The sequence below is a fragment of the Euphorbia lathyris genome, chromosome 7, assembly GCF_963576675.1.
Source record: "Euphorbia lathyris chromosome 7, ddEupLath1.1, whole genome shotgun sequence".
Taxonomy (NCBI): domain Eukaryota; kingdom Viridiplantae; phylum Streptophyta; class Magnoliopsida; order Malpighiales; family Euphorbiaceae; genus Euphorbia; species Euphorbia lathyris.
The window spans coordinates 49,265,004-49,409,182 of NC_088916.1; the positions used below are offsets into that span (position 1 = coordinate 49,265,004).

Consider the following 144,179-nt stretch of genomic DNA (forward strand, 5'->3'; position numbering starts at 1 on the left):
TGAATAAAATTATACTAATAACTTAAGTACATCATTAAGCTGTGAGAACACTCCTTAATTTGCTATGATAGTTATGGTTATATGAGCACTTCACAACATTGATGTCTAATTAATCCAGCTTTTATATTCTTGGATACAAGGGTGAATTCAATCATATCCTTAAGTCTAGTAGGCACAAGACATTACAAATTATTATTGTTCTCATCTCCTCAAAATATGGAGAACCACAAAACTGAACATAAAAACAAAGATAAAGCAAGAATCTAACATGATATTCAACGTTTAGTAATGCTTCCTTCTGATGCAACGAGCATATCAACATAATACTGTTGAATATATACCATCAATCCATTATAACTTCTGCTGAACCTGAAAATTATGAAAGAAAAACTTTTTATATTAGCCATCGAAATTACAAGAGAAAGTTATTGTATGAAGGGAAACAAACAGCAATAGAAATCATTATGGGAGTGAGAAACAGAAAATCGCAAATCAACAACTATTATGCCAATTGCAGATTGCCATTGACATGCAAAGCTACAATAATTGTGCTGGAACCTGGACAATATGGCAAATCAAAACACAGGCCACAAATCAGAGGCATTCATGCTAACAATCAACAATTTCATTCAAATCTTTTTACAGGCATAGACAGCACACTTCACCATGAACCCCCTAAATTATACGTGTAGCGATGTACAGAACCAGAGCCGAAGGAAACTGATAATAAGATTTTTCAACCTTAATGTCGAGCAATTGGCCAATTATCAGGTCTAGATTCTTGAAATAATTCTAATTGTTTCAATTAGATATTTTCATCAGAAGGATTTCATCCAAACCGGTTTACATACTATATAATTTTACTTGACACTAGATTAATAAAAAGAATACCTAAATGGAAATGGAGACTCCAGTTTCCGATTGGCGCTCGCTCTTCACGTCGTCGGTCCGACTTTCAAGTCGCCGTTCGGAATTTGTAGAAGGAATGAGAAATAGATATCGAAAGAGAGAGGGAAGAAGAAGAAGAAGGAAATAGGGAGGAGGAAGAGAAAGGTAAAAGGTGGCCGGTCGGATGAAGGTCGACGGGTCGAAATGGGAGGACGGATGACGAGGGAGGATGAGAGGGAAAGGAGGGGAACTGTGGGCGGGAATCTGTATGATAAAAGATAGGGGTAGTTCCGTAATTTAAGCCTTGAAGTTTGATGGTACGAGGAAGATTAGGGTAAATTACAAAACTGTACCAAATTTGAGGTCCATTTACATATTTAAACGCATTACACAGTACACTACATATCTAGACTATTTCATTTAGAAATTACCTATACTACTCTTCATATATATAACACGTAGAATTTTCTTCCTCTTTCTTCCTCTCTTTCTCTCTCTGTGAATTCGAAGTGTTTGTTCTCTGCGAAATCGAAGTTTTTTCTTCTCTGGGTTTCTTCTCTTCAATTTTAATGGCAAAAGGCGGCAAAAAAATACATATCTACTGTATTTTATGTGATTTTGAAAGGTTTTAGGGTTATGTGTTCTCGTTTTGCGATCTTTGTTTTAGGGTTTAGTCTATCGTTGTATTTTTTCGCTAGTTTATAGCTATGTTTTGCGAAATGGGACTTAAAAATAGTTCAAAATAATAGTGAAAAGTTCATTTTTCCAGAAAATTACTTCACGGTTATGAGTTTTTTTCGCGGTTTTCGTCAATTATGAAGCAAAATCTTCGCGGTTGGGGTAAAACCGCAAAGTAATTTTTCCCTTCGCGGTTGAGTTAACTGCGACTTCACAGTTTGATCAACCGCGAAGGTAAAAATGAGGGTTTTACTTCGCAGTTGTGATCAAACCGCGAAATAACCAAGTAAACTACAAAGGTCTTTTTTTTTGTTGCATAATTTGCCTAAATTGAGCTACATTCTGTTGAAGGTTGATTTATCCAAGAATGATTTAAATAAGAGGAAGATGGTATCAGTTGATGACAGTGTAAAAGACATCAAGTTCAAGTATCATTTTATAGCTTGAATACAAAGGCATCAATCATAGCGAGGGGTGATTGGGATGTGATGACGATGGTGAAAACCAAATTAACCAAAGAGCAAATGGAGATGTTTATGAAGACTTGTTTTGAAAATTTGGCTGATATGGAGGTGCTTATGTTATAGACTCCTCTATGCCATAGGGTCATTACGAGAGAGATTGCTCAACCAAATCCAAAACATAGAGAGATGTGGTTCAACATCAAAGGAGTTTAACTAAAATTCGATAATTTTGAATTCAGACTCATAACCGGGTTTAGATTTGGTGATCCGACACCAATTGTGAAGGGAGTGAGTAACTTAAAGAAGGCAAACAGATTAAGAAATTTGGATTTCGAAGGTAGTCCGGTCTTAACACACAAACCTACAGTGTAGGGTGGATCAAGAATGTTGGAGAGATGAAGGTGACCCAAACTCTTGAGATAGGAGAGTATAGTGACGAGATGGGAAAAGAATAGTGTGGCCACCAACACCTAACCAACAACTACCACTAAATGCACCAAAAGGTGAGACAGAGTATTGAAGAAAAGAATAGTAAGGTCAAGGCTGTTGGTCCCTTATAACGTAACAAGTTAGTTCCAAGGGGGGGATAGGAACTATTTAAAATTTAAGTACGTTAAGGCTGACTTCTTTTTCTTTGAAAAGGATTACACAGCGCGCTGAGTCAATAAGACACTAGCTTAGTCAACTGGTGACTAAGTCAGCTTCTTTCTTTGAGTCAGGAGATGGCACTTAAGTCTATTCCTGAACTCAGATACTCAATGCACACAACTCAGCGTGACCTCTTTACTTGGTCAGTTTTGTTTAAGCAAGCAATATATATATATGAAGGAGTTTAAGGTTAGAAAGATGTTACTCAGCAGATTTATCCAGGTTCGGCCTCCAAGCCTACGTCCTGTCCCCGGAACACGTTCCGAGATTTCGAATTCTCTACTGAGCTCTTTAACGGTAGAGCATCAAACCTTTTACAACTTAGAAGCTGAGTATAACAAGAGTACCTTCCTCTATACCTCTACTCACTCCTAATCTCTCGCTGAGTACTATAACCGAGTACTCAGCCTCTCCTTTCTAATCTCTAGAAATGATAAAGATTTGTCCTAAACAACAATTGCTAAGACACTTTAGATGATTGTATAATCACTCTAGACTTTTACACAAATGATATATAATTTGGTGTAAGTATTTGCTTTGCTTTTCTTCACAGAACTTGAGTCGAATTTTGGTTAGCGTAATGGCTTGATAATATTCTGTGTAGAATGAAGCAACTGAAGGGCTCTATTTATAGAGACATCTGAGATATCGGTCATTTCGAATTTCGAAATAACCGTTGAAGGGAAACGGCTTCCTGTCGTTGTCACTCAGTTTTGCTCAGAGCTCTCGGCCAATCAGATTTGAGTATCTTCTGTCCTCGGTCAATGTTGAGCAGCTTTTAGTCAGCTCGGCAGAATGTCTCTCCATTTACGGTAAGGTCAACTAGACAGCGTTCTGTGTCTTCTGAACTTTACCCAAAGTGGAAACACTTTATCTGAAAGTTGTTCTTGCTCAGCTGCTGTCTTGTACTCTTTGTCGATTCAACTCAGCAGCTTCACTCCGAAGTTGTTCAACGAAGGTCTTCTAGATCCTTCTCTTGCTGAGTTGCGTTTTGATCGTAACGACAGCGTTTTGCACACGCGGGCCGAGTTGTCTTGATCTGTTTGACTTGGGCCTTGACTTTCGTATGGGCCTTGGGCTTTTTATTCTTTATGTCTTATAAACCATTTTAACTCAACATTGAACAAACACATTAGTTAAATAAATCAAAGCATTTAAACTTAGTGTGTTTAGAATATATTTAATTTTACTTAGATAATTTTGTCAAATCAAAATCATGTGGAAATGTGTTTCAACAAACTCCCCCATTTTGATGTTGGCAAAACTATTCAGCGAGGAACTCAGTGTTGAGCTCCCCCATGATAGTTGACCTATTATTGCTTAGCAAACTCCCCCGTTAGGGTTGAGCTACTGACTTAGTTTTTAACTCTAAACATTCTAAGGTTTAATCGAGTAGGTCTGAGGTCAGTTTTCAGATATAGGTCAGCTCATGGAACATATTCTATTTTACTCAGCTTTAAGCGGAAGATTTATCATTCAGAGAGCGCTGAGAAAATATTTTGTTCAATGGTTTTTATGAGACAATGTTTTGTAAGCATACAGGACAATGTCAAACATTTGATCAGCATGGGATACAATCAACAAGTATTATAGACAGTAAACACAGTTGATTTAGTTGAAGATACATAATAACATAATACTCGGCATCATATGAAATAACTCAAGTTAGGATAAAGGATGCAAGTATTGCATTAAAGTGAAGTAATCAGCATACATAGAAAAGGATGAGCATAAAAAGAACATATAGACTACAAACTAATTTAAACAAAAAAACTGAGCTAGCCTATTTCTACTTCTTTTTCTTTTGCCTAGACTGACTGCTTCTAGGAGCCTCGTGCTGAGTTATAGCTTGTTCTTTCTCCCCCGTTTTATCAGCATCGGGAGTGTTGGTCCCTTATTTAGTTGCAAGTATAGTTCCAAGGGGGGGTTAGGAACTATTTAAACTTTTTCGCAATTTAGGCAGACTTCTTTTACTAAAGAAAAGGTTTGAACAGCGGCGCTGAGTAAACAGCAAGATACTGGCTTAGTCAACAGGTGACTAGGTCAGTTTCTTAGCTTGAGTCAGGAGATAGCACTTAGAGTCTATTCCTGAGCTCTTACGTTTTTATGCGCACAACTCAACTTGACCTCTTGACTTGGTCAGTTTTGATTGTTTAAGCAAGCAATATAAATAAGGAGTCAAAGGTTTAGAAATACTTCACTCAGCAGATTTATCTAGGTTCGGCTTCTTCTAAGCCTACGTCCTATCCCCGGAACACGTCCGAGATTTCGAATCCTCTACTGAGCTCTTTAAAGGTAGAGTCTCAAACCTTTTACAATATCAGCAATTGAGTATGACAAGAGTACCTTCCTCTATACTTCTACTCAATCCTAATCTCTCCGCTGAGTACTTAAAACCGAGTACTCAACCTCTCCTTTCTATCTCTAGAAATGATAAGTGTTTTTGTCCTAATACAAAGATGTGCTAAGACACTTTAGACGATTTATAATCACTCTAGACTTTTACACAGATATGAAAATGTAGTGTAAGAATTTTGCTTTGCTTCTTGCTTGCAGAACTTGTGGAGATTTGGTCAGCGTAATGGCTTGATAAAGTTCTGTGTGTTGTGAAGCTTGTGATGGCACTATTTATAGAGACGTCTGCTCATTTGGTCATTTCAAATTTCGAAATAACCGTTGGAGGGAAACGGCTATATGCCGTTGTCATCCTGACTTGCTCAGAGCTCTCGGCCAATCACAATCGTGTATCTTCTTTCATCGGTCAGCTCAGCAAATGGTCTCTCCTTTTATGGTAAGGTCAACTGGACAGCATACTGTGTCGTCTGAACTTTGCCAAAAGAGCAAACACTTTGTCTGGAAGTTTTCCTTCATCAGCTGCTGTCTTGTACGTTTGTCGAGACTACTCAGCAGCTTCATCTTGAAGTTGTTCCCGAAGGTCTTCTAGATCCTTCCGTTTGCTGAGTTGCATTTTGTTCAAAACGGCAACGTTTCACTCAGCAGCTTCATCTTGAAGTTGTTCCCGAAGGTCTTCTAGATCCTTCCGTTTGCTGAGTTGCGTTTTGTTCAAAACGGCAACGTCTTGACATACGCGGGCCGAGTGTACTAAGTTGTTTGACTTGGGCCTTGGCTTCCGTATTGGGCTTGGGCCTTTTTATCCTTATATCTTATAACAGTTTTAACTCAACATTGAACAAACACATTAGTAGAATAAATTAAAGCATTTAAACTTAGTGTGTTTAGAATATGTATTTTAAGTTATACTTAAACAATTTTGTCAAATCAAAATTATGTGGAAAGGTGTTTCAACAAACTCCCTCATTTTGATATTGGCAAAACTATTCAGCAAGGAACTCAGTATGAGCTCCCCCATGATAGTTGACCTAGTATAATTTAGCAAACTCCCCCGTAAGGGTTGAGCTACTGACTTAGTTTTACTTAAGACATTTAAGGATTTAAATGAGTAAGTCTAAGGTCAGTTTTCAGATATAGGTCAGCTATTTCAACATATTCTATTTACTCAGTGTAAAGCAGAAGGTTTAGTCATATAGAGTGTGCTGAGTAATTTGTTGTTCAATGAGTTCTTATCAGAATATTTCATAAGTGTATAGGTTCATGTCAAACATGTTGTCAGCATATCATTTAGTCAATAAATATTATAAGTGTTAAACAAAGTTGATATAAATGAAGATACATAATAACTCAGTACTTATTAGCATATATCATAACTCAGTATTTGAATAAGAAAAGTAAGTATGATATATAAGTTGAAAGAAGTCAGCAGTTACACAACACAAGAAATAAACATAGCACATAGATTACAAATGTTAAGACCTAGCCTATCTATTTCTTTTTCTTGCCCTGTGACTAACTTCGCTCGTACTGACGTTGCTCATGCTGAGCTCTAGCAGCTTGCGCTTTCTCCCCCGTTTTGTCAACCTCGGGGAGCTTAAACGCATCGGTTAAGACAGCGCGAGTCAGTTCTTGTGAAAGCTCTTTTAGTTTGTCAGCACTTTCATTGACGCCATCAAAAATGGCAACTCCATCAGCTGATACTTCGACTGGTATATGAAGATCAGCAGCACTGAGCATATTTACACTGAAAGCTTGAGCTTTGGCTTGCCAGATGAGAGCTTCAGAGAGGCCAGCAAAGACTTGGTGGAAAGTTTTCAAGAGAGCTGAGTCATAATGATGACGCTGGATATTATTATGACGGATGTGGTTGAAAGATTGCTGTGCGAGAGACATCAACTCATTCTGCTTCAAAGCGTCAGTATCCATCTCTTGCTTGTTGAGGTTAAGTAGCCTGATGGCCTCACCGATTTGCTCGACTGAGCACTGACTATAGGACACCATTTGCTCATTTGTCTTAAGTTTCTCAGTATGAAGCTGAGCAAAAAACATCTTGAGTTCTGAGGAAGTGGCGTAGTCAGTGTTCACAGCAGACAACTTCTGAACTTGTAGATGGAGTGAGTTCAGGTGTTGAATTGTTGACAGCTGTATCTCTGCCAACTTGGCAAGTGAATCCTGCTTAGCTTGCTGGGCTTGGAGTGACAAGACTACATTCAGCAGATCCTTGAGTCCCTTGACTTCGTTGAGAAACAGAGTGACCTGGGAGAGCTGAGTTGTCTCAGGAATTGAAGATCCAGCAGCAGGCGAAGCGGAGTGTTGAAGATCATGGATGAGTGCTTGCACTGAGTCAATGAGCTTTTTGCCGGACTCAGTGGCATCCCGATGTACATCAGCATGACCAGAAGAAAGTGGAGTGAAAGGAGTACCCGGGTCAGTGACTGGATGACTTGGCTCAATCTGCACTTGAGTTGGAGGTAAGGTTGATTGATCAGCAGAGAGGTTGGTGATGGAAGTCATAACCCGAACACTGTCTATGCTGACGGCAGAAGGATGAGGAGTCAGCACCATGCTTGAGGAAACAGCATGGACAGTGCTTGGTTCAACCTGACTTGTTGAAGTGGTGGAAGTGGTATGCTCGGCATGTTCCTGTTGAGAAGAAACAGAGGCTTGTTTTTCCAACGGCGTTGTAGTAGAGGAAGTTGAGGGCCGTTTGAAAAATTTTAATTGGACGGTAGAAGGATCCTTTGTTGTCTTGGAGAGGACAAGTTCAGGAATAGTCAGTGATTGCACAGGAGGCTCACTGACCATTTTCTCACTGGCCTTAACCAGCGTTCGCCTTCTACGCGGTGGAGTGGTATGATGAGCAGGTTCTTCTGAGTGAGTAGGAGAAGGTTCCTTGCGCTCAGTATGGGTCTGGTCAGCTTGCTCAACTTGCTCAACTCCAGTAGCTAACTCGGTGTCAGTTTGCACAGCTCCACACTCTAACCCAGTGTTAGCATCCTCAGCTTCAATTTCGCTGGCATATTCCTCAGAATCCTCAGCGTCATCCTGACCGCTGGCTTCTTCTTCTTCTTCCTCAGTACTATCTCCATCAAGTTCTTCCTCAACTTGAGAGATGAAGTGATCATCTAGTTGGACCTCAGGCTCCTCAGACTCAGCACCTGTACCTTGACACTGGGTGAAGTGAGAGTCACCCGGTACAATGAAGTCGGTCGGTATGGCTTCCAGAGGAGTCAAAGTTGAAGTCTTCTGCTTCTTCTGAGGTTGCTCAGCAGCTTTCTCAGTTCCAGGCTCACCTTGCCTGGTTCTCTTCTCAGCTGACTTACCAGCTGACCTTTGCCTCTTTGCTGGAGACTCAACATTTTTAGAAGGAGTCTCAGCAGATTTCCTCTTGCGAGAAGCTGGGGCCTTAGTTCTTCGCTCTTTCTTTGGCTCAGAAGTTTCCTCAGCTTGGCCAGCATCAGCAGCAGCAGCAGCAACTTTACCTTTCTTCAAAGGCTGTCCAAACTTCAGTGCCCTCAGCGAGGCAGCTGTGATCTCGGTTTCTCTGAAAGATTCCTCACCTTCGAGGTCAATCTTGTGATCAAGAAGAATTCGAGTTATGAGTGACCCAAGTCTCATCGTACCCATGCTGCGTAGGAACCCAGCAACTAAGAAGACCGGCATGTTGATGGGGGTGTACGTCAGCATGTGCCATATGAAGCATTGTTCAAAGTTGGTTGCTGATGTAGTGCAGTTCATCTTTGGGTAGATGAAATAGCTCAGCAGGTAGTGAGCCATCTTCTGGTGCTGTCCCATTGAAGATGCTGAGATCTCTCCTGAGTGACCCTGAGGTTTGCAGAAGGTATGGACGTAGTTGGTTTTGTCCTGATCTCCTGACTTCCTCAGCCTTACTCCCTCGGTTTTGAGCTGGAGGAGATTTCCTATGTACAGAGGGTTGATGAAGATGGTTTTCCCTTTTACTTCAGTGCTTAGGTAGTCGGCGGAGTCACTGGAAACCTTGAGGTTGTGGTAAAATTCTCTCACTAGGTCAGGATAGGTCTCATCCCTGACCGAGAACAGCCCAGTCCATTCGTTCTTTGCTATCCATTCGGCAAATGGTTGTTCGTTCTGTACAAAGTGCTCCGAAACCCATCTGGAGGGTTCTACCTTCCATTCAGATATATTGTCGAAGACCTTGGAGTAGGTCTTGATCTTAATAGCTTTCTCTTTGCCAGAAGTTTGGCCAGTTTTACCCTTGCTCGGTGTAGAAGGGTTTTGTGAAGGTTCATCAGAGCTGGACTTTTGGTGGCCGGCACCGGAGACTTTGAAAGATAACTTAGTCATTCTTCGGAGATGGAGGAATTAGAGGAATTTGAAAGAAAAGAAGTTCTAAGTGATTTCTTTGCCTTAAGAATTGATTAAGCGTAAAGAGTAAAAGATGGGGAAATACCCATAATTTATAGACGAATTGAACGGTGTGGATCTTAATCGAATCCATGTGTCAGTTTTGCCTTGGGATCATGTACCGACAACGATCCTGGCATTTATGACACATTACGGTGAATACGTCATCCTAGGCTATACGCGTGCTTTGCATTTATGCTAACGGATTAATCACTCAGTATGTAGAATGTCAAGCATTTGATATTCTGAGTGGTCAGTGCAGTATTTAAGGATGATTTTAAGTTCAAGTTCTAAACTAATTTACTCAGTATGCAAGTTTTACTCAGTTATTGTATATTCAGACAGTTCCGATGAGTAACTCAGCAAACAATAAATCATTCAGTATGTAATTCACTCGGCATTCATATTCATTTAGCACAGGAATTCACTGAAGAGGATTAAACATACCAATTGCTTCTCTCAGTATGCTGAACTGCTCACGAGCCAGTGGCTTCGTGAAGATATCCGCAAGCTGTTCGTCAGTTGGGACAAAGGTCAGCTTGATCTCACCCTTGAGTACATGGTCTCTAATGAAGTGATGTCTGATGCTGACATGCTTCATTCTGCTGTGTTGAATTGGGTTCTTGGACAGATCAATTGCACTTTTGTTGTCACATTTGACCTCAATTGTCTTCGTTTGAACACCATAATCTTCAAGTTGTTGCTTGATCCATAGGACTTGAGCAACACAATGACCATCAGTAGTGTACTCAGCTTCAGTGATGGACAAGGCTACTGACGCCTGCTTTTTGCTGAACCAGGATACAAGACAGCTTCCTAAGAAGTGGCATCCTCCAGAGGTGCTTTTTCGTTCCAGCTTATCTCATCCATAGTCAGCGTCAGTGTATCCGATGAGTGTAAAATCATGAGTGTTTGGATACCACAAACCTGCGTTCACTGAGCTTTGCAAATATCTAAGGATCCTTTTTACAGCAATGTAATGAGATTCCTTAGGGTTAGATTGATATCTAGCACAGTAGCATACTGAAAACTGAATGTTCGGTCTACTAGTTGTTAAGTAAAGTAGAGAGCCTATCATACCTCGATATAACTTGCTGTCTACTGACTTACCATTCTCATCAGCGCAGAGGATAGTGTCAGTGCCCATAGGAGTGGATATTGGCTTGCAATTTTCCAAGTCATATTTCTTTAAGATCTCCTTGGCATATTTGGCTTGACTGATGAAGATGCCATTCTTTCCTTGTTTAATTTGAAGACCGAGGAAGAAGTTGAGTTCTCCCATCATGGACATTTCAAACTCAGTCTGCATTTGTTTGCTAAACTCCTTGCACATTGATTCGTTAGTTGCACCAAATATTATATCATCAACATAAATTTGGGCCAGCAGGGTATCTTTACCCTTTTTCTTAATGAATAAGGTTGTATCAGCTTTACCCCTGACGTAATTTCTAGTCAGCAGGAAACTGGTCAGCCTCTCATACCAATCACATGGTGCTTGCTTGAGGCCGTACAGAGCCTTTTTGAGTTTGTAAACATGGTTTGGGAACTTAGGGTCCTCAAAACCTGGAGGTTGATTTACATACACCTCCTCGTTTATAACTCCATTAAGAAATGCACTTTTGACATCCATTTGGAATAGTTTAAAATTCATGTAAGATGCATATGCACATAATATTCTAATTGCCTCTAGCCTTGCCACTGGGGCAAAGGTCTCACCATAGTCTATACCTTCTTGCTGACTGTAGCCCTGAGCTACAAGCCTTGCTTTGTTCCTGACTACGTTTCCTTGTTCATCCATCTTGTTCCTGAAGACCCATCTTGTTCCGATGGTCTTTTGACTCTTTGGATGAGGCACTAACTCCCATACATCATTTCTTCGAAATTGATCGAGCTCCTCTTGCATTGCGTTCATCCAGAACTCATCGTACTCAGCTTCAGCGAAATTCTTCGGTTCTTGTACTGAGATGAAAGCAACATTGCTGAGGTACTTCCTGAGTTGATTCCTCGTCATCAAGGTATTCCCAGCAGAATCAAGGATTGCACTTTCGGAGTGCCCTCTTGGAATCCTTATTTCTTTGGGTAGATTTATGTCTTGTGCTGTTCCTGTTTCAACAATCTCTGCAGAAGTAGATGGGTCAGTAAAAGTAATCTTAGGTTCACTCTTACTCTTGGTCAGCCTTTTCGTGAATGACTCAGTAGCTGGTTCTGAGTCAGCGATGGTTACTGAGTTTGAATCATCTTCGGTCAGCGGCTGGTATCTACCTGCAGGGTCAGTTTCATCGAACTCTACATGTATTGACTCTTCTAACACTTGAGTTCGCTTATTAAAAACTCTGTATGCTTTGCTGTTTGTTGAGTAGCCCAAAAAGATAGCCTCATCAGCTTTTGAATCAAACTTTGCTAAGCTATCTTTGGTATTTAAAATAAAACATCTACAGCCGAAGGCATGAAAGTATCCAATATTGGGCTTTCGTCCTTTCCAAAGTTCATAGGGGGTTTTCTTTAATATAGGTCTAAGGCCTTGTTTGATAAACCACTTAATTACTTAAATTAAAATATTAAACACTTATTTAATTTAAGTGCGTTTGATAACGGTTGTTCCTCTACCACTTAAATTAGTTAATTAAGTGAAAAACCACTTATTTTGATAAGTCAAAATATTTAACTTAACATTTTAAGTTAAACAATATCAACTAATATTTTTATTAAAGCTACATCATTCAATACGTTCAGCACTTATAATATTCAGCACTTAAAATCCAGTACTTATTTTGTCAGCACTTAATTTTCAGTTTTATCAAACAACACCTAACTAGAGCCCTATTAAGAATACAGCATGCTGTGTTAACAGCCTCTCCCCAAAAATACTTTAGAAGCCTATGCTCATCCAGCATTGTCCTGGCTATTTCAACCAGAGTTTTGTTCTTCCTTTCCATAACCCCATTTTGCTGAGGTGTTCTAGGAGCAGAAAAATTGTGGTCAATGCCGCTGGCTTCACAGAATTCAACAAACTTTTGGTTTTTGAATTCTCCACCGTTATCACTACGGATATGAGCTAATTTTAAGTCTTTTTCATTTTCAATTTTTCTAACCAAATTTGAAAATGTCTCAAAGGTCTCATCCTTGCTGGTCAGCAAGATAACCCACGTATACCGAGAGAAGTCATCTATAATGACCAAGGAAAATCTTCTTCCACCCAGACTCAGCGGCTGGACTGGACCAAAGAGATCCAAGTGTAGTAATTTTAACGGACGTTTAGTTGAGACAATGTTTTTACTGTGAAAAGATTGTTTGGTTTGTTTTCCAGCTTGGCAAGCGTGGCATAATTGATCTTTTTGAAATTTAAGTTCGGGCAGTCCCTCAACCAATTGCTTTCTTGCTAGTTTGGCCAGGAGGTCCATGCTTACATGACCAAGTCTCCTGTGCCATAGCCAGGAATTTTCTTCCTTTGTTACTAAACACACAGTTTTTGAAAACTTTTTCTCTAAGTCTAGCATAAAGACATTATCTATCCGAGGGGCAGTTAAAATTAACTCATTTGTTTTACCCTCGTATATTTTACATCCAGTAGCATCAAATATAACTTTTCTCCCATTGTCATATAGCTGAGCTACGCTGAGTAAGTTATATTTGAGTCCGCTGACTAGGGAGACAGATTCAATAGTAGGATTACCTCCGATGGTTCCTGAGCCTACTATCTTACCCTTCTTGTTGTCTCCAAAACTTACGCTCCCTCCTCGTTTACGTTCAAACGTGATGAACTGAGTTTCATCACCCTTCATATGCCTTGAGCATGCGCTGTCAATATACCACATCTTTGACTTTTCGGCACATCTCAGGCTTACCTGCATTGTAACTAGTTACTTTTAGGTACCCAATTCTTTTTGGGTCCTGACTTGTTAGGTGCAACAGGTATAGCATCATACTTTATTTTATGGCGGCATACATGGACAGTATGGCCATTCTTTCCACAGAAGTCACAACTGACCTTCTGTTTAGGATTTTTTACTGACTTGTCAGCACCCCAGTGCTGAGCATGCCAGCACACCTTAGTGGTGTGTCCTAACTTCCCACAAAAGTCACACTGGACTTTTCGCTGGGGATTCCATCTCTGCCGAGTACCTTGGTACTGAGTTCTCAGAGGAATGTTATTTTTATTTGGAACCTTTAGTTGGTTCTGGATGGTTGTGACGTCCTTCCTCAGTTTCTTTGAAACTAATTGGACTTCAGAGACATACTCATGCATGATCTTCATGTTATCATATAGAGTCGAATTGTCCTGAAGAAGGTATCTGAGGTCACTCAGTTTGACCTCTTCCACTTCGTCACAACGTCTGCTGAGTGCTCTAACCTTTTTATTACACTTCTTAACAAGTGTATAGAGATCACTCAGGGCATTAACCATATCGTTTCTGAGCTGGGGAAGAGAAATTACCTCATTTGATTGCTCTTCATCATCTGATGCGATGGATGGGTCAGCATGCTTAGAGACGCATGGCTCAGCAAGTTCGTCAGCCATAAAGCATATCTTCGCTGACTCGGTGGCCTCAGTTTCTATTGATGAAGATTCATCACTGTCACTCCAAGTAGCCACCATTGCCTTCTTCCCACTCTTCTTGTCTTTCCTCAGCGTGGGGCAGTTTGACTTAATATGGCCAGCTTGATGGCACTCAAAGCATGTAATGGGCTTTGAGCTGTCCTTTCTGTATTTGCTGTCGCTTGAGTCAGCCTTATACTTATCAAACTTTTTGTAAGGCTTTTTAGAATATTTGTCGTTCTTCTTGAACAGCCTCTTCATCTTTCTTGTGAACATGGGCATCTCCTCATCATCAGTTGAACTCCCGTCAGTGGAGTCAGCCTTCATGACAAGTGACTTCTGCTTCTTGTCATCAGATTTTTCCTTCACCTCAAAGTTTTTCATGGATATCTCATGGGTCAGCAATGAACCGATGAGTTCGTCATATTTGTAGGTGGTTAAATCATGAGCTTCCTCAACTGCTGTCTTCTTTGCTTGCCAGTCTTTTGGAAGACTCCTGAGTATCTTTTTGACTTGTTCTTCCTCAGTGAAGATTTTCCCAAGTCTCTTGAGCTCATTAATGATGTTGGTGAACCTTGCGTTCATGTCTGAAATGCCCTCATCATTGTTCATCTCGAACAGCTCGTACAGTCTCATCTGCTGATTCACCTTGGATTCTTTTACTTTGTTTGTTCCCTCATAAGTGACTTCCAGCTTCTTCCAAATCTCTTGTGCCAACTCACAACCTGAGATTTTGTTGTATTCTGCAGCATCGAGCGCACAGTGAAGCATATTGATAGCCGAAGCATGGTTTTGAAGCTTCTTAAGATCATCCTCTATCCATTTGGCCTCAGCTTTTATAACTGTTTGGCCAGCCACAACCTCAACAGGTACAAACGGCCCTTGGACTATAGATAGCCAGGCACTCATGTTTGTAGCCTGAATGAAGTTTTTCATCCTATTCTTCCAGAAGATATAGTTTGACCCGAAGAATAGGGGAGGCCTAGTAATAGACAGCCCCTCAGGCAGTATTTGAGTTGTTTGGTTTCCAGGGAGAAACCGAGTGCTGTTTTCACCCATGGTAGGGATCAGCTCAAGGTTGTTAGACCTTTTAAAGTGAGCTTTTAGAGCTCTGATACCACTTGTTGGTCCCTTATTTAGTTGCAAGTATAGTTCCAAGGGGGGGTTAGGAACTATTTAAACTTTTTTGCAATTTAGGCAGACTTCTTTTACTAAAGAAAAGGTTTGAACAGCGGCGCTGAGTAAACAGCAAGATACTGGCTTCGTCAACAGGTGACTAGGTCAGTTTTTTAGCTTGAGTCAGGAGATAGCACTTAGAGTCTATTCCCGAGCTCTTACGTTTTTATGCGCACAACTCAACTTGACCTCTTGACTTGGTCAGTTTTGATTGTTTAAGCAAGCAATATAAATAAGGAGTCAAAGGTTTATAAATACTTCACTCAGCAGATTTATCCAGGTTCGGCTTCTTCTAAGCCTACGTCCTGTCCCCGGAACACGTCCGAGATTTCGAATCCTCTACTGAGCTCTTTAAAGGTAGAGTCTCAAACCTTTTACAATATCAGCAATTGAGTATGACAAGAGTACCTTCCTCTATACTTCTACTCAATCCTAATCTCTCCGCTGAGTACTTAAAACCGAGTACTCAGCCTCTCCTTTCTATCTCTAGAAATGATAAGTGTTTTTGTCCTAATACAAAGATGTGCTAAGACACTTTAGACGATTTACAATCACTCTAGACTTTTACACAGATATGAAAATGTAGTGTAAGAATTTTGCTTTGCTTCTTGCTTGCAGAACTTGTGGAGATTTGGTCAGCGTAATGGCTTGATAAAGTTCTGTGTGTTGTGAAGCTTGTGATGGCACTATTTATAGAGACGTCTGGTCATTTGGTCATTTCGAATTTCGAAATAACCGTTGGAGGGAAACGGCTATATGTCGTTGTCATCCTGACTTGCTCAGAGCTCTCGGCCAATCACAATCGTGTATCTTCTGTCCTCGGTCAGCTCAGCAAATGGTCTCTCCTTTTATGGTAAGGTCAACTGGACAGCATACTGTGTCGTCTGAACTTTGCCAAAAGAGGAAACACTTTGTCTGGAAGTTTTCCTTCGTCAGCTGCTGTCTTGTACGTTTGTCGAGACTACTCAGCAGCTTCATCTTGAAGTTGTTCCCGAAGGTCTTCTAGATCCTTCCGTTTGCTGAGTTGCATTTTGTTCAAAACGGCAACGTTTCACTCAGCAGCTTCATCTTGAAGTTGTTCCCGAAGGTCTTCTAGATCCTTCCGTTTGCTGAGTTGCGTTTTGTTCAAAACGGCAACGTCTTAACATACGCGGGCCGAGTGTACTGAGTTGTTTGACTTGGGCCTTGGCTTCCGTATTGGGCTTGGGCCTTTTTATCCTTATATCTTATAACAGTTTTAACTCAACATTGAACAAACACATTAGTAGAATAAATTAAAGCATTTAAAATTAGTGTGTTTAGAATATGTATTTTAAGTTATACTTAAACAATTTTGTCAAATCAAAATTATGTGGAAAGGTGTTTCAACAGGGAGGAGCAGGAATTCTAAAAGAGTCGGTTAAGACAACGGCGGTTAGCACGGCGGACAGCTCCTTAAGTTTGTCGGCACTTTCATTAATGTCGTCAAAGATAATAACGCCTTCATTCAAGACCTCTTTTGGTATGCCGATTTCAGCAGCGCTGAGCAGGCTCAGGATGTAGGCTTGTGACTTACCTACCCAGGTAATTGTATCTGACAGCGCAGCAAAGACTTGATGAAAGGTCTTGAGCTGTGCTGAGTCATAGTATTGGCGTTGGATATTATTATGACGCACATGTGTGAAGGTCCTTTGGGTAGTGACCAGAATCTCATTCTGCTTCATCTGGTCAGTGTCCATCTCTTGTTTATTTAAGTTCAGTAGATGAACTACTTCGCTTATTTGCTCCACCGAGCATTGAGAGTAGGAGGCCAGCTGATTGTTGGTCTTGATTTGCTCAGTGTGAAGCTGGGCAAAAAGCATCTTAACTTCATCAGAAGTGGCATACTGAGTATTCGCAGCTGACAGGGTCTGGAATTGGCCTTGAAGAGTGTTAAGATGTTGAACAGTTGTCAGCTGGAGCTCAGCCAGCTTGGTTATTGAGTCCTGCTTGGGCTGATGTGATTGAATTGAAATCATATCACTTAACAGATCCTTCAGTCCTTTAACCTCATTTAAGAGTTGAATGACCTGGGACAGCTGAGTTGATGCATTGTTACTAGACCCATCAGTAGGTTGAGCAGATTGATGAATGTCCTTAATTAATGACTGCACCGAGTTGATGAGTTTTCTACCAGACTCGGTGGCATGCAGATAGTTGAGGGATTCATCATCATGTTGCCTAGTTTCTTCAGTATGACCAGTTTGTAGAGGAGTCAGAGTTATGATAGGGTCAGTGATTGGAAGTGTGTTTTCAAGCTGTACTTGATTTTCTGGAAGAGAGGATTGATCGGCAGTAGTGATGGTCGGTGAAGTAGTCATCCTAATGCTGTCAGTGCTGACTGGAGCAGGAATGGTCTGAGTCAGCACAGTGCTTGGAGCAACAACATTAACGAGAACTTGCTCGATCTGACTCGTTGAGTTTGCGGAAGCATTCAAGTCAGCTTATTCCTTTGGTGAAGAAATAGAGGCTTGCTTTTCAAGAAAAGCTTGTTGAGAAGACGGTGTTTGCTTACAGAAAAACTTAAACTTAAGAGAATAAGGATCTTTAGTCGGCTTTTGAATAGGGAGGTCAATGACCGTTTTCTGAGTTGCCTTTACTAATCTTCTTCTGCGAGGAGGAGTGTCAGCTTGGATAGACTCTCCTGAGTGAGAAGGAGAAGTCTCTTCTTGATCAGCATTAAGCTGATTAGCTTGGTCTTGTTCTTTATCTGCACCCAACTCAGTATTAGTTGGGTCAGCAGCTTCTTCTTCACTAGCTGTCTCCTCAGCGTCATCCTGACCGCTTTCTTCTTCTCCTTCTTCCTCATCATCCTGATCTGAGTTATCTAATTCTTCTTCCACCTGAGTGATGAAGTGATCATCCAGTTCCACATCATCTTCTTGATGCTCAGCTTCAGTTCATTGACACTGTGTGAAGTGTGAATCACCAGGAACAATGATGTCAGTGGGGATAGCATCAATTGGGGTCAGCTCTGAAGACTTCTTCTTCTTCAGAGGTTGCTCAGCACCCAGTCTTTCCTCTGTATCAGGCTCATCTTGTCTGCTTCTCTTCTCAGCTGACTGAGGTCTCTCCTGACCTTTTTGAGCAGCTGACTTAGGCTTCTTAGCCTGAGGCTCAACCTTCTTTGAAGGAGTCCCAACAGCTTTCCTCTTTTGGGCAGCTGGAGCCTTTGTCCTTTTCCCCTTCTTTGGGACATTTATCTCCTCATCAGCCTCATCAGCATGTTTGCCTTTCTTTATCGGTTGGTCATATTTTAAGGCACGCAGCGCAGCAGCTGTGATCTCAGAGCCTTGGGCCTCAGTTTCCTCGAACAGGTCAACCTGATGGTCTTTGAGGATTCTGGTTATGAGTGAGCCCAGCCTAAGAGTTCCAGTGCTCCTCTGGAAGCCAGCAATTAAGAAAACTGGCATATTAATGGGCTTGTAGGTCAGCATATGCCATATGAAGCATTGCTCGAAATTTGTCGCTGAGCTAGTGCAATTAATCTTGGGGTAGATGTAATTGGTCAGCAGATAGTGTGCCATCTTTTGGTGCTGGCCCATTGATGAACTTGAGATTTCTCCAGAATGGCCAGCGGGCTTGCAGAAGGTGGCAACGTACCCAGTTCCTTCATGATCACCCTTCCTTCTCAGCTTTGTTCCCTCATTCTTTAATTTCAGCAAATTGGCAAGGTAGGTAGGGTTGATGAAGATTGTTTTCTCCTTTACCACGGTTACTAGATAGTCCTGGTTATCATTAGCAACCCGTAAGTTGTGGTAGAATTCCCTTACTAGGTCAGGGTAAGTGGGATCTCTAATGGAGAACATCTCGGTCCAGTCATTCTTTGATATCCATTCACAGAATGGTTGCTCGGTTGTTACGAATGCCTCAGAGAACCATCGTGAGAAGTCTATTTTCCACTCTCTAATGTCCGTGAAAACTTTGGTGTAGGTTCTAACCTTGGTCGGCTTTCCCTTAGATGAGGTGGCTTGGCCAGCTTTGCCTTTGCTCGGCGTAGTGACTTTTGTAGCTTCAGGCGAAGTAGTTTGCCTGGAAGGTTCATCGGAACTGGTCTTAGGATGACCGGCACCGGAGATGTTAACGGAAACCTTAGTCATAGTTTTAGAGAAAGATTTGAAGGTTTTGAGAGTTTTTAGAGAGAGAATGCTTATGCCAGAAGATTCGGTAAGTGTAAAGAGATAACAATGGGGATTTGCCCATTATTTATAGCGGTGAAAAGTGGATCTTATCGAATCCATGTGTCAGTTTTGCCTTGGGATTGTCAACCGACAATGATCCTGGCTTTTATGACACATTCGGCGCATACGTCATCCTAGGTGGCTATTCGCGTGCTCTAGCATTAAATGCAACGGATCTTATACTCAGCGTTTTATATTTTGAGTGGTCAGTTTTATACATACGGATGATTTCTCAGTTTGAGATAACTACTCGGTGCCAATGTTTGCTCAGTATGTGATATTTATTCATTTAGCATTAAACAGTCAGTATACATTTAGCAAACAATGGATCATTCAGCATGTTAATTCACTCAGCATAATTTTATATTAAGAGCTGGAATTTACTGAAGAGGATTAAACATACCAATGGCTTCTCTCAGTATGCTGAACTGTTCATGAGCCAGTGGCTTTGTGAAGATATCCGCAAGCTGCTCATCCGTTGGGACGTAGGTCAGCTTTATCTCACCCTTGAGTACATGGTCTCTAATGAAGTGATGTCTTATGCTGACATGCTTCATCCTGCTGTGTTGAATTGGGTTCTTGGATAGATCAATTGCACTTTTGTTGTCACATTTGACCTCAATTGTCTTTGTTTGAACACCATAGTCTTCAAGCTGTTGCTTAATCCATAAGACTTGAGCAACACAGTGTCCAGCAGCAATGTACTCAGCTTCAGTGGTAGACAAGGCTATTGACGCCTGCTTCTTGCTGAACCAGGATACAAGACAGCTTCCTAAGAAATGACATCCTCTAGAGGTGCTTTTCCGTTCTAGCTTGTCTCGTCCATAGTCAACGTCAGTGTATCTAACGAGTGTAAAGCCATGAGTGTTGGGATACCATAAACCTGCGTTCACTGAGCTTTGCAAATATCTAAGGATTCTTTTTATAGCTATGTAATGCGATTCCTTAGGGTTAGATTGATATCTAGCACAGTAGCATACTGAGAACTGAATGTTCGGTCTACTTGTTGTTAAGTAAAGTAGAGAGCCTATCATACCTCGATACAATTTGCTGTCTACCGACTTACCATTCTCATCAGCGCAGAGGACAATGTCAGTGCCTATAGGAGTGGATATTGGCTTGCAATTTTCAAGATCATATTTCTTCAATATCTCCTTGGCATATTTAGCTTGACTGATGAAGATGCCATTTTTCCCTTGTTTGATTTGAAGTCCAAGAAAGAAGTTGAGTTCTCCCATCATCGACATTTCAAACTCAGTCTGCATTTGCTTGCTAAATTCCTTGCACATTGACTCATTAGTAGCACCAAAAATAATATCATCAACATATATTTGAGCCAGCAGGGTATCTTTACCCTTTCTCTTAATGAATAAGGTTGTATCAGCTTTGCCTCTGACATAGTTTCTAGTCAGCAGGAAACTGGTCAGCCTCTCATACCAAGCATGTGGTGCTTGTTTGAGGCCGTACAGAGCCTTTTTGAGTTTATAAACGTGGTTTGAGAACTTAGGATCCTCAAACCCTGGAGGTTGATTAACATAAACTTCCTCGTTTATAACTCCATTAAGGAATGCACTCTTAACATCCATTTGAAATAGTTTAAAGTTCATATAACTTGCATAAGCGCATAAAATTCTAATAGCCTCTAGCCTTGCCACTGGGGCAAAGGTCTCACCGTAGTCAATACCTTCTTGCTGACTGTAGCCCTGAGTTACAAGCCTTGCCTTGTTCCTGACTACATTTCCTTGCTCATCCAGCTTGTTGTGGAAGACCCATCTTGTTCCAATGGTCTTCTGACTCCTTGGATGAGGCACTAACTCCCATACATCGTTTCTTCTGAATTGGTCAAGTTCCTCTTGCATTGCGCTCATCCAGAATTCGTCTTCCTCAGCATCAGCGAAGTTCTTAGGTTCCTGAACTGAGACGAAGGCTACGTTGCTGAGGTATCTCCTGAGTTGATTTCTTGTCATCAGGGTATTCTCAGCAGCATCAAGAATGGCACTCTCTGAGTGTCCTCTTGGTATCCTTATCTCCTTTGGTAGATTGACGTCTTGTGCTGTCTATGTTTCAACAGTCTCTGCAGGTATAGATTGGTCAGTGAAAACAATTTGAGGTTCACTTTTACCTTGGGTCAGCCCTTGAGGGAATAACTCAGCGGCTGTATCTTGATCAGCGGGTACTGAGTGTGGATCATCCTCGGTCAACGGCAGATATCTTCCTGCAGGGTTAGTTTTGTCGAACTCAATATGTACTGACTCTTCTAAAACTTGAGTTCGTTTATTGAAAACTCTGTATGCTTTGCTGTTTGTTGGGTAGCCTAAAAAGATAGCTTCATCAGCTTTTGAGTCAAACTTAGCTAGACTATCTTTGGTGTTTAAAATAAAACATTTACAGCCAAAGGCACGAAAGTATCCAATGTTGGGCTTTCGTCCTTTCCAAAGTTCATAGGGGGTTTTCTTTAGTATAGGTCTAACAAGAGCCCTATTGGGAATATAGCATGCTGTGTTAACAGCTTCTCCCCAAAAGTACTTTGGAAGCCTATGCTCACTCAGCATTGTCCTAGCTATTTCAACCAAGGTTCTGTTCTTCCTTTCAACAACCCCATTTTGTTGAGGCGTCCTAGGAGCAGAGAAATTATGGTCAATGCCACTGGCTTCACAGAATTCAACAAACTGTTGGTTTTTGAATTCTCCACCATTATCACTTCGGATGTGAGCTAATTTTAGGTCTTTATCATTTTCAAGTTTTCTAGCCAAATTTGAAAATGTCTCAAAGGTCTCATCCTTGCTGCTCAGCAAGATGACCCAAGTGTACCGAGAGAAGTCATCTACAGTGACCAAGGAAAATCTTCTTCCACCCAGACTCAGCGGCTGGACTGGACCGAAGAGATCCAAGTGTAGTAACTCTAACGGACGCTTAGTTGAGACAATATTTTTACTATGAAAAGATTGTTTGGTTTGTTTTCCAGCTTGGCAAGCGTGGCATAGTTGATCTTTTTCAAATTTAAGTTCTGGCAGTCCCTCAACCAATTGCTTTCTTGCTAATTTGGCCAGGAGGTCCATGCTTACATGACCAAGTCTCATGTATCATAGCCAGGAATTTTCTTCCTTTGAAACTAAGTATACAGTTTTTGAAAACTTTTTCTCCAAGTTCAGCATGAAGACATTATCAATGCGAGGGGCAGTTAAAATTAACTCATTAGTTTTACCCTCGTATATTTTACATCCAGTGTCATCAAATATAACTTTTCTCCCATTATCACATAGCTGAGCTACGCTGAGTAAGTTATATTTGAGTCCGCTGACTAGGGAGACTGACTCAATAGTAGGATTACCTCCAACGGTTCATGACCCTACTATCTTACCCTTTTTGTTGTCTCCAAAACTTACGATTCCTCCTCGTTTACGCTCAAATGTGATGAACTGAGTTTCATCACCAGTCATATGCCTCGAGCATGCGCTGTCAATATACCACATCTTTGACTTCTCAGCACATCTCAGGCTTACCTGCAATGTAACTAGTTACTCTTAGGTACCCAATTCTTTTTGGTCCTTGCTTGTTAGGTTCAACAGGTAAAGTATCATATTTAATTTTATGGCGGCATACTTGGACAGCATGGCCATTCTTTCCACAGAAGTCACAGATGACCTTCCGTTTAGGATTTCTCACTGACTGGTCAGCACCCCAGTGCTGAGCGTGCCAGCACACCTTTGTGGTGTGTCCTTTCTTCCCACAGAAGTCACACTGGACATTTCGCTGAGGATTCTATCTCTGCTGACCAGTACCTCGGTACTGAGTATTCAGAGGAATATTTCTTTTGTTTGGAACCTTTAGTTGGTTCTGGATAGTTGTGACGTCCTTTCTCAGTTTCTTAGAATTTGATTGGACTTCAGAGACAGACTTATGTATGATCTCCATGTTATCATGCAAAGTTGAGTTGTCCTGAAGAAGGAATCTGAGGTCACTCAGCTTGACCTCTTCAACCTCATCACAACGCCTGCTGAGTGTTCTAACTTTCTTATTACACTTTTTGACAAGTGTGTAGAGGTCACTCAGGGCATTTACCATTTCATTTCTGAGCTGGGGAAGTGATATTACCTCATTTGATTGCTCCTCGTTGTCAGATGCAACGGAGGGGTCAGCATGCCCGCTGAGTTGAACCGACAAAGAGTACAAGACAGCAGCTGAGCAAGAACAACTTCCAGACAAAGTGTTTCCACTTTGGGTAAAGTTCAGAAGACACAAAACGCTGTCTAGTTGACCTTACCGTAAATGGAGAGACATTCTGCCGAGCTGACTAAAAGCTACCCAACACTGACCGAGGACAAAAGATACTCAAATCTGATTGGCCGAGAGCTCTGAGCAAAACTGAGTGACAACGACAGGAAGCCGTTTCCTTCCAACGGTTATTTCGAAATTCGAAATGACCGATGTCTCTATAAATAGAGCCCTTCAGTTGCTTCATTCTACACAGAATATTATCAAGCCATTACGCTGACCAAAATTCGACTCAAGTTCTGTGAAGAAAAGAAAAGCAAATACTTACACCAAATTCTATATCATTTGTGTAAAAGTCTAGAGTGATTATACAATCATCTAAAGTGTCTTAGCAATTGTTGTTTAGGACAAATCTTTATCATTTCTAGAGATTAGAAAGGAGAGGCTGAGTACTCGGTTATAGTACTCAGCGAGAGATTAGGAGTGAGTAGAGGTATAGAGGAAGGTACTCTTGTTATACTCAGCTTCTAAGTTGTAAAAGGTTTGATGCTCTACCGTTAAAGAGCTCAGTAGAGAATTCGAAATCTCGGAACGTGTTCCGGGGATAGGATGTAGGCTTGGAGGCCGAACCTGGATAAATCTGCTGAGTAACATCTTTCTAACCTTAAACTCCTTCATATATATATTGCTTGCTTAAACAAAACTGACCAAGTAAAGAGGTCATACTGAGTTGTGTGCATTGAGTATCTGAGTTTAGGAATAGACTCAAGTGCTATCTCCTGACTCAAAGAAAGAAGCTGACTTAGTCACCAGTTGACTAAGCTAGTGCCTTATTGACTCAGCGCGCTGTGTAATCCTTTTCAAAGAAAAAGAAGTCAGCCTTAACGTACTTAAATTTTAAATAGTTCCTATCCCCCCCTTGGAACTAACTTGTTACGTTATAAGGGACCAACAAGTGGTATCAGAGCTTAAGAGCTCACTGTTAAAGGTTTAACTACCTTGAGCTGATCCCCACTATGGCTGAAAACAGCACTCGGTTTCTCCCAGGAAACCAGACAACTCAGATCTTACCTGAGGGGCTGTCCATTACTCGGTCTCCCCTATTCTTCGAGTCTAACTACACCTTCTGGAAGAATAGGATGAAAAACTTTATTCAGGCAACAAACATGAGTGCATGGCTTTCAATAGTCCAAGGCCCGTTTGTTCCTGTTGAAGTTGTGGATGGCCAAACAGTTGTCAAAGCTGAGGCCAAATGGACAGAGGATGATCTCAAGAAGCTACAAAATCACGCTTCGGCTATAAATATGCTTCACTGTGTGCTTGATGCTGCAGAATATAATAAGATATCAGGTTGTGAGTCAGCGCAAGAGATCTGGAAGAAGCTGGAGGTCACCTACGAAGGAACCAACAAAGTGAAGGAGTCCAAGGTGAACCAGCAGATGAGACTGTACGAGCTGTTCGAAATGAACGATGATGAAGGAATATCTGACATGAATGCAAGGTTTACAAACATCATCAATGAGCTCAAGAGACTTGGGAAGATCTTCACTGAGGAAGAACAAGTCAAGAAGGTTCTTAGGAGTCTTCCTAAAAACTGGCAAGCAAAGAAGACTGTTGTTGAGGAAGCTCAAGACTTAACCACCTACAAATATGATGAACTCATCGGCTCATTGCTGACCCATGAGATCTCAATGAAGAATTTCGAGGTGAAAGAAAAGTCTGAAGACAAGAAGCAAAAATCTCTTGTCATGAAAGCTGACTCCACTGATGGGAGCTCAACAGACGATGAGGAGATGGCTATGTTCACTAGGAAGATGAAAAGGCTGTTCAAAAAGAATGACAAATACTCTAAGAAGTCTTACAGAAAGTTTGATAAGTATAAAGCTGAGTCCAGCGACAGCAAATACAAGAAGGATAACTCAAAACCCATTACATGCTTTGAATGTCATCAAACTGGCCATATCAAGTCAAGCTGCCCCACGCTGAGGAAGGAAAGGAAGAACGGAAAAAAGGCAATGGTGGCAACATGGAGCGACAGTGATGAGTCTTCATCATCAGAAGCTGATGCCACTGAGTCAGCAAAGATCTGTTTTATGGCTGACGAACTTGCTGAGCCGTGGCTTCACTCCGAAGTTGTTCAACGAAGGTCTTCTAGATCCTTCTCTTGCTGAGTTGCGTTTTGATCGTAACGACAACGTTTTGCACATGCGGGCCGAGTTGTCTTGATCTGTTTGACTTGGGCCTTGACTTTCGTATGGGCCTTGGGCTTTGTATTCTTTATGTCTTATAAACCATTTTAATTCAACATTGAACAAACACATTAGTTAAATAAATCAAAGCATTTAAACTTAGTGTGTTTAGAATATATTTAATTTTACTTAGATAATTTTGTCAAATCAAAATCATGTGGAAAGGTGTTTCAACAAAGGCTAGTGTGGATGAACATCGAAAGGATCTTCAATTTGAGGTGGTGACGATGTGATGGTCTATTTGAGCAAGGAGGGACTCATGAATGCTCTGAGTAGCAAGCTTAAACCGAGAAGGTATGAGCCATACAAAGTGATCAAGAAGGTAAATGGAAATGCTTATCATATATCCCTTTCCAATTGGCTCGGGAAAATGTCACCCTCATTCAATATGCGGGATTTGAGCCCATGAAGCCGGAAGGAATCCTTGAGATGACACGAAACAAGTTAGGGTCCAACTCTTTTGAAGAATGAGTGAATGATGAGGACATTTTCGATATGGGCCCATGTGATATAGCAAAGAGGATCCAAGCTGAAAATGTCACTCACACGGCGTGCTAGTCAAGTCACACACCATGTGAGGCTGTTACTAGGATTGGGAGAAAATGACTCTTGCACGAAGACGGTCAGACCCTCCTCTATACGTCGAGCCACTATCCCACTCGGTGTGTCACTTGACTCACACACCGTGTGGGTTAGTTGGCACGACGTATGGCCCTGAAGCTGCATTCCGACTAGTTTAAAGACAATGCTAATTTCTCTGCCTAGATTCTAATTATTAATGTTTTGCCACTCACTTTTTACTTTTTTCCATTTCGGGTTATTAACCCAAATACCATTTATCCTTTTTGTTCCTCTATTATCCTAGGCTTTGTTCTTAAGGATGCAACTCTAATGGGGTCTTATTGTCTTTTATAAGGGTTATAGATGCTCTTTAATTTGTAAAAGATGCATCTTTTTATCAATCAATCAAAACCTAGCCTCCATGGAGCTTGTTCTTAGTAACTTGGGATTCGCTCCTTCAAGCAAAGGCTTGAGAAGAACTTTCTTTGTGGATTTAAGATCAAAATCCTCAATCGACTACCGATCTGTATAAAAAAATATGTCTAGTATAAGTCACTTCATGACTATATTGACGGTAATGTTATAAATCTTGATATCTTATTTGAGAAGTATAAGACTGTGGAAGAAGAAGATGATGTAAGTGGAGGAGGAGAGGGAGAGGAAGAACAAAAAGTGGAAGGATAAGAAGAGGAGGTAGATGATAAGGAGGAGAATAGGAGAACGAGATGAGGTGTAAGAATAGTGAAGATGTATGTGAGGAAGCACAATCAAAGATGGAAGAAGATAAAAGGGAAAGACTTCATATACTAAAGTTAAAGTTAGAAGTTAAGGCGGAGGTTGTGCCAGAGTTGATGGAAAAGATGGCAGACATGAGGGAAGCGCATAGTAAAGAGATGACAAAGTTGAGGGAGGAGCATATGAGAGAGATGACAGAGTTGAGGGAAGAGCATATGAGAGATATGGTGGAGATGAGGGAATAGTAGAAGGAAGAGCGGTAGAACAAGAAAATTCTCAACACGCGGTATATCAAGTTGGCGATGACACTGAGGAGCAACAAAAGACTCCCATGATGGTAGATGGCTTAAACTGTTGAATACTGTTTTTATGAAAAATAAATACTGTTTTTATGAAAAATAGATGACTTAAATTGTTTTCGTTGATTATATATGCTTTGACAATATGATACTTTGGAGCAACAAATGAATCTGAGTAGTGTTGATGCTACGAAATCCATATTTGTGCTTTCGGTATGTTGAATATTAGTTATGATAATTTGTATGTTGAATATTAGTTATGTTAAAAAAATTAAACTGTTTTTATTTATGTTTTGATAGTATGATACCTTAGAGTAACAAATGAATCCGAGTAATGCTAATGCTATAAATCCATAGTTGTTTAGGTACATAATTTATTTATAGGATTTTGACATTTTGTCTGTTGATTCCCTTAAAATGTTTTGGTTGATTTTGTTTTTTAGGATGAGATTGAAAGTTCCATGTAAGAGGAAGAGGTGGAAAGCCCATAGTAGGTGATATTATTGAAGGGGTCCGGGAAATGAAACCTTCAAAATACGTGATTTCACCTTTCACTTTTTCGGACAAGAGACCTAAGAGTGAGAAGAAGATCCATGAGAGTATGCTTATTGGAGTAAAAAACAAACCCCAAAAATGGATTGATCGGCTTGATTATGATGATATTGTGCAGTACGAGACCTGAAAAAGTAAAGCCGCTGCAAAAACTACCAAAGTTGTGGGAGGAAAATCATATCTATATATGTACTTGAAATGGTTTGAGGCCTTTGAGACGTTTGACACCTATTGGGACGGAGAGGTAAGGACAATTTCAAATTAGATGTTGTTGTGATTGATTGTATTATTTTATATGTTATTGTGATTAATTGTATTGTCTTATATATTGTTGTGATTGATTGTATTGTCTTATATGTTGTTGTGATTGATTTTATTGTTTACTTGAATCATCACATCGATGCATTCCTTTTGACTATTGAAGCATCAGTCTCCCGAATATGGTTTACATGTAGATTGGACTACGACTGATAGCCAATCACCATATGGAATCACCATATGGATGCTTGGAAAGAACCCTGATATGCAATATATTTTTGGAACGATCAACGATAACAAGGCAACATATACGAGACATTGGAATGAAGTAAAGATGGTGTACTTGCCTATTTGTGTCAAGTTAAATCATTGGATACTAGGGGCTCTTGATATGACGGTGATGCATCTACATATACACAATAGTTTGATTGCAGACGATAGTGGTGCATCACTATCCGACTTCCTATCCAGGCACCTCTCGATCCTTTCTAGGGCCATTGCAAAGTCCAGATATTAGCCGAGCCTGAAGGATATTCAACCCATAACTTGGAGTAAACTTACGAATACTCCAATAGGTGACGGGCTCGAACATTTGTTGCGTATTCGTTGGTGTTTTCACACAATATTTATCTGCTCGAAGGTCATTTACATTTACCCTAACAGATTGAACTTTTTTCAATATCGTAGTGTGCTTGCGCTGCTTCGTATGAAACATTATTCGTTGGACTAGGATTAATAATCTCTTTTTGGAACATTTTTAGAATAATGAACATTAGTGATCGATATTGTAAAGTTTTGGATATATATAATAACATATTGGATTTTGTGTTTGATATTGTTTGAATGTTCAGTTTTGAGTGCTATTGTGGTTGCTATTGGAGAAGACGATGATATTGTCTTCTTCTATCTTCTGGACTGGACTGCTTTTGACTAGACCTTTAATTTGACAAAGGCCCTTGTACTTTGGAAGTAGTCTGTTAACTTGAGGAAAAATCCTCGATCGGAGCACTTCCCTGTGAGGTGCCGTTGGGATCGGCCGGGGACACTCCGATGCCAAAGTCAGTAAGATGGATCAAGGAAACCAACGGAATTGACAAGAATGGTGAGAATGTGTGTGTACCTTGATAACCTAGGGGGTCAGGCTATATATAGCTGGGAAGTTGTAACCTTCAAGTAACTAGAAAGTCTCCATTAATGCCTCATTAATGGCGGTTACGGGTTATTCTGAACCTAGCGGATTAGCTAATTAATAACTCATTAATGATCTTTTATGGCCGAGTCAGCGGCCAGCCGTTATAGAGGCGAAGGGAGAGATTCACCCTATAGGTCCGCCAGCGGATCTCTCTGAGCTGATCTGGGGAGATCCGTCAACCAGCTTCCTTTTGGAGACCACTTCGCGGCGTACTTTAAGGTGAATACCCCTTTTGGTCCTCAGGATAATATCTCAATGTTATCATAGTCTAATATGTATGTCTTTGTGCAATTTTTACTACTTAAACAAAATTATTAGTACATAAGGACATATATTAATTCTGAATTTTAATTATTTGAAGGATCTATTTTCTTAATTGTAATTTTAATATCAAAACTTTATTAAAATTGAGTTTCAACAATTTCTCCCATTATTTAATTATTTTTCAAGTCTCATACGCTATGCATAATTTTTCTTTTAATTATAAAAGAGTATTACTTTCCTAATGTATCATTGGCCCTGTTTGGTAAAGAGCGTTTTGGGATAAAAAGAGCGGTTTTGACCAACTTTAGCGGTTTGACCACTGAAACCGCTGATTGGAGTGTTTGGTGGAGAGAGATTTGGGAGAGAGTTTTGGAATGAAAACGCTAATTTAGAAAAAGCTCATTTTAGGAGCTTTTTCAATTAGCGTTTTGCAATATTAAAATTAATGGACTTCTTTAATCCTAATAGATAGACTCCTCCTCCAATATTAAAAAAAGAAATGCCCTTATTCATCTTTTTGCACAAACCGCTATTATCAATCAGCCAATTTTTACCAAACAGGTCTACACAAACAACTAGTCAAATCAGCTAACAACTAATAGCTAATGTAATCAACTAACAGCTAACAGCTAATTCCCAAACAGGGTCATTATTTATTATGGCTTAAAATTATTAAATATAAAATAAATTAAATATTTTATTCATTAAAATGAGGTATATAAGTAAAGTATAAACAATATTGAATGTCTTATTGTTGGGTGTGTAAATACTTTTTTTTTTTTCCATATATGCTAGTATAAAATTTCTCAATGTTTTCTTATTTGTTTATTTCCTACCAGCCAATAATTCAGCCACAAATTATTAGATTCTAGAATATTAAATTAATTAATTGCTCTCCATAGGTATAGACAGATTGAAGATTGGCTTTTGGCTTTCTATATTTTTGGAAATTTGTGACAACAACAATAGTATTTATTATCTGTTTAATTAATTCATCTATGTCGGTTTGGCTTAACAATCAATCAGTTGCATGTGATTCTAGTCATATACAAGTAATGGAAGACTCTAACTCACAAGTCTATGTTTTAGAGCATCAATTCTATTTTTAAAATACTACAGTATTTTTTCAAAACATTTTAGCAGACCAACAATTGTAAGTATCATATTACACCTAATATTACATGGAGGTGTGCACATTTGAAAATTTTATTATTACACCAAATAGTTGGGATTCAAATATTTAATCATCGGGGACGGAACTAAAACTCTGAATGAGTTGGGACTCAAATGTTTAATAATAAAATTTTCAAAACATTAATAAGAAAAATAATTATATCTAAAAGCATACAACTAATATTACATTTCAATATATGTACTAGTCCTAATTGCTCCTATTTATAATTAGCCGTTTGCTGATATAGATAGACAACAATTATTAGTTGATTTTTGGGTTAAGGTGTAAAAATATCCCTAACGTTTTGGATCAGGAGCAATTTTACTCCTAACGTCTAAAATGGTGCAATTTTGCCCCTAACGTTTGTAGCCAAGAGCAATTTTACCTTTAACGTTGGTAATTTGGATCAATTTCAGACACTATTATAAAACACAGATATTTTTGTTCATTATTTTGCACAAATTGCATATCAATTCATTCTAAAAAAAAGGATTTCATGTTTTTTGTAATTTAATAATAGAATTGGAGATTAATATTTATAAACTTAATGAATTTTTTGAACTTTTTTTTGTCTAATTTATACAAAAGACTATATTTTTTTTATTATTTTCACATCCCAACATATGTTTATGATTTGTTACTAATAAAATGACGCACATGTGAAGTGTAGATGATAAGATTCATGACCGAGAAGATAGTTTGATGAATTATTTCTGAAACTGACTCAATTTATCAACGTTAGGGGTAAAATTGCTCTTGGCTACAAACGTCAGGAGTAAAATTGCTCCTGCCCCAAAATGTTAGGGGTATTTTTCCTTAATCCTTGATTTTTATTTAAAAAACAATTGTTAAAAAAAAATAGAAACAAATAATCACTTAATAATGACGAGAATTGAATCCTGCAATTAGTAACAAGCCGCAAGTGAATCCTGCTATTATACATCTTCCGCCTAAACCAAGATGGTATGTTCCGCAATCTCTCCCACTTCCACAATTCCGCTGCAGCAACAAAAGGGCTAGTAAAAAAATTCCCACCAATTTCTGGCAGCTAGTCCCCTAGTTCTGACCCTGGCCATTGTGTAATATAATTTCTCCGATGTTAACAGATGGATGACTTTTGGCACATCGCATTAAGCAGCCAATGGTTCAAATCCAAACTTTCGAAATTGGAATAAGATTGGATAGAAGATATGATATGGGTCCACGTCCACCTGTGTTTTGGTACAAGATTGATTGTCAAACTCTGTTTTAATAAGTTGTACATATTAATTTGCCCATACTCTCTTCTCTACTATAGCCATCACTTCCCATTTCTCTTAGTCCATTTAGTACACCTCCCACTTAAATAAATAAATAAATAAATAAGTAGAAATAAAATATTAAAATAGTCTCAAATTTCTTTTGAGAGATCTAAGTTAAACTTTACCTATAAAATAATATAATTTTAATTTCTAACATAGCATAATTAAAGATTTCACCAATAGTTAACCCCTCTACAACTACTCTTCAAAATTTCCAATTCCTAGGGATTAACTACACAATTATCTTAAGTTTGTTTTTTCTAGTAAATCCTTTAATTACGTTATTTAACAAATGTTGAAACTGAAATTATATCGTCTAATACGCGTTAGATAAATTAACTCTTTCCTAAAAATCTTGATGCTATTTTGATAACTTAATCTAAATTAAAAAGTATATAATACACGAGTTTTTAAAAAATACTAGGCAATAGTAGGGCAAGCAAATAGCCCAAAAATTAATCATATTTATATTTATATAAAAGGAAAGTACAAAAAAAAAAATGTTTGTAGTTCCCTAATTGCAAACAGATGGATGTGGTTTTAAAATTTGCAAATAGAAATATGTGACATGTTTCTTTCACAAAACAAAGTATTTGAAATTACGATGTTAAATTTTGATGACAATCCGGAGCAATTTTTTAAATTAGATTTACATATTGACAAAACACAACCACTAAAATCGAATTGCAGTTGTGTAAAATTAAATTAAATATCAATTTTTATATAAAAGAAAAACTTAAATATCAATTTAGTTCACAAAATTGTCAAATTAGATAAACCACAAACATTTTTTTTCCGTACTTTTCCCTTTTTATAATTTTTAATCAATAATTTATTATATAAATACAATTGAAATATAGATTATACTATATAAAAAATAATAATAATATACTAGATTTAAGATAGAAATGCTGGGGTTCGAACCTTAGCCTCCTCACCTACACTCCACACTGCTTACCACTGAGACAATTACTTTTCTTGTGTATTTTGCCGCGCGCTGATTAATATACCAATGCCCTTGTAGCTTCTATTGTTTAATATTTGATGCATGCACTTATTAATATTGATTAAATTCGCATAATAATTATTAATAGAAAAAAACAAATGTGCATAATAATTAATTATTAATAGAAAAAAAACTAAGAACATCCTCTAATTTCTTATTTATTTAATTCCTCTATATTTTTGTAACTTATGTTTTAAATTGTTAAGGACGATGTTCTAAATATTGTTACATATGTTCTAAACTTTATAATTTGTGTTCTAAAAATTAAGATAATGTTTTAAAAAAATAGTAAATATATGAGCCATTTTTTTTGTTCAAAAAAAAAAACTCACATTCTAAATAACATAACGTATGTTCTAAAAAACATAACATATGTTCTAAAGTTTATAGTTTGTGTTCCAAAAATTAAGTATAATTTTCTAAAAAAAACAGTAGATATCTGGATCGTTTTTTCACTTGTTCTATAATATAATTTATAACTCATGTTCGAAAAAACATAACACGTGTTCTAAAAAACATAACGTATGTTCTAAAAAATATGTCGTACGTTCTAACTTCATAGTTCGTGTTTTAAAAGTTAAAATATATGTTATAACGTATGTTTTAAAAAATATATAGTTTGTGTTCTAAAAATTAAGTATAATGTTCTAAAAAATCAGTAGATATCTGGATCGTTTTTTCATTTGTTCTATAATATAATTTATAACTCATGTTCGAAAAAACATAACACATGTTCTAAAAAACATAACGTATGTTCTAAAAAATATGTCATACGTTCTAAACTTCATAGTTCGTGTTTTAAAAGTTAAAATATATGTTCTAACGTATGTTTTAAAAAATATATTTTCTTATATAACATAAATTACAAAAATATAAAGGAATTAAATAAATAAGAAATTGGAGCATGTTTTTGGATTTTTTTCTATTAATAATTCATTATTATGGACATTTTCTTTTTATTAATAATTCATTATTATGCAAATTTTTTTTTCTATTAATAATTTATTATTATGCACATATAATCTCTCTCTCTGTGGCGATGACGAAGGCGACTGCGAAGGGAAGGGTGGATTGGTCGGTGAAGGCGGGCGGAAGGCCGGTGTTGGATCTGGCGAGTCCGGTTGCGGGGCGCGGGCTGGGTGCAGATCTGGTACAGGAGGAGGCTTGGGCGGCTGATGATGGGAGATCAGAAGGATCTCCTCGGGGTAGACGGCGGAGTAACGAAAGACCGAGGAATCGGTCCAGGGATCGTAGTAGATCGGAGTGGGCTGATGGTGGGGAGGCAGATCTGGTTAATTCGGTGCCTGTTTCGGTGGTTGGGGTGGCCGATCTGGATCAAGGAAGGGAGGGTTCTGCGGCTGCCGCGTCTGGCGTTGGGGAAGGAGAAGGTCCGATGTTTTCGGCTGTGGACCGTGGGGTTGAGCAGAACGTTGTGATGGGGGGGACGCGTCCTGCGCTTGGTGCTCTGGGAGTGCCGGCAGCACAAGCAGGGTATTCTTTGCGGCTTGCGCAGGCCGCGCTGGCCGCGCAGGCCGTGCTTGCCGCGCAGGCCACGCAGGCAGCACAGGCCGCGCAAGCCGCGCAGGCATTTGTGCCGGGGGACTTAAGTCTTTTACTTCCGGGACAAACTATGGAAGGTGTTTCATCCCCAGGCACTCGGGTTACTCAGGGCCAGCATGCCCAAGGTTATCAAAAGGATGGGGGAGCTCCCTCCTGGAGGGATAAGTTGTTAGGGGTGGTGGAGGAGGAACCCATGATGGAGGAGGATACTTTTGAGAACGATGATGGGGATTTTCTCTCCGATTCCGATTCTGAGGATGGTCAGCCTGAGAACCCTTTGTGTCCTAGGATCCGTCTTTCCTCAGAAGACAAGCGGGTCATGAGATCCAAGTGGAAATTGGCATTAATTGTCACTGTTTTGGGGAAAAGAATCAGTTTCAACTACTTTGCCCAGAGGATTCAGGCTCAATGGGCTAAGAAAGGGAAGGTTACCATCACTGACCTTGATAATGACTATTATGTCATTAGATTCACAAGGGCTGAGGATTACAATGCGGTGGTCAATGGTGGACCGTATATTATCTCCAATCATGTTTTGGCTCTGAGACCTTGGGTCCCAAATTTTGACCCCCATGACTGCTCTGTTAACAGAATCCTTACTTGGGTTAGGTTCCCAGGCATTCCTCTTGAATACTATAGTGATAGATTCCTGAACAAGATTGGTAGCCTGGTTGGTAAGGTCCACCATGTCGATAAGACTACCATTGGGGCAGTAAGAGGCAAGTTTGCCAGGGTCTGTATTGATATTGATCTTGCTAAGCCTCTTCTTTCTCAATTCTGTATTCAGAATAAGGTTTTTCATATTGAATATGAAGGTATACATAATATCTGTTTTGAATGTGGTATGTTTGGCCATACATTTGAGGGATGTCCTAAGAAGAGGAAGGAGGCGGAGGAGTTGATGCAACCTATCATAGGTGGAGCTGAGAAAAGTCAAGGGGAAGAAAGGAGTTTTGGGCCATGGATGCTGGCCAAGAGGTCAGTGAGAAGGAAGCCAAGTGCTAATGTTAGTTCTATTCATCCGCCAGATATTAGTCGGAAGATGACTACGCTCCAGATTGCCCCTGAGATCAAGGTCAGACCCCCGGATATCAAGAAGAGGAGTGAGGCTGGTGTGGTCTCAGCTTCTGGCTCGGGGTCTAGGTTCGGTGTCTTGTCCCTGGAGGAAGGTCGGGAATCGGACCCTTCCAATGAACAGATTGATTTGAGCATGCCTGGTCTGGAATCGGTCGAGCCTATTTCTAGTCGGGGTAAATCTATTAATCCCCTCTTTGTCTCTGATGCTAAGGATAAAGGGAGCTTCCAGTCTCACCTTTCTACAGGGGAAGGGTCGAGTAGTAAGGTTGTTTCTCTGAATCCTCCTGTGGATGCTCCTATTGGAAAAGCTATAGGAGTGAGTAAGATGAACATGAAGAAACTTAAAGTGAAACCTAAGAAGAACCTTAATGGGTTAGACTCTTGGGCTAAAAGGGGACCTTCTGGGACTTCCTCTAGGCTCTCAGGAGCCCCGAATAAATACCTGATCTAGGGTTTGGGCTTGTGTTAGTAGTCTTCCTTTCTGATGGATTTCTTTGTTTGGAATGTTAGAGGTGCGGCGAGCAAGGCAACCCGCATTCATGTTAATGATCTTATTAAACAGTTTAACCCCTCCTGTTTTGTTCTTCTAGAGACCAAGGTCAGTGGAGCCAAAGCAGACGAGGTGGTTAGAAAGTTTAAGAATTGGAATTGTGTCAGATCGGAGGCTACTGGCCGGGCTGGGGGGATTTGGCTCTTTTGGAAGCCAGGTCTTGTTAATATTGATATTGTTAGTATGGACTGTCAGTTCATTCATAGTAAGGTGTGCTACCCTGGTAATAAACCTTTCTTTGTTACCTTTGTTTATGCCGATCCTGTTCTTTCTAATCGTACAAGGTTGTGGGAGATCCTTCATTCTATTAGCTCTAACATGGTGGAGGCTTGGTTGGTGGCCGGGGATTTTAATGATATTGCCCTTTTAAGTGATCAGAGAGGAGGGGGTAATCATTATGTGAACCGGTGCCTTAACCACAAGCGTAGTATGGATCTGTGTGGGCTTTCAGACCTGGGTGCTGCTGGCCACAAATTTACCTGGAAAAGAAATAGCTTGTTTGTGAGGTTGGATAAGGTGTATGCTAATGTTGCGGCTATCTGTAGGTTTCCTGAGGTCAAGGTGCTGAATCTCCCCTTCCGTCACTCTGACCATTGCCCTATCCTCATTAATTTGGTCAAAAGTAACCGGCTGAAAGGTAACAGACCCTTTAGATATCTTGTGGCTTGGGATTCTCATCCCGACTTTTAGGAATTTCGTGAAAACCAATTGGCATCCCCACTCTGATGTTCTCCTCGCTGCTGAGGAATTCAGAAGGAAAGTGGTTGTTTGGAATAAAGACATCTTTGGCCATATTATCAGGAGGAAGAATAAACTCTTGAGGAGGATGGAAGGCGTTCAGCGTTGCTTGGAGGCTCGTTTCGACCATAGCTTAAATGGTCACCTTAGAGCTCTCCAGAACGAGTTGGAAGCTGTGCTTAGACAGGAAGAGCTTCTTTGGTTCCAGAAGTCTAGGAATGCCTGGATTCAAGACGGGGATCGGAATACCAGGTTTTTTCATCTCTCTACGATCATTAGGAGACAGAGGAATAGGATTGATGCTATCAAGGACGCTAGTGGCGAGTGGATTTTTGAGGAGGAAGACATTCGTCGCTCAGCCCTTGATTTCTACAAGGACCTGTTTAGAGAGGAAGCTGTGGACTTGGAGAGTGCCCACTCTGGTATTTCCTTTCCTCGTTTGGGGGAGGAGGCTATTAAAGATGCTTTCCATCCTATTGACCTTAAAGAGATTGATCTGGCCTTCTCTAGCATAGGGTCCACTAAGGCTCCTGGGATTGATGGTATCCCCGCTAGTTTCTATCATAAACACTGGGATACTGTTAAGGAGGGCATATACAGTTTTGTGTTAGGTGTTTTTGGTGGCTCTAACGATATCAGGTCGGTTAATAAAACCCTCGTTGTCTTGATTCCTAAGGTTGTTAAGCCTTCCTCCTTCCTCCAGATGAGACCCATCAGTCTTTGTAATGTTTTGTATAAAGCTATTACTAAGATTGTGGCTAATAGAATCCGGAAGATCCTTCCGGATATAATTAGCCAGAACCAAGGGAGCTTTGTTCCTGGTAGACAATTGATGGATAACGTTGTTATTGCCCAGGAGGTTGTCCATTCTATGAAGATTAAGAAAGGTAAGAAACGGATTGTGGCCCTCAAACTGGATCTGGAGAAAGCCTATGATAGATTGAACTGGAGCTTTCTTCTAGATAGTTTAGCCAAAGCTGGCATCCTGGAGAACTGGAGGATTTTGATTGAGAAGTGTATCTCCTCTCATGTTTTCCAGGTCATGATCAATGGGGACATGTCGGATGAGTTTTCTCCCTCCAGAGGAATTCGTCAAGGAGATCCTATGAGACCCTTCCTCTTTGTTATTGCCATGGAAAGACTGTCTCACCTGATCCAAGAGGCGGTGTGCAAAGGGACTCTCCACCCTGTTTCTATCAACAGACATTGCCCCCCTATTACCCATTTACTCTTTGCTGATGACGTCATGCTTTTCGTTGAGGGTAATGAGGAGCAAATTAAAACAGTTATGGATATCCTTGATTGTTTTTGCGAGGCTTCTGGCCAGAAGGTTAACATCCAAAAGTCCCGTATGCTTTGTTCCAAAAATATGGACAATAGCTTGTGCAGAAGACTGAGTGAGCTCTCTGGCATACCTCTGACGAACTCTTTGGGGAAGTATCTTGGGGTTCCTCTTCACAGTGACAGGGTTTCCAAAGCCTCTTTCAAGGATATTTTGGACAAAACTAATGGTTTGTGTGCTAACTGGAAAGCTAATTCTCTTTCCCTTGCAGGTCGCCTTACCTTGATCCAGTCAGTTAACTGCGCTGCTCCGAACCACATCATGCAGGCCTGTAAGCTTCCTGAGCCTGTCCTTAGTGACCGGGATAAGATAAATCGGCGTTTCCTGTGGGGTGAGTCTGGAGATGGGAGAAAGGTTCACCTGGTCCCGTGGAAGGAAGCTTGCCAGCCTAAAAACAGGGGGGGTCTTGGTATTAGGCAGGCAAAGGACAATAATAAAGTCCTGTTAATGAAACTTCTTTGGAGAATGTGGCAATGCCCCTCCTCCCTTTGGGTCCGTCTCTTGTGCGGGAAGTATCGGAAAGATAGAATCTTTGGTGGCCCGAAGGAGAGGGTTGTTAGCTGTTCCTTCCTCTGGAAAGGGCTCAGTGCCGTGTTTGCTGAATTCTGTACGGGGATTGGCCTGGAGGTGGGTAATGGTAGCTCTATTAGCTTCTGGTATGACACCTGGATTGGTGATAAACCGCTGATTGATGTGTGTAATGCCCCTCCGTCGGCTGATCTCCTTTCCTGGAAAATTGCTGATGTGGTGGACTCGGGGGGAGACTGGATCTGGTCAAAGTTCGACTCTTTCTTTAGTCTGGAGACCCTTCTTAACATTAGAGGAGTGAAGATTAGCAATCAAGAGGAGGATAAGGATAGACATTGCTGGGCCTTGACGAATAATGGTACTTATTCTTGTAAATCGGCCTATGAAGCTTTTACCCCTAATAGGGCTGATCCTCCCTTGGAGATTTGGAAGTCCATATGGTCCCTCAAGATCCCTTACCGTATCAGGAGCTTCCTTTGGCTGGGTATCAAAGACAAGCTCCTTACGAATGCGGATAGGCACAGAAGGCACTTGACTGAGTCTAGTGCCTGTAGTAGATGCAGAGGCAATGTGGAAACCTTGTGCCATGCCTTGAGGGATTGCCCAAATAGTAAGAAGATCTGGGAAGGGATCCTCCCTCATCACATCCTCCCTTCCTTCATGGCCTTTTCTGAAAGGGACTGGTTCTCTCAAGGAGCCAAGGGGAACTTGCTGGCCAACATGGAGCACGGTGCCATCCTCTTTGCTATTACTTGTCACCAAATCTGGAAGTGGAGGAATGAAGAATTATTTGCGGGTAAGGCTGTCCTTATTCCTGATTTACTGTTTTTCTTCTCGAAGAAGCTCTTTGTTATTACTCAAAGCTTTGAAAGAGATTCCCTTGTTCGCCCCTCCCCGGATAAAGAGATCCTGCTAGTTGGCTGGAGTAAGCCTAGAGAAGGGTTTGCTAAGTTGAATACTGATGGCTCCTGCCTTAGCAATTGCAGAATTGCTGCTGGAAGAGTTCTTCGGGATGCTGGTGGCAATTGGATGACGGGGTTTACCCATAACTTGGGGACGGGCTCCTCCTTTTCTGCGGAGCTCTGGGGTATCTTGTCAGGTATTAAACTCGCCATTCGCATGGGTGTTAAAAAGCTCTCGGTGGAATCTGATAATCTGGAGGCTATTAACAGGATTTCAGATAGCCAGGCTGTTTGTCTGAAGAGCCAGAATCTCATCAAAGCTATTTTGAGGCTTCGTTCTGCCTTTGAGTATCTTAATTTCTCCCATATTTTTAGGGAGCAAAACCGCGTGGCGGATCGCTTAGCAGCTGCTGGGCATGGGAGAATGTTAGGTGTTTCTACCCTCTCTGTTCCTCCTTCTTTTCTTTTGCCTTCTCTCCTAGAGGATAGGATTGGGGTCAGCCTTCCTAGACTGATCCCGGTGTAGGTTTTTTGTTGGTTTTGTTTTTTTTCCTTTCCTTTCTTACCAAAAAAAAAAAAATAAGTGCATGCATCAAATATTAAACAATAGAAGCTACAGGGGCATTGGTATATTAAGCAGTGCGCAACATAATACACAAGAAGAGCAAATATCTCAGTGGTAAGGAGTGTGGAGTGTAGCTGAAGGGTCCAAGGTTCGAACCCCAGCATCATCAGCGTTTTTTATTAATTTTTACACTCAAAACTACGTAGTTTTGAGTGGTTCTCATCTAAGAAAGGGTTCGCACAAGAACCATCTCCTATATATATATATATATATTAATAATTAATAACATTAAATAAAACATATCAACAAAATAAACATTAATAACAAAATGTGTGCCAATAAAATAACATTAACATCCTTCAAAATAACATTTATAGTTTTAGATATTTTCTTTTAATTTTAGGTTATTTAATATTTTATTTAAAATATAAAAATTGACATAAAAATTTAAGGGGTAAGTTTTTTCAACAAAAAAAATGCCCAGAATCCACCTAGGAGTCTAAAAATCCTTAAACCAATTTATATTGTCAATTTGAGGAAATCGAGAAGTGTTCAAAAAATTATTTCCTAATGAGCAATCTGAACTGATTTTTAAAACACCGATAATACATCTCCAAATTTAGCATTGCAACATTGAACGCTAATGTCATTCAAAGATGGAAGTGGTGGAAGTTCTTATGCTTTTCGTATTTCCCTTGATTATTGTCCTCTAAATTTACTTAAAGTGATTTATTATTCTAGTAAACTTGTTTAAAATAACTTATTAATCTTCTTAACTTGCTTAAAGTGGTACATTTTTCAACCGGGTTCAAATAACCTTTTATTATGCAAAACATTAAGAATAAACCAAATCACTTTAAGTAAGTTTGAGGAGGTAATAAGACATTCTTAGGGTTTGATTGGATAAAGGGTTTGAGATGGTTAGAAAGGGAAATGTTTGCAAGGATAACAAAAAAACACATTTTGCAACATGTTTGCAAGGATAACAAAAAACACATTTTGCAACATTTTTTCAAAACTACGTAGTTTTGAGTGGTTCTCACCTAAGAAAGGGTTCGCACAAGAACCCTCTCCTATATATATATATATATATATATATATATATTAATAATTAATAACATTAAATAAAACATATCAACAAAATAAACATTAATAACAAAATGTGTGCCAATAAAATAACATTAACATCCTTCAAAATAACATTTATAGTTTTAGATATTTTCTTTTAATTTTAGGTTATTTAATATTTTATTTAAAATATAAAAATTGACATAAAAATTTAAGGGGTAAGTTTTTTCAACAAAAAAAAAAATGCCCAGAATTCACCTAGGAGTCTAAAAATCCTTAAACCAATTTATATTGTCAATTTGAGGAAATCGGAGAAGTGTTCAAAAAATTATTGCCTAATGAGCAATCTGAACTGATTTTTAAAACACCGATAATACATCTCCAAATTTAGCATTGCAACATTGAACGCTAACGTCATTCAAAGGTGGAAGTGGTGGAAGTTCTTATGCTTTTCGTATTTCCCTTGATTATTGTCCTCTAAATTTACTTAAAGTGATTTATTATTCTACTAAACTTGTTTAAAATAACTTATTAATCTTCTTAACTTGCTTAAAGTGGTACATTTTTCAACCGGGTTCAAATAACCTTTTATTATGCAAAACATTAAGAATAAACCAAATCACTATCAAGTAACAACACAACCAAACATACCCTTATATATCTACTGTTTGTAACTAAACAACAAATAGCTACAAAAAGAACCAATGAGCACAAAGTGCTCTTTTAACTCTACATATTCTAAAAAAAAAAACAAAAGATTTCCCATATCCATATCTGCTGAAGTATCAGTTTTTTCAGAAAATTTTAATCACTAAAGGAGTAACTACGAGATCAACTATAAGTTATAAAAAAATAAAAACAGATCCATTAAAATGCTTCGAAACAATGGCAAACAACTCAATCAAGGAACTAAATTAGAACCTCCGATTTTTGAATAGAAGAGCCATTAAGTGACAACTATAGGGCTAGCAGTGGAAGACTAGCAGCAGCTTATTTAGAAACTATACTTAAAAGTCTTCAATGTGGCCCTGTAATACATGTGCTGCATAATCTCACATTAACATAATTCTACTTTTGGCATTCCATTCACATTCAACATTGTCATTATCTAGAAACAATACCGGATATTGCTAATTCCTATCACCACTTGAGGTAGTGGGCAATAATTAAGAAGCTTCCAATGCAATAACTTAACATATCCGAAATCTCTATATAACCATATGGAGAGTAATGTACAAAAAATATTATCATTTCAACTCAATTCAACCATGGAAACACATAAAAACAGTAATGTTTGGTTTTTCTTTGCTTTCTTGATCCCAATGTTGATACAAGCACAGTCTCAGACACACAATTATATTATCCACATGGACTCATCAGCCATGCCCAAAGCTTTTTCTACCCACCAAAGCTGGCACTTGGCTACTCTTTCCTCTGTTTTCACTGACTCTAAAACTAAAACAACCTCCATAGATTCTAGACTTTTGTACAGTTATACCCATGTTGTTCATGGTTTTAGTGCTCGTCTCTCTGTTTCTGAGCTTGAAGAGTTAAAAAAATCTCCAGGTTACATCTCTTCTTTCAAAGATGTACCTGTTAAACTGGACACCACTCATTCCCAAACATATCTTGGCCTCAATTCCAACTCTGGAGCCTGGAAGTTATCCAATTACGGCGAAGGTATTATTATTGGAGTGGTGGATACGGGTGTTTGGCCGGAAAGTGAGAGCTACAGAGACGATGGAATGCCTGATATTCCTCAAAGATGGAAAGGAAAGTGTGAAAGTGGAATCCAATTCAACTCCTCACTTTGCAACAAGAAGCTCATTGGAGCTCGTTTTTTTAACAAAGCACTAATTGCAAATTGGCCTAATACGACTATTTCCGTGAATTCTACACGTGACACTGTGGGCCACGGGACCCACACATCGAGCACGGCGGCGGGGAATTTCGTGGATGGTGCATCGTACTTCGGCTATGCTCCGGGAACCATCAGTGGGGCGGCTCCGCGGTCACATGTAGCAGTGTACAAGGCCCTGTGGTCAGAAGGTTCTTCTAGTGCTGATATAATTGCTGCAATTGATGCAGCAATTATTGATGGAGTTGATGTTTTGTCCCTTTCGTTAGGCCTGGATGATCTTGCTCTGTATGAAGACCCTATTGCCTTGGCCACATTTGCAGCCATTCAGAACAATATATTTGTGTCTACCTCTGCAGGAAATAGAGGGCCTTTCTATGGCTCACTGCACAATGGAATACCTTGGGCGCTAACTGTTGCTGCTGGTACTATTGATCGTGAATTCGGAGCTGTTTTGACACTCGGAAACGGAGATTCTGTATCCGGAGTTGCTCTCTATCCAGGGAAGTACTTTTCAGGCCAGGCACCACTAGTATACAGAGGTGAATGCTTCACTTCCAATGAGGTGTCTGATTTGAAGCAGAAGATTGTGGTTTGTGAAGAGGGGAATACTTCACTGGAAGATCAAATTGAAAACATAAGCATTATAAATGTAACAGGTGCAATTTTCATTACCAATGAAATAGACTTGGAATCCCACATTCCCAGCGAATTCCAAGCAGTTTTTGTGGATAAAAAAACCGGAGAAATCATCAAAAACTACATAAAAAGCACCAAGAGCACAACAAAGGCAAGAGCTAGCTTGGAATTTAAGAAGACTAGTTTAGGTATTAAAGGAGCTCCAAGTCTTACAAGCTACAGCTCTAGAGGGCCATCTCTAAGCAGCCCATCTGTCTTAAAACCGGACATTATGGCTCCTGGTTCTCTAATCTTAGCATCGTGGCCTGACAATAGTTCGGTAAAATGGATCGATGGCGAAGAAATATACAGCAAGTTCAATATTGAATCAGGGACTTCTATGGCTTGCCCTCACGCAGCAGGAATAGCAGCACTCCTGAAAAAGGCACACCCAGATTGGAGCCCGGCCGCAGTCAGGTGAATCAGTTAACCAATATGCAGAAAATTTACCTAGATAATAATTAAAATATCGAGTAAATAATAAAATCTAACGTTCCTAGATATTAAAATAAAATCTCTAAATATTCTGACTTATTTTGTAGCAACTAACTCAATATTTCAACAGGTCGGCTATTATGACAACTGCTGATTCAATGGATAATACGAATTCCCCCATCAGAGATATCGGCTACAACAACCGTCCAGCCACGCCTTTAGACATGGGAAGCGGCCAGATTAATCCGAATAAGGCTTTAGATCCGGGGCTAATTTATGATGCCAATTTAAAAGATTATGTGAATCTTCTGTGTGCATCAAATTTCACCCAGAAACAAATCCAAACGATTACAAAATCTGCTTCTAATGATTGCTCCTCCCCATCACTGGACCTTAATTACCCCTCTTTTGTTGCCTACTTCAACAATGACACCCAAACCAATTTGACCAGTGTTCAAGAATATCACAGGACTGTCACAAATGTAGGAGATCCTGTCTCAACTTACACTGCAATTTTGACACCTATTGATCAAATAAAGGTCACTGTTATTCCGACGAAGTTGGAGTTCAAAGCCAAGAACCAGAAGTTAAGTTATAAGTTAGTAATTGAAGGTCCGAGAAAGCTCAACAACACAGATATAGTTTTTGGTTATCTTTCTTGGGTTCAGTCCAACGGTAAACATATAGTGAAGAGTCCCATAGCAGTCACAAGCCTGGCCTTGGAAGATTATGCCAACGATGATTAAATTGCAAACTCTAAACTCTAAATTATAGTTAAAAATATGAAAGAAAAAGTATCCTTCATTCAGCTTAACAGTTGATGTTGGAGCTTTCAACTTATCAATTGATGTACGCATAATTTGATATACTTCTACCACTTGTCTAAATTTCAATGAAAAAAAAAAACAAAAAAATTAGAGATTGGTTATTGCATTCTGTCCACATATATTCAGGACAAATCGGGCTACGATATTTAATTAATTTGGAAGTCACAAGACATCTAACTAGTCATTAAATCATTAAATAAGTATAAAGTCAAATTTTGGCAAATTTTTCCTAAAAATAGAAAATAAAAATTAAAAGTTCACATTACTCTTTTGGATCTCTCAAACCACTCCTAGTTAGTCTGGTGTTTATTTTAAAATTTCACATTACTCAATTACCCGATTATTTTCGGCTTAAAGTATTATTTGGCTCTTTATCTATAAAAAAAATGTTGGCATTGTATCTTAATTTATGATTTGGTAATATTAACCCCTTGAACTATCAAGATCCATAAAAATGTGAATCAATTTGAAAAGAACTATCACAGAACAGAACGAAATTGAGCTTTTGATTGTATATGGTGGAACCAAAAATTACAAAACATATAACAAATAAAATCTAAATGCATAATAATTTACAAAATAGGTGTAAAATGAAATCCAATGTGTAATAATCAGAATACACATTTTATCACTTACGTTGTAATTTTTTATTCCACTTTCTACAATCAAAATCTCAATCTCGCAATTAACATTATCTATGATAATTCTTGTCCAAATGGATTTGCATTTTATTTGATACATCATTTACCAAATCATATATCAGGTGCAAATATTAAAAAAATATATATCTAGGGCCAAATAATTTATTTTTTGGTTACAACCGTACGCATACTGTAAGCAGAATTGACAAAAACAGATATTTTGCATTTGTTGTAGTCTCATCAAGCATGCCACCAGTTGTCATTTTCTAATTCAATTATTCAAATTTTCGGTGTCGTGTAATTTTAATTTTTGATTTGATATTCAAATATTCATATTATTCTAATTTTGATTTGATATACTAAATAAATTCAAATTTGTAAAGCGATGATGTACTTATTAAGTGAACAGAAAATCCAAGAGCATTTGCAAGTTATAGTTCAACATATGCGAACTTGGGAAGTTTTCCTTTGACGGATCCAAGACTCACTTATAGAGATGTTAGTGGTGATCTCTTCGTAATTCGTAATTTATGAATGCTAAATAAATAAAAAAAATTTGATGTTTTTATCTACAAAAAAAATTAAAACTCCATATTTCCAAAAAAATTTGGCTAGAAGCTTGACTACCGTATAAAAATACTTTGTGCTCGTTGAGAACAAAGTCATATTTCCATAAAGAAAGAACCGCCAAATTTGACTAGAAACTACCATATAAAAAGCTGGAGGGAGTATTTCACAAAAAAAAAAAAAAAAAGCTGGAGGGAGGCTGCTAGCTTAGATAAGAACTGAAGACTTTTCTCTGAACTGTAACTGTCGCAAACAGCTGTTACTTGTAACACTTGGTCCGTTCATTTGTTGGAACATAAAATATTTTTCAGTGTTTGGCTTGTACAACCGAAAAACAATATGAAATGATGGATGACTACTATTTTTAAAAGGGTAAAAATGAACGGAGTATGGATCCAAAAGGTTAGAAAAATGTTTTACTCTTTGAAAAGACTACAACATTCTCTTCACTTTCTTCATAAATTTTTATGTTGACTAACCTAAAGTTTTCAGTTGACTTATTTTCCTAAGCAAACGAACACCCGAAAACTAGGAAAATATTTTCTAACAAACAAACGAGATCTTTTCCTACCGGAACCAACTGAGTTGGAACACTACACATGGCATACCAACCAAAAGTCTCTTGAATGTTTCTGTACATATTCCTTAATTAGCTAACAACTAGTCCTTTTCACAATTAAAATTGCTGTGTGCAAGTGGCAGTAAATACAATTAATGATCTAAAACTACTTAACCCATTGTCTATATAAACAGAAAACAAGTCCATTGTCTCAAAATATCATTTCAGCCAAAGCAATGTATAACAATATCCACTTGTATGTATGGCTTTCTCTTACTACTACTTTCTCCCTCTTCATTCCTACAATAGTAGCACAAACCGACACTTATATTGTCCATATGGACTTATCTGCCATGCCCAATGCCTTCTCCACACAGCATAGCTGGCACTTGGCTACTCTTTCCTCTGTTTTCGAAGACTCTAAAGCCAAAACTTCAATCTCTACCGCCTCTTCTAAACTTCTCTATACTTATACTCATGCTATCAACGGTTTTAGTGCTCGTCTTAATCCTACTGAGCTTGACATCTTAAAAGCTTCACCTGGCTATATTTCTGCCTTCAGAGATGTACGAGTTCAAGCTGACACAACTCGTTCAACTTCATTTCTTGGTCTCAATCCCAGCTCCGGAGCTTGGAAGGCATCCAATTCTGGAGATGGTATGATTATTGGGGTGGTGGATTCAGGTGTTTGGCCGGAAAGTGAGAGCTACAGCGATAAAGGAATGTCTAGTATTCCGAAAAGATGGACAGGAGAATGTGAAACTGGAACGCAATTCAATTCCTCACTATGCAACAAGAAACTCATCGGAGCCAGGTACTTCAACAAAGGAGTGATTGCCAATGATCCTAATGTCACTATATCCATGAACTCTCCCCGTGATACAGACGGCCATGGGACTCATACATCGAGCACCGCAGCAGGGAATTTCGTGGAAGGAGCATCTTACTTTGGTTATGCCATGGGAACTGCCCGCGGAGCAGCTCCTCGTTCACATGTAGCAGTATATAAGGCCCTGTGGGATGAAGGGGGTTTTGCATCTGATATAATTGCTGCAATTGATCAAGCAATTATTGATCAAGTTGATGTTTTGTCCATCTCATTGAGCGTATTTGGAGTTCCTTTCTACGAAGACCCTGTTGCGTTGGCCACTTTTTCAGCTGTGGAGAGGAATATTGTTGTGGCAGGCTCTGCAGGGAATAGAGGGCCTTCAGGCTTGACAATCAGGAATGCTGCACCTTGGATTCTAACTGTTGCTGCTAGTACTATAGACCGAAAGTTCAATGCTGTTATAAAACTCGGAGATGGGGTAACAACCACTGGCCAAGCTCTCTTTCCACTAAGTTTTCCTTCCAGAAAACTTCCAATTGTTTTCATCAATGGATGTTTGGCAATGGACGAATTCTCCGGGTTTGAGAAAAGTGTAGTAGTATGTGAAGAGACGATTGAGGCCTCAATCGAAAGCCAATTCGGTACCGTGGCAGCAACAAATGTTACTGGAGGAGTGTTCATTACTAATTCTACAGAGATTGATACATTTTTCCCTTCCCGCTTTCCAGCAATAGTCTTGGATTTTGAAAATGGGCAAAAGCTCAAAAAGTACATAAATGCAAGCACTTCGCCACAAGTAAGCATAAAATTCAACAGAAATAGTGTTAGTAACAAAGCAGCACCAAGTGTTGCTGCATACAGCTCAAGAGGACCATCTCGCATTATCCCAGAAGTGTTGAAGCCTGACATTATGGCTCCTGGTACTCAAATCTTAGCTGCTTGGCCTGAAAATAGTTCTGTGGAATTCATCAATGGTAGAAATATATTCAGTAATTTTGAAATTATATCTGGGACATCTATGGCTTGCCCACACATAGCAGGAGTAGCAGCTCTTCTGAAGAAGGCACATCCTGATTGGAGTCCTGCTGCAATAAAATCCGCCATGATGACCACTGCTGATACCATGGATCGCAACAACGAGGCTATCAAAGATCTCGGTCTTTTTAACCGGCCTGCCAATCCGTTAGATATGGGAAGCGGCCATATAAATCCGAACAAGGCACTAAATCCTGGCCTTATCTATGACTTGAAATCAAGTGACTATGTCAAAATACTGTGTGCATTAAACTATACCCAAAGCCAAATCCAAATTATCACAAAATCATCTTCTAATGATTGTTCATCCCCTTCATTGGACATTAATTATCCCTCTTTTATTGCTTTCTTCAATGGAGAAGAGTCTGAAGCCAATTTGACCACTGTCAAAGAATTTCACAGGACTGTAACCAATGTGGGGGATGCAATTTCAACTTATACTGCGAGTTGGACTCCTATTAAGGGGTTAAATGTTAGTGTTGTTCCAAACAAGCTGGAGTTCAAAGCCAAGAACCAGAAGTTAACTTACAAGCTAGTTCTTCAAGGTCCAAAAAGGACAGAGGAACAAGAAGCTTACGGTGAAGTTAGATGGGTAGATTCTAAGCTAAACCACATTGTCAGGAGTCCTATTGTGGTCGCAAACTACCATGTGGATGATATAGGATAAGATTTGTCTGATCTAATTTATTGGATTTTGAAATAAATGTTTAGTGGGAAATAAAATATGCATCGTTCAATTGCTTAAGAGCTTATTCATAAGATATGATAAGGTTAGAAACTTTACATTGTTGCCAATATATACAGTCATTGCCCAAAATTCCATTATGCACAAACATAAAGTCTAATGCAAGATGAGCAGAGGCCTGCTTTCTTATTGTCAGCTATTAATATAAAGTGGACCTTTAACTATCAGCTTGAGCTTTTAGCTAAAACGATTCCATGACATGGTATCAGAGCCAGTATGACCAAGTGGTCCAGGTTCGATTCCTGGCAGCCCCATTTGTTGAGTTATTTGCAAGACATGGAAATATGGGTCTGTGTTGTCACGCTTCAAGCCCAAGTGTGCTTTTGCGTGTGGGGGTGTGTCAGCTATTAATATGAAGTGGACCTTTAACTACCAGCTTGAGCTTTTAGCTAAAACGGTTCCATGACACTTATTAACTTAATGAATCTGACCAGATAGTATCTGTCTCCGAAATTGTACTATAACCCACAGAAACACGTTACACAGTAAAAAGTAACATATCAGAAGACTAGGTGTTAATATCACACTCCAAATAGATCAACTATTAATTCCATAAAACTGCATAAGAGCAGAAATAATCCCATAAACTTGTTAGTAACTTGGCATTATTAATAATTATTCCATCTTTTGCATAAAATAAATTGAGACAAGGATTTACTTAAAAATTGCATGTAAAATTAATCATTAGATAGATGGGGAACCAAGTGACGTTACTGACCTTGGGAGCAACATCCGTATTGTTCATCACTATGAACTTGCATTGAACCCCCACCTCACTGTTGAACTTTTCCCCAAGTGTGAACCTCCAGCCTCAACAAGATTAAAAGACCAACATGAATAAGATGCATAAGAACTTCAGTACATGATTAAGCTGTGAGAACTTCAAAATACGCATCATTTCTTTTCAAGCTAAAGGTGAATACTACTTAATTTGGCTATGATAGTTATATAAGGACTTCACAACATTGGTGTCTAATATGATCCAGCTTTTATATTCTTGGAAACAAGCATGAAATTCAATCATATCCTTAAATCTATAGGCACAAGTTATTATTGTTCTGATCTCCTCAACTATGGAAAACCAAAAAACTAATCATAACAACATAGATGAAGCAAGAGTCTACCATGATATTCAACGTTTAGTAAAGCTTCCTTCTGATGCAGCGAGCATAGCAACATGACACTATTACTGAATATGCCATCAATTCATTATAAGCTTTCTGCTGAAGCTGAAAATAATGAAACAAAATGTTCTTTTACATTAGCAATCAAAATTACAAGGGAAAGTAATAGTAGGCATAGACAGCAACCTTTACCATGAACCAACCCCCTAAATCACCAACAGCAATCTATAGAACCAGGAGCCCAAGGAAACTTAAGATTTTCCTATTAAGTTTTCATCACCAACCTAGCATAATCTAGAGAATTCTAATGTTGATTTTTTACTCCACTTGTGGTCTTAATTTATACAAGTTTATGGTTATATTTTGTACAAGTTTGTGGCTCAAATTTGTACAAGTTTGTGAATGTTTCCAAACTAGCATAAATAGGTGTTGAGGTATTGTAAGTGTGTGCAAGTAAGTAGCAAAATAGAAAGAAGAAAGTGAAGAGAATGTAGGCTACTTAAAATAATCAAGTGAGGTTGTGAGATTTTGTAGTAGTTAAATGTGCGAGTTCTCCATATTTAACATTTCCAACCTTAATGTCGAACAATTGACCTATTATCAAAGTATATATTCTTGAAATAGTGCTGATTGTTTCAATTAGATATATCCATAAAAAAAGATTTTATCCAAACCGGTTTATTTAATACTAGATAATCTATTTGAAGCTAGATTAATAAAAAGAATACCTAAATGGAAATGGAGACTCCAGTTACCGGTTGGAGTTCGCTCTTCACGTCGTCGGCCCGCCTTTGAAGTCGCTGTTCTGAATATGTAGACTGAAAGGAGAAATAGAGAACGAAAGACAGAAAGAGGGGAAGAGAAAAGAAGATGGAGGATAAGGGAGGAGGGAGAGAAAGGAAAAGGGTGGCCGGTCGGATGAATGTCGCATGGTCGAAATGGGAGGACGGAAGAGCAGAGAGGACTGTGGGCGGGAATCGAAATGAGAGAAAATGGGGGTGCTTCCCACCGTTTTCTATAATTTTTCAAATTTACTCCAATTTACAATTTTAGAGGATTGCATAGAAATTAAGAAATAATTGAAAAAGACTTTGTTACGTGCTATTTATTTATTAAATCTATTGTTTTTTTATTTTATAATGAGTTTATTATTTTAATCTCAACAAATCCACGTTTATTCAACTATTGGTAACAAACGGTAGATTAGCATTTTCCTCCTAGAAAAAAATTCAAGCACGTCTTCTCTGTACTCAACAGCTTCTCTATACTCAAAACTCACCTTTCTTCAACTTGCTCAGAACTTTTTCTCCTCTTCTGAAAATTGATCTCTAAAAATACCTAAAAAGATGTCTCTCATGGAAATGGATTTAAATGTCCAAAACATTGATATTGGGCAACCAATAAATTTTGATCTCACAATTTTCAGATGCAAGCAGTGGTTCAACCCCTGGATAGAAAGAAGAAAATTTGGATTTTGGTATGTTAATTTCCATTTATTCTTTATTATTTTCTTTTCTAATTATTGTAATTCTTCCATTGTTGGAAATGTGCAAAATCACAGAAATTGAATAGCACAGGAGCAAAATAGTTGAAATACTTATTTATACCTGAAGTTTTTTATAGCTCTATTTCTTTTTATCTTCAATCTTTGTTGTTTCTCTTAGATAAATGAAAAAATATTTCAGCACCAATTTTTTGGAATTGGAACTAAAATCTGGCTGCAAGTCTAGAATAAAGAATGTCAACTGGTAAAACATCTGTTTTGAGTTTACAAAATTGTTATTTTTTGTTCAAATTTTCCATGTGGCATAATATGCTGTATTTCTACGGAGAATGTATGAACTATCATCTGCTTTTTTGTTGAGCATATAATATAACAGTTCTGGTTTAGGCACATTATATTGACATAATTTTACATATTTGAATTCTGCTAGGATGATATTTTCCCTGCTATTCTTTCTCTGATGTTTAATTGCATGTTTACTTAATTACTTTTGCTTAGATTTTCTAGTGGGTAGTTGTAATTGAATGTATTTCATGTTATTATTGTTTAACAGATATGAATGAAGGTGATAAGAATATGGACACATCTTCAACACATAATAGAATAAGAATGATGTTGAGTAATGAAAAACGTCAAGCTGTTTATGAAATGTTACTACAAAAGAGTGTCGATGGAAAATTAATGAGACATATAACAATGATGGTTGCATCATCATTTGGCATCCCAAAGCGTACTGTTCAACGTATATGGAAGCAAGCAAAAGATTGTGGGACAAATGTTGATGTCTCATATCGGAAGACAAAAAATTGTGGTCGCAAGAGAATACAAATCGATTTGGATCGGATTCAGAGTGTTCCTTTGCATAAACGAACAACTCTTCGATCTTTGTCTTCTGCTATCAACATAAGCCCATCTATATTGGCTAGGCGTTTGAAATTCGGGAAGATACGACGTCATTCGAATGCTATAAAGCCCATTCTTAAGGAAGAAAACAAAAGATCGAGATTACAATTTTGTTTATCGATGCTTGAAGCAAATACCATACCACATGAACCAATTTTCAAAGGTATGTACAACATGGTTCATATAGATGAAAAATGGTTTTATATGACAAAAAAATCAGAAAATTATTACTTGTTGCCGTATGAAGAAGATCCATTGCGTACATGTAAAAGTAAGAACTTCATCGGAAAGGTTATGTTTTTGGTAGCTTTAGCTCGACCAAGGTTTGATACAGAAAGAAATGTGATTTTCTCAAGGAAAATTGGGGTGTTCCCTTTTGTCGATCAAGTGCATGCTAAAAGAAGCAGTGTTAACAGAGCTGCAGGGACGATGGAAACAAAGCTAATGACTTCAATTAATAGACAAGTTATAAAGTCATTTTTGCTTGAAAAGGTACTTCCAGCCATCAAGGAAAAATGGCCCAAGGAGGATTTGAATTATCCAATTTTTATTCAGCAAGATAATGCGAAAACTCACATTAGTAATGATGACGTCAATTTTCGCCGATCAGCTACAGAAGGTGGATTTGACATTCGTTTGATCGAGCAACCTGCAAATTCTCTTAATTTGAATGTATTAGATCTTGGATTTTTCGCTGCCGTTCAGTCATTGAAAGATAAAGAAGCACCAAATACTATTGACGAGCTCATTAGTGCTGTTGTGAAGTTATTTGAAGCATTTCCTTGTACAAAATCAGATTACATATTTTTGACCTTGCAGCTATGTATGGTGGAAATCATGGAGGAAAAAGGTTCCCAACGGTATAAAATTCCGCATATAAACAAATTAATGTTAGAAAGGAGAGGTGAACTCCCATCTCAAATCAAATGCGATGTTGCCTTGATACAAGAAGTAATTCAATATTTACAGTAAGGAGTTTAATGGTAATACTGCTATAGAGTTTAATGTTAATACTGCTATGTAGATTAATTTTCATTTGTTTTTTGTAATGACTTTTTGTTCTTGCAAGTTTTTGGATGTTGTAGTGTATGTTTGTTATTTCTACTCATATACTATGTGATCCATTTTACCACCTTAAAATTCCCAGTCAACAAATATAGTTGAAGATGCTGCAACTTTTCCAACTGCTCTTAGGAGCTCACCTGAAGACATGAGCATGTCATAATGCGTGGATGAGGATCCCATAAAGCCTAACATGAAGGAAGTCAGGTGTGAAATTGAACCTTTTGAGTTGTACAGGCAAATGAATTCCAATGATTTATCAAATGAGACTACAACTTGGAAAACATCTGTTTTGAGTTTACAAAATTGTTATTTTTTGTTCAGATTTTCCATGTGGCATAATATGATGTATTTCTACGGAGAATGTATGAACTATCATCTGCTTTTTTGTTGAGCATATAATATAATAGTTATGGTTTAGGCATATTATATTGACATAATTTTATATATTTGAATTATGCTAGGATGATATTTTCCCTGCTATTCTTTTTCTGATGTTTAATTGCACGTTTACTAAATTACTTTTGCTTAGATTTTCTAGTGGGTAGTTGTATTTGAATGTCTCATTATACGTTGCTCATGTTTACTGGTAAAGTTGCATTGGCTTTTCAAAACCATGTGCCTATTGGATTAAAAATATTTATGATTTGAAGTTCATGTCAACTACTTGCTGAACTGACATGTTGTTGCTTTCTCAAAATGTTGCACTTGCAATTTTGTTAGTTTTTTCTTGATGTAGTTGGTTTTAGCAATGCGCAGAATGTACTAATTGATGACGATTTTGATTTAATGTATGGCTTCTGTGAGTTATTTTTCTGTGCGGAGTTTACAATGGATGTTAAAGTTTACTTATTTCATAATACTTCTATTGTCGTGCTTTTAATTGGATATTTAGTGAAGACTTTATTTCACAAATTTCACCATACTTGTATTGTTATGTTGTCTATTGATTATCCGCAACATCATTCGTTCAGTCCCTCTTTTAGAAAGAACTCTTCTCCTTAATATTCTTGACTCATTAATTCAAACTGTTAACTTTTGGCATTTAAATCTTTCTAGTTGATAAGGTATGCCTTGCAAATTGAAACGAAAAGCCACAATAGTTATTACTTGAAACTTCATTTTTTTAATTAGATAAGAACCGTCCAATTGGGTTGAATACGTAGTATAATATTCATCATAGAACATTTTTTGGGCCATTGTGGAGATTCTAATGCAGGTTTTATCAGATGCAAATTAACTAAAAAAATAAGTGTGTGAATATAGCTTTGAAAGGATAAAATGGGAGATCAATTACATGCTCTCTTGACTATATTATCATCCTAATGATGATTGGTTTGATTTCTGAGAACAACATTTAAGTCCTTAATTTCTCTCATAGACCAATTAAGCAAGCAGTTCCATCTTTTCCCAGTTCATTCCCACATGTTCTCTAGGAGAAATGACCTCCGTAGCTTAATTCCATGGGATAAGGTATCAAAATATGGCTATGGTTTTAGAGAAGTATCAATTTAGGCTCCACGTACAAAATAGTACCAATATAGGCTCCACGTACAAAATAGTACCAATATAGGCTTAACGTTTAAAAAAGTACCAATTTAGGCCTAGATAACGGAACGAGACACGACGTTGATATTACTCCCTTAAGTCAAATATATTTTTACTAAGGTTCATAGGAGTGACTGAGGATTTCAAATTATTTCAAGTTAGAAACTTGTATACTTAAATGAAAGAGTCTAGAACTTAGAAGTATAGTGGCTTTCGCACCTGCTCTCTTTTCAAGTTTTATAAGATGAAAGATTTTTCTTTTGATACCGGAAAGGAAAAAAATGGATATCTTAGCGCCGCGCGGGGGGCAGTACTCCTTATGGGTAGAAGTTGCACTAGCACGAAATGCCTTTAGAACTTCGGCTTGGAACTGCTGCAATTGGATCAGCTAGCTAGTGTTAGTCTAAGAGATTGAAAAAAGAAATGAAATGGGTTGCCTTCTTTCCTACGTCCAGCAATCCCATAATGCGGGTTATAACGACCTCCAATGCTATTTATCCCGTTAGGGAGAATGCGTAAAAGAAGCAATTTGTTGGAACGAGCTTAGAAATAGAAACTTCATAAAACGAGAGTCAAAGCGGCTATTTTATCTGTTAGAACAAGCTTAGAACTTGAATTCACTTGACCAACATCAAAGTAAAAGAATTACAGTATCTTACTACTATCAATTGTTCAAACAATAGACAATTTTATTAAAAATCATTAGATAAAGTAAATGTAACAAAGAGTTCTACAAATGCCCCCAAAATTTAAACTAACTAGGCAAATAAATAAGTAAAGCTATTTGAATCAATCATTTAGTATGTAATCCAAACTCAGCAGCTAAAAATTTGTGAAAAGTACAAGGTACCAATTAAAAAATTCATTCCAAAGTGGAACTAATACTAGAAATAACCTAATCAAACAAGTTGAATCCCATTCCATCGTCCTTCATTTCTTCAACAACAGGAACGACGACAACGACATCACTAGCATTGGCTACGGGAGCAGAAATGGAAACCAGAATAGCAGTAGCGCCATCAGAACCAACATTGAAGTTGAATTCTCAACATTAAAATGGAAGTTTTTTTAATAAAGTGGGAAGATAAATTTTCAACATCAAAATGAATTTTTTTTTTGCAGTTTCTCTCGTCTTCAAAAACTTCGCATCCTTCCATTGGAAATTTATTTAAATCGAATAATCCATCAGCAGGGAGATTCAAGTCAAAAGAATGAAGTACTTTCTTTTCAATTTCTTCAGCCATTGATTGTGTGGAGAAAAGAGAATTCCAATATTAATGTGAAATAGGAAGGGAATTGCTGCAATGAAAAAAAAAAGGTTGAAATCGGTTTTCAAGCTGCTGAACGTGGATATGAAAGAAAAAAGCTGGAAAAAATTAAGCTCGGATATGGGTGCTACATCGTGGAAATGGTTGCAATATGGGCAATTAAATAATTTTTTAATTAATTATCCATTTATATAAAAACAATTGAAATAAGGGTATATTTGGAAAATTTAGAGTAATTTGTATTAATTAAATTAAAACGACATATAATATGAAACAAACAAAAAAAACTCTTCAGAAAGTCATCTAATATGAAATGGATCTAATATGAAACGGAGGGAGATATTAGGAGAGTTCATTAACAATAGAAATATATATTTTTTTGGGATAAGTATCAAAAATAGCTTCAAGATTTGTAGAGAAGTTTCAATTTAATCTCAACTAATAAAATAACATTATTTTAATCTAATAATGAACAAAAATATATATTTTTTTTGGAATAAGTATCAAAAATAGCTTCAAGATTTGTAGAGAAGTTTCGATTTAATCTCAACTAATAAAATAACATTATTTTAATCTAAGATTTATGAAATGAGTCCAAATTAGTCCTAAATAACCGAATTTAAGAGTACATTAATTGAAAAGGTAAATCTAAAATAAATAAATAAACTAATACAAGTTGAATTTTTAATTTTAAAGCTATGTATAAAAGTAGCTGCAATCAAAATTTTATCACTGAAATCATGATGAATAGATTTACGTTATTCTACCGAAATAATATAAATCTAATAATTTACATTGCACTGACCATAAGTTTTTTTGAATGAACCAATTCTACTCGTACTGAACTTGAAAAGGAACAAGTGAAAAAAATTACGGATGACGGACGCAAATCAATTGTAAAACAAATTTGATAAGAGATATGGAAAGGATAAATATATAGACGGAAAGGATAAATGGAGAACGAAAGAGAGAAAGAAGGAAAGAAAAAAGAAGACCGAGGATAAAGGGAGGAAGAAGATAAAGGAAAAGGGTGGCCGGTTGGATATCGCAAGGTCGAAATGGGAGGCCAGAGGACGAGAGATGAGCTGAGGGAATAGTGGGAAAGAATCAACATGAGAGAAAATGGGGGGTGGTTCCCTCCGTTTTTACATATACGACATATCATGTATTTTTATGTAATATTGTTCAAATTTACTTATATTAGGAGAGAAGATTATTAATAATAGAAATATTTTTTTGGATAAGTACCAAAATTACCACAAGTTTTAAAAATGTGTTAATTTAATCTCAACTTACAAAAATAATATTATTTTAGTTACAAATTTGTGAAATGGTACTAATTTAGTCCTAGATAACGGCACTTGGGGCTAAATTGGTATGTTGAGGCATCACGTTCCCTCACCCATAACTAAATTGCTACCATTTCACAAACTTTATGACTAAAAATGGGGCTATTTTAGAGCATCTCGAAGAGACTATTGGTTCACTTATAAAAACAATATAAACAATTGATTCTTAGTCATTTAAAGTATTAAAGTGCATGTCATCTCTAATAATACTTCCTAATTAGGTAAGTGAACTCCGTGATCTGGATCTCCGAAAAGAGGCCTTTGCTTCCCGATGGATCGTCCCTGCGCCGAGAATGGTCCCTGCGGATCGAAACTATTCAAAGTAAAGTGTCCAAAGTGGTTTCAAGTTCTCACCTCTCTTTCTTGAATGTGAGGTGTGTTTTTATAGAGGTTGCTTGGGCCTGAAGCCCGCCTGCCCGACTGGGCCTATCTGTCCGAACGGGCCTGATTGGGCCTTCTTCATATCCCAAATCAAGTAGTCCCCCCATCGAGGAGCCCTGCCGAGTATTCAATGCGAGGATATAGGAGGCGTTGCTCGCTCGGCATGCGACAACATCCGTTCGTTTGAAATGCCAAAACGGCTCTTTCTCTTCATGCGTCTCTTTTTCAGTGCCACCATTTATGTGCTTTAACTTGCACGCGCGCCGCCGGCATTAAATGTGAATTGACAACTGTGCCGGCGTAATGAATTTGCCCCCAACTATAAATATTTTGAGGGGGAAAAGGAAATCTCTTCTTTTCCAACTCTTCTGAAAAATCTTGTGTTCGTCTTATTCCGGCTCTTTGCAACCGTATCTTCCCTACCTATTTGTTCGTGCGTGCAAGGATCCGTTTGCTCACTTGTCGTCCATTTTTCATTGTCGGGATCTCTTTCCTTGCTGCAGAACTAGCCGTGGTCTTCGTGAGGTTAGTCGTATTACTTTTTCTCTGATTTCTGCGTTTTTTTGCTTTATTTCGACTTCGGGGTAGGGGTATTATGTCAGAGGAGTCTTCTCGGGGAGCCCTAAGCAGACTGCTACCGGTCGCCCCAGGTGACTTCACGCTCCGTGAGTCTGCACGAATCCGGTCAGTCGTGCGAAAGAGGCGAGCTGAAAAGGTAGGTGAAAATAGCGCGGCGGGTGAAGTTCTGAAAAAAAAGGAAAATACCCGTTGCTCGCCCGCTACCCACCGTTGACCGTCCGGTCGGGGGCGTAGCCGCCGGTGTACTAGAGGTGGTAGTGACGGTTCCGGAGGGGTTAATTACTGCCGATCGTCCTCTAGCCGCAATTTACGAGGAAATGCGTGAAAAGGTGTGGTCACGAGCACTTGGTCCTGTTGGAAGCGAGGGTAAGCGTTTCGAAAAAGCTGAGCGCCCTAGAAGGCCAGAGTCCCTCGTCGTTGAAGATGCGCATAACATAATAGTTGCGGCTGATCTTCCGGCAATCTCTGCGGTGTACCGGCTCGGGGAGCCCTATGAATTAGCGGCGTTGAACGAGGAGACCAGAGCTCATCACGCGGGTAGTGCCAATGAACTCATTGTCTACGAAGAGCAGTTGGAGTCGGGGATGCGGCTGCCTCTCCTGCCCTTCTTTGTGGAAGTACTGAAAGAATATGACTTATGCCCCGGCCAAATACATCCGAATGGCTGGAGAATGATGGTCGCCTTCTACTCCTTGTGTCGTTCCGCCGGATATCGAGCCACAGGCTTAGTGTTTCGTGAATTCTTCAAGCCGAGCAGAGGACAAAGATCGCAGCATGTTACATTTTCGCATCAGAAATTCAGAGTGATGGGTGGTCTGAAGGATAAACTATCGGAGTATCGTCACCACTTCTTCTTGGTGAGAAAGCGTGACGGAAACTTTCCCTTTCGGGTTGTTTGGAACGACGATCCTATGGACTCCAGTCGGTGGCTGAAGACCCGACCAATGCTTCCTTTCGAGGAAAAATTGATTTCGCATTTAAAAGGTCTCCCGATTGACAAAGACCATAAGCAGGATGTTGACGAGCTGGTCCGCCACTTCCTTTCTGCTGGTTATTACATCTGGAATAAATGGCGAATGGCGGATGTCAAGGGGTGGTCGGCGGACGACTTTGAGAAATGGAAAAAGGGGTATAACTTCAAGGCTGGTGAGCTGGCAGAATTGGAGGCAATCTCCGTGAATATTGCCGTAGTAGGTGAGGGGCTGGGATCATTTTTCTGCTTTGTCAATTACGCAGTGTGTTTATTAGTTCGAAGTCTGACGTTTCTTTTCCTTTGTTTTGGTTCGTGCAGGTCCAGGAGATCCCCGCGTCAGTATGGATTTCGATCCGAATGAATTCAGCGTTGGTCTGGAGACCGCTGACGAGGTGTTCGGAGGAGCCTCAGGGTCGCTAGTATCGTATTCCTCTCTTGAGGATGCGAACCAAGTGGTACAAAGCATGGGGGGGTTCTTGCTGCCCGGGAAGGTGCTGACGGGGAGGTTGATGTTCCACAGGGGAAACCTGTAACTGTTCCGGATGCCGAGGAGCCTTCGGGAGGGGTGGAGATGATTGAGCTAGGCGAAGAGGTATCTGGTAGTCCCAATCGTGGGATGGTTGCTCGAAAAAGGAAAAGGGACGCTGGGAAGACCATTGTTGAAGATGTGGGCGGAGAGAGAGATGCCGAGGAAGCAATCGCTGGTGCTGGCGAATGTGGGGAGAAACCTTCCTCTGATGGTGCCAAACAAATGTCTGCTGATGTAACGGATCGGATACGGGACCATCCGGAAATGGTGAAGAGAATGGAGATGAAAATTGCCAAGTTCAAAGAGTATGTGATGGATTTATCAGTCCATTCTGATATGATGACCTCCGACCTGGCTCGTGCGATGGCCCGCGTGGCCCGGGTTCCCGGTGAGCAACAGTGGATGGATGGTGTGTCGAAAATGAACTTGGGTTTAGAGACCCTATCGGCCCTTAGCGTGGTGAGTTTTTTATGTTTGTTTTCGTTGTAGCGAGTGCTTTGATTTTCGTTGTCTTATCTTTACTTTCATTCTTACTTGTAGTCTATTCAAAATGCAACCCGAGTGTTCGATATGTGCGTTAATGATGAAAATTCTTTTCGCGATATGGAAGCGGGTCTGCGAAGATCTGTCCAGGACCTTGAGGAGGCAAACCAAAAGCTGGTAACTGCGCGGGAGATTTTAGATCATCGTGAAGCTGAGATAGTGGTCTTGTCGGAGAAGCTGAAGGTAGAAACTGCCGGTCGGGTGGAACTGTCGCAGCGTTTGAAGAAGGATGTTGAGGAGGTCTGCGCATATCGGGTATTGTTGAAGATGGCGGTCGGGTGGACCCGTCATGTGGCAGGTATTATGAAGGAGAAGACGAGACGCTCGGTGGAGCTGGCCGAGGAGAATGAGTCTCTGAAGCGACAACTAGAGGCTGCGCGCAAAGAGGCTGCCGATCTTCGTGCCTTGGCAGGACAACACGAGGAGAAATTAGTGAAACTGGATCGTATGATGCTGATTACTGCAGCCCACTCTGCGGGTTACAATGTTCCTCCGGAGGTGATCTTTTCTCCGAATATCTACGACAAATCTGCCCAAGTAAAAGCTGTTGAGTTTTGCAATCGTTTCAAGAAGTGATAGGGAGTTTGCTTTTCTATTTCGTAGATGTAATGATGGCTCCGTACAATTTGGATCTTTATCGGGATATCTTTTTTTTGCATTCAATGATGTTTTATTTGCTTGATGTGATTGTTTCTGTATTGTGCCGTCTTTCATGTCTTTTCCCCGATCTGCTATAAAAGGGGTTGGATTGCTGTGGTATGAACTAGCAATTTGTGTGCCTCTTTGCTCTCTCTATTTGTTTAACTAAATTTCTTAGAAAATGTCACTTCGGGATGTTGTTGATCCTGCTCGGGTGCTCGAAGTCCAGAAAGCCATATCGGCGATGCCGCATCCTTATGTTTACTGTCCTCCGTCTGAGGAGATCGATGCGGAGAGAAAAGTTAGGTACTCGTCCCCTATTTGGTTTAACCGTGATTTAGCTCTGCCGAAGAGAAGAGTGGAGAGTGAGAATTCCATGTCGTATACCGGGTCCGTTACTGATTCTTACGAGGTTACCGTAAGTCCACATTCATCCACGGAAAAGAAAAGCTGGTCTTATGAAGGCATCGGATACCTTCTTCCTGACGAGACTGTCGCCCCGGTACTCAACCCGCATCCTTCGTGGATAAAAAGGCTTTTAGCGGATGAGATGGAAAGGGTGCTGAATCTGCCCCATGAGGTGGAGTATCGTCGGGTAGGGCGCCATGCTTCCCCCTCACGTCCCTATGGGCCGACCTTTGTCGACCCGCTCAAATCGCGAAGCGTAGTCTTCCTGGAATTCGCGAGGAAAGGGAGCCTCGGTCCCGTTCCGGCTAATCCTAACCACCGTGTGACTCATGTGGGCAAAGCCTGTCTGTATCATAGGCAAAATGGTCATAACACTGATGAGTGTGTGGATTGGAGAGCGATGTATCAGGATCTGATGGACGAGGAGGAGATACCGGACCCCGACCGTCCGAAACTTATCTGAGCAGCTTGCGTGACTACTGTGTTTGTGTGGCCTTTGTTGGCCTTTGTAGTGTCTACTATGTACTTCTTTCTTTTAGATGAAAGAATGTTGTCGTTATTTAAAAAACTTTTCTTATTTGCATTTTTGCTCGGTGCTCTTTACTTTGGAATTGCTTGATTTGTCGGAAAATGAGATGACGAGCCTGTCCGATGAGCATTCCAAATGCTTGATTGGCGGAGAACACGTTTGGGCTCTGAGTGCCTAAAATCGTTAACTAAGTGAGTTGGACGATGTGGGAGGCGTTCGATTTGATCGAAGAGCCTGTCCGATGAGCATTCCGAATGCTAGATTGGCGGAGAACACGTTAGGGTTCTGAGCGCCTAGAATCGTTAACTAAGTAAGTTAGACGATGATGGAGGCGTTCGATTTGATCGAAGAGCCTGTCCGATGAGCATTCCGAATGCTATATTGGCGGAGAACACGTTAGGGTTCTGAGCGCCTAGAATCGTTAACTAAGTTAGACGATGATGGAGGCGTTCGATTTGATCGAAGAGCCTATCCGATGAGCATTCTGAATGCTAGATTGGCGGAGAACACATTAGGGTTCTGAGCGCCTAGAATCGTTAACTAAGTAAGTTAGACGATGATGGAGGCGTTCAATTTGATCGAAGAGCCTGTCCGATGAGCATTCCGAATGCTATATTGGCGGAGAACACGTTAGGGTTCTGAGCGCCTAGAATCGTTAACTAAGTTAGATGATGATGGAGGCGTTCGATTTGATCGAAGAGCCTATCCGATGAGCATTCCGAATGCTAGATTGGCGAAGAACACGTTAGGGTTCTGAGCGCCTAGAATCGTTAACTAAGTAAGTTAGACGATGATGGAGGCATTCGATTTGATCGAAGAGCCTGTCCGATGAGCATTCCGAATGCTATATTGGCGGAGAACACGTTAGGGTTCTGAGCGCCTAGAATCGTTAACTAAGTTAGACGATGATGGAGGCGTTCGATTTGATCGAAGAGCCTGTCCGATGAGCATTCCGAATGCTAGATTGGCGGAGAACACATTAGGGTGAGTTAGTTGTATCCTTTGCCTGATAAAACGTATTTCGCATATTATTGATAATATCTTTTCAACGTTTGAACATTCCAGCTATTGTCAAAAACTACCCCCTCGAGAGAGGCAATTCTATAAGCTCCATTATGGAGGACAGTGTCGATCTTGTATGGACCCTCCCACGATTGGCCGAGCTTTCCTTGTGCCAAAGGGGACTGTGCAGTTGCAGCGTCTCGGAGCACCAGGTCTCCGACCTGAAACATGCGTGGGTGAACCCTTCGATCATGATATCGCGCCATATTCTGCTTATGGCTCGTAATGTGCAACAGGGCATTAAGGCGCTCTTCTTTAAGTCTGTCACTGGCTTCCTGCAGCTCTGCATTATTGTCGCACTCTTCGTAATCTACCTGTCGAGGGGAGCGGAGAATGACTTCCGATGGTGCCATCGCCTCTGACCCGTAAGTGAGAAAAAAAGGGGTGCGCCCAGTCCCAGTGTGCGGGGTGGTTCGGTATGACCATAAGATTGCCGCAATGTGATCGGGCCATCCCCTGCCCTGATCGGTTAATCGCGCTTTGATCCCTCGAAGGAGCGTGCGGTTGCTTACTTCTGTTAGGCCGTTGCTCTGAGGGTGAGCTACCGATGTGTATCGGGCCTTGATTCCCCAGTCTGCGCAAAAATCGCGAAACTGGCCGCAGTCGAATTGTTTCCCGTTATCGGTAATGAACGAATGGGGGACCCCAAAGCGGTATACGATAGCGCGCTTGAGGAAATTGATGACGTTGCTAGCAGTTATCTTGGCTAGTGCTTCAGCCTCAATCCATTTGGTGAAATGATCGACCGCCACGACCACGAAACGTTTTTGCGCTGAAGCCATTGGGAAAGGGCCGAGCAGGTCAATGCCCCATACTGCGAAAGGCCATGGAGTGATGCTACCCTTAAATGGTGCCGCTAGGGTGCGATGAATATTGGCGTGTAGTTGACAAGCCTGACAACTGCGGACCAAACGTGTTGCGTCGGAGTCCATTGTCTGCCAGTAGAATCCCTAGAGCCGGGCCTTCCTTGCAATTTTTCGGGCTCCTTGATGCGAGCCGCAGACACCTTGGTGAATTTCCTTCAGGCACTGATCTCCTTCTGTCTCAGATATACAACGCAACCAGGGGTGTGTGGCCGATTTGCGGTAGAGCAAGCCATTCTGTAATGCATAACGCCAAGAACATCGGACGATTAGTGACGCCACCGCCCGATCTGCCGGAAGAGTCCCGTCCTGAAGGTACTCGATAATCGGGCCTCTCCAACCTCCTTGCGTGGACTCCGCGGATCCAATCAGTAATAGAGTCTGAGTTTGAAAAGCCGGGGGGCCTGCACTCTCAATCCAGGTGAGCGGGTCGCTAGATTGTTCCCCTGCTGCAAGAGCAGCGATAGCGTCAGCCTCCTCGTTTTCTTCTCGCGGAACCAACACCAGGTCCAGAGTTACACCTTTGCTCTTCACATCGTTGATCAGAGATGTGGCGAGGGTCAAATATTGACTCATTACGGGGGCCTTTGCTTGATAAGCTCCGCTGACATGGCTGACTACTAACTTCGAGTCAGAGCATATTGTCACAGTTCCCGTGACCATTGCCTTTGATAGCCGGAGGGCTGCGATGAGGGCCTCATATTCGGCTCAATTGTTGGTAGTCGGGAAATTTAGTCGAATGGCATATCGCAAATGAAGGTTACCGGGCCCTTGAATTGCTACCCCGGCCCCTGCCCGCCCCGGGGCACATGACCCGTCAACGCTCATAGTCTAGACGTCATCCGAATGAGACGGTGTTGTAAGCTTGGTGTTTGCGCGGCCGGAGAATTCGACTATGAAATCGGATAGTGCCTGAGCTTTGATTGTCGTTCTTGGCTCAAAACGGATGTCGAACTGGGAGAGTGATTGTCGTTCTGGTCTCTGCACGGCCCTCCTCAGTGGATAATTCGTCTTGACAATGACTGTGTGTGCTTGAAAATATGGTCTCAGGCGCTCCGAGGCTTGAGTGATGGCGAATAAAGCTTTCTCCACCTCGGAGTACCTGATTTCAGCTCCCTTCAGCACTCTACTCATGAAATATATTGGGAAGAGCTCCGCCCCTTCCTCCTGAGTTAAAACGACGGCTACAGTTTCGTCTGAAATAGTGAAATACAAGTGAATATCCCGCTCAGGTTTTGGCGCCGAGAGTAGGGGGGAGCTGCGAGGAAAGTTTTTATGGCGCTGAATGCGGCCTGGCAGTCAGTCGACCACCTAAAGGGGTGCTCCTTCTTCATCGCTTTATAGAACGGGAGACACCGCTGAGCCGAGCAGGAGATGAAACGTCCCAAAGCGATGATCCTTCCATTGAGCCTCTGCACGCCTTGCAGGTCGCGTGGCGGCTCCATTGCTAAAATGGCCTCTATTTTTGCGGGGTTAGGCTCGATGCCCTTTTCCGATACTACGCATCCCAAGAACTTTCCGCTGCGAATTCCGAAAAAACACTTCTCCAGGTTGAGCTTGAGGTTATAGGCTCTGAAGATCTTGAGTACTGCCGCTAAATCTCGCGAATGGTCGGCCTCTTCAGAGCTTAGGACCACCATATCGTCAATATAGACTTGCACGGTTTTCCCGATGAGGTGAGCGAACATCTTATCCACCAATCGCTGGTATGTGGCCCCGGCGTTTTTTAAACCGAAAGGCATGACATTATAGCAATATGTTCCTTCGTGTGTGATGAAGGAGGTCTTCTCGGCGTCGTCGGGGTCCAAAGGGATCTGCTGGAAACCTGCGATGGCATCGAATTGTGACAAAATCTTTCGACCAGCCGTTAGATCAAGGAGTTGATCTATGCTAGGCAGCGGATAAGAATCTTTGGGGCAGGCTTTATTGACATTGGTGAAATCTACACACATACGGTACTTTCCGCTGGCTTTCTTTACAAGTACAACATTAGAAAGCCAGTCCGGATAGTTCACCTCACGGATAAATTTTACAGCTAGGAGCTTGTCGATCTCTTGCTTGACTGCCGCCTGCTTATCTTTAGCTTGCACTCTCATCTTTTGCTTGATGGGCTCGACGGCTGGGTCGATATTCAGCTTGTGCATTGCGCTTTCAGGTGCGACCCTTGTGATGTCCTCGGTGCGCCAGGCGAACACATCTGAATGCTCTTCCAAAACGGTCTTGATCTCCTCGGCTATCGGGGAAGTGAGCTTCGTTCCCATCTTTACTATCATGCCGTCTCCGAGGATACAATCCCCGACAGGCTCAATAGGTACGGGATTGTATCCCCTTACGTCCATCAGCCCGTCCTCCAGGTAGAGCGTTGCTCGAGGTTGAGTCGCCTCCCACTGCAGCTTTTTGGCCAATAATCGGTCCCCTTGGATGGTGATCTTTCCACGAGGGGAGGGAATCATCAGGCATAACTCGGAGATATCCACCGTGGCCCTCAGGGCGACGAGGAGCGGCCTCCCGATAATGGCATTGTAAGCCAGGGGGATGTCGACCACAACCCATTCCACGGCTTGCTCGGTCTTCTCAACCTCTTCGGCCAAACTTGTTGGTAGTGAAATGACTCCTTTTACTGGCACCTCGATCTCTGACAGCCCGACCAAAGGGAAAGTCCCCGCCCAGAGGGCAGTGTGAGTATTTTTCATAGCGCGGAGGGCCGTCCACGTGAGCAGATTCACCGAACTCCCGGTGTTAATCAGTACACGATGAGTTTTGAAACCTGCTATGCTCACGGTGACCACAAGTGCTTTCGAGTGACTAGTCCGGAGTGGGGGTTGCAGTGTCAATGTCTTCCCGCTCGCCTTTCTCTTTCGGGAGCCGTCGGGCCGTGCGGGGAGTGCCGGTGCTCCCTCCCTGATCACGTGTATCTCTCCTTGGTATCTTGGTTTCTTTGATTCCTCTGCCCGCCCCGTCTCCCGCTGCTTCGGGCTTTGCTCCCTTTGTCTGCTCGACCTGGGCGGCGCCCCCTGCTCCATGATTCGCTCGACTTACTTCTATAGCTGAAAACAGTTGTCTGTAGAATGTCCGGAGGACCTGTGATACTTGCAATACTCCTTCTCTGATCGGGTCTTGCCCTTCTCACCGATCGGGACCTGTTGCGTATATCGGCGTGGCTGATGTTAAGTGGCGTAATGGACCTCCTTGGCCCTGGACCAATCCCCTCTCCGCTCTGGGTGGCTGCGCTCTGCCCGGGTGGGAGTGGCCACAAACCCAACCAAAATTTTAGCTATGCTTGACTGGCCCTTACCAAATACTTTGAAGGGTTTAAAGGGGATTTTTAGGCCTTACTAGCTATTACTGAAGGTTCATTCAGGGGTATGGCAACATCAACAAGCCATTAAAAGAGTTACTAAAGAAAGATAAGTTATGTTGGACACTTGCTGCAACTGAGGCTTTTCTCTCCTTAAAGAAGCTCATGACTACAGCACCAGTGTTGGCACTCCCAGATTTCACCAAGCAATTTGTGCTGGAGTGTGATGCAAGTAGCTCAGGTATAGGGGCAGTATTGATGCAACAAGGGCCGGCCTATCTGTTTTCTATCTAAGTCATTAAGCCCTAGGAACCAACAACTTTCTACCTATGAGAGAGAGCTCTTAGCCATCATCCAAGCTTGCACCACATGGATGCATTACCTAGAGAGTTCTCCTTTTATGATTAAGACCGATCAGAGAGCATAAAGCATCTTCTAGAGCAAAAACTCCATACCTACTTACAACAAAAAGGCGTGTCCAAGTTGCTGGGTTTGGAATACACGATACAATATAAGAAAGACATAGAAAATAGGATTGCATATGCCCTTTCTCGACAGCATGAGGATACAACTCGCTTAATGGCCTTGTCTGTGGTAATTCCCAATTGGTTAGAGGAAGTTCAAGCTTCTTATGTTGGTGACCTTATTGCCTCTACTCTTATTAATAAGCTTACAGTTCAACCTACCAATGATTCTAGATATACACTCCATGATGGCATTCTGAAGTTTAAGCATCGCCTCTACATTGGTACAACAACTAATCTAAAGTCCAAAATTTTGTAGGTCTGTCATAATTCTTCTTTTGGGGTCACTCATGAATCAAAGCTACACTCACCAGACTTCAACAAAGTTTTTAATAGCCTAAGTTCCATCAAGATGTCATACAATGGGTGGCCAACTGTGACACTTATCAGCACTGCAAAGCTAACCATGCAGCTTATCTAGGGTTACTTCAGCCCATTCCTATCCCATAAGGTGCCTGACAAGATATTGCTATGGACTTTATTAAAAAGCTCCCTAAGTCTAATGGATTTGATACCATTTTAGTGGTGGTTGATAGGTATTCAAAAAGAGGCCATTTCATTCCTTTGGCCCACGCTTTCACAGCTGCAACGATTGTTAAGGCCTTCATGGATCAGGTTTTCAAACTACATGGCATGCCTCAATCTATTGTCATTCATAGGGATAAAAAATTTATAGGCTTTTTTTGGAAAGAGTTTATGAAATTATTGGGCACCAGCCTGCATTATACGAGTGCTTATCACCTCAGTCTAACGAACAGTCTGAACAATTGAACTAGTGCCTTTAAGGCTATTTAAGGTGTATGTGCTTCCTTACACCTAAAAAGTGGGCTAATTGACTGAGCTTAACAGAGTACTGGTATAATACCAGTTACCACAGTGCTCTAAAGATGAGCCCCTTTCAGGCTCTGTATAGGGGTGGTTCCTAAGTTACCTATTCTTTCTAGTACAACTACTTTAGTGGCTGTAGTTGAGGAATTGCTACTAAGACATAGAGTAGATGAATTCTACAATCAAGGAGTATTTGACCACTGCCCAGAATCGCACGAAGCAACATGTTGACAATAAGAATTCTGATAGGGAATTTAAAGTGGGAGACTTAGTATTCCTGAAGCTACCGCCTTATATGCGGACTATTGTGGTCTCTAAGAGCTCCCTCAAATTATCTGCAAAATACTATGGGCTTTATCCTATCATAGAACACATTGGCAAAGTAGCTTACAAGTTGCAGCTCACTGCCAATTATCGCATTCACCCAGTATTTCATATTTCTCACCTAAAAAAGAAACTTAGTACGCTTGTTCCAGTTTTGACTACATTGCCCCCTCTAGTTGATGACATTTGGGAACTCAAGCCTCTTAAAGTTCTTAACACAAGGAATGTGATCATTGGTACTACCTTCATTCCACAACTTTTGATTAAGTAGGACGGGTTTTCTAATGTGGATACCACATGGGAAGACGAGCAACATATTTCTCAACAGTTTCCGATTTTCTACCATTCTTGGGGATAAGAATGCGCTAAAGGGGGAGGAATTGTAACGTATGTTAGAAAGAATGACTAATACTAATATTTACCAGGTTCTGAATAGTGAACTGTGTATTAGTTATTATGTTGATTAAATGAGTTATTTCCTTATTCTAGTAGAATAGTTGTTATTATGCTATTTTGTCAATTTCCTAGTTTGTTGGAAGTTGTTACGCCAGCTGATAACGGTAACCGTTTGTGACCTCATCGTTTTATTAACAAAGTCAGCATTGTACCGCAAAAGTTGTATAAAGGCCACACTTTACATCAGGCAAAAGGATCAATGAATTACAGTATTATTTTCCTCCCATCTTTCTTTCTTCTTTCTAAATTCTTCTTACCTCATTCTTACTGTATTAATTTAGAACCTAGTTTTGACAGAAAATATAGATTTACCATAATGTAGGAAATTAGAAAATAATGAATTGGCAATTTTTCCCTAAAGAAAATAGAAAAAAAAAATTAAAAGTTCACATTACTGTTTTGATCCCCCAAACCACTCCTAGTTAGGCCACGTTCTTTGTTACTTAATTTCAGTATCAATCGATTCAATTCAGTAGCATCCAGTTCAGTAATCAGTTCATTAATTTATCATTACATATTATAATATTGTTGTTGTTGTTGTTTTTAGAACCATTATTATTTTTATAAGCTTTTTATTTTAATTATTGCTATTTTTAAGGAATTATATTATTATTTCAGTTTCAGTAGAATTCATTTTTGTTTAGTTCAGTTTTTTCCAGTAAAAAAGAACAGAGCCTTATGGCCTGTTTGTTTCACATGTTCATGTTTCCTGTTTGCTGTTGTTGTTTGATGTTTGTCGTTGTTGTTTGATGTTTGCTGTTGTTGTTTGCTGTTTTTTTTATTAAAGGCTGGTTATCAAGGAGGAGCCGAAGACGGACATCCCAGCTATGCTGGCACCCCTGACCTCAACCCCATGACCCCCGAACCAATATTATTAAAAGAAAAAATAAAACATCTGAATACATAAGAATGAAAGAATAAAAATACAGATCATGATCAAGAGAAACGGTAAGAGCACCGTCCTCCCCTATTGTGAAGAAAAGCCGATTCATAGAAGGCCGGAATATCATCCCACCACGTAAAACTAAAAGTCGTCCGTCCAAAGTTTGCAAGCGAGTCAGCAACCTGATTGCCTTCGCGAAAAATATGAGAAATAACACTGTTCATAGCTTCAACCTATGTCAAACAATTTAACCAATTCTGTCTAATTACCCAAGGAACCGATGTAGATTTGGTTTTCAACATCTGCACTACATACATAGAGTCGCTTTCAATCCAAATCTTTCGCCAACCTTTGTTATAAGACAAATCAATAGCATGCACAGTCGCAGACAGCTCAGCAAGGAAGGCAAACGAACTGGTGATTGGAAAAGCAAATGCTCCCGGACACAAACTAGTACTTGAGCGAAAAATTCCTCCGTACTCGGACGATCCAGGGGAACCCGATACAGAGGCATCAGTGTTAATCTTCGTCCAGTCCCTCGGAGGAAGATGCCAAACAATCGGGATGATTCGTGGCCCTTTAGCAAGCCTTTTAGGAATCCCGAGCTCTCCCAAAATTTGTGTTTCCACTAACGAATTCCATGTAGTACCTCGGCCCGTGTGAGAAGATTCTCTCAAGGCTCTCCAAATGCGTCTTAAAACCATTATTGTTCCCGGTTTTTCATCCTCAAAAATACATCTATTCCGAGTAATCCACAATGCCCAAATAGAATTTCCAATTGCAGCTGCCCATAATTTAGAAATTTGAGAGCTAAAGCGCTGAACTATGGCATCACTTATGAGAGCTTTAAGTGTCGAGCTTGTGTTGATCTGGCGTCCAAACAATGAGCTAATACCTTGCTAGATAATTCTAGCAAACGGACAAGTGACGAAAAGATGTTCAATTGATTCCACATCATACAAACATAAGGTGCAGCGCGAGACAATAAAACATCCACGTAATCTCAGCTTATCGTGAGTAGGCAAATAACCGAGATAGGCACGCCATGCGACCAACAAATGTGCAGGAGGAATGCACGGATGTCGAAGGAAACAACACCATTATTGCTGATCAACCGGATCCCTAAGCCAAACATACAACAATTTAACAATAAGAACCCCACTCATAGCAGGCTTCCACACGCATTTATCATCTGTGTCCTTTCCATGCTTAATGCGTCGAACCCTGCCCTCAACGTCTGAAGGAAGCACATGCAGGTTATTCCAACTATCTACATCTAGACAATTTTCAACCGAATCCGAACAAGAATGTTGTTATCAAACTGTTAACCCAACCTGAGCAGCCAGTGATGGACACATCCATCCCCCGTTTCAAAAGTTTAATACCGAGTTCTGACCAATCCACCAGAGACAATGTTGCAAAATTTTCAAATAAATGCCCTTAACCGAAGCCCAAACAGATGAGTTCAAAACCAAATGATGCGGTTGTCCCGCTTTGTTTAAGAATCAGGTTCTCAACAAGTTAAAACAGAGTGAGCTATCCTGAATTAAGCCCCAAGCCATCTTCCCAGTTAGAGCCTTGTTTAAAAGAAACAAATCTTTGATGCCAAGCCCTCAATCTTTGAGATTTTGACAACAGACTTTCCAAGAAACCGTTACCAGCTTCCTACAGTGAATTGAACCGAACCATACAAAATTCTGCATACTTTTAGTCATACGGCGGAGCAACGTAGCAGGCCACTTGTAAATAATAAAAGAATGAATAAAGCTCCTAGTGATAACAGAATTTACCAGGGCAACTCTACCAGCCATTGATAAACAATTGCATTTCCATTTAGTAAAATGGGCAAGGACCCTGTCCATCAAACAATTTAAATGTGGAGTTTTTGGCCGGCCAAAAAATAATGGGACACCAAGATAACTAAAAGGAATCTACCCTCGATGAATTCCAATTATACCGACCAGATGATTCCCACGTCCAGCAGTGACAAAAGAACCCAGGAAAAGCTCCGACTTATTCCAGTTAACACATTGACCCGAAATAGAGCCATACATCTCAAAGACTTCCTTGATAACAACAAGATTATTCACAGAAGCCCTGCAAAATAAAAGAATATCATCCGCATATAATAAGTGAGTGGGAAAGACCCCTGATAAGGTATAACGCATCGGATTCAGACATCCAGTGCTACTCAGAAGTAGAAGCTAGCGACTAAGAAAGTCCTCAACAATTCCAATTATTAATGTTTGGTAAAATTACAATTGCATATTGTTGTTGGTATGTAAAATGAGTAATATGGACATGTTTTAAATTAATATATAAATTTAATTCTAAAATTAATAAAAATAATAAAAATAATTAAAAAAAAGTTACAATAAAAAAAATAATAAATTAAATTATTAAAAAAATTACAATAATTTATAATAAAATGCTATTGTATTTGTTCATTTTTGAAGATTAATTTTTGCCTCTAAATAGTCTAGAAGCAATCTGATCTCTTAAATCATTCATCTAAGTTGCTCCAGTTTCCTCACGATTTTCATTTGTATCAATATCGTCTGAATTACTCAATGAATCGTATGGCACAAAATCGAGATTTGCATCTAAACGTTCAAATCCTGGATCTACTAATGCAATTCTTCGAATATAATTATGTAGTGTCATTGAAGCAATCACAATATCTCTATGTAGAAAATTCATACTAAGGCATCGCTCGTAAAATTCTCCACATAGCCTTCCAAACACCAAAAGTTCATTCAATACAACATCTAAGAGATGAATGCCAACGATTGGAAATCTCTTTATACACTCTTGGTCCACCACCACATTGAAAATTAGGCAAATGATATCTTGTTCCCTTATAGGGTGCAAGATATACTTCAATTTGTGGATATCCAGCATCCACCAAATAATATTTCCCTACATACATCCTTAAGAAAATAAATAAAACAATATATTGATACATATTCAAAATATAAAACTGAAAAGGAAATATGATTATCTAAAGGTGGCTTAGGATAATTTATTTCTTTTTATTAATAGCATATTGAAATAGTCGTGCATCATGAGCAGTGTCTTCCCAACCAGCCATTATAAATGTGAATAACATGTCAAAACTACAAACAGTCATAATATTTTGTGTTAGCACTCCTTTTCTACTAATAAATCGTATGATCTCTTTTTCTTTTATAAAAGCTAGTACATCAGTTTCATCAATTGATCCAAAACAATCCTAAAATTTCATTATATATAGTTCATAAAATATGATGATAAAAAAAATTTAAGAATACATATGCAAAAATAGTTACCTTGAAATATGTCAATATATCTCTCATCGTTAAATATTTCAATAGGTATTGTGGAAAATGTGTTGTCTTTAGGCTTTATCAAATCCGTTAAGAATTGTATCATTGCCTTTAACACTTCATGAAAAATTCTACTAACAGTCTCACCTGAGTATTAAAAACGTTCTTGAACCGCTCGATTTGAAACTCCTTAAGCAAGTACATATAAACATATTAATACATCTTATTTCATTGCCTTCTATTTGACTGAATTAATCCATGATTTTTTTTTCAAGATCACGATAAAGATTTATCAATATCTTTTTATACATTTTAAACATATTAATACATCTTATTTCATTGCCTTTCATTATGTCCAACAACCATACAATCCCTATTTGAAATGAGTCAATACATGGTTCTTTTTTAATATATCTCAAATAATGTTGAGATAGAATTTCAACACTATATATTTTTGTTCTCCAAATATCATCAGTTTCATTATCATCATCAAAAATAAATTTATGCACAGCATCCACATCTATGAAGAAAAAAAGAAAATTAATTTCAGAAACAACTTTATTATATAAATATAAAAACTCATAATTAAAATAAACAACATAAATCCAAATTAATTAAAATTTCAATCATTGCAAAAAAAAAAAACATTAAATAAAGATAAAAAAAAAATATAAAAGACATGAAACGAGGTTTCTGACCACTCAATTTTACTCCTTTTTCGAACCATATTTATATTTAAACCATTTAACCTTTAGATTATTATTCTTCATTACTTTGTACGTTTTCCTATTCGATTTATCAGCAAACAAATCCGCGCAAAAAAAAAAAAAGAATATCAGTGCCAATTTTTATTTATGACAAACTCAACACATAATCCAAAACCTCTATAATAGAATAACCAGGCCGTTCTCCAAATATATTACGCAATGTAATGTTTTTCTTTTCAATACTTGCTTACATTCTTTCCTTTAATTCTCTCATAACATATGTAACTTCTACAGTACTAGACTTTTTTTTTCTTTATCACATTTTTTTTTCTTTGTTACACTGTTTGTAAATATTCTTGTTCTCTTTTGTTTACCCGTGTTTTGCTGAGTATCAAAGTTCGTAGTATCATCAATAATTTGAATGGACGAACCTCCTAAAACATAATCTGGATTCATTATCCTTTCTAAATAATCTTCAAAATTTTCTTCTAAGTCATTATTTCAAACCAAATTAATCACATTATTATAAATTGGATCCTCGTTAGTATCATTAGGTAAAATTCCAGAAGATGACGCATATGCATATTCACCAGTTGGTACAATATCCATGAATAAGATTTCATATTTTTCATAAACATCTTATCCAATTCCTTTCTTACGCAATGGAGCATAACTTGCATTTTCCTAGACATTAGAAGTGGAAATAAAATTATTCGTAAATTATCTAATTATTTAAATTTTATAATTGAACTAAATATTATTATACTCAACTTACTTATATCTTTTCATTCCACCAGTCATTAGGAGTATCTATTGTGCTTTAATAGGATCTCATCCTAAAACGTCTCTTTTTCCTTTAGATCTTTCCATAATTTCCATTGAGTTCCAATCCTATTTATGTCTCACTGTTCTTTAGTCAATAAGTGACTCATAGTTTTCATTTCATTTCCTACCTACCACCAACCTTTGTTACCCCATCCCCCTCCATTTCGTTTACCAAGAGCAGTCCTTCGGACACATATATCAAGAAAAACATTAAATTTTATATCACCTCATTTCTTTCTTTGAAAAGTTTCATTTTTTTACTCATTCCACCTATGAATTAAAGAATTAACATGCATGTTAAAGATATAAAATTTCACTACTACAAGTGATCATGTAAACAAACCTATTTTAATTTAAATCTAGAAGATAGGGACTCTAAAGTATGTGTTAGAGCAAAATTCATTTAAACTACCTTAATGGTTATTCTACACCCTATATAACATTATCCACCTACAAATTTAAGCACTTCCTCAACATCTTATTCAAAGAGAATAAAAAGGATAATATTTGTGAGGGAGTTTCAAGTTAAACTGATTTAAGAGAGAGATAAAGAAAAAAGCTAATGGTAGAATTAAAGTAATGTACAAAATTTAAAGAATTAAAGTAATGTATAAAATTTATGAAACAGTTAATTATATTTGGATTAATTTGTTAAATATTATCAATTTCAGGACTAAGATGATATCTAAACTTCGATTTGGCCCTCGAAGTTTCACAAATACTATCTTTTACCTTTGATTGAACCATAATTTACAAATACGAACATCGATTAACACTAAAAACAACCGAACTATGTCTGAAACTATACAATTGGAAATAGAATAATAAAAGAAGAGTTGACTCAAAACTGGCACATATTAGCTTTTAATATACAAATCAATATAATTAACATCATGAAACTAATAACCTTAAAAGATGAATGGCAAAAATTTAAAATAAATAGGAATAATAAGCAAACAAGTGTTGTATTATCTTTATTTATAAAATAATATTAGGTTATAAAAAAAATTTTTAATTGAAATACGGATCTAACCTAACGGAAATTAGGTTATAAAATAATAAAGTTGTATATGAAGGATATAAAAGAAAAAAAGGAAAAAAAAATTGTAAGTGCAAGTTGTAAGTGTTGTATTATCTTTGTAAAAATTATATGTGCAGGAAAGTTATTTATTATTAGTATTTTATTAAGTATGGTTTAAAGATGAAAAGAAATAGAAAGTCAAAAATTGAGAGATGATGCAGGGCATCATTAATTCAAAGCAGAGTAGCGTTAATAGAAAAAAATAACTCAGCAGAGCACCAATGAAAAAGAATTGAGCCTTACCTTAGAATCGAAAAAACGCATCATTAATTAGCAAAGCAGAACATGAAAAAGAATGAGCCTGAAAGAAAGAAAGAGCATGTATCAGATCAAAGATACCACCCAAGTTTTATTTTCACCTTCTATTTTAGAAGGGTATGTATAAGAAAAAATTACTCAAATTAGAATTTAAGTAGAAAAACATTGTTTTGTTGTTGTTCATTAAACTGCAATGCAATTGTATTTTACTTCTAACCAAACACCTCAATATCTTCTGTTTAGGAATTAAAAACAAAAAAACCATTGAAAAGTAAAGAAACAAACACCCTTTTAATCTGATGTTTATTTTAAAAGTTCACATTACTCAATAATCGTTTATTTTCGGTTTCAAGTAAATTTTTTTTTTTAAAGTTATGCGCAATGCACTTACATAAACAAAGAAAGATTACATTAGAGAGAAAAGAAAACTCTCAACCCACTCCACCCATGTGATTCAAACCAATGATCTCTAGGGTTATAAGTAAGCTATCAACCAACAGGTTAAGAGCTTTACCATCGGTTTAAAGTATTATTCGGCCATTTATCTATAAAAAAAAAATGTTGGTATCGCATCTTGATTTATGATTTAGTAATATTAACTGCTAACAATCAAAATCTATAAAACGTGATTTAGACAGAACTATCAGATAGCGAAATTAAGCTTTTACTTTTACACTGTGGAACCAAAAATAACAAACAGATAACAAATAAAATATAAAGGTGTTATTTGTCCGGAAAGAACAGAACCTCCAAATTTGACTACCATATAAAAAGCTGGAGGGAGGCCGCTACCATGGATAAGAACTGAAGACTTTTCTCTGTCCTGTTACTGTCACCGTCGCAAACAACTGTTATTTGTCCCACTTTTTTTTATTTATTTTTTTTGTCCAGGAACCAACTGAGTTCGAACACGACACATGCCATACCAACCAAGTTTCTTTACATATTCCATAATTAGCTACCAACTTAGTCCTTTTCATTATTAAAATTGCTATGTGCAAGTGGCAGTAAATACAATTAATGATCTAAAACTACTTAACCCATTGTCTATATAAACAGAAAACAAGTCTATTGCCTCAAAATATCATTTCAGCCAAAGTAATGTATTACAATATCCATTTGTATGTATGGCTTTCTCTTACCACTACTTTCTCCCTCTCCATTCCTACACTAGTAGCCCAAACCGACACTTATATTGTCCACATGGACTTATCTGCCATGCCCAAAGCCTTCTCTACACAGCACAGTTGGCACTTGGCTACTCTTTCCTCTGTTTTCTCAGACTCTAAACTCACAACTTCTAAGCTTCTCTATACATATACTCATGCTATCAACGGTTTTAGTGCTCGTCTTACTCCCACTGAGCTTGACATCTTAAAAGCTTCACCTGGCTATATTTCTGCCTTCAAAGATGTACGAGTTGAAGCTGACACAACTCGTTCAACTTCATTTCTTGGTCTCAATCCCAAATCCGGAGCTTGGAAGGCATCCAATTCTGGAGAAGGTATGATTATTGGGGTGGTGGATACAGGTGTTTGGCCGGAAAGTGAGAGCTACAGCGATAAAGGAATGTCTAGTATTCCGAAAAGATGGACAGGAGAATGTGAAAGTGGAACGCAATTCAATTCCTCACTATGCAACAAGAAACTCATCGGAGCCAGGTACTTCAACAAAGGAGTGATTGCGGATAATCCTAATGTCACTATATCCATGAACTCTCCCCGTGATACAAGCGGCCATGGGACTCATACATCGAGCACCGCAGCAGGGAATTTCGTGGAAAGAGCATCTTACTTTGGTTATGCCATGGGAAATGCCCGCGGAGCAGCTCCTCGTTCACATGTAGCAGTATATAAGGCCCTGTGGGATGAAGGGGGTTTTGCATCTGACATAATTGCTGCAATTGATCAAGCAATTATTGATGAAGTTGATGTTTTGTCCATCTCATTGAGCGTATTTGGAGTTCCTTTCTACGAAGACCCTGTTGCGTTGGCCACTTTTTCAGCTGTGGAGAGGAATATTGTTGTGGCAGGCTCTGCGGGGAATAGAGGGCCTTCCGGCTTGACAATCAGGAATGCTGCACCTTGGATTGTAACTGTTGCTGCTAGTACTATAGACCGAAAATTCAATGCTGTTATGAAACAAGGAGATGGAGTAACAAGCACTGGCCAAGGTCTCTTTCCACTAAGTTTTCCTTCCAGAAAACTTCCAATAGTTTTCATCAATGGTGCATGTTTTGGAATAGATGAATTCCCCGGGTTTATTGTAGTATGTGAAGAGACGATTGAGGTCTCAATCGAAAGCCAATTCCTTATTGTGGAATCAGCAACAAATGTTACTGGATGTGTGTTCATTACAAATTCTACAGAGATTGATTTGTTTTTCCCTTCCAAATTTCCAGCAATAGCCTTGGATTTTGAAAATGGGCAAAAGCTCAAGAAGTACATAAATGCCAGCACTTCGCCAAAAGTAAGCATAAAATTCAAGAGAAATAGTGTGAGAAATACAGCAGCACCAAGTGTTGCTGCATACAGCTCAAGAGGACCATCTCGCATTATCCCAGAAGTGTTGAAGCCTGATATTATGGCTCCTGGTACTCAAATCTTAGCTGCTTGGCCTGAAAATAGTTCTGTGGAATTTATCAATGGTAGAAATATATTCAGTAATTTTGAAATTATATCCGGGACATCTATGGCTTGCCCACACATAGCAGGAGTAGCAGCTCTTCTGAAGAAGGCACATCCTGATTGGAGTCCTGCTGCAATAAAATCCGCCATGATGACCACTGCCGATACCATGGATCGCAACAATGAGCCTATCAAAGATCTCGGTCTCTTTAACTGGCCTGCCAATCCGTTAGATATGGGAAGCGGTCATATAAATCCGAACAAGGCACTAAATCCTGGCCTTATCTATGACTTGAAATCAAGTGACTATGTCAAAATACTGTGTGCATTAAACTATACCCAAAGCCAAATCCAAATTATCACAAAATCGTCTTCTAATGATTGTTCATCCCCTTCATTGGACATTAATTATCCCTCTTTTATTGCTTTCTTCAACGGAGAAGAGTCTGAAGCCAATTTGACCACTGTCAAAGAATTTCACAGGACTGTAACCAATGTGGGGGATGCAATTTCAACTTATACTGCGAGTTGGACTCCTATTAAGGGATTAAATGTTAGTGTTGTTCCAAACAAGTTGGAGTTCAAAGCCAAGAACCAGAAGTTAACTTACAAGCTAGTTCTTCAAGGTCCAAAAAGGACAGAGGAACAAGAAGCTTACGGTGAAGTTAGATGGGTAGATTCTAAGCTAAAGCACATTGTCAGGAGCCCTATTGTGGTCGCAAACTACCATGTGGATGATATAGGATAAGATTTGTCTGATCTAATTTATTGGATTTTGAAATAAATGTTTAGTGGGAAATAAAATATGCATCGTTCAATTGATTAAGAGCTTATTCATAAGATACGATAAGGACATTCATATAATTTCCATATTATGTACATATAATTGCTTAATTAAGACGGTGACTAGGTGATAGATATCGAGATAATGTAAGATTAGAAACCTTACAATGTTGCCAATATATACAGCTGGTTACTCTATTCTCCACATATTTCAAATACAAATATATACAGAGAGAGGGCCAAGACTATACGAGATGGTAGGACATTGTTGAGTAAGGATTATTATACACATAGAAACAAAGACACAATTCAACAAGCATACGCAATTCAAAAAAAAAAAATCTATTAGTTTTTTAATGATTACATTCTGGGTTTGCACCTACCGTTTTCGAGGTTGTCAATTCAGTTGGGATGTCTAGATGATGTGGCTGCTCAGTCCCAACTTTTATATAAAAAAAAAATTGATGAATACATAAAACAAAAAATTAAAGCAATATGTATTATTTATACATAACTAATATAAATATATAGAATTATAATATCCTTATATAAATGTGCATCTATTTTCAATGTTTAAGTTAAAAATATTTACAAAATTTAAATTTAATTGTTGAAGCATTTTTTTTAGAAAAAAAAATATAGGACAACCTACCGAAGTGAGGTTAACCCATATATAATTAACAGAACCAATGCACCGGTTGGGTTGGTTAATGGACTGATAAATTTTATATATTGACTGATTAACCGACTATGTGCATCATCTAAGTGTTTTTTTTATAAACATCCTTTAAGATTTCAATAATCAATGGAAGGATTTAATAAATTACTATTTAAAAATGCAAGAGAATTCTATTATGAAAACATCATCAATTTTGTGTTGATGTCGCCGACCAAATTTCTTTTCTGCAACCTATCTCAGTGCTCAGGTAACTGATATCGGCGGAATCAAATCCATTAGGATTTCGCAAGGAGCTTTTGACTGTCGTATAGCTCTATGCTCTCACTCGCTAATTGGAAGGTTGGTTCTCTCGAAAGGAGATGCCCCATGGAAGGTGTTGGATTTAAAGAGAGTCCTGAATTCGATTTGGGGACTGGCTGAACCATGGAGGTTAATCTCAATTGGTCATGGATATTTCCATGTTATACTGCATTCTCAAGAGACTCGGGAATTGGTTTTAAGCAAGGGAATCCTCAATGTCAAACCTGGTTCCTTCCGTCTTCAGCCTTGGGTGCCGGATTTTGACCCCTACGCAGAAAATCTACGAATGTTCAGATATGGGTTCATCTTTACTCACTCCCTTGGGAATACTGGGATGTATAGATTCTGTCAAATATTGCAAAAAGTCTGAGGGGTCTTCTTCGGCTTGACAAGGTTACTATCGAGGGTGATTTTGGCCACTATGCTCGTATGTTACTTGATGTGAATTTAGCTAGGGATCTTCCTACTCAACTTGGAATTGAACGGGATGATAAGAAATTTTGGATTGATGTGGTTTATGAAAGACTTCCTAGTTTTTGCAAAGTTTATTCTTGCATAGGACACATGGCTTATGATTGCAGGAAGAACAGGAAACCTGCCCCTCTTGAATCGCGCCTCCCTACTAAGGACGCAGACATTAGAGCTCGTGCAGCCAAGCCACGACCTGAGAAACAACGGGCTGTAATTCCAGTCCGTGAAGTGACCACTAGAATTGTTGCTGATATTGCTCCATCTATGAAGGCTGGGCCTGAGAGGATATTATCTGGCAATCCTCAAGGTCATGTGGTGGAACATGTGGCAGACATGTTTCCTCGTCTGGATCCGTCGGGTACTAATAATTTAATTATGGGAGTTGTTGCTGCCCTGCCCCCGCTTGACATGCCCTTGCCCTGGGTTGATCAATCTGAAATGGGTGAAGGCGAGCGGCAGACTGTGGTTCGGAATAGGAACAAAAAATCAAAGGTCACTTCGAATCTTCCAGAGAATTTACAAACCTATTCCAAGAGGTCCAGTAGGCCTCCTGCTCGTTTTACATGACTGTGTTATATTGGAACTGCAGGGCTATCAACAACTCGGATACCCAACATTATCTTTTCCATTTATATTCTTTGCAAAAGCCTAATTTTCTTTGTCTTGCTGAGCCGTTAGTTGATTTGCCTGCTATTCATCAATCTTTTTGGGATAGCATTGGGATGACTTTTGTGGCTGCTAACAAGAGGAATCTGTCATGTATGTTAGAAGATCACAAACTTCAAGGACCTAAAAGGATATTATGAGTGAATTATGGAGAATTCTGTTATTATGTTGTTGAGTTGTTTTAATATTACTTTAGTTATTTGTGTAATGTTTTTGGTAATTTCCTAAACAGCTGTGTGAGGCATTAGAAGTTAGTGGTCCCAAATTCTATTTTGGACTGTTGTGACAGCTAATGATGTAACAGCTGTACTAGAAACCGTTTTGTTATTCCTTTATAGGGCTACACCTTGTACGGGAGAATTATCAAAAAGTTAATGAATCATTCCTTACTTTCTTCTACAATTCTTCTTCCTAATTCTTTTCTCTTCTCTTCTCTATTCTTCTCAATTCTTCTCTTCTCTATTCTTCTACCCTAAATTCTTTATTGCCAGAACCCTAATTCTGACATTGGTATCAGAGACAGCCATCTTCCGGCCAGTTTCCCTGTATGGTAGCAAACGCTGAAAAGAAAACTCGTGCAACCGTTAAAGCCCAGAAAGACGCAATGGAAAAATATGATCAGCAGTACAAAGGGTTGCAGATGCAACTCGATCAGGTAACTGAGTCCACAGAAACTCAGTTACAGATGCTTCAAACCCAGTTGTTAGAGATCCAAACCTCACAGGATGATTGCCTGAAAGCAATCTGTCAAGAGCAAGCTCAGGCAAGACAGATTCAGGCCCAAGCTCGTCAAGAGCAAATTGCTACTCAACAGACTTTAGCAGAACTTAGTAAGAATGTTTCTATCATTGCTAAGTTGGTTCAGACCAATCCAAATCAATCCTCCTCTTCTTCTCCGGCTAACAATGGCAAGGGAATTCTTAGTACACCCCAACTATATCAACTTCTAGACCAGCCTCCAAAACCACCATATTTTAACAAATTACTACCAAAATGCGATTTACCCACCTTTGATGGAGCAGATGTGGAAAATTGGGTGAGTAAATGCCAGAAATACTTCCAGATTTTTGAAGTTGCTCTTGATAAGAGGAGAGATTTAGCAGGGCTCTACCTGCAAGGCAAGGCTGATAAATGGTATAGGAATTGGAGCCAAGAAAATACAACAGCAAGCTGGGAAGAGTTCTTAGAGGAAGTCACTCAAAGGTTCCAGGATACAGAGGCAAAGGATGTGGTGGAGGAGATGGCCAACCTGAGACAAACCACTACAGTTTTGAATTACCAGGAGGAATTTGAAACTATAAAGCTGAGAATGGAAAAGAAATTCCCGACTATAATTCCTTCTTTCTATGTTAGCAGCTTCCTTGCAGGTCTTAAACCTGAAATCAGACCAGCAGTGAGATCAGATAAACCCATTGATATCTATTCTGCCATTAAATTGGCTAAGCTGAAGGAAACTCACATCAAGGATCTTATTGAAGCAGTGAAACCTAAAACCGTTTTCAAACCACAACCATACACCAAACCATGGAATCCTACACCCATTTCTGTTTATAAACCCAGCACCCAAACACCTAATTCCACAGCCATTGTACCTAAATCAACCGACCTTAAGCCAAACTTAAATTCACCTTCTGTTAAGAGAGTCCCTGGTTCTTGCTGGACTTGTGGAGAAAAATATTTTCCAGGCCACAGGTGTACTACTAAGAAGTTGAATGCTCTCAACCTTGAGAATGAGATTGAAGAAGTGGAGAGGAAGCCTGATGACCTTGAAGAGAACCCGAACCAAGAAGAGCAACAGGAATTAATGGAACCTATTAATCTGTCTGTAAATGCATTGGATGGGGGAAGTGCAGATGGAACTTTCAAATTGAAATGCGTTTTGAATAAAAAGGTTATCATGATCCTCATTGACAGTGGAAGTACCCACAGCTTTGTGGATCACACTCTGGCCCTAGAGTCCAATTTACGATTATTGAGGGTGAAACCTGTAGAAGTCACAGTGTCTGATGGGAGACAGCTTATTGTGAGTTCCAAATGTGAAGAATTCACTTGGTCTATGCATAACTCTAAGTTCAGCTTTGCCGTAAGATCTCTAGAACTAGGAGATTATGATTTGATTTTGGGAACGGATTGGATGAGACATCATTCCCCAGTCACATTTGATTTTGACGGGAACAAGCTTATCATACAAAAGGATAATAGGTCATTGGAGCTGAAGGGAATCACTGAGGCTACGGCAACCAAGGTAATGTCCCTTAAATCTATTAATCACTTAGTCAGTAAAGGGTGGAAAGGAGTCACATCTAGGTTACTCTTGATGTCTGTTTCTGAAGTTTTCCCTGAACTTATTACTTCTACACATGTACCAACTGTCCCAAAAATCTATCAAGCCCTGATTGAGCAGTACCAACACATATTCCTTCCTCCTACACAGTTACCCCCTCCTAGAACCCATGATCATGCAATTCCCTTAAAACAAGCCACAAATCCTATAAACGTTCGCCCTTATAGGTATTCACACTATCAAAAAAATGAAATAGAGAAGCTCATGGCTGACATGCTTACAAATGGTGTCATACAACCCAGCCAAAGTCCTTATGCCTCTCCAGTCCTCTTAGTTAAGAAAAAAGAAGGTACTTGGCGGTTTTGTGTCGACTACAGAGAGCTAAATAAGGCAACCATTAAAAATAAATTTCCTATTCCTGTCATTCAGGAACTAATAGATGAGCTGAAGGGGGCTACCATTTTCTCTAAAATAGACCTTAGAGCCGGTTATCATCAAATTAGAATGAAACCAGAGATGTGCCTAAAACTGCTTTTAGAACCCACACAGGACATTATGAATTCTTGGTTATGCCTTTTGGCCTCACCAATGCTCCAGCCACTTTTCAATCCTTAATGAATACAGTCTTTGCACCTTATCTGAGGAAATTTGTCTTAGTGTTTTTCGATGACATCCTCATCTATAGTCCAAATGAGAAGGAACATCTTATTCATCTTGAGATAGTGTTTCAATTACTCTCTTTCCACCAATTATTTGCTAAAGGCTCTAAATGTGATTTTGGAGTACATTTTGTAGCATATTTGGGTCATGTAATATCTGGAGCAGGTGTAGCAACAGACCCAGCAGAGATAGAAGCTATGGTCAATTGGGCCTTCCCTACTTCCCTTAAGAGTTTAAAAGGGTTTCTAGGTTTAACAGGCTACTACCGGCGTTTTATACAAGGGTATGGTACTATCAGTAGACCATTGATTGAGATGCTTAAAAAAGACAATTTTTGTTGGACCCCTGAGGCGGAATCAGCATTCAACCAACTCAAAACACTCATGACCACCGCCCCTATCCTTGCATTACCTGATTTTTATGTCAGCCTATGAGAGGGAATTATTGGCCATATTACAAGCATGCACAACCTGGAGGCATTACCTAGAAAATACAGTTTTTGTGATTAGAACTGACCATGAAAGTATTAAGCATCTATTGGAGCAGAAACTCCACACTTATCTGCAGCATAAAGGGGTATCCAAGCTGTTGGGGCTTGATTATACGATACAGTATAAGAAAAGGGTTGAGAACAAAGTTGTTGATGCACTCTCAAGGCAACATGAGGAGCCTACTTCACAACACATACTTGCTTTATCTCTTAGTGTTCCTTTATGGATGAAAGATATCCAAGCTTCTTATCATACTGATACCCTAGCCTCCTCCCTAATTCAAGAATTAACTATTCAGCCTAATTCTCACCCTCCTTATACGTACACTAATAGCCTTTTGAGGTACCACTCTAGGCTCTACATAGGCTCTGCAACTTCCCTCAGAGATCAAATAATCTCTGTTTGTCATAACTCACCTATGGGGGGTCATTCAGGGATTAAGGTAACCCTCACTCGCTTACAGTATCATTTCTATTGGCCTAATATGTCCTCTTCAGTTACTGCTTGGGTTTCTACATGTGATACTTGCCTCAGGTGTAAGGCAGACCATGCTGCTTATCCTGGACTTCTTCAACCTAAGTCCTATGGTTATGATACTATATTAGTGGTGGTGGATAGGTTCTCAAAAGCAGGGCATTTCATTGGGCTATCTCATCCTTTCAATGCAGCTAAAGTGGCTCAAGTTTTTCTTGACAACATATTCAGGTTACATGGAATGCCTAGATCCATTATTTCAGATAGAGATAGAATATTTACAGGGGTGTTCTGGAAGGAGTTAATGAAGTTGTTAGGTACCCATTTGCAGTTTAGTAGTGCTTACCACCCTCAGACTGATGGTCAGTCCGAAAGACTAAACCAATGTCTAGAGAACTACTTGAGAAGCATGTGTTTTCTACACCCTAAACAATGGCATAAATGGATGAGTTTGGCTGAGTTTTGGTACAATTCTACTTATCACAGTGCCTTGAAGATGTCTCCTTTCAAAGCACTGTATGGAATTGAGCCCCAGCTTTCGATCCTACCTTCCCACTCTTCCAATGTGGCTTCTGTGGAAGAACTCCTACAGGAACGAGATAAACTCACTACCCAGATTAAGGACTGTCTATCTACTGCTCAAAACAGAATGAAGCAATTTGCAGATTCCAAGAGGTCAGACAGGGAATTTGCAGTTGGAGACTCTGTGTTCCTCAAATTGCAACCTTATCGGCAATTATCGATTGCTCTGCGCCAAACTATGAAACTTCAAGCTAAATACTATGGTCCATTTAAAATTCTGGAACGAATTGGCAAGGTGGCTTATAGGTTGCAATTACCTAGCACTTGTCGAATCCACAATGTTTTCCATATCTCCTTACTAAAGAAGAAACCAGACCCAGCTCACCCTACTTTGACTACACTGCCTCCTACTTCTACAGGTGAAATTCTGTTTCAACCTGCTAAAGTCCTTAACACAAGGAATGCAATTATTGGCACAATTGCCGTTCCTCAATTATTGATTCAGTAGGAAGGATTGTCATCTATTGACGCTACATGGGAAGACAAGGCAGCAATTGCAGCTCAATTTCTAGAATTCTTTCATTCTTGGGGACAAGAATGCAGTAAAGGAGGGGGTATTGTCACGTATGTTAGAAGATCACAAACTTCAAGGACCTAAAAGGATATTATGAGTGAATTATGGAGAATTCTGTTATTATACTGTTGAGTTGTTTTAATATTACTTTAGTTATTTGTGTAATGTTTTTGGTAATTTCCTAAACAGCTGTGTGAGGCATTAGAAGTTAGTGGTCCCAAATTCTATTTTGGACTGTTGTGACAGCTAATGATGTAACAGCTGTACTAGAAACCGTTTTGTTATTCCTTTATAGGGCTACACCTTGTACGGGAGAATTATCAAAAAGTTAATGAATCATTCCTTACTTTCTTCTACAATTCTTCTTCCTAATTCTTTTCTCTTCTCTTCTATGTTCTTCTCAATTCTTCTCTTCTCTATTCTTCTACCCTAAATTCTTTATTGCCAGAACCCTAATTCTGACAGAATCGCCAAACTCTTTGGGTCTTCAAATATGTTAATTTTGCTCCTCTGGTTTTCGTTGTTTTGCCTCATGATCAGTTTGTGCTCCTTAGCTTCTTCACTTTTGGTATTACTCGATTTTCCTGTTTTGTTTATGGTAGTGTTTAGGCTAACCACCCTCTTGACTTGTTTGATACCATCTCTCGCCTCTATAGTTCATCTTCGAGTCAATGGCTCCTCTTGGGTGATTTCAATGCTCTGTTGGGGGCTCATGAAAAGACCAGTCGACCGCCTGCATCTCGACCTTGTAGGTATTTTCGCACCTTTTTAGAACGGAATAATTGGTTGGATGTGCTTGCTTCGGGACCCCAGTTCACTTGGTGTAATGGTCGTTAGTGTTGGTCCCTTGTAAGGTTGCAAGTATAGTTCCAAGGGGGGGTTAGGAACTATTTAAACTTTTTTTTCAATTAGGGCAGACTTCTTTTTCTAAGGAAAAAGGTTTTAACAGCGACGCTGAGTAAACAGTAAGATACTGGCTTAGTCAACTGGTGACTAGGTCAGTTTCTTAGCTTGAGTCAGGAGATAGCACTTAGAGTCTATTCCGGAGCTCAGACGTTCAACGCGCACAACTCAACTTGACCTCTTTACTTGGTCAGTTTTTGGTTATTTTAAGCAAGCAATATATATAAGGAGTTAAAGGTAAGAAATACTTAACTCAGCAGATTTATCCAGGTTCGGCTTCTTCTAAGCCTACGTCCTGTCCCCAGAACACGTTCCGAGATTTCGAATCCTCTACTGAGCTCTTTAAAGGTAGAGCCTCAAACCTTTTACAATCTTAGCAACTGAGTATGACAAGAGTACCTTCCTCTATACCTCTACTCAATCCTAATCTCTCGCTGAGTACTAAAACCGAGTACTCAGCCTCTCCTTTCTATCTCTAGAAATGATAAGTGTTTTGTCCTATACAAAGATTTGCTAAGACACTTTAGACGATTGAAACAATCACTCTAGACTTTTACACAGATATGAGAATTGTAGTGTAAGATTTGCTTTGCTTCTTTGCTTACAGAACTTGTGTAGAAATTTGGTCAGCGTAATGGCTTGATCAAGTTCTGTGTTGAGTGAAGCTTCTGATGGCACTATTTATAGAGACGTCTGGGCATCGGTCATTTCGAATTTCGAAATAACCGTTGGAGGGAAACGGCTACATGTCGTTGTCATCCTGACTTGCTCAGAGCTCTCGGCCAATCAGAATTGTGTATCTTGTGTCCTCGGTCAGCTCAGCAGACTGTCTCTGCTTTTATCGTAAAGTCAACTGGACAACATACTGTGTCGTCTGAACTTTACCCAAAGTAGAAATACTTTGTCTGGAAGTTTTCATTTGCCAGCTGCTGTCTTGTACGCTTTGTCGAGACTACTCAGCAGCTTCATCTTGAAGTTGTTCCCGAAGGTCTTCTAGATCCTTCTTTTGATGAGTTGTGTTTTGTTCAAAACGGAAACGTCTTGACAAACGCGGGCCGAGTTGTACTGAGTTGTTTGACTTGGGCCTTGACTTCCGTATTGGGCTTTGGGCCTTCTAATTCTTGTGTCTTATAAACAATTTAACTCAACATTGAACAAACACATTAGTAGAATAAATCAAAGCATTTAAACTTAGTGTGTTTAGAATATGTATTTTAATTATACTTAAACAATTTTGTCAAATCAAAATTTATGTGGAAAGGTGTTTCAACAAACTCCCTCATTTTGATGTTGGCAAAACTATTCAGCGAGGAACTCAGTATGAGCTCCCCCATGATAGTTGACCTTTTATAACTTGGCAAACTCCCCCGTAAGGGTTGAGCTACTGACTTAGTTTTACTCTAAACATTTAAGGTTTAATCGAGTAAGTCTAAGGTCAGTTTTCAGATAGGTCAGCTAATTCAACATATTCTATTTACTCAGTATTAAGCGGAAGGTTTGATCATATAGAGTGCGCTGAGTAATTTGTTGTTCAATGGATTCTTAACAGAAAATGTTTTATAAGCACATAGGACAATGTCAAACATGTTATCAGCATTTGATTTAGTCAATAAAATTTATAAGTATAAAAGCTGATTTAATTGAAGATACATAATGACTCAGTACACAGTAACATGTATTAACATATATCATAGCTCAAGAATAAGAATAAAAGATGCAGATATGATATATTGATGGAAGTCAGTGTTTACACAGCAAAACTTATAGATAAGGCATAAAGATTACATCTGACTTAGTCTATACTGAGCTAGCCTATCTATTTCTTTTTCTTGTGTTGAGACTGACTTCGCTCATGCTGAGCTCTAGCTGTTTTATCTTTCTCCCCCGTTTTGTCAGCATCAGGAGGAGGAAGTTTGAAAGCATCAGTTAAGACAGCTCGAGTCAGTTCTTTAGACAGCTCCTTAAGTTTGTCAGCGCTTTCATTGACGCCGTCAAAGATGGCAACTCCATCAGTTGATACCTTTGGGGGTATGTTGAGTTCAGCAGCACTGAGCATATTGACGCTAAATGCTTGAGCTTTGCCTTGCCAGATGAGAGCTTCAGTAAGACCAGCAAAGATTTGGTGAAAGGTCTTCAAAAGAGCTGTGTCATAATACTGACGTTGAATGTTGTTATGCCGAATGTGGTTGAAAGTTTGTTGTATGATCGACTGCATCTCGTGCTGTTTCAGTGCGTCAGTATCCATTTCTTGCTTATTCAGATTAAGCAAGCGAATAGCCTCACCTATTTGCTCTATTGAGCACTGATTGTAAGAAACCATTTGCTCATTTGTCTTAAGTTGCTCGGTGTGAAGTTGAGCAAAAAGCATCTTTACTTCAGATGAGGTGGCATAGTCGGTGTGCACAGCTGACAATTTCTGAACTTGTTCTTGTAAAGAGTTCAAGTGTTGCACGGTTGTTAGCTGAATCTCAGCCAGCTTGGCTATTGAATCCTGCTTAGCTTGCTGTGCTTGGAAGGATATGATGACGTTCAGCAGATCCTTGAGTCCCTTAACTTCGTTGAGAAGCTGAGTGACTTGGGAAAGCTGGGTGGTCTCAAGAAGTGAAGACCCAGCAGCAGGAGGAGTGGAGTGTTGAAGGTCTCTGATTAATGCTTGCACCGAGTCAATGATCTTTTTACCGGACTCAGTGGCATTCAGATAGCTTTGTGATCCTTCAGGGACATCAGTGTGACCGGAAGGAAGAGGAGTGAAAGGAGTTACCAGGTCAGTGACTGGAAGTGATGAACCAATCTGCACTTGTGTTTGAGGGATAGTTGATTGATCGGCAGAGAGTTGAATTGGAGAAGTTGTAATGCGAATACTGTCTGTGCTGACGGCAGAAGTGTGTGGAGTCAGCACCATGCTAGAGGAAATAGCATGAATAGTAGTCGACTCAACCTGACTGGTTGATGTTACAGAAGCATTGGGGTCGGCATGTTCCTGCTGAGAAGAAACAAAGGCTTGCTTTTCTAATGGCGCCGATGTAGTGGAGGTTGATTGGCGTTTGAAAAACTTGAGTTTGACGGTAGAAGGGTCCTTAGTTGTCTTTGAGAGGACAAAGTCAGGAAGACTTGGTGGTTGCACAGGAGGTTCACTGACTAGCTTCTCACTGGCCTTGACCAACTTTCGCCTTCTACGAGGTGGAGTGACAGTATGATCAAGTTCTCCTGAGTGAGAAGGGGAAGATTCTTGTTGCTCAGTATGAGGCTGGTCAGCTTGCTCTTCATCTGGATCAACAGTGTGTTGGTCGAGTACTTGCTCAACTTTAGCAGCCAACTCAGTATCGGCATGCTCAACCTCATTCTCACTGGCTGTTTCCTCAGAGTCCTCAGCATCATCCTGACCGCTGGCTTCTTCTTCCTCTTCCTCTGAGCTATCACCATCAAGTTCTTCTTTAACTTGGGAGATAAAATGATCATCCAGTTGTACATCGTGCTCATCATGCTCAGCTACAGTACCTTGACACTGGGTGAAGTGAGAGTCACCCGGTACAACGAAATCAGTTGGTATAGCATTGAGGGGAGTCAGTGTAAAAGGTTTCTGCTTCTTCTGAGGTTGCTCAGTAGTTTCCTCAGTTCCAGGCTCACCTTGCCTGCTTCGTTTCTCAACTGACTTTCCAGCTGACTTCTGCCTTTTTGCTGGAGACTCAACATTTTTGGAAGGAGTCTCAGCAGTTTTCCTTTTGCGGGAAGCTGGGACCTTAGTCCTTCGCCCTTTCTTTGGCTCAGCAGTTCCCTCAGCTTGGCCAGCAGCAGCATCAGCAGCTTTACCTTTCTTCAAAGGCTGTCCAAACTTTAATGCTCTCAGCGAGGAAGCTGTGATCTCAGTTCCTCGAGTCATCTCCTCACCTTCGAGGTCAATTTTATGGTCCATGAGGATTCTGGTGATGAGTGATCCAAGCCGCATCGTGCCAGTGCTTCGAAGGAAACCAGCAACGAGAAAGACCGGCATGTTGATGGGAGTGTACGTCAGCATATGCCATATAAAGCACTGCTCGAAATTTGTTGCTGATGTGGTGCAGTTGATCTTTGGGTAGATGAAGTAGGTCAGCAGGTACTGAGCCATTTTCTGGTGCTGACCCATAGAGGAAGCTGAGACTTCTCCTGAGTGACCCTCAGGTTTGGAAAAGTTGTGTTCATACCCAATGCCATCCTGATCTCCCGATCTTCTCAGCCTTGATCCCTCAGTTTTTAGCTTTAGAAGATTTCCTATGTAGAGAGGGTTGATGAAGATGGTTTTCTCTTTCACCACAGTGCACAGGTAGTCAGTGTTGTCATTTGCAACTTTGAGGTTGTGGTAGAATTGCCTCACAAGGTCAGGGTAAGTATAATCCCTAACTGAAAATAGCCCAGTCCATCCATTCTGTGAAATCCACTCGCAGAACGGTTGTTCATTTTGCACGAAGTTTTCCGATACCCATCTTGAGGGCTCAACTTTCCATTCACGGACATTCTCAAAGACCTTGGAGTAGGTCCTGACCTTTACGGGTTTTCCCTGACCAGAGGTTTGGCCAGCTTGTCCTTTGCTGGGTGTTGGAGGATTCCTTGTAGGTTCATCGGAGCTGGACTTTTGGTGGCCGGCACCGGAGGTGTTGTAGGAAACCTTAGTCATAGTTTTAGGATGGGAAAGCTTCGATGGATTTTTATAGAGAAGGAATTTCTTTGCCTTAGAGTTCGATAAGCGTAAAGAATAAAAAATGGGGAAATACCCATTATTTATAGAGGTGATGTGTGGTGTGGATTTAATCGAATCCATGTGTCAGTTTTGCCTTGGGATTTTGAACCGACAAAGATCCTGGCATTTATGACACATACGGCGTATACGTCATCCTAGGGCTATACGCGTGCTATTGCATTTATTCTAACAGATCTAACACTCAGCGTTTAGAATACTAATCGTTTGATATTCTAAGTGGTCAGTATTGCATAAAGAGATGATTTTTTAAGTTTAAGTTTAAACTAATTTACTCAGTGTGCAAGTTTAGTCAGTATTTGATGTTCAGTCAGTTTCGATGAGTTACTCAGCAAACAATCAATCATTCAGCATAGTAATTCACTCAGCATGCATATTCATTTAGTTCAGGAATTTACTGAAGAGGATTAAACATACCAATTGCTTCTCTCAGTATGCTGAACTGCTCACGGGCCAGTGGCTTCGTGAAGATATCCGCAAGCTGTTCGTCCGTTGGGACAAAGGTCAGCTTGATCTCACCCTTGAGTACATGGTCTCTAATGAAGTGATGTCTGATGCTGACATGCTTCATTCTGCTGTGTTGAATTGGGTTCTTTGAAAGATCAATTGCACTTTTGTTGTCACATTTGACTTCAATTGTCTTCGTTTGAACACCATAGTCTTCAAGCTATTGCTTAATCCATAGGACTTGAGCAACACAATGACCAGCAGCAATGTACTCAGCTTCAGTGGTAGACAAGGCTACTGACGCCTGCTTTTTGCTGAACCAGGATACAAGACAGCTTCCTAAGAAGTGACATCCTCCAGAGGTGCTTTTACGTTCCAGCTTATCCCGTCCATAGTCAGCGTCAATGTATCCGATGAGTGTAAAATCATGAGTATTTGGATACCATAAACCTGCGTTCACTGAGCTTTGCAAATATCTAAGGATTCTTTTTACAGCAATGTAATGAGATTCCTTAGGGTTAGATTGATATCTAGCACAGTAGCATACTGAAAACTAAATGTCCGGTCTACTTGCTGTTAAGTAAAGTAGAGAGCCTATCATACCTCGATATAATTTGCTGTCTACTGACTTACCATTCTCGTCAGCGCAGAGGACAGTGTCAGTGCCCATAGGAGTGGATATTGGCTTGCAATTTTCCAAATCATATTTCTTTAATATCTCCTTGGCATATTTGGCTTGACTGATGAATATGCCATTCTTTCCTTGTTTAATTTGAAGACCGAGGAAGAAGTTGAGTTCTCACATCATGGACATTTCAAACTCAGTCTGCATTTGTTTGCTGAACTCATTGCACATTGATTCGTTAGTTGCACCAAATATTATATCATCAACATAAATTTGGGCCAGCAGGGTATCTTTACCCTTTTTCTTAATGAATAAGGTTGTATCAGCTTTGCCCCTGACGTAATTTCTAGTCAGCAGGAAACTGGTCAGCCTCTCATACCAAGCACGTGGTGCTTGCTTGAGGCCGTACAGAGCCTTTTTGAGTTTATAAACGTGGTTAGGGAATTTAGGGTCCTCAAAACCTGGAGGTTGATTAACATAAACCTCCTCGTTTATAACTCCATTAAGAAATGCACTTTTGACATCCATTTGGAATAATTTAAAGTTCATGTAAGATGCATATGCACATAGAATTCTAATTGCCTCTAGCCTTGCCACTGGGGCAAAGGTCTCACCGTAGTCAATACCTTCTTGCTGACTGTAGCCCTGAGCTACAAGCCTTGCTTTGTTCCTGACTACATTCCCTTGTTCATCCATCTTGTTTCTGAAGACCCATCTTGTTCCGATGGTCTTTTGACTCTTTGGATGAGGCACTAGCTCCCATACATCGTTTCTTCTGAATTGATCGAGCTCCTCTTGCATTGCGTTCATCCAGAATTCATCGTACTCAGCTTCAGCGAAATTCTTCGATTCTTGAACTGAGACGGAAGCAACATTGCTGAGGTACTTCTTGAGTTGATTCCTCGTCATCAGGGTATTCCCAGTAGAATCAAGGATCGCACTCTCTGAGTGCCCTCTTGGGATCCTTATCTCTTTAGGTAGATTCATGTCTTGTGCTGTTTCTGTTTCAACAATCTCTGCAGAAGCAGATGGATCAGTAAAAGTAATCTTAGGTTCACTCTTACTCTTGGTCAGCCTTTTGGTGAATGACTCAGTAGCTGGTTCTTGGTCAGCGGTGGTTACTGAGTGTGGATCATCTTCGGTCAGCGGCTGGTATCTACCTGCAGGGCCAGTTTCGTCGAACTCTACATGTACTGACTCTTCTAAAACTTGAGTTCGCTTATTAAAAACTCTGTATGCTTTGCTGTTTGTTGAGTAGCCCAAAAAGATAGCCTCATCAGCTTTTGAATCAAACTTTGCTAAGCTATCTTTGGTATTCAAAATAAAACATCTACAGCTAAAGGCACGAAAGTATCCAATATTGGGCTTTCGTCCTTTCCAAAGTTCATAGGGGGTTTTCTTTAATATAGGTCTAACTAGAGCCCTATTAAGAATATAGCATGCTGTGTTAACAGCCTCTCCCCAAAAGTACTTTGGAAGCCTATGCTCATCCAGCATTGTCCTGACTATTTCAACCAGAGTTCTGTTCTTCCTCTCTACAACCCCATTTTGCTGAGGTGTTCTAGGAGCAGAAAAATTATGGTCAATGCCGCTGGCTTCACAGAATTCAACAAACTTTTGGTTTTTGAATTCTCCACCGTTATCACTACGGATGTGAGCTAATTTTAGGTCTTTTTCATTTTCAATTTTTCTAACCAAATTTGAAAATGTCTCAAAGGTCTCATCCTTGCTGGTCAGCAAGATAACCCACGTATACCGAGAGAAGTCATCTACAATGATTTTATATGCATGATTTGTGGTGTGTGCGTTTATTTATTTACAGATATATAAGATAAGAAGAACAAACGTTAGTCTAATCACACGTATCACAACATCTCTCTTCCACCCTTATTCCTCCACACACTCGTTGGTCCAGGTCTCTTTCCTAGGATTTTGGTTTTGGGCTCACATTGCGGTCCAGGGGACGCGTGATGCCGTCGATTATTGCGGAAAAATAAATCATTCACCATACAACACAGTTCGTTTTTGACGCATCAGCGTTCAGTGGCTAAGAAATCGACCAAGTTGGATTGTCCTTTCGGAATAACTCGTCTTTCGTCCTTTCGTGAGACGCATTAGTTCGGGTTTTGACTCCCTTTGAGCGCATCTCAGTTTTTAGACGTGGTACGAGTTATTCTTCTAGTCCAATCGTTCGTTATTATCAATGACTCGTTCCCTTTTGTTCGCGCGGGTTCGTGTCTCGATTTTTGGATTACAACGGGATCTTTTGGATCTATCGAGAGACGTAACCACGTGTTTATTTAGTGATGGAATCACTTTTGGATTTTATTTTAGGGAACGGACTCATCGCGTAACGCGTTTGTTCTTAGCGTCGAGGATCCGTTTGCTCATTTTAGCTACGTGAAAAGACGGTGAGTCTTATTTTGAGCGCACGGTAATCTTTCGGCTAGCAACAGTTCGTTGTTCTTCCCAATCCACGGGATATATCATCTTAGTGTGGTTATAGAAAATCAACGTTTCGTTGAATCGCATGCTTATTTGAAGAGAGGATATCACCGTTCTCTTTCCTTTAGGCACGAATTAAGCAAACACGTACATCGGGCCATATTTCTTGCAGTTTTGGTAACGGTCGAAATGATCGAGTCGTTAGTCAAAACCCGCAGTCTCGTCCATATGGCACAATTATATGGTTTGGCTTAATTCGGCTTCGTGATTTTAAACGGGGTATACACTCGTTCGAGGCACGTATTCAACGACATTGGTTTATTTTCTTTAACTACTCTCGGTATTGACATATATCATAGATTCGGAATGATTTTGGTCGTTTAGTTCATTTTTTTGCTTTTCTTTTCTTAGTCACTTCTGCGGACACGTCCATTTCTCTTAAGAACGACACGGGGCATAACGTAAAAGCTCGTCTTTTATTCGGAAGGGACGGGCTACGTGCGTGAAACTTTTCACGTTATGACAGGGTCGTTCGAAACAGAAATGTTCTTCGTTTTCGTTTCGTTATGATCTCGTTTTATCCCAATTTATTTAAAGAATGTGAATAACGACTACTGTTAATATAGTCTTTTGTATCGAAATGTAACTATCCTTAACACCAAACCGACGCATACTAATACGTGCTTACGTCGTAACGCATTTCCTGAACATGTGCCTTCGTCGGGACACAGAAAGGGACAAGGCGGGCCGCACATGTTCATTCATACGAGATGACTAAGTCGTCTTTAGTTTAAATCGTTTCGATGTTTTAGGGTAATTAGTATGTCGACTCAAGAGTATATATTAACGCATCATTTCATTTTCTTTACATACTTTAGGATTTAGACACGTATCATGGCGATTTGAAAACACGAACTGATTCATTTATCACGCCAAAAATAGTAACGGGTAATCCTATGGCAACTTCTAAGGCTACTATATGCTGACACGGCTGAGCACGGGACCTCACAGGACCGCACAAATTCACCCCTAACGAATGGATGGGGACCCTTTGGCGCCTTACTGTAAGGGGGAACTTACACTAGCCTCTTTCGAGTGACGAATGGACTCTCGCTAGAGGTTTCGCGGAAATTACCTAAAAGGTTTGCAATAATGCACATGAATGCATACGAAAAGAAATAATACGATCCGTCCCCGTTAAGGGCTTAATACACGCCTTCCGGAATCAAATTTCTCGCTTCCCCAGCAGAGTCGCCACTTGTTAGACGAGGTGCCGCGGCCTAATCTCCCGGGCGGATCGGGGGGTGGACACCTCATGGTGACGTAAGCGGTGATTGGCGCCGAAAGCAACCAATCGTGGAATCAAGCTGCTCGGCAGGACCGGAGCTCGGAGATATGGAAGAGTCGCCACCCATGAATGGGAAAATGAACACCGATCCCTTGCGGGAGACCGGTGTGGGTTCGGGAAACTTAGGTACGAGCCGAGAAGGCTAGCTCCTTTCCGGAGAAAGGCTACTAGGCACCCCGACATCGCCCGGTTATGAACCACCGGCCTCCTACTCAGCATGTTAGGCGATAACGGACTAATCGTATACTTCTTTAAGTTTAAAATTCATTTGAAACCTTTTCTTTCTCATTTTGGAAACCGTTTTGAGCATATATTATTGAAAAGCCACTTTAGTAAAGAATCTCCCATTTACATCAGTTCAATATACATATAAAAGAGAGGGGAAGAAGGAAGAATTGATTTGTTTACAACGTGATTTACATTTCGTGTTGCGTGTTAATTCTATACTAACTCATTTCTCCCAAAACGAGTTCATTTACATGGTTCGCACCTTAATCGCCGTTGGAACGATTTAGGTACGTTTCAAAACCCCGTTTGATGAAGTCCGCCTGAATCGCCGTTGGAACGACTCAAGCGTTTGAAAACATTAAGGTAAAAACCTTTAATAAGAAAACGTGGTTAAGCATACAAGTCAATTTATTTTGTACAAATCATTTAAGAAAACGATTCAAAACTCTATTATTTATAATGAAAACGATTTTAATTACAAGGTTCGCTTAATCCGTCGTTGGAACGGACTAAGGTTTTAAAACGTGATGTTTTAAGAAATGATTTAAAATGCCAAGAAGACACTATTTATCTACATTAGGAACCTCTAAAAAACCTTTAGTTTAGATAATTAAATTGAAAACTCTTTTTGTGATTTATTTTCCCCTTTTCACTCAATGGATTCTTTACTTGTCATAATTACAACAATAAACATATTAAATCCAAACTCACTCCCAAATAAAAGCCCATTTGAAACATGGACCCATGAATGACCAAAAGAATAAAGAAAATAATATAGGCAAATATATATATACATTTTAGCCAAAAAGGAACATGAAATAAAGGTTAATGAAAAGATACTATATAATACATATATGAAAATACTAAATATAATACATTTTTACTTTAAATATGTGAAAATAATAAATAAAACCCCTAAATAAGAAAATATCATTTGTCCCCTAAATAGTTTTATCTAATAATAACTAATATAGCCCAAATAGCCCAAAACTATATATATACATACCTAATGTAATTTAAATGTCAAAATAATATCCATTTATCCACAAAATGTCTACTAATTAATCACTCCCAAAACACCCAAGTAAATATCATTTTAAAATAAAATTCATTACCTTTTAAGTAAAGGAAAAAGAAAAGAAAAGATATATATACATATACTTATACTTAAAATAAAATAAAAAATGATATATAAACATTCTAAATAACTATATGTATCAAATGTCTAAAAATAGTTTGAAAATATATATTACATAAATACACATATATATACAAAGGACCAAAAGCTTAAAAGTTAAGAAACAGGGACTAAAACAACATTTTTTACATTCCAGCAGATTTACCGATGGAAAATCCGTCGGTAAGCAGCAATTAGTGACAGAAACGGAAAATTACAGCAGCAATTCAATTGTTTCCAGATTTATTCAAAAGCTTTAAATTAAGTCTAATTCAATCATTTTGGATTTCCGAACTACCAAAAATGGGTCATAGTCAATAACGGAAATTCCTAAAACGACGTTTTTATTTTAAAACATTATTTGGAAATTTCTTTAAATTAAAAACTTATAATTACAACGTTTTCAATACCCGAACTACCTTTTTATTGGATCACGGTTCGTATTGGGATATCAAAACGAGGTTTTTTATTTTAAAACAAAACCCAATTTTATTCAACTCGAGATGAAAATTAAATAAATACCCAAAATTAAATAAAAAGTGATAAAATAAATGAATGACTAAATAAATAAAAACATAACATAAAAATAAATAGAAGAAGGAAATAAATTAAGTAAAATAAAAGAGTCTAGTCCTCGGATAATACCTTAAGTTCGGTATTGACGGTTGACGTCGATTGATTCAACGAATCGTGCTTCCCGATGTTTTTGATAAAATTTTAACATTTAGGAGATTTGGAATTTTTAGGAAAAAAAATGTTTTTTCCCAAAAAATAAATTTTCTCTCTCTAAAAATGTCTAGAGTGAGAAAATCCTTCCAAAAAAAGGCTCCATTTCCCTCCCAAATGCATGGGGATCCGTGCCTTTTATAGAAAATCGGATCCCCGGAAGAATGGGCGACGTCCGAGCAAAATCGGGCGTCGTCCAAGAGGGTTGGGCGGCCGCCCAACCTTCCGTTGGGCTATCGCCCAACAATTGTTGGGCGATCGCCCAACAGCGTTGGGCGACCGCCCAACGAAAGGTTGGGCGCGTGCCCAACTACCGTTGGGCGTTCGCCCAACGATCGTTGGGCGTTCGCCCGACGTTGTTGGGCGCTCGCCCAACGGCCGCCGGGGCGCGTCTCGCGCCGTCGGTCCCGCACGTCCCGTGGCTGTCGAGCGCGCGTTGCGTGCCGTCGGGCGCCCACGCCCCGTGGCCGCCGAACGCGTGTTCCGTGCTACCGGGCGCACACGCCCCGTGGCCGACGAGCGCGCGCTCCACGCCACCGGGCCCGTGCATCGCTCGGACGTCGAGCGCGTGCCATTCGTGGTTGGACGCGTGCCTCCGACGGACGTCGAGCGCGCGCTTCGTGCTGTCGAGCGGGCGTCCGACTGTCGTCGAACGCGCGTCGGCTGCCGCTAAGCACTCGCACCATGTCGCTAAGCATTCGCGAGCCATCCGATCGACAACAGCGACCCGCCGTAACTTTTTCTTCCTTATTATGTACTTATTATTTTTTTTTCAAAACTTCCGGAATCAACCGCTTCAACCGTCTTGTTTTCAGGTTTTCGTCACAGGTCCTCCGACTCGGTGTCTACAGTTGCCCCTACTTTGCTATTTTGACAGTGATGTGTGTGTTTTGAAAACGTTTTTTGCTAACGCAACACATGCAATGTAAAACATATAAAAGTAAAAGACACGTAAAGAGTAGGAGGAAGAATACTGACCTTCGCGCTGCGCGTTCCGGTGTCGTTCTCCGATTCTTTCCAGCCTCGCCTCTAAATCGACCGTCGGTGGATGTTCTTCTTACGGACCCTAGCCTGAGTTGACTGTGGGTAAAATTGGCCCGAAAGCAACCTCGGTCGTGGACCGTAGGTAAGATGGCTAAAAAGCTACCTCGGTCGTGAACCGTAGGTAAGATGGCTAAAAGGCTACCTCGGTCGTGAACCGTAGGTAAGATGGCTGAAAAGCTACCTCGGTCGTGAACCGTAGGTAATATGGCTGAAAAGCTACCTCGGTCGTGAACCGTAGGTAAGATGGCTAAAAAGCTACCTCGGTCGTGAACCGTAGGTAAGATGGCTGAAAAGCTACCTCGGTCGTGAACCGTAGGTAAGATGGCTGAAAAGCTACCTCGGTCGTGAACCGTAGGTAAGATGGCTGAAAAGCTACCTCGGTCGTGAACCGTAGGTAAGATGGCTAAAAAGCTACCTCGGTCGTGAACCGTAGGTAAGATGGCTAAAAAGCTACCTCGGTCATGAACCGTATGTAAGATGGCTAAAAAGCTACCTCGGTCGTAAACCGTAAAAAAGCTACCTCAGTCGTAAACCGTAAAAAGCTACCTCGGTCGTGAACCGTAGGTAAGGTGGCTCAAGGGCAAAAAGGTTCTTTCTAACGATTCTGAATTCTTTCAAAACACCGTTGTCTGTATTTTCTCACTGGAGCTAGTGTCCTGGAGGTTCGAATGGTTTGGTAGGAATGTCTTTTTGGTTCAGAATGATTCACATTGTCGATTATTTTTTTATTGACTGTCGTCTGTATTTTGAATGGTGCCACTGTTCTGTAAAAATTGGCTGTCGTTGGGAGTTCATATCTTGACAGTATTAGTCATTGTCTGGGAGAAACGCAGGCTGAAACGGACTGCAAATCGGAGGTCTGTGCGCCTGGTAATTAATTATTTACTTTTTACCTTTATGTCACATCGTACTTTTTTCACTATTTATGGGAATGCCATTCCTCTTCCCTATATAAGGTGGTGGGGTTCCATTTCAACCCCACACCTTCTCTCTCTTCTTTCTCTCTCTAGATTTTGATTTGGATTATTCTCGGGATGGATTTGGATGAATGCGATGGCACGAGAGGCATGGAGGAGGTTTACGTGAACCTGGATAGAGTGGACCCTTTCCACGATCCTGAGACACATCTGAGCCGGACACGCTGCAACGAGGTAAGTACTTTCTCACTTTTTCGTTATTTGATTCAAATTCTAGGCTTTAGTATTCCTATCCGAACATGATTTGCATGCTAACCTTTAGATTGTCTTAGAGGACTTTAGCTAGAAAGCGTGAATTTCTTTACTTACAAGTAACACTTGTTTATTTCTGTGTAAGAATGCGCGCTATATGCATGTGAATAGTAAAACTACGAATTTATGCATGCTAACAGTAAAGACAATGTGAATAGTAAAAACGCGAATAGTGCACGTGAATAGTAAAAATGTGAATAGTGAAAAACGTAAATAGTGCACATGAATAGTAAAAACGTGAATAGTGAAAACTTAACTAATGCACGCGAATAGTAAAAACGTGAATAGTGCACGTGAATAGTGAAACCTTAACTAATGCACGTAAATAGTAAAAACGTGAATAGTGCACGTGAATAGTAAAAATGTGAATAGTGCATGTGAATAGTAAAACGTGAATAGTGTACGTGAATAGTAAGACCTTAACTAATACGCGCGAATAGTAAAAACTTAATTAATGCTCCTTGTCAATGCGGACGAGAGTGGATTAAAGAATAAAGAATTAACTAAACCTTACATAAACGACCCTAAAGGAGAGATTTTTACAGAAAGTTGGTCCAAATTGACCAGATGTCTCTAGGTTAGACCCCGACTGAAAGAATAACTAGTCCTAACGTGTTTTCATCAAACGTACGCTTAGGAATCATATTTAAATTTTTCTGTTTTGTTCTTTCTAGTTCGTCGAGATTTTTGGGACTACGGCCGAGATCCATACGTGGTATGCTATGCTAGGCACCGCGGTGAGAGCCCGTGTGCTTGAGTTGGGCTTTGAGCCCTTTATTTCAACGTTGCCCCGCACCAACGGGGTGTGCGATCGTTTTGGCCTGCGTGCCTTATGCGAGCAGTGGGTTGACTCGACCCACACCTTCCATCTTTCTTTTGGGGAGATGACTATCTCGCCCAGAGATTTCTCTTTGCCGACAGGGCTGCGGGGGAGTAGCACTCCAGTTCCCTTTCGTTTTGATATGATGCGACCGCGGGTCGACCGCACTAGGCTAGCTGCTTTGATTGGGCAGGGAGTTTACCCAGGCGCCAGATCTTCTCCAGCGAAGTTTGTTTCTACTGCGAGCCTTTTGAGTCGCCGGGATTTTTGCGAGACGGACGATGCTGACTTGGCAGTTCGTAGTTTCCTAGTGTATACCCTGAGTGAGATGATTTTCCGCACCAAGAGCGGAAAGGTACACGCTGGTCTTATTCAGGCTCTCAGTGATTTGGATGCGGTAGCGTCTTATGATTGGGCGGGAGCGGGCCTAGCCTTCTTATATAAGTTTTTGGATTTGACTTGCCGGAAGCGCAAGGACTTCGGTGGTTACACATTTGCCCTACTGGTACGTGACGCATCCTTGACTCGCCCATTTTATCTTCTTCGCGCTTTTACGTTCATAACCCTTGTTTTTACCGCAGGTTTGGGCGTACGAGAGGCAGATTCTTCCTAGCCAGTCTCGGCCTCAACCACGAGTACCGAGGCTCCCTCTCATGACTCGGTGGAGAGAGTTTGACCTAGGCGCAGAGAAGAGACGGATGGTGGCGCGGCTCCTAGACTGGATTGACTCGCGGACCCTGGGACAGGTAGATATCTTCTAGTCGCGCTAGATTCTTGTTTGATCTGACCTGACCCCCCCTTTTGTGTTTTCAGATCAAATTCAGGTGGGACGGCCTTGACTTCGGTCCCGACTACATGTACGTGACTTTGATCCAGGAGCAGCAGTGCGTGCTCACCGGCCCCTGCGTGTGGGCTTGGTATTTGGGCGACCGGGGCATCATCGGGATTAGGGACGCACACTGGTCACCAGGCGAGATTCCCATTTCCATGTTCGCGGTGCGGACCATGCCCTTGTCGGTCATCCGTCAGGACTTGACCCACCGGTTCGTCGGTAGAGAGGTGTGGGTTCATGCCGGGGGCCGTGATTTTTACCTATCGACTCTGTTGAGCGCGAGGGATGCCCCAACGACGGTGATGGAGGTGGATCCCGTGGCAGACGTATTTTCGTGGGAGGCTGTCGCGGCAGTCTTCGGTCAGGAGGAGGTCCCGGTGAGTGGTTTAGCCTATTTACCTTTATTCATGAGATGGTTAGCGGTATTTATTGTGTTTTTATTTGCAGGAGGGGTCCTGGAGGAGCGCTCATCTGTCGGACTTCTTTGACGGCACTCGAGCTCAGACATCTGCGGGCGAGCCACCCTACTATGTCGGTGAGTCCTCCAGTGCTGCCCGACCGGAGAGGTCCTCCTTCGGTGTGCCCGTTCCGGACTACGGGAGAGATTTTGCCACCGTTTGTTATGATGAGTCCGGGGCAGCCTATGCGGGTGTCGAGATGGCTCCTCCCATCTTCACATCGAGGGTGCCATTTGACCCTTCCGACGCTTCACAGACTACGAGAGAGACTTGTACAGATTATGTGGGACTGTCCGGTTACCTCCGAGACCGCCTCAGCTTGCGCTGTGCCGATCACCTGGTATGTATCCTTACTTTATTTTAGTGTAGTGGAATGCATGCATGCATGTATGATTTCTGTTCTTGCCTATGCTGCTTTTTTTTTTCACATCTGTTTTTCTTCTTTTTTTGTTCCTTTTTTTTAGAGCGATCTTCACGCCCATGAGCGGAGACGGAGTGAGTCGGTGTGGGAGGCCGATGCCAGGGTTGGCCAGGTGTACCAAGAGCGGAACGACCACTGGTCGGAGGTGATGCGGAGGGAGACTGCTGGATGTCTTGTCGTTGAGGAGAGGGCGCGTGATGAGACGATTGGACGCCTCGCTGCCGAGGAGAGGGTGCATGTTGAGACCACAGGACGGCTCGCTGCCGAGGAGAGAGCACGAGTTGCTGAGGAGAGGCTCCGAGTTACCGAGGAGACCTTATCTGCGGAGCGGGCATCGCATTTGAGGGGGTTTGAGGCCTACTGGGACTTCCCTCCATATTAGGCTTATTATGTATTGCTTTGTAGTTTTCATTAGAGTTACCCCGATGTATAGCTGATGTATAGGGAATGGGGTGGATAGCAGGTAGGCTTTTTTATTGTGAAAAGTAAGGTAGGAAAGGTATAACTCATGATTCATATTACCATGCATTCAGTAGATTATGATGATTCCAATCATTCTCGTCAAATATATTCATGCTTTTATTTATTTACAAACAACAGAAATACTTAGCCTCTTATACATTGTTTTTGTAATTGCTCAAGTTATAACTATTGTTACCAGGACCTGCCTTTTGGTTTTCGGATCCCGGCGATTTTTCTCCTCTCCTTTTACTATCCTGGAATTTTCAAATGAGTGCCCTTTCGGGTTTTCACCCACTGGGATGTCCCTTATTGTTACATAGGCCGCCCTTTGCGGGTTTTCAACCTATCGGGAATTTTTCTTTCTTTTTTTTTACGAAAAGTATTTCTTAAGCCTATCCAGGTTGGTAGGTTCGGAGAATTCCATGCCATCCATGGTAGTTAACTTCACCGCTCCTTTGCTTAGTATCTTCTTCACGACGAATGGCCCTTCCCAGTTAGGTTTAAACTTGCCCCTAGGGTCGGTGTGCGTCACACGAATCTGTTTCAGCACCAAATCTCCTTCTTTGATAGGACTGGTCTTCACCTTTTTATTAAAAGCTCGAGCCATCCTTCTTTGATATAACTGTACATGGTAAAGGGCTTCCATCCTATTCTCGTCAACTAAAGCCAAATGCTCACATCGCCTCTTCACCCATTCCGTCTCGGGGATTTCTGCTTCCACTGCAATTCTCAACGATCGCTTTTCGATCTCAATCGGCAGGACTGCTTCTGTTCCGTATACCAAGGAGAATGGCATTGCCCCAGTCGAGGTTCTGACTGTCGTGCGATAAGCCCATAATGCAAGTGGGAGCTGCTCATGCCAATTCCGATGTGATTCCACCGTTTTTACGAGAATCCTCTTAAGATTCTTATTAGCTGCTTCTACTGCCCCATTAGCTTGTGGACGGTACGGAGAAGATCTGTGATGTTCAATTCCATATTCTCGGAAGAGACTTCTTACTTCCCCCTGAAACTGGACCCCATTATCCGTGATCATGTGATGAGGCACTCCGAACCTGGTGACCAAGTGTTTCTCAATGAACTTTCTCATCTGCTTGGATCCCAATTTGCTAAACGACTCTGCCTCTACCCACTTGGTGAAATAATCGATGGCGACTGCAATAAACTTGTGCCCGTTCGAAGCATTAGGCCTTACCTCACCAATGATGTCAATGCCCCAAGCCGCGAATGGCCAAATAGGTGCTAACACATATAATTCCATGGCTGGAAGATGACTACAATCGCCGTGGATTTGACAATCGTGGCATTTCGTCGCATACTCGCTACAATCTATTTCCATGGTGAGCCAATAGAAGCCTTGTCTGACGATTTTCTTGGCTAACACTGCTCCTCCCATATGGGCCCCGCAAATTCCTGAATGTACTGATTTCATTGCCTCGCGGGCTTCTCCCGCATCCAAGCACCTTAGTTGTAACCCATCGATGTGCCTTTTGTAAAGTAAGTCGTTGTGGATGACGAACTGCCGAGCTAACCTTCTAATCACAGCTTGATCCCTCGGTTCTGACTCTGCCGGATATGTTCCATGCTTCATGAAGTTCACGATATCGAAATACCACGGTTTTTCATCTGCCCCTAACAGCATTACATCCTCGTAGCATGGTTTGTGCGATCTCCTCAATACCAATGGTTTCGAGGCAAGGTTCCGGGGGTTGTCCCAAACTGACACCAAAGTGGCCAAAGCATCCGCCGCCTGGTTCTGCGCTCGAGGAATGTGATAGAAACGACACTCCTTGAATCTTTGTGCCAACCCTTCTAGCTGATCTAGATATGGACGTAGCCTTTCTTCCCTCACTTCCCAGTTTCCTTATGCCTGTTCGATGATCAACTTGGAGTCACCCCAAATTTCGACATATGATGCTCCCAGTGCTGCTAATGACTCTAAGCCATAAATGCACGCTTCATATTCGGCCATATTATTGGTAAGAGGGAATGATAACTTCTTGGCCATCGGGATTCTTTCTCCCTCTGGTGAAATAAGTAGTACTCCAACTCCGGCTCCATTCGAATTAACTGCTCCGTCGAAGAACATTTTCCATGGTATAACTTCAATTGCGTTTAAGTACTCATCGGGGAAATCATAATTTATCTCTTCCTCTTCTGCATTCAGAGGTTGGTTGGCCAGAAACTCTGCCACAGCCCTCCCTTTGATAACCTTCTTTGTTACATATTCAATGTCAAACTCGGATAAAAGTAGTAACCATCGGGCTAACTTCCCTGTCAAAGACGGAGTTCGGTACAGATACTTCACGGGGTCCATCCGAGAAATAATGATCACTTTATATGATTGAAAATAATACCGTAGTTTCTTCGTTAGCTATACTACTGCCACACACGTCTTTTCGATCATGTTGTACTTGAGCTCGTACTCCAGGAACTTCTTACTCAGATAATACACCACGTACTCCACACCGGTGTCCCCCTCTTGGGCCAGCATTGCCCCAATAGATCGCTCTTCAATCGCTACGTAGAGGAGAAGCGGCTTTCCTAGTTTAGGCGGTCTCAGCACTGGCGGATTAGACAAATAGTTCCGGACGCTCTCCAAAGCTTGCTGACACTTATCATTCCAGATTGTGGGTTGGTCTTTCCTTAACAACTTAAAGATTGGCTCGCAGATTGTGGTGATTCTTGCTATGAACCGACTGATATACTGAACCTGCCCCAGAAACCCTCTCACTTCTTTCTCATTCTTTGGTGCCGGCATTTCCTGTATAGCTTTCACTTTATCGGGATCTACTTCAATTCCTTTATTTCTGATTACGTAGCCTAAGATTTTCCCTGACGAAACGCCGAAAAAGCACTTCTTCGGATTTAACCTTAGCTTGAATTCTGCAATTCGGGCCAAAAACTTCTCGAGTGCAGCAAAATGCCCCTCTCTTGTCTCCGATTTGACCATCATGTGATCCACATAAACTTCTACCTCATTGTGTATCATATCATGGAACAGTGCTGTGGCCATTCGCTTGTAAGTTGCCCCGACATTTTTCAAACCAAATGGCATCACCCTATAACAGTACGTCCCCCACTCAGTTGTGAACGAGGTTTTTGCTTTGTGTTTTTCGACCATCTGAACTTGCATGTAGCCCATGAAACCGTCCACATTCGTGTGTAAGATGCTTGATGCTGCACTGTCGATCAATATGTCAATATGAGGTAATGCGAATTCATCCTTAGGGCATGCCTTATTAAGGTCTCGATAATCGACGCACATTCTTACTTTGTCGTCCTTCTTTGCGATGGGCACCACATTTGCGACCCAAGGGGGATAGTCGATTACTTCGATGAACCCTGCTTCTACTTGCTTCTTCACTTCCTCTCTGATCTTATCTGCCCATTCCGGTCTCATGCGTCGGAGCTTCTGCTTTACGGGCCTCGCCTCGGGATATGTTGGAATACGGTGAGTTATGATTGATTGATCAATTCCAGGCATGTCTTCGTATGTCCAAGCAAACACTATTTCGTATTTTTTAATTATTCTCTCGAATTCTTTCCTCTCTTCAATAGTTAGTTCTTGAGCAATTTGTATAAGTTTAGGATTTTCATCCGTGCCGAGATTGAAAGTTGACATTTCTATTGCATTGATTTCAAATGTAGGCATGTTATATGAATGAGAATGCATGGTATGATCACGATCAACATCAAGCAAGTAAGCAAAATCAGAATTCATTTCATTGATAGTATTGGCGATTACATCGTCTGATTCAAACAAAGCAGTAATACAATTTTCATCATCGAGGTTCTCGGGCTTCTCATATGCTTTGGAGGTACTGGGCTCATTTCCCGCTCCTGCAGTTACTTCTACAGTGATGACTTGCTCCTCGGCATTCAAGTCTAACATCATAATCTCCTCGACAAAGCAGCTCGCTTTTCCTTTGCCCCAGTCAGTAACATCATTGAAGATCACAAAACCTGGCAGAATCTTTCCTTCGGTGCTAGTCCATGACTCGAGAGTCCCCGAATAAACCTTTCTGTGCCCCTCGTTCACAAAATACTTCCTTAGGCCCACCTTTCCTTCACAACTTGCGTTGGACGGACCTCCCTGTTCATATCCTAAACCCCTTCGGGTTTTCTGACTCTTGAAATCCGGAAATTCTGGCAACCCTTGATGGTGCGCTCCCAAGCCCATACCGGGGATGAAACCCCCTTTCATCATTTTCACCACATCGGAGGTCATGCTAGACTCGTAAATCCCAGAAACTTGGAATTCAGAGAAAAGCTGAGTCTCAATTCCCAATGCCGCCACCGAGCTCAATTTTTCTGCTCTGATCGTCACTATCTCCTCCCCGAAGGGGAACTTGATCATCTGATGGAGCGTGGAGGGCACATCTCCCAACTTGTGGAACCATGGGCGTCCCAACAATACAGCAAAGGTTACCGGGATATCCAGCACCGTGAACTCAATTTCTTCTTCATGCGGCCCCACTTTCAACTTGGCCTTAAAGACTCCTTCAATATGCCTACAGCTATCATCATAAGCCCTAATCACAGTTTCCGAGGCTGTCAAGTCTCCTCTTTCCACTCCCAACTTAGACAAGAGTTTCAACGGGCAGACATTAATAGCCGATCCATCATCGACCATCACACAGCTAGTCTTCTTCCCGTTGATTTTCGCTCGGATGTACAAAGGCTTATTGTGAGCCTTCCCTTCTTCTGGGAGATCCTCATCGGTAAACGTGATTTTAGTTTTCTTTCGAGCCATTATTGCCCCTACTAGTGCTGCCGGTTCGGTATCGGTAGAAATAACCAAATTCTGCAGCTCTTTCATCAGGTTTTCACGGTGGTACTTGGAATGGCATAAAACTTCCCACACTGTGGACTTAGCTTGTGTCTTCTTTAACTGCTCAAGAACTTGGTCATCGGGCTTAGGAGCCGACCCTTCCCCTATCTCAGTCTCAACCATAGGTGCCTTTCCCTCGGCCACTCGTCCTGACCTTGTCATGACGGCGATTTCTGGCTCATCATCCGATTCATCCCAAATATTGATAGGAATCCTCCGATTAGCATCTTCCTCGTCCGAGGAACTTTCCCAAATATCCACAATCATTAAATCCATAACGTGAGGAACGTTCGGATTCAAATAAAAAGGATCCGCTGATCCATACAAAGCCCAGCCTATCAGATCATTGTAATCTCGGAGGGACACTCTGCTCATCCTTCTAGCTGCCAACGGAATAGCTCCTCTCTGTATGCACATAAGCTGCAGCTTATCACTCATTGTTTCGTGACACTGCTCATACCGGTGCCTCCACCTCCTAGCATAATCCACGAATGGTTCCTCGGGGAATTGCCTGATCCTATCCAGATCTTCCAGGGATCCCGTCCATGGAACATACATCTCATATCTCGCCACAAAAGCACTCCTAAGCGGTATCCAATGACCCATTTCGTCCTCTGATAGGCCTTGGTGCCACAACAAGGCTTCTCCCATTAAAGTTTCCGGGAAATGTTCATGTAATTCACATTGCGGGAATCCAGCGTCGTACATATGGTTGCGGAATAACCTCGCATGCTCAACAGGATCCTGGTATCCACCATACCTAGGCATTGCCAACACTGCCTCGGGCGTTTCATAAGAGGGGGAGTCCGGGGTTTGATCCGCCAACATCCATACCGTATACTCTTTGATAAACCTCTTCGTCATTGCCGCCCAATCGGTCTTAACATACATCGGAAGTGACATATACCACATCAACGGCTCACCCATCAATAAATTACAGAACAAGCTGGTGATCTCTTCTTCCTTAAAACCCAAGGGCGCCATGGCCGACAAGTAGAAATGAAGGTGTTCCATCGGATCTTTGTTGCCATTAGACTTACTGACCCTCGGTAGCGGACGCTTGATAGGTCCGATCTGCATCGCAAAGCGCTCTGCAGTCCTGTCCTCAGCTCTTCGATACTTTTCTAGAAATAGATCAGACAATTGATCCCAATCATACTTGCAAGAGTCGGGTAATGAGTGAAACCACCCCAAAGGCTCGCCTATCAGTGAATGGTGGAACCACTGAGCAATCTCATCCACCCCGAAGGATTCAACAAACATATCGCGCATATATTCACGCAAGTGCACCTCGGGATTTCCCCCTCCACTAAACAGACCCAAATTAGGCACAATAGTTCGAGACGACCCTTCTCCGGTCTCTTCGGCACTATCTTCATCATACGGTGCTCCACCATCCAATCCCTCTCCCATCGGTTCATCCTCTTGTTCCTCGCCAAGGAAGGACATATATAGACCATTTCCTACATTGTTCCTTTCATCGGAATCCAACAACTCCTCTACGTTCTCCTCGAAGGATTCCATCACTACGCATTCTGTCAAACCAACTCCGATCATGCTCACCCTATGATTAGGCAATGGATTACGCCGAGTGGAAGGGTTCGCCGACGAAGGATCAGCTATCTTTTTCTCCTCGATTAAATCTTGGATTTCGTGTTTCAGCCTCTCACAATTCTCAATTGTATGCCCATAACTGCTGTGGAACTCACAATACCCTCTAGCCTATATCTGCGGAGTAGGTGGAGCTTTATTATAAGGGGTAAGGGCTTTCAACAATCCCTTTTTCTGCAAACGTTCAAAAACTTTTGCGTAAGTCTGATCAAACTTGGCGAACCGCCTCTTTTCGATAGCATTAAGATCAAGCACTTTTACTGCAGCAGAGTCTGTACTCGCACTTGGCCCTCCGGCACTATACCCAGACTTCGTCCATTTAGTGCACGCCTTTTTTGGTTCTCCATCCCCCTCAACAGTTAAGGCACAACTATACATCTGATTGAAATCGGTAAAAGGCATATACCGCAGCTCATTCTTAATATACGACAATGTGTTACCGACTACCATTCGGATCTGATCCTGCTCAAGCGGCTTTTGTTTCATAACCGCGGCCTTGCCCTCCATCTCCTTACAAAATCGGAAAATGACTCCCCAGTCTGCTGCTTAGTGCTCTCTAGCTCTTTCAAAGCGACCTCAAGCATGGTATTGAAGCTATACTGAGCGATGAATGACTTCGCTAGTTCCTTCCAATCCCTCTTCGTTACCATCGGCAATGCATGAAACCATGTGAGGGCAGCCCCCTCTAGGTAAGTGTTAAACAGTCCCAGGACTTGATCCTCAGTCAGGATCGTGTGCTTCATTACAGCGACATACTGATTCATGTGGGCAGTGGGATCCCCAGTTCCATCGAACTTTTTCATGTCAGGGAGCCGGAATTTCAAAGGCAAAGCCGTTGCCGATAAACAATTCTTCAAGTTATAAAAGTCCTGACTCCCGGAACTTCCCCCACGTAGATCCTGCACCTCCTGCGTGATGTGTTGTTTCCACTCCCCTTCCTTAGCTTTCTCCTTCTCAAGCTGTTTTCGAATATAATCCTGATAATCATCCTCGTTCCCAAAGCGAGGGCCATCGTTCACCTCATTCTCAGCGTGTTTACTGCCACTTTTGTCATCTCTCATGGCCAGCTTAGCTAACTGGGCCGCTATCACCGCTAATTGCTCATTAATGTTGTTCACAGAGTTTTCCAATCCGGCCACTTTTTCGTCGGTCGCAGACATACTGGCTGAAGACTGAGTATACTCTGACGAAGATGATTCCGAAGCCACAACTGCCGATTCAGAACTGTCAATCTGTAACTGGTCAAACTGCCTAACTAGTCGACTACTCTCTCGGTACCACAATCGCTTAATGATGACGTCTGCGCGAACGGTAGCCATTAGTATGTATGCATGATTGTATATGCATGATTTGTGGTGTGTGCGTTTATTTATTTACAGATATATAAGATAAGAAGAACAAACGTTAGTCTAATCACACGTATCACAACATCTCTCTTCCACCCTTATTCCTCCACACACTCGTTGGTCCAGGTCTCTTTCCTAGGATTTTGGTTTTGGGCTCACATTGCGGTCCAGGGGACGCGTGATGCCGTCGATTATTGCGGAAAAATAAATCATTCACCATACAACACAGTTCGTTTTTGACGCATCAGCGTTCAGTGGCTAAGAAATCGACCAAGTTGGATTGTCCTTTCGGAATAACTCGTCTTTCGTCCTTTCGTGAGACGCATTAGTTTGGGTTTTGACTCCCTTTGAGCGCATCTCAGTTTTTAGACGTGGTACGAGTTATTCTTCTAGTCCAATCGTTCGTTATTGTCAATGACTCGTTCCCTTTTGTTCGCGCGGGTTCGTGTCTCGATTTTTGGATTACAACGGGATCTTTTGGATCTATCGAGAGACGTAACCACGTGTTTATTTAGTGATGGAATCACTTTTGGATTTTATTTTAGGGAACGGACTCATCGCGTAACGCGTTTGTTCTTAGCGTCGAGGATCCGTTTGCTCATTTTAGCTACGTGAAAAGACGGCGAGTCTTATTTTGAGCGCACGGTAATCTTTCGGCTAGCAACAGTTCGTTGTTCTTCCCAATCCACGGGATATATCATCTTAGTGTGGTTATAGAAAATCAACGTTTCGTTGAATCGCATGCTTATTTGAAGCGAGGATATCACCGTTCTCTTTCCTTTAGGCACGAATTAAGCAAACACGTACATCGGGCCATATTTCTTGCAGTTTTGGTAACGGTCGAAATGATCGAGTCGTTAGTCAAAACCCGCAGTCTCGTCCATATGGCGCAATTATATGGTTTGGCTTAATTCGGCTTCGTGATTTTAAACCGGGTATACACTCGTTCGAGGCACGTATTCAACGACATTGGTTTATTTTCTTTAACTACTCTCGGTATTGACATATATCGTAGATTCGGAATGATTTTGGTCGTTTAGTTCATTTTTTTGCTTTTCTTTTCTTAGTCACTTTTGCGGACACGTCCATTTCTCTTAAGAACGACACGGGGCATAACGTAAAAGCTCGTCTTTTATTCGGAAGGGACGGGCTACGTGCGTGAAACTTTTCACGTTATGACAGGGTCGTTCGAAACAGAAATGTTCTTCGTTTTCGTTTCGTTATGATCTCGTTTTATCCCAATTTATTTAAAGAATGTGAATAACGGCTACTGTTAATATAGTCTTTTGTATCGAAATGTAACTATCCTTAACACCAAACCGACGCATACTAATACGTGCTTACGTCGTAACGCATTTCCTGAACATGTGCCTTCGTCGGGACACAAAAAGGGACAAGGCGGGCCGCACATGTTCATTCATACGAGATGACTAAGTCGTCTTTAGTTTAAATCGTTTCGATGTTTTAGGGTAATTAGTATGTCGACTCAAGAGTATATATTAACGCATCATTTCATTTTCTTTACATACTTTAGGATTTAGACACGTATCATGGCGATTTGAAAACACGAACTGATTCATTTATCACGCCAAAAATAGTAACGGGTAATCCTATGGCAACATCTAAGGGTACTATATGCTGACACGGCTGAGCGCGGGACCTCACAGGACCGCACAAATTCGCCCCTAACGAATGGATGGGGACCCTTTGGCGCCTTACTGTAAGGGGGAACTTACACTAGCCTCTTTCGAGCGACGAATGGACTCTCGCTAGAGGTTTCGCGGAAATTACCCAAAAGGTTTGCAATAATGCACATGAATGCATACGAAAAGAAATAATACGATCTGTCCCCGTTAAGGGCTTAATACACGCCTTCCGGAATCAAATTTCTCGCTTCCCCAGCAGAGTCGCCACTTGTTAGACGAGGTGCCGCGGCCTAATCTCCCGGGCGGACCGGGGGGTGGACACCTCATGGCGACGTAAACGGTGATTGGCGCCGAAAGCAACCAATCGTGGAATCAAGCTGCTCGGCAGGACCGGAGCTCGGAGATATGGAAGAGTCGCCACCCATGAATGGGAAAATGAACACCGATCCCTTGCGGGAGACCGGTGTGGGTTCGGGAAACTTAGGTACGAGCCGAGAAGGCTAGCTCCTTTCCGGAGAAAGGCTACTAGGCACCCCGACATCGCCTGGTTATGAACCACCGGCCTCCTACTCAGCATGTTAGGCGATAATGGACTAATCGTATACTTCTTTAAGTTTAAAATTCATTTTAAACCTTTTCTTTCTCATTTTGGAAACCGTTTTGAGCATATATTATTGAAAAGCCACTTTAGTAAAGAATCACCCATTTACATCAGTTCAATATACATATAAAAGAGAGGGGAAGAAGGAAGAATTGATTTGTTTACAATGTGATTTACATTTCGTGTTGCGTGTTAATTCTATACTAACTCATTTCCCCCAAAACGAGTTCATTTACATGGTTCGCACCTTAATCGCCGTTGGAACGATTTAGGTACGTTTCAAAACCCCGTTTGATGAAGTCCGCCTGAATCGCCGTTGGAACGACTCAAGCGTTTGAAAACATTAAGGTAAAAACCTTTAATAAGAAAACGTGGTTAAGCATACAAGTCAATTTATTTTGTACAAATCATTTAAGAAAACGATTCAAAACTCTATTATTTATAATGAAAACGATTTTAATTACAAGGTTCGCTTAATCCGTCGTTGGAACGGACTAAGGTTATAAAACGTGATGTTTTAAGAAATGATTTAAAATGCCAAGAAGACACTATTTATCTATATTAGGAACCTCTAAAAAAACCTTTAGTTTAGATAATTAAATTGAAAACTCTTTTTGTGATTTATTTTCCCCTTTTCACTCAATGGATTCTTTACTTGTCATAATTACAACAATAAACATATTAAATTCAAACTCACTCCCAAATAAAGTCCATTTGAAACATGGACCCATGAATGACCAAAAGAATAAAGAAAATAATATAGGCAAATATATATATACATTTTAGCCACAAAGGAACATGAAATAAAGGTTAATGAAAAGATACTATATAATACATATATGAAAATACTAAATATAATACATTTTTACTTTAAATATGTGAAAATAATAAATAAAACCCCTAAATAAGAAAATATCATTTGTCCCCTAAATAGTTTTATCTAATAATAACTAATATAGCCCAAATAGCCCAAAACTATATATATACATACCTAATGTAATTTAAATGTCAAAATAATATCCATTTATCCACAAAATGTCTACTAATTAATCACTCCCAAAACACCCAAGTAAATATCATTTTAAAATAAAATTCATTACCCTTTAAGTAAAGGAAAAAGAAAAGAAAAGATATATATACATATACTTATACTTAAAATAAAATAAAAAATGATATATAAACATTCTAAATAACTATATGTATAAACATTTAAACTGTCGTCGAACGCGCGTCGGCTGCCGCTAAGCACTCGCACCATGCCGGTAAGCATTCGCGAGCCATCCGATCGACAACAGTGACCCGCCGTAACTTTTTCTTCCTTATTATGTACTTATTATTTTTTTTCGAAACTTCCGGAATCAACCGATTCAACCGTCTTGTTTTCAGGTTTTCGTCAGAGGTCCTCCGACTCGGTGTCTACAGTTGCCCCTACTTTGCTATTTTGACAGTGATGTGTGTGTTTTGAAAACGTTTTTTGCTAACGCAACACATGCAATGTAAAACATATAAAAGTAAAAGACACGTAAAGAGTAGGAGGAAGAATACCTGACCTTCGCGCTGCGCGTTCCGGTGTCGTTCTCCGATTCTTTCCAGCCTCGCCTCTGAATCGGCCGTCAGTGGATGTTCTTCTTACGGACCCTAGCCTGAGTTGACTGTGGGTAAAATTGGCCCGAAAGCAACCTCGGTCGTGGACCGTAGGTAAGATGGCTAAAAAGCTACCTCGGTCGTGAACCGTAGGTAAGATGGCTAAAAAGCTACCTCGGTCGTGAACCGTAGGTAATATGGCTGAAAAGCTACCTCGGTCGTGAACCGTAGGTAAGATGGCTAAAAAGCTACCTCGGTCGTGAACCGTAGGTAAGATGGCTAAAAATCTACCTCGGCCGTGAACCGTAGGTAAGATGGCTAAAAAGCTACCTCGGTCGTGAACCGTAGGTAAGATGGCTGAAAAGCTACCTCGGTCGTGAACCGTAGGTAAGATGGCTAAAAAGCTACCTCGGTCGTGAACCGTAGGTAAGATGGCTAAAAAGCTACCTCGGTCGTGAACAGTAGGTAAGATGGCTAAAAAGCTACCTCGGTCGTGAACCGTAGGTAAGATGGCTAAAAAGCTACCTCGGTCGTGAACCGTAAAAAGCTACCTCGGTCGTGAACCGTAGGTAAGGTGGCTCAAGGGCAAAAAGGTTCTTTCTAACGATTCTGAATTCTTTCAAAACACCGTTGTCTGTATTTTCTCACTGGAGCTAGTGTCCTGGAGGTTCGAATGGTTTGGTAGGAATGTCTTTTTGGTTCAGAATGATTCACATTGTCGATTATTTTTTTATTGACTGTCGTCTGTATTTTGACTGGTGCCACTGTTCTGTAAAAATTGGCTGTCGTCGGGAGTTCATATCTTGACAGTATTGGTCGCTGTCTGGGAGAAACGCAGGCTGAAACGGACTGCAAATCGGAGGTCTGTGCGCCTGGTAATTAATTATTTACTTTTTACCTTTATGTCACATCGTACTTTTTTCACTATTTACGGGAATGCCATTCCTCTTTCCTATATAAGGTGGTGGGGTTCCATTTCAACCCCACACCTTCTCTCTCTTCTTTCTCTCTCTAGATTTTGATTTGGATTATTCTCGGGATGGATTTGGATGAATGCGATGGCACGAGAGGCATGGAGGAGGTTTACGTGAACCTGGATAGAGTGGACCCTTTCCACGATCCTGAGACACATCTGAGCCGGACACGCTGCAACGAGGTAAGTACTTTCTCACTTTTTCGTTATTTGATTCAAATTCTAGGCTTTAGTATTCCTATCCGAACATGATTTGCATGCTAACCTTTAGATTGCCTTAGAGGACTTTAGCTAGAAAGCGTGAATTTCTTTACTTACAAGTAACAGTTGTTTATTTCTGTGTAAGAATGCGCGCTATATGCATGTGAATAGTAAAACTACGAATTTATGCATGCTAACAGTAAAGACAATGTGAATAGTAAAAACGTGAATAGTGCACGTGAATAGTGAAAACTTAACTAATGCATGCGAATAGTAAAAACGTGAATAGTGCACGTGAATAGTGAAAACTTAACTAATGCACGTAAATAGCAAAAACGTGAATAGTGCACGTGAATAGTGAAAACTTAACTAATGCACGTGAATAGTGAAAACGTGAATAGTGCACGTGAATAGTAAAATCGTGAATAGTAAGATCTTAACTAATGCACGCGAATAGTAAAAACTTAATTAATGCTCCTTGTCAATGCGGACGAGAGTGGATTAAAGAATAAAGAATTAACTAAACCTTACATAAACGACCCTAAAGGAGAGATTTTTACAGAAAGTTGGTCCAAATTGACCAGATGTCTCTAGGTTAGACCCCGACTGAAAGAATAACTAGTCCTAACGTGTTTTCATCAAACGTACGCTTAGGAATCATATTTAAATTTTTCTGTCTTGTTCTTTATAGTTCGTCGAGATTTCCGGGACTACGGCCGAGATCCATACGTGGTATGCTATGCTAGACTGGATTGACTCGCGGACCCTAGAACAGGTAGATATCTTCTAGTCGCGCTAGATTCTTGTTTGATCTGACCTGACCCCCCTTTTGTGTTTTCAGATCAAATTCAGGTGGGACGACCTTGACTTCGGTCCCGACTACATGTACGTGACTTTGATCCAGGAGCAGCAGTGCGTGCTCACCGGCCCCTGTGTGCGGGCTTGGTATTTGGGCGACCGGGGCATCACCGGGATTAGGGACGCACACTGGTCACTAGGCGAGATTCCCATTTCCATGTTCGCGGTGCGGACCATGCCCTTGTCGGTCATCCGTCAGGACTTGACCCGCCGGTTCGTCGGTCGAGAGGTGTGGGTTCATACCGGGGGCCGTGATTTTTACCTATCGACTCTGTTGAGCGCGAGGGATGCCCCAGCGGCGGCGATGGAGGTGGATCCCGTGGCAGACGTATTTTCGCGGGAGGCTGTCGCGGCAGTCTTCGGTCAGGAGGAGGTCCCGGTTAGTGGTTCAGCCTATTTACCTTTATTCATGATATGGTTAGCGGTATTTATTGTGTTTTTATTTGCAGGAGGGGTCCTGGAGGAGCGCTCATCTATCGGACTTCTTTGACGGCACTCGAGCTCAGACATCTGGTTACGAGAGAGACTTGTACAGATTATGTGGGATTGTCCGGTTACCTCCGAGACCGTCTCAGCTTGCGCTGTGCCGATCACCTGGTATGTATCCTTACTTTATTTTAGTGTAGTGGAATGCATGCATGCATGTATGATTTCTGTTCTTGCCTATGCTGCTTCTTTTTTTTTTCACATCTGTTTTTCTTCTTTTTTTGTTCCTTTTTTTTAGAGCGATCTTCATGCCCATGAGCGGAGACGGAGTGAGTCGGTGCGGGAGGCCGATGCCAGGGTTGGCCAGGTGTACCAAGAGCGGAACGACCACTGGTCGGAGGTGATGCGGGGGGAGACTGCTGGACGTCTTGTCGTTGAGGAGAGGGCGCGTGATGAGACGATTGGACGCCTCGCTGCCGAGGAGAGGGTGCATGTTGAGACCACAGGACGCCTCGCTGCCGAGGAGAGAGCACGAGTTGCTGAGGAGAGGCTCCGAGTTACCGAGGAGACCTTATCTGCGGAGCGGGCATCGCATTTGAGGCCTACTGGGACTTCCCTCCATATTAGGCTTATTACGTATTGCTTTGTAGTTTTCATTAGAGTTACCCCGATGTATAGCTGATGTATAGGGAATGGGGTTGATAGCAGGTAGGCTTTTTTATTGTGAAAAGTAAGGTAGGAAAGGTATAACTCATGATTCATATTACCATGCATTCAGTAGATTATGATGATTCCAATCATTCTCGTCAAATATATTCATGCTTTTATTTATTTACAAACAACAGAAATACTTAGCCTCTTATACATTGTTTTTGTAATTGCTCAAGTTATAACTATTGTTACTAGGACCCGCCTTTCGGTTTTTGGATCCCGGCGATTTTTCTCCTCTCCTTTTACTATCCTGGAATTTTCAAATGAGTGCCCTTTCGGGTTTTCACCCACTGGGATGTCCCTTATTGTTGCATAGGCCGCCCTTTGTGGGTTTTCAACCTATCGGGAATTTTTCTTTCTTTTTTTTTTTTGCGAAAAGTATTTCTTAAGCCTATCCAGGTTGGTAGATTCGGAGAATTCCATGCCGTCCATGGTAGTTAACTTCACCGCTCCTTTGCTTAGTATCTTCTTCACGACGAATGGCCCTTCCCAGTTAGGTTTAAACTTGCCCCTAGGGTCGGTGTGCGTCACACGAATCTGTTTCAGCACCAAATCTCCTTCTTTGATAGGACTGGTCTTGACCTTTTTATTGAAAGCTCGAGCCATCCTTCTTTGATATAAATGTACATGGTAAAGGGCTTCCATCCTTTTCTCGTCAACTAAAGCCAACTGCTCACATCGCCTCTTCACCCATTCCGTCTCGGGGATTTCTGCTTCCACTGCGATTCTCAACGATCGCTTTTCGATCTCAATCGGCAGGACTGCTTCTGTTCCGTATACCAAGGAGAATGGCGTTGCCCCAGTCGAGGTTCTGACTGTCGTGCGATAAGCCCATAATGCGAGTGGGAGCTGCTCATGCCAATTCCGATGTGATTCCACCGTTTTTACGAGAATCCTCTTAAGATTCTTATTAGCTGCTTCTACTGCCCCATTAGCTTGTGGACGGTACGGAGAAGATTTGTGATGTTCAATGCCATATTCTCGGAAGAGACTTCTTACTTCCCCCTGAAATTGGACCCCATTATCCGTGATCATGTGATGAGGCACTCCGAACCTGGTGACCAAGTGTTTCTCAATGAACTTTCTCATCTGCTTGGATCCCAATTTGCTAAACGACTCTGCCTCTACCCACTTGGTGAAATAATCGATGGCGACTGCAATAAACTTGTGCCCGTTCGAAGCATTAGGCCTTACCTCACCAATGATGTCAATGCCCCAAGCCGCGAATGGCCAAATAGGTGCTAACACATGTAATTCCATGGCTGGAAGATGACTACAATCGCCGTGGATTTGACAATCGTGGCATTTCTTCGCATACTCGCTACAATCTCTTTCCATGGTGAGCCAATAGAAGCCTTGTCTGACGATTTTCTTGGCTAACACTGCTCCTCCCATATGGGCCCCGCAAATTCCTGAATGTACTGATTCTATTGCCTCGCGGGCTTCTCCCGCATCCAAGCACCTTAGTTGTAACCCATCGATGTGCCTTTTGTAAAGTAAGTCGTTGTGGATGACGAACTGCCGAGCTAACCTTCTAATCACAGCTTGATCCCTCGGTTCTGACTCTGCCGGATATGTTCCATGCTTCATGAAGTTCACGATATCGAAATACCACGGTTTTTCATCTGCCCCTAACAGCATTATGTCCTCGTAGCATGGTTTGTGCGATCTCCTCAATACCAACGGTTTCGAGGCAAGGTTCCGGGGGTTGTCCCAAACTGACACCAAAGTGGCCAAAGCATCCGCCGCCTGGTTCTGCGCTCGAGGAATGTGATAGAAACGACACTCCTTGAATCTTTGTGCCAACCCTTCTAGCTGATCTAGATATGGACGTAGCCTTTCTTCCCTCACTTCCCAGTTTCCTTGTGCCTGTTTGATGATCAACTTGGAGTCACCCCAAATTTCGACATATGATGCTCCCAGTGCTGCTAATGACTCTAAGCCATAAATGCACGCTTCATATTCGGCCATATTATTGGTAAGAGGGAATGACAACTTCTTGGCCATCGGGATTCTTTCTCCCTCTGGTGAAATAAGTAGTACTCCAACTTCGGCTCCATTCGAATTAACTGCTCCGTCGAAGAACATTTTCCATGGTATAACTTCAATTGAGTTTAAGTGCTCATCGGGGAAATCATAATTTATCTCTTCCTCTTCTGCATTCAGAGGTTGGTTGGCCAGAAACTCTGCCACGGCCCTCCCTTTGATAACCTTCTTCGTTACATATTCAATGTCAAACTCGGATAAAAGTAGTAACCATCGGGCTAACTTCCCTGTCAAAGACGGAGTTCGGTACAGATACTTCACGGGGTCCATCCGAGAAATAATGATCACTTTATATGATTGAAAATAATGCCGTAGTTTCTTCGTTAGCTATACTACTGCCACACACGTCTTTTCGATCATGTTGTACTTGAGCTCGTACTCCAGGAACTTCTTACTCAGATAATACACCGCGTGCTCCACACCGGTGTCCCCCTCTTGGGCCAGCATTGCCCCAATAGATCGCTCTTCAATCGCTACGTAGAGGAGAAGCGGCTTTCCTAGTTTAGGCGGTCTCAGCACTGGCGGATTAGACAAATAGTTCCGGACGCTCTCCAAAGCTTGCTGACACTTATCATTCCAGATTGTGGGTTGGTCTTTCCTTAACAACTTAAAGATTGGCTCGCAGATTGCGGTGAGTCTTGCTATGAACCGACTGATATACTGAACCTGCCCCAGAAACCCTCTCACTTCTTTCTTATTCTTCGGTGCCGGCATTTCCTGTATAGCTTTCACTTTATCGGGATCTACTTCAATTCCTTTATTTCCGATTACGTAGCCTAAGATTTTCCCTGACGAAACGCTGAAAAGGCACTTCTTCGGATTTAACCTTAGCTTGAATTCTGCAATTCGGGCCAAAAACTTCTCGAGTGCAGCGAAATGCCCCTCTCTTGTCTCCGATTTGACCATCATGTGATCCACATAAACTTCTACCTCCTTGTGTATCATATCATGGAACAGTGCTGTGGCCATTCGCTGGTAAGTTGCCCCGACATTTTTCAAACCAAATGGCATCACCCTGTAACAGTACGTCCCCCACTCAGTTGTGAACGAGGTTTTTGCTTTGTGTTTTTCGGCCATCTGAACTTTCATGTAGCCCATGAAACCGTCCACATTCGTGTGTAAGACGCTTGATGCTGCACTGTCGATCAATACGTCAATATGAGGTAATGCGAATTCATCCTTGGGGCATGCCTTGTTAAGGTCTCGATAATCGACGCACATTCTTACTTTGCCTTCCTTCTTTGCGATGGGCACCACATTTACGACCCAAGGGGGATAGTCGATTACTTCGATGAACCCTGCTTCTAACTGCTTCTTCACTTCCTCTCTGATCTTATCTGCCCATTCCGGTCTCATGCGTCGGAGCTTCTGCTTTACGGTTCTCGCCTCGGGATATGTTGGAATACGGTGAGTTACGATTGATTGATCAATTCCAGGCATGTCTTCGTATGTCCAAGCAAACACTATTTCGTATTTTTTAATTATTCTCTCGAATTCTTTCCTCTCTCCAATAGTTAGTTCTTGAGCAATTTGTATAAGTTTAGGATTTTCATCCGTGCCGAGATTGAAAGTTGACATTTCTATTGCATTGATTTCAAATGTAGGCATGTTATATGAATGAGAATGCATGGTATGATCACGATCAACATCAAGCAAGTAAGCAAAATCAGAATTCATTTCATTGATAGTATTGGCGATTACATCGTCTGATTCAAACAAAGCAGTAATACAATTTTCATCATCGAGGTTCTCGGGCTTCTCATATGCTTTGGAGGTACTGGGCTCATTTCCCGCTCCTGCAGTTACTTCTACAGTGATGACTTGCTCCTCGGCATTCAAGTCTAACATCATAATCTCCTCGACAAAGCAGCTCGCTTTTCCTTTGCCCCAGTCAGTAACATCATTGAAGATCTCAAAACCTGGCAGAATCTTTCCTTCGGTGCTAGTCCATGACTCGGGAGTCCCCGAATAAACCTTTCTGTGCCCCTCGTTCACAAAATACTTCCTTAGGCCCACCTTTCCTTCACAACTTGCGTTGGACGGACCTCCCTGTTCATATCCTAAACCCCTTCGGGTTTTCTGACTCTTGAAATCCGAAAATTCTAGCAACCCTTGATGGTGCGCTCCCAAGCCCATGCCGGGGATGAAACCCCCTTTCATCATTTTCACCACATCGGAGGTCATGCTAGACTCGTAAATCCCAGAAACTTGGAATCCGGAGAAAAGCTGAGGCTCAATTCCCAATGCCGCCACCGAGCTCAATTTTTCTGCTCTGATCGTCACTATCTCCTCCCTGAAGGGGAACTTGATCATCTGATGGAGCGTGGAGGGCACACCTCCCAACTTGTGGAACCATGGGCGTCCCAACAATACAGCAAAGGTTACCGGGATATCCAGCACCGTGAACTCAGTTTCTTCTTCATGCGGCCCCACTTTCAACTTGGCCTTAAAGACTCCTTCAATATGCCTACGGCTATCATCATAAGCCCTAATCACAGTTTCCGAGGCTGTCAAGTCTCCTCTTTCCACTCCCAACTTAGACAAGAGTTTCAACGGGCAGACATTAATAGCCGATCCATCATCGACCATCACACAGCTAGTCTTCTTCCCGTTGATTTTCGCTCGGATGTACAAAGGCTTATTGTGAGCCTTCCCTTCTTCTGGGAGATCCTCATCGGTAAACGTGATTTTAGTTTTCTTTCGAGCCATTATTGCCCCTACTAGTGCTGCCGGTTCGGTATCGGTAGAAATAACCAAATTCTGCAGCTCTTTCATCAGGTTTTCACGGTGGTACTTGGAATGGCATAAAACTTCCCACACTGTGGACTTAGCTTGTGTCTTCTTTAACTGCTCAAGAACTTGGTCATCGGGCTTAGGAGTCGACCCTTCCCCTATCTCAGTCTCAACCATAGGTGACTTTCCCTCGGCCACTCATCCTGACCTTGTCATGACGGCGATTTCTGGCTCATCATCCGATTCATCCCAAATATTGATAGGAATCCTCCGATTAGCATCTTCCTCGTCCGAGGAACTTTCCCAAATATCCACAATCATTAAATCCATAACGTGAGGAACGTTCGGATTCAAATAAAAAGGATCCGCTGATCCATACAAAGCCCAGCCTATCAGATCATTGTAATCTCGGAGGGACACTCTGCTCATCCTTCTAGCTGCCAACGGAATAGCTCCTCTCTGTATGCACATAAGCTGCAGCTTATCACTCATTGTTTCGTGACACTGCTCATACCGGTGCCTCCACCTCCTAGCATAATCCACGAATGGTTCCTCGGGGAATTGCCTGATCCTATCCAGATCTTCCAGGGATCCCGTCCATGGAACATACATCTCATATCTCGCCACAAAAGCACTCCTAAGCGGTATCCAATGACCCATTTCCTCCTTTGATAGGCCTTGGTGCCACAACAAGGCTTCTCCCATTAAAGTTTCTGGGAAATGTTCATGTAATTCACATTGCGGGAATCCGGCGTCATACATATGGTTGCGGAATAACCTCGCATGCTCAACAGGATCCTGGTATCCACCATACCTCGGGCATTGCCAACACTTCTCGGCACATCTCAGGCTTACCTGCATTGTAACTAGTTACTTTTAGGTACCCAATTCTTTTTGGGTCCTTGCTTGTTAGGTGCAACAGGTAAAGCATCATATTTTATTTTATGGCGACATACATGGACAGTATGGCCATTCTTTCCACAGAAGTCACAGCTGGCCTTCTGTTTAGGATGTTTCACTGACTTTTCAGCACCCCAGTGCTGAGCGTGCCAGCACACCTTAGTGGTGTGTCCTAACTTCCCACAAAAGTCACACTGGACTTTTCGCTGGGGATTCCATCTTTGATGAGTACCTTGGTACTGAGTTCTCAGAGGACTGTTTCTTTTATTTGGAACCTTCAGCTGGTTCTGGATAGCTGTGACGTCCTTACTCAGTTTCTTTGAAACTGAATGGACTTCAGAGACAGACTCATGTATGATCTTCATGTTATCATGCAGAGTTGTATTGTCCTGAAGAAGGAATCTGAGGTCACTCAGTTTGACCTCTTCCACTTCGTCACAGCGCCTGCTGAGTGCTCTAATTTTCTTATTACACTTCTTGACAAGTGTATAGAGATCACTCAGGGCATTAACCATATCGTTTCTGAGCTGGGGAAGAGAAATTACCTCATTTTATTGCTCCTCGTCATCTGATAGGTCAGCATGCTCAGAGACGCATGGCTCAGCAAGTTCGCCAGCCATGAAGCATATCTTCGCTGACTCGGTGGCCTCAGTTTCTGTAGATGAAGACTCATCACTGTCGCTCCAAGTAGCCACCATTGCCTTCTTCCCACTCTTCTTGTCTTTCCTTAGTGTGGGGCAGTTTGACTTAATATGGCCAGTTTGATGGCACTCAAAGCATGTAATGGGCTTTGAGCTGTCCTTTTTATATTTGCTGTCGCTTGAGTCAGCTTTATACTTATCAAACTTTCTGTAAGGCTTCTTTGAGTATTTGTCATTTTTCTTGAATAGCCTTTTCATCTTCCTTGTGAACATAGCCATCTCCTCATCATCAGTTGAGCTCCCGTCAATGGAGTCAGCTTTCATGACAAGGGATTTCTGCTTCTTGTCTTCAGATTTTTCCTTCACCTCAAAGTTTTTCATGGATATCTCATGGGTCAGCAATGAACCGATGAGTTCGTCATATTTGTAGGTGGTTAAATCCTGAGCTTCCTCAACTGCTGTCTTCTTTGCTTGCCAGTCTTTAGGAAGACTCCTGAGTATCTTTTTGACTTGTTCTTCCTCAGTGAAGATTTTCCCAAGTCTCTTGAGCTCATTAATGATGTTGGTAAACCTTGCATTCATGTCTGAAATGCCCTTATCATTGTTCATCTCGAACAGCTCGTACAGTCTCATCTGCTGATTCACCTTGGACTCCTTTACTTTATTGGTTCCCTCGTAGGTGACTTCCAGCTTTTTCCAGATCTCTTGTGCCGACTCACAACCTGAGATTTTATTATATTCTGCAGCATCGAGCGCACAGTGAAGCATATTGATAGCCGAAGCGTGATTTTGAAGCTTCTTAAGATCATCCTCTGTCCATTTGGCCTCAGCTTTTACAACTGTTTGGCCAGCCACAACCTCGACAGGTACAAATGGGCCTTGGACTATAGATAGCCAGGCACTCATGTTTGTAGCCTGAATGAAGTTGATAACTTGCTGGATCCGATTAGATGATCTCCACCGTAGTTACCTGCAAAACAGAACCGGAGACAGGATCTCCGGGAAAACTCTCCGACGATCAAGTCAGTTTTTGTAGGAGGGTTGGTAAATTGATAATAGTATTGCTGGAAAAATATGAACGTACCTCCCCCTCTGGCCTTATGGCTTTTTATAAGTGTTCTGAAGTAACCGCCGAGGGCGGTTACTCCTTCTAGGCCACGTCCCTTACGTGGCAAAAAACGTGTTTGAGTGGGAGTTTTAATGCTCCGTTTAGGATGTCGGGGTGGTTATTCGCTTTACCCGCTTCCTTTATTCGGAGCCCGTTTGATCTTGGACCATGGGTCTAAGTGTAGATTGGGCCCGTGTTTATGATTCGGCCCGTTTTGGCTTCGCGGATCATCACATGCCTCCCCTTTAGTTTGGCAAGAGCCCTTTAGGGTCTTTTCACATGTTATAGGGGACTCTTCGTCTTTGTCTGGATATTCGAAAGTCGTTCTTTCAAAATTCAAAAGTTGTTCTTTCCTTCTCCTGTCATTTCTTCTCCGGCGTCAACCCCTTAGTGTTCGTTCTTCTCTGTATTCTTTCCCACATGTAAGTTTTCCTTTCCGTTACTTGTAATTCGTTCGGCTCTTTACTTCTGTTCATTTTTCTTCATCAATATGTCGAACCTTGACCTTGATTTCGCACCGTTCGACGAAAATTACGTCCGCGAGGTGTCTCATGAGGTCGATGAGATGGTTGATGAAGCTTCAACTAGCTCTCCTGGGTCTGATTCCCATCCCGCCGACTTCCTCCACCTAGCGAATACAACCGATGAGGGTCTAGATTTTGACCCTAAGAAGTTGATTCCGCCACCTGTCCCAACCCCCCGATTATTACCGAAGAAGGACCGGTCAGGAAGCCTAGTTTGTCGCGAGACAATTGATGATTTGCGGGAGCAGTATCCTTGGCTTCAAGGTCTCGAGACCATCATTCCCGGGGAGGATAGAGGACCGGGCGACTACCCAAAGGGGTATTTCACCATTTTCGTCGCCCAGATTATCTGCGGTTTCACGTATCCGCTGGCGGATGAGATTGCTTCCGTCCTGGGCGGTTACGGAATCGCACCTGGTCAATTGCATCCCAATGGATGGGCCGACTTAACTCTGGATAAATTTCTGGCGGATTGTTTGGAGGTTCCCTTCTCGCTCAAAATTTTCTCCAAGCTTCATCATTTCAAGAGTTCGGCGGGGTATTTCACTTTCATCCGTCAGAGCGGTTACTATGGTTTCGACGAGAAGCTGAACAAGATCCGCGAGTGGGACCGATCTTACTTCTTTATCAAGTTTAATGAAGGGAATCCAAACTTCCTTCGCTGCTGGGGCCGGCCCAATGTAAAGAGTTTGAACTTCGGTTACCCCGGTGAGGAAGAATCCGCTGTTATAAAGTTCTTGAAGAGTACGCCTCCTTTTGTATGGACGTATGATCAGGCCTTCCACATGCTAAGAAGTCGAGTGGCGATTGCCTACCGCGAGGGAGATCGCGTTGTCTATATCCCTTATCGCGTTTTTGTTCAAGGTACTTTTCTTTTTTTTTCATTTCCAAGTTGATGATTTCTTTTAACCCTTTGCAGGGGTGATCCTTTATCTCAACTCGCTGCAGATCGGGAGGCGAAAGCTCTAGCAAGAAGGAAGAAGCGGATGGAGGGAACAACTTCTGTTGCAGGGGCGAATTCTCCTGTGGGGGCGGCTCCTTCTGTTGAGGCGGCTTCCCTTCCAATCGCTTCCGTTTCACAAGGTCCCACTTCTGTTTCTGAGGACCTTCCTTTAACTAGGAAGCGAAAGAATAATGCAGATACGGAGTCTTCTCGTCCCAGGAAGAAAAACACATCTGTATCTCCTACTGTTGGTGGTACACCCAGATCTGCTTCATCAAAAGGAAAGAGCAGTACACCAATTCACGAGGTATCTTGATTTATTGTAATGTTTATTGTTCTTTATAAGCTATCTGATGTTCTTCTGATCTCTTTCCTTATGCGTTCGCAGCCTATTCCCGATATTAACGGGTGGTGGACTAGGACCTTTGGCATGGCCGTGAGTTTCTCCTATAAGGACATTGTTTCTTCCATATGCAATGTCCTTGGGCGACTCCCCTCTGCTTCCCGCGTGCGAGAACAAGTACCGCTTCCTACTGCTGTGGAGGGGATCGAGAAGCGCGCCATAGAGGTATATTGTTGTTTTGGGGGTAGAAGCTTGTCATTCCCTTTCAAGGATTTTGTGTCCATAGTAATCGCATGTTTTTATTCGCCCTTTTTATTCGCGAGCCGTCTTATATGCAGATTATCAATTTCGCGGAGGGCGCTCTCCGAAGGGATGCTGAACGAGCCAAAGAGTTGGAGAACCTTGGTACTGAATTGGCGACTCAGAAGTCGCTTTATGATGATGTCCAAGGGAAGGTAAAGGCTCTTGAAGGCGCTTGTCAGAAGGCTATGAGCGAGAAGGAGGAAGCTCTCAAATCCCTCCAGGCTAAGTCCGACGAGCTGCAAAAGGTCCTTGATGATCTAAATTCATCCAAGGAGGCTCTGGAGATGCAAAAGAAGAGGGCTGAGGAGATTCTAGCTGAAGATAGTGCTCGCATCTATTGGTATGGGGAGCGAATTCATGCCGCTTATGAGCATGGACATCCAGATCAAATACTTAACCGCCCCAAGGTTCCCATCCCTGAAAAGGATTTAACTGAGAAGTGGGACAAGCTGGAAGCCGAGGATGCTGATATGGATGAGGTACTCCTCTTAGATTGGCAGAGTTTTCAGGCCTCTCCAATTAGCTGCGAGATCCCTAATCAGAACGCGGAAGAAGAGGTACCACAAGGCATTTCTCAGTCTGAGCAAGAGGTACCTCTCTCTGAAGTGGTTACTGATTCGAGGGTTGAGGATTCGCTTGAAGCAAATCCGCCCACTGGAGGAGATGAGGGAGCCGCTGAAGGCGAGGAGGGCAATAGGGGTGAAGGAGAGGAAGCTGTAGCGTAGTTTGATTTATATTTTGAACTGTTGTATGTAACAAACTGCCCGTATATATTAATTTTCTTTTACTTGCCGCTTTACCTACATGTGCGATTGTCGTTTTATTCCTTGTTGCCCTTTATTTTCATATGTTACCCTTGTCTTTTGCCGACTTCATCCTTGTAATTCTTTGTAGTTAGTTTCGTTTTCGCTAGGGTGGCCAGACCCTTTTTGCAATTTTTTGAGTACTCGTTTATTCGCTTAATTTTATGCCTTATCTTATGATTTTTCTTTCGAAAATAATCATAAGGTTAATCATAAGGTTTTGCGAGTGATGCGTAATCATGCATCCGTCTTTCTTTAATAGGCAACACATTTATGTGTTTTTAAGATTAACCATAAGGTTTTGCGAGTGATGCGTAATCATGCATCCGCCTTTCTTTAATAGGCAACACATTTATGTGTTTTTGTGATCATGTTGAAAAGGATCCGCCTTCGGACGTAGTATATGTAATAATTGAATACCTTTATTGATAAAGAAAAAAGGCTTCTTATGACATGGGTACATAAACTGCGTGGGATCAAAGCCTCATTAAAACCTTTTATCAGAAAACCCAGTGGGAAAAACTCATAAAAGGAAAAAGAGTACTCGTCATTTCCTTGAACTACTCGGCCTGTTTATATAGGCGTAGATTCTCTAGATTCCAGGTGCGCGGGAGCTTTTTGCCGCTCATTTCTTCTATTTCAAAAGTTGATGGTCCTAGCTTCTTGGATACTTTGTATGGTCCAATCCAGTTGACACCTAATTTGCCTTTGCCTTCTCTGGATTGTATTTTATCCGCTTTTTTCAAGACCAAGTCGTTCTCGTTGATTATCACTTTTCGCACCCTTCTGTCATGATATTTCTTGATTCTATTGCGGTACACTGCCATTTGCATGTAAGCTTTTTCCCTTCGTTCTTCAACAGAATCCAATGCATCCCTAATATTGATAGGATTTTGTGTGTCGCAATAATAAATTATCCGATCTGTAGGCGACTTGATTTCAACAAGCAGGACCGCTTCGGCTCCATAAACCAGCGAGAAAGGTGTTTCGCCCGTTGCTGCTTTTACAGAAGTTCTGTATGCCCATAGCATATGGGGTATCTCATCCGCCCAACCTGTTTTTTTATCACCTAGCCGCTTCTTGATTCCCTGAATCATGGCCCTGTTGGTAACCTCTGTCATACCATTCGATTGAGGATGATTTACAGAAGAAAAATGATTCTTGATTCCCATGCTTTCGCAGTATGTTTTGAATTTGACACAGTTGAACTGGGTGCCATTGTCGGTTATAAGCTTTTGTGGGATTCCAAATCGCATGATAATGTTCTCTCGTAAGAATTCGATCATTCGCTCAGGTGTTTGAGCGGTTACTGCCTCTGCTTCTACCCATTTGCTGAAGTGGTCAACTGCGACTATCAAGTACTTCCTTTTCTTTGTCGTTTCTAGGAATGGGCCCACTATATCGATTCCCCATGTTGCGAATGGCCATGCCGTCATTATAGTGATTTGTTCGGCTCCGGGAACATGCTTTTCATTCGCATGGATTTGACAGCTGCGACATTCCGCAACCATCTTCCGGGAACATCCACCACCTTGGGCCAGTAATATCCCATCAACTTAACCTTTCTTGCCAACGCCGCCGAGGCTTCATGTGCGCCACAAATTCCTTCATGTAGTTCTCGCAGCACGTAGTCTCCTTCATTGCGGCTAATGCATTTCAACCATGGACATGTATACGATTTCCGATACAAAGTTCCATCTCGAATTGAGTATCTCGCTGACTGCCCAATTAGCTTTCTGGCTAAGCTTTTATCAACCGGAAAATCTCCCTGTTCCAAATATTGGCGAATGGGCATCCGCCAATCTTCATCATCTACCAGTTCTTCGATTACCATAATCTGATCGACTTCGAACGCTGGTGCCGATCTTATCTCCAAATCGCATGCTTTTTGACTCCATGGTTCTCTACTCGCCGCTGCTTTTGCCAATTCGTCAGCCTTTGTGTTTTGGCCCCGCGGAACATGCACCATTTCCCAAACGACTCCCTTGCGTGTTAACTCCTGCGTCAATCTGCCGACCTCTTTATGGTATTTTACTAGATCCTCCTGTTTCACCAGATAATTTTTTGTGATCTGATTTATCATGAGTTTAGAATCGCTGTAGATTACCACTCTTTCTGGCGTAAGTTCATTAAGCAACTTCAATCCGCATATCATTGCCTCATACTCTGCGGCGTTATTGGTAGTTTCGAAAGTTAACTTTGCCGCATAGTACAGACGAATAACCTCCGGGCCTTTGATGACGACTCCCAGTCCAGCTCCATCTGTGGATAATGCCCCATCTGTGAACATGCTCCACTCTTCTTTTTGTGCCTTTGGACATTCGTCATCATCCCACGTGAACTCATTCACGAAATCGGCGAGTACTTGACTCTTTAGTGCTGGTCTTCCTTCATAGCGAATATCGAATTCTCCTAAGCGAATCGACCATTCCATCAATCGGCCGGATGCGTCAGGTTTCTGCAGTACCTTTCGCATTGGAATACCAGTTCTCACAATGATAGTATGCGCCTGAAAGTATGGTTTTAATCTAGCCGCCGTGGTTATCACCGCGAGGGCCATTTTGTCTAACTTCGAATACCGGAGTTCTGCATCCTTCAAGACTTTGCTCACATAGTACATTGGATATTGTTGTCCTTCTTCTTCTCGCACCATCACAGTGCATATCGCCATACTGGTGACGGATACATAAAGAAATAAATCTTCTCCATCCTCCGGCCTGCTCATTAAGGGCGGATAACATAGTAATCGTTTTATACCCTCAAATGCCTCTTGACAATCCGGCGTCCATTCAAAGGACTTAGATTTTTTGATAGCATTGTAGAAAGGTAGACATCTCCTAGCTGAGCATGATATGAATCGCCCTAATGCCACCAACCGCCCATTCAGTCTCTGTACTTCTCTTACGTTCCTCGGTGTTTTCATCTCCATCACCGCTTTTACTTTCTCCGGATTCGCCTCAACTCCCTGGCCGCTAACAATGAAACCCAGGAATTTTCCTGCTCTTGCTCCAAACGTGCATTTTTCTGGGTTCAATTTGAGGCCATATTTGATCAGCACTTCCAGGATTTCTTTAATATCCTGCGGGTGGTCTTGCATCTTCTTGCTTTTAATGATCATATCATCTACGTAGATCGAGAAGTTCTCGCCTGACTTGTCTGAAAATATCTTGTTCATCATCCGCTGATATGTTGCTCCCGCGTTTTTCAGTCCAAAGGGCATCACCTTGAAGCAATAAGTTGCCTGATGAGTTATAAATGATGTCTTGATTTCATCCGCCTTCTCCATGGGTATCTGATGGTAACTGGATTTCACGTCGGTGAACGATAAAGCTTCAAATCCTGCCGTCCCATCTACCAATATATCAATGTTAGGTAGCGGATACATATCCTTCGGACAAGCTTTATTCAGATCTTTGAAGTCGACGCACATTCGGTACGTTCCATTTGGCTTTTTGACTAGCACCACATTGGCTAGCCACTCCGGATAGGTGACTTCTCAAATTGCATCTGATTTTAGCAAATCCGCCACAGCTTTTTCAATCGCCTTCTGCCTCTCTGGAGCGTGTCCTCTCTTTTTTTGTCGCACTGGGGTTGCACCTTTGTCCACATTCAAACGATGGGTTGCTATGTCTGGACTTATTCCTTTCAGCACTTCATTTGGAGCTGCGAATGCCGACTCGCATTGGATCAACACCTCGGTAATGGCTTTCTTCGTTTCTTCTGGGAGTCCTGCCGCTATTCGTACGTTCTTGTCATTTGAGATGGCGAATAGTTCCGTTTCTCCCAACGCTTCCGTCGGCAACTTCTCATCAACCTTATCCTCTTCATCTGGTCTTGGTTCAAGTGACAATGTATAGGCTTGTTGAGATACAAGTTGATCACCTTCCACTATGACTCGCCCTTGGTGTGTTGGCAAATGTAACGTCAAATGCTTCATTGAGATGAGCGATTCCGTTTCCGATAGGAACGGACGCCCCAGAATTATGTTGTAGGCCAATGGGAGATCAATAATTGCGAATTCTAGATCACCTCGCCATTTTAGATTCTTATCACCCATTTCTGCCTCCAGCACCACATGTCCACTTGTTTGAGATGATTGACCTCCAAAACCAGTTACATCCATGAACGTATGTTCCACTCGTTCGTCATTAATTCTCAGCTTGTTGAATGCAGTCCGAGTAATAACATTACAAGAACTGCCTGTATCAATAAGGACCCGCTTAACGTCCCATCCTTCTACGGCCATTGTAATCACCAAAGCATCCGCATGTGGCTCCGTGATTCGCGCAAATGAGTAATTGAGGGCATCCCCCCTATGTGTGTTGCTTTTTCGCTGTTCACGGCGAGCCCTTTTTGTTGGAGGCTCATAGATCCCGCCTGCTATCACGTTTATCACCCCTTTTTCTGCTTCTTTTCTGGCCTTGCATCCACTTCATGCGGAAGCGTTGTTTTCTCGTCACTCGCCTCTTTTCTTACGAATTGACTCAGTTTGCCTCTCTCGATCAGCTTTTCAATCTCCTTCTTCAATTCATAGCAATCGTTTGTGTCATGGCCATTCAATCTGTGGAACCTGCAATATTTGTTAGGATATCTCCCCAAATTGGTTCGTCCATTGGCCTCAGGAAACTGCACATCCTTTTTCAGGGGGCTTTTCTCAATCCAAAGTAGCACCTCATGACGAGTCGTGTTCAATGGTGTTTGGTATCCCCCCCTTGAAAGGAACGATTGCCCTTTCGAACAAAATTATCCTTGTAATGTGTTTGGTTTTGATGCCGTCGACCATCTGAAGTGTATCTAGCCGCCTCCCGTTCTCGCCTTGTTTGAGCTCTATGCTCCCTGTTAACGTCGTCCACTTCCATGAATTCTTTTGCTATCTTCATGAGTTCAGCCACGGTGCGTGGCTTGTTCCGGATGATTTCCTCCCGCATGCTCCAATCCGTGGTTCCATCCGCCATGATATTGTGAATGCTCACTATATCCGGGTTCTGTAACCGCACCAGAATATCATTAAATGCGACAACAAATTCCCTTAGGGAATTATAATTTCTCTGTTTGATCTCCTTCAGCTGCCTATCCGTCACATCCGCTGCTTTACAGCCCACGAACTTTGCACAGAAATCACGACTGTATTGATTCCAGTTGTGAATGGATTCAGTAGGTAAAGACCGAAACCAATCAGATGCCGCTCCGCCCAAAGTGGTCGAGAATAATCTGCAAATTATGCTTTCACTCGCTCCTGCGACATCCATTAATTCTCTATAGTTCCTGACATGTGCTTCAGGATCAGAATTTGGGTCCCCATAGTATTTAGGTATCGCCGGCGCTTTTATCCTGTGATCTGGAATAAATTCCCGCAACGATGGAGCGAAGGGCGAATCGCTCTGCACCTCTGCTCTCGCCCTAGGTGTGTACCCCATTCGCTCCATCATACTCCGCAGTTGATCTTCCAATTCAATATGGGGTATTCGCCGATCCTCTTACATCCGCTGCTGGTGAACTCTAGGTGGCATCCACCCGCCAATTGGTGTTGAAAGTTGTTCCCGCCGTGGTTCTAGCCGCCGTCCAGTTATAGGATCAAAGTTCCAAGTGTGCTCCTGTCCAGACGTATTCGCCCCAGACGTCATCAACTCTGAATATCCGTGAACAAAGGGCTCCGTTTGTCGTAGCGGAAGGATTCCTGACATTCCCGGCGCCGGTTGGGATGTTTGCCAGGTCGGATGGATCGTCATACTAGGATCGTGATACGAGTAGTTGCCTGGGTGGCTGTGTGGGTTCATGCGACTATTCTGACCTATCTGATTTGGCTCTCAAGATGGCTGCGGAAGCGCAGATATGGTGGCAGTAGTCGATGGTTGTGTGGAGATGACAACAGGTTGTTGAGGAGCAGCCGCCACGGCGTTATTGTGATCAGCGATTGCGGTTAGCAAACTAATCATTCGATCCCCCGCCGCTTGGCTCATATTTGAAGCCAAGACTTGTCATGCCATTTGGACGAAATCGCTATTGGACATCTCCATCTCAGTTTGCACTTGGACTTCCAATAATGGACTCAATTGTCCCGAAGGGTTCGTCGAGCTAGGCACCATAGGTTGTGTACTCGCAGGCTGCGAATTCGCAATCCGTGGACCCCTTGAGTTCATACTAGTTGATCTGGTTGTAACGTCGGTCGTTCGTGATGGTTCTGACATGTTCTTTGTGTACCTTTAACCAAATGTTGGTAAAAAAAGGTCCACCTTCACCGCACCAATGATAACTTGCTGGATCCGATTAGATGATCTCCACCGTAGTTACCTGCAAAACAGAACCAGAGACAGGATCTCCGGGAAAACTCTCCGACGATCAAGTCAGTTTTTATAGGAGGGTTGGTAAATTGATAATAGTTTTGCTGGAAAAATATGAACGTACCTCCCCCTCTGGCCTTATGGCTTTTTATAAGTGTTCTGAAGTAACCGCCGAGGGCGGTTACTCCTTCTAGGCCACGTCCCTTACGTGGCAACAAACGTGTTTGAGTGGGAGTTTTAATGCTCCGTTTAGGATGTCGGGGTGGTTATTCGCTTTACCCGCTTCCTTTATTCGGAGCCCGTTTGATCTTGGACCATGGGTCTAAGTGTAGATTGGGCCCGTGTTTATGATTCGGCCCGTTTTGGCTTCGCGGATCATCAGAAGTTTTTCATCCTATTCTTCCAGAAGGTATAGTTTGACCCGAAGAATAGGGGAGGCCTAGTAATGGACAGCCTCTCAGGCAGTATTTGAGTTGTTTGGTTTCCAGGGAGAAACCGAGTGCTGTTTTCGCCCATGGTAGGGATCAGCTCAAGGTTGTTAGACCTTTTACAATGAGCTTTTAAGCTCTGATACCACTTGTTGGTCCCTTGTAAGGTTGCAAGTATAGTTCCAAGGGGGGGGTTAGGAACTATTTAAACTTTTTTTTCAATTAGGGCAGACTTCTTTTTCTAAGGAAAAAGGTTTTAACAGCGGCGCTGAGTAAACAGTAAGATACTGGCTTAGTCAACTGGTGACTAGGTCAGTTTCTTAGCTTGAGTCAGGAGATAGCAATTAGAGTTTATTCCTGAGCTCAGACGTTCAACGCGCACAACTCAACTTGACCTCTTTACTTGGTCGGTTTTTGGTTATTTTAAGCAAGCAATATATATAAGGAGTTAAAAGTAAGAAATACTTCACTCAGCAGATTTATCCAGGTTCGGCTTCTTCTAAGCCTACGTCCTGTCCCCGAAACACGTTCCGAGATTTCGAATCCTCTACTGAGCTCTTTAAAGGTAGAGCCTCAAACCTTTTACAATCTTAGCAACTGAGTATGACAAGAGTACCTTCCTCTATACCTCTACTCAATCCTAATCTCTCGCTGAGTACTAAAACCGAGTACTCAGCCTCTCCTTTCTATCTCTAGAAATGATAAGTGTTTTGTCCTATACAAATATTTCCTAAGACACTTTAGACGATTGAAACAATCACTCTAGACTTTTACACAGATATGAGAATTGTAGTGTAAGATTTGCTTTGCTTCTTTGCTTGCAGAACTTGTGTAGAAATTTGGTCAGCGTAATGGCTTGATCAAGTTCTGTGTTGAGTGAAGCTTCTGATGGCACTATTTATAGAGACGTCTGGGCATCGGTCATTTTGAATTTCGAAATAACCGTTGGAGGGAAACGGCTACATGTCGTTGTCATCCTGACTTGCTCAGAGCTCTCGGCCAATCAGAATTGTGTATCTTCTGTCCTCGGTCAGCTCAGCAGACTGTCTCTCCTTTTATGGTAAAGTCAACTGGACAGCATACTGTGTCGTCTGAACTTTACCCAAAGTAGAAATACTTTGTCTGGAAGTTTTCATTTGCCAGCTGCTGTCTTGTACGCTTTGTCGAGACTACTCAGCAGCTTCATCTTGAAGTTGTTCCCGAAGGTCTTCTAGATCCTTCTTTTGCTGAGTTGCGTTTTGTTCAAAACGGCAACGTCTTGACAAACGCGGGCCGAGTTGTACTGAGTTGTTTGACTTGGGCCTTGACTTCCGTATTGGGCTTTGGGCCTTCTAATTCTTGTGTCTTATAAACAATTTAACTCAACATTGAACAAACACATTAGTAGAATAAATCAAAGCATTTAAACTTAGTGTGTTTAGAATATGTATTTTAATTATACTTAAACAATTTTGTCAAATCAAAATTTATGTGGAAAGGTGTTTCAACAGTTAGGGTGTAGCTCGGGTTGACAGTAGACTTGACAGGGGTATTGTAGCTGAGCCTTTTGCTACTTTCTGGTCTTACAGCAGTACGGTGCTCCCAGGAATCACTCGGATCACCATCCTTTACTCTTTCGTTTTACCAAAGGTAAACCACGGGATGCTTGGTTTCGGTTTCAGAAAATGTGGCTGGCTCATCTTGGGCTTCGACAGGTGATCATTGACTCTTGGTCTCTTGCGCACCCATTGCTTGCACCAATGCAGTTAATCAATTATAAACTGAGAGGTCTTCGTCAGGTGCTTCGACAGTGGAACCGTGAGGTCCTTGGTAACCTTGATGTCAACATTTCCAAATGTGAGGAAAAGCTTCATAACATTCAGTTGGATATTGCAGCTTTTGGATTTTCTCACGAGCTTCATAGTCTTGAGGTTTCTGCTTATGCGAATCTGGATTATCACTTATTGCAAGAGATTTAACTGAAAGAGAAGAGCCGAATTAGATGGCTCGAGGCGGGGGACCGGGACAACGCTTTCTTCCATCGCACTGCCAATCAGAAGAAGGCTTCACGGGGCATTACGAAATTGGAGGTGGACAGTGCGTTGATCACTAATCCTAATCAGATTTCTGCTCAAATTCTCTCTTATTACTCCAACCTGTTTTCTTACCCCTCGAGTTTGGTGGATCTTTCGCGGGTTCATGATATTATCCCGAGTCTTGTGTTTGCTGACGACAATGACTCCTTTACCCGTGTTCCGAGCAGTTCTAAAATTAAGGACTCTATCGTGGCTATGGACCCTTGTAGCGCCCCTGGTCCGGATGGCTTTACCGGTGAGGTTGAGGTTGACTGGGAACTTGGAGTTGCGGGATACCCCTACACAAGGGATCTTCCCGTCGATAGGACTACAGGCGAGCTGATGTGCGTCTTATAGTTTTTTGGTTCTTTGAACATGGTTCCATTACCCCGAGTCTGAATTCAAACATCATGGCCCTAATTCCCAAGGTGGATGGTGCAATTAAAATTGATCAATTTCGCCCAATTGTTATGAGCAATTTTTGCTATAAGATAATAACAAAAATCCTCCGCAGATATAAAAGGAAGGAACATCCACCATTGTATTGTTGTGGGTTCTAAAGGTATGAATATTCTCGACAAGAAATGTTTTAGTGGTAATATGGGTATGAAATTTGACATTCGGAAGGCCTTTGACACGTTTGATTGGAATTTTTTATTTGAGGTTCTTCAGGCTTTCGGCTTCTTCCTTCAGTTACGTGATTGGATCCTTAATATTCTTTATTCTGCTCGGATTTCTATTATGACCTCAGTGGGTCCTCAAGACTATTTTTCTTGCTATAGGGGAGTTCGTCAGGGGGACCCTTTGTCCCCAATTTTATTTGGGATTGCTGAGGATTACCTTAGCAGGCTGCTTTCGTCTTTCGTGTCGGCAGGAAGACTTATTCCTATGACTTATCCCCGTTCGTCTCAGTTTCCTACTCATTTGCTCTTTGTTAATGATGTCCTAAAGCTTCTTATTCTAATGCCAGGATCCTTCATGAGATTTTTACACATTATGGTCTCTCTCTAGTCAGCATGTTAATTGGCAGAAGTCAGAATCCTTCTTTAGTAGTGCTATTATGACTAGACGGATTGATCGTTTGACTGGGATTAGTGGAATACGGATTGGATTGCTCCCATTCAGCTATCTTGGTGTCCCTCTCTTTCGTGGTGTCCCCAGTCATTGCGAATAAGATCTCTTGCAAGTTTTCCCGTTGGAAGGGGAAGTCGCTCTCCATGGCAGGTCGGCTTACTCTTGTCAACGTTGTAATCACTAGCTCCTCGACTCATTCTTCTGCAGTTTATAAATGGCCTTCGAATCTTTCGAAACGACTAACCAAGCATATTCGGAACTTTATTTGGAGTGGGGATATATTTGAGCGGAAATTGGTAACGGTTCCATGGCACATATGCATTAATTCGGTGAGAGATGGCGGCTTAGGTGTTAAACAGCTTGGGAGATTTAACACTACTCTTTTGGGTAAACTGGCTTGGGGTTTGCTCTCCTCTGACGTTGCTTGGTTATCTTTGTTACTTTCGCAGTTGCTTGTGGCTTCCGGACTGCCTCGGGATCGTGTGCTCAATTCTTCCATTCAGGGATCAATTCGTGCTGTTTATTCTATTCTCATGAAGCATTGTTTGTGGTGGATTGGGGAGGATACTCTGCTACAATTTCGGACATCTGAATGGATTATTTCGACGGTTGCTGATAGGGTTGAGCTCTGTCCTTCTTATCAACGCTGTCTCATTGCCCCTTTGAAAGATTTTCTGGTGGATGGAGTCTAGATGGATCTGCCTGATTTACCTCAGGAGGTATTGTGTGCGATAACTCTCATCTGGAAAGGTCATGACCCCTGGGACATTTGTATCTAGCGCCCGGCGAATAAAGGGGCTTCATGATCAAGCTTTTCCATGCATGGCTGGGGAATGAACCGTCTTCATTAGCAATTTATCGATTTCTTTGGCGAAAATACATTCCGCCTGCACACTCTCTCTTTTGTTGGCGTGCTCTGCTTGGTTATCTCCCCACCCACGATGCTCTGCGGCTTCGAGGTATGTCTATTGTCTCTCGTTCCTGTTTATACCTTGAGAATTGCGAGTCTATGCAGCATTTGTTTGTGGATTGTCGGTTTGCTAAGGCGATTTGGCAAAGTCTGTCCTCGCTGTTTGGCCAACAAATTATCATATTGTCTGTTGCGGAGCTGCTTAGCTGGGTTGCAGATCAAAGGTTTAGTTCCCAGATTTTGGCTCTTTGGTGCAGTGCAATCCTTCATATTGTCTGTTGCAGAGCTGCTTAGCTGGGTTGCAGATCAAAGGTTTAGTTCCCAGATTTTGGCTTTTTTCAGATTTGTCTCCAAATATTCATTCTGCACTAAGACTTCTTTGGCTTCAAATTCGTCGGACTGATCTTCTGTCATTCGGCTCTGTTTGGAACTCAACTGTTGAACTTGATCTGCTTCACACGCTACAGTTGTTGCCTCGTCGGTCCCAGGCATCTAGGATTCTGCCGGTCCGTTGGTCTGCTCCTCCGTTTGGATGCATTAAAATTAATTTGGATGCCCCAGTTACCACTGTCAATGCTGGCTGCGGAGGTGTGTTTTGGGATTCCGCAAGACACTCAGTGGGTTCTTTTGCTTTTTCGTCTGCTTTCTCCTTGGTGCACATTGCGGAACTCTCTGCTGCACTCTATGCAATTCGCATGGCATACAATAAGGGTTGGCACCGTCTTTGGCTTGAAAGTGACTCGACCTATGTGGTATCTCTCCTTCAACATGTTGACTTATTGGCCCCTTGGGAGCAGCATCAAGAGCTTCTGTAGTGTCGCGCTTACTTCGTGAAATGCATTTCGTTGTGTCACACGTTTTTGTTAGGAATAAATGCAATTACGATAAACGAAAAACAAGTAAACACACAAGAATTGTTTACCCAGTTCGCCACTCAATATGAATGACTACGTCTGGGGGCACTACCAACCCAGGATATTTACTATAATGAAAGAGATACGAATTACAGAGAAAGAGGTAACATTTATACTCCTCAAGAAACCCTAACCGTCCGAAACCCTAATCGCTACAGTTGGGCCCATCACTGCAATTAGGCCTATCTATTAGTCTCCAAAAAAGCTCAACAGTTTTTCGGGAAGGTAATCAAGTTGCAGATGCGCTGGCCAAATTTGACATGATCAATCCGCCATGATGACCACTGCTGATACCATGGATCGAAACAATGAGCCTATCAAAGATCTTGGTCTCTTTAACCTGTCAGCCACTCCAGTAGCAATGGGAGGCGGCCAGATAAATCCCAACAAGGCACTAAATCCTGGCCTTATCTATGACTTAAAGCCAACCGACTATGTCAAATTACTTTGTGCCTTAAATTATACCAAAAGCCAAATCCAAATTATCACAAAATCACCTTCTAACGATTGTTCCTCCCGTTCATTCGACATCAATTATCCCTCTTTTATTGCTTTTTTTAATGGAGAAGAGTCAGAATCCAATTTGACCACCGTCAAAGAATTTCACAGGACTGTAACCAATGTGGGGGATGGAATTTCAACTTATACTGCAAGTTGGACTCCTATTAATGGATTAAATGTTAGTGTTATTCCAAAAAAGTTGAAGTTTAGAGCCAAGAACCAGAAGTTAACTTACAAGCTAGTTCTTCAAGGTCCAAAAAAGACGGAGGAATTCCTAACTTTCGGTCAACTTAGCTGGGTAGATTCTAACCGAAAGCACAATGTCAGGAGTCCTATTATGATTGCAAACTTCCACGTGGATAATATTGGCTAAGATCTTCTTGTCTAATTTTTGGGATATGAAATTTTAAGCAATGCATATCATCATCCGGTTGAGTAAGAGGCTATTTATATAAGACATCTCGTTTGCCATATTACATGAATATAAATTGCTTGTTGTACCCATCATATTAGGCGATAAAAGTCCGGAAATTCTTTTTGTAGAAACCATATAGTTGATAATAAGAAGACTAAAAAGGTTTCAAAGGTAGAATCAAATACATGCATCTCTATTGAAGTTGTCTTCAAGTCTTGAGATTACTTGTTTTTTTATTGAAAACTGAAAAAATCCATTAATGAAGTAATGAGAATAACTATAGGAGGGAGGAATAGTGACAGAAGTAGAAGGAAAGTGAGATGAGATGGAGAGAACCTTCGAAAACGAAGTTACTAAAGAGACCCACACTCACCGACAGTAACTTGCACACCAGGAAATACTACCGGAAACAGAAATAGAGAAAGCTTAAAGCCTAAGCTCTGATACCATGTAATGGAGAGAGAGAAGAGAATTATTCCATTCTCTATATTCTTGATAATGAGGGGGATTACAAATACACATTTACACAATAGGATACAAGGTAAGTCTATCATTCATAATCAAAGAGTTGTTAATATGTTTCCTAGTCCACACAATTTGATTTCTAACATACCATACATACGATCTCAATTAAAATCAACCGAGATATCA

At 41.1% G+C, this 144,179-nt stretch overlaps 4 protein-coding genes and 2 long non-coding RNA genes across 8 annotated transcripts; 4 read left to right on the plus strand and 2 right to left on the minus strand.

Moving 5' to 3' along the window:
- Nucleotides 1–49: 49 nt before the first annotated feature.
- On the minus strand, nucleotides 50–1,138 carry LOC136200677 (uncharacterized). The gene is made up of 2 exons (XR_010673436.1): nucleotides 892–1,138; nucleotides 50–369 (listed from the first exon to the last, which is right to left on the minus strand). It is a non-coding gene; the product is annotated as an uncharacterized lncRNA (long non-coding RNA).
- A 30,334-nt stretch (nucleotides 1,139–31,472) lies between these two features.
- LOC136235312 (uncharacterized) lies at nucleotides 31,473–51,764 on the minus strand. Of its 3 annotated transcripts, none has more exons than XR_010691761.1 (4): nucleotides 51,488–51,764; nucleotides 50,760–50,864; nucleotides 50,354–50,445; nucleotides 31,473–32,035 (listed from the first exon to the last, which is right to left on the minus strand). It is a non-coding gene; the product is annotated as an uncharacterized lncRNA (long non-coding RNA). The 3 variants fall into 3 exon arrangements; XR_010691762.1 differs by lacking the exon at nucleotides 31,473–32,035 and adding an exon at nucleotides 43,819–43,935; XR_010691760.1 differs by lacking the exon at nucleotides 31,473–32,035 and adding an exon at nucleotides 44,236–44,373.
- On the plus strand, nucleotides 42,728–45,353 carry LOC136235310 (subtilisin-like protease SBT3). The gene is made up of 2 exons (XM_066024911.1): nucleotides 42,728–44,414; nucleotides 44,563–45,353. Exons 1-2 carry the CDS (start codon nucleotides 42,730–42,732, stop codon nucleotides 45,176–45,178), a joined length of 2,301 nt encoding a protein of 766 aa, XP_065880983.1. The 5' UTR covers nucleotides 42,728–42,729; the 3' UTR covers nucleotides 45,179–45,353.
- Nucleotides 47,242–49,635, plus strand: LOC136235311 (subtilisin-like protease SBT3). The gene has a single exon (XM_066024912.1). The coding sequence runs from the start codon at nucleotides 47,263–47,265 to the stop codon at nucleotides 49,555–49,557; it is 2,295 nt and encodes a 764-aa protein (XP_065880984.1). The 5' UTR covers nucleotides 47,242–47,262; the 3' UTR covers nucleotides 49,558–49,635.
- A 201-nt stretch (nucleotides 51,765–51,965) lies between the features above and the next one.
- Nucleotides 51,966–54,298, plus strand: LOC136200829 (uncharacterized). The gene is made up of 2 exons (XM_065991305.1): nucleotides 51,966–52,236; nucleotides 52,817–54,298. Exon 2 carries the CDS (start codon nucleotides 52,819–52,821, stop codon nucleotides 54,136–54,138), a length of 1,320 nt encoding a protein of 439 aa, XP_065847377.1. The 5' UTR covers nucleotides 51,966–52,236; nucleotides 52,817–52,818; the 3' UTR covers nucleotides 54,139–54,298.
- Nucleotides 54,299–78,462: 24,164 nt separating this feature from the next.
- Nucleotides 78,463–80,936, plus strand: LOC136235828 (subtilisin-like protease SBT3). The gene has a single exon (XM_066025877.1). The coding sequence runs from the start codon at nucleotides 78,490–78,492 to the stop codon at nucleotides 80,761–80,763; it is 2,274 nt and encodes a 757-aa protein (XP_065881949.1). The 5' UTR covers nucleotides 78,463–78,489; the 3' UTR covers nucleotides 80,764–80,936.
- Nucleotides 80,937–144,179: the final 63,243 nt, after the last annotated feature.

Excerpts from the sequence above, each read along its gene's own strand:
- LOC136235310 (XM_066024911.1), top strand. The coding sequence starts at position 42,730 with ATGGAAACACATAAAAACAGTAATGTTTGGTTTTTCTTTGCTTTCTTG. Across the intron at positions 44,415-44,562 it reads TGGAGCCCGGCCGCAGTCAG|GTCGGCTATTATGACAACTG; the intron begins GTGAATCAGTTA and ends ATATTTCAACAG.
- LOC136235311 (XM_066024912.1), top strand. The coding sequence starts at position 47,263 with ATGTATAACAATATCCACTTGTATGTATGGCTTTCTCTTACTACTACT.
- LOC136200829 (XM_065991305.1), top strand. The coding sequence starts at position 52,819 with ATGAATGAAGGTGATAAGAATATGGACACATCTTCAACACATAATAGA.
- LOC136235828 (XM_066025877.1), top strand. The coding sequence starts at position 78,490 with ATGTATTACAATATCCATTTGTATGTATGGCTTTCTCTTACCACTACT.